Source organism: Onychostruthus taczanowskii, unplaced genomic scaffold (assembly GCF_017590055.1).
Source record: "Onychostruthus taczanowskii isolate IOZ18803 unplaced genomic scaffold, ASM1759005v1 scaffold25, whole genome shotgun sequence".
Classification (NCBI taxonomy): domain Eukaryota; kingdom Metazoa; phylum Chordata; class Aves; order Passeriformes; family Passeridae; genus Onychostruthus; species Onychostruthus taczanowskii.
In genome coordinates this window covers 1,636,679-1,763,016 of record NW_024499796.1, presented here as the reverse complement: position 1 = coordinate 1,763,016, position 126,338 = coordinate 1,636,679, and the positions used below count along the sequence as shown (strand labels likewise).

Here is a 126,338-nt window from a genome sequence, read left to right as displayed (position 1 = left end):
AACCATCTTGGTCAAAATTCACGTTCTTCCAGTGCAATATTTCCATAAGTGACATAATAAGCCCTCAGTAATTATTTATGGTTATCCAGAACCAAACCTGTGCCCAATGGAGCTGTGGAGCTGCAGAAAAGGGAGCCCTGAGGAGGGGCAAACGCAGGGATCCCCAGGATCCTCCATCCCACAGCTGCTGCACAGACAGGGAGAGCTGGGCAGTGCAGTTCAGGTGTGACAAACACATCACAACCCTCCCACCAGAAACTCAGCACGGGGGAGTGCTGCCCACCCAGCCCAGCTCACCTCACCCACCTGAGGCCAGAGGTTCCTCAGAAACTTTTACCCTTGGTGTGTAAGTGCAGACAAGTGTGCAGTAGCCAGGGCTCTGAGAATTTTCTGTTAAGTACCAGTTTAACACACATTAGGGAATGCTAATTCCATGAGAGATCTGCACATGAAATCAACCCAAGGGCAGCATCGTGGCCCCACACAAACCTCTGCTCCTCCAGGTGCTGTGGGACTTTCCCTCAGCCAGCTTACGAGGAGCCCAGAAGTGCTGAGTAACTCTAAACTGGGAGAGGAGTGAGCATGTGAATGAAAGCAGCCAGGGCTGGAGGTGTTCTAGCAGCTCTGAAAATGGGAATATTTGAGGTTCTCCGTGGAAGGATAGTGGAGCTGTTCCCATGGCAACAGAGAGAGTTGCCAGGCTGCGGGTGATGGGTTCTAATGTATGGCACGAGTCAGAGGTGGGGAGGGCTGGAGACCAAGGCCAGCACGGATATTTTATACATATGCAATTTTTGATGAGTAAACCCAACGTGACTCCTTTGTTCCAGCAAAGAGAAGCTTTTCCCACAGGGAGGGACGTTACCAGGGCAGAAGCAGCAGAATAACTCCTAACAACTCATGGTAGATGAGGTGTTAGCTTCAACATCTGAATAAAAATAATACTTAATACTACATAAGGTAGAAAAGCCAAGAATTCGTGAGCTGGGAGCACAGCTGATTCCCAAACTGTGACTAGCCACAAGTAGTAAGTTCTTGGACAAATGAGTAAAAAAAAAAATGTAATTTTAGAGTGATTAAAGCCCAGCTTGGGAGGGCAGGGTGCTGCTGAGGGACCCCTGTGGTGGCCATGGGGTACAGGGGGTACAGAACCCTCCTCACAGCAGTGGGGAGCCCTGGCATATTGGTGTTTCCTCTCTGCCCTCAGCTTGAAGGTAGATTTAGATGAGATATTGGGGAGGAATTGTTCCCTGGGAGGGTGGGCAGGCCCTGGCACAGGGTGCCCAGAGCAGCTGTGGCTGCCCCTGGATCCCTGGCAGTGCCCAAGGCCAGGCTGGATGGGGCTTGGAGCAGCCTGGGATGGTGGAAGGTGTCCCTGCCCTGGCAGGGGGTGGAATGGGATGAGTTTTAAGGTCCCTTTTAACCCAAACCAGTTTGGAATTCTGTGATTCCACAACTTCAGCCCAAGGGCACAGCCTCGGTGTTCTCCTGAAGAAATCTGGTGGGAGCAGAAGCACCTGTGAAGATCCTTCATGTGTCCAACCACTGCCAGCAGAGCCCAGCAGGTACCTGCAAGCTCATGGGGATTCCTGAGGGTTGGGAGCAATTAACAGCTGGGCTCTTGCCCTGTTTGATAATCATCAGTACTCAGAGATAAGGCAACGAAATGTGTATACAGCATTATCACATAACACAGGCACCAAACAGAGCTCACCTGCAGGCCAGAGCCTTGAGCTGCTCCCCAGCTCTGCAGAGGGCTCCAGTGCAGAGCAGCACTCCTCACCTGCCCCTGCTGCTGCTGCTGCTTTCACACAGCCCCACAGCACTGACACCTCCTGGCTGGGGGCTCTGGGAAGGGAGAGAAGCTCCCCAGCTTGAAGGGAGAGGGAAGCAGGACCTGGGGTGGTGTCAGAGAGCCTGGAACTCGGGCAGGCTTTGGAGAGCAGGGAATGAAAAGCAAACCTGGGGATACAAAGCAGTCTGCCCCAGTTCTGGTGGGGCACAAAGCTGTGCAGAGAAGCTGGAAGCAGACACAGAAGTGATGCAGCTGAGCTCCTGAGCAATGACAACATCTCATTCCTAACAGCAGCAAGGGCAGGTTTGAAATTCCTTTGTAAAACCGGGGTGGACATGAGACCAAGCTTCTTTGTCCAAGGCTCAGTCCAGCTGGTTGGGCTAGAATTAAAATCCAGAATAATTCACCAGCTCTTCACCCCTTGCAAGCCCAACTGCTGCAGCATTCCCACTGTTTGGGCTGTGCATTGTTGGAGCAAAGGCCCTGAGGAACAGGACTGTGTCCCTCTGCTCCCCAGGGCCGCTTTCCCTCTGTTTGGGTGTCAATCTAAGCCTCTTTACTCCTAAAGAGATTTTAAGAACCAGAGGTGGTAAGTGCCAGTTAATATTCATATTCATTGCAGCCCCAAGGGTGCCCTGCAACACCAACAATCACATTCCTTCAGCTCCTGGGAAGCATCCATCATCCCATTCTTCCACCTGGAATGTGGTGTGGCTGAGTAACAAATGGGAAAACCCTCCTTTGTGAGGCTCACCATTGACCCAGAATTCTCACAACCCCCAAGGTGCATCACAAAAAGGCAGCAACAACTGGTTTTTGTTACAGTAAATCAGGATTGACCTAAACCTTGCTGCAATTTTTGGCTTTTTAGAAGGAATTCCTGAGTTTCACTGCAAAGACAATGATCTGCATTTCCCTTTTGGGGCCCAAAGGCTGCAGGATCCCTCCAGCTACCAGGGCAGACAAGTTTTGGAAACACCAAACCTCCCACACACAGGTCAAACTGAAACATCAGGACAAGGAGCTCTTGCAAGAGGCCATGAGGTCATGGCCCAAAATTCCTGTGGCATCCAAAAGGTCCAGTGACTCCCCCAGGCAGAGTCAGGCCACAAACACCTGCAAGTGCAAGTTCCTCTGCTTAGACACAGCACTGGCCAAGGTGGGCTGGAGGTCCTGGGGTCCCCAAATCCCCCAGGCAGGGCCCTGTTGGTTGCAGGGCTGTTTGCATCTCACAGCCAAAGCCCATGAATGTTGTCCTGCTGGGTGTAGGAGATGGAAAACAGATTCCCTTCCTTGCCCTTTGGCTGCTCTTCAAGGAACCTGTAAAAATCCCTCTGCAATTCTGTGATTATTCAGTGCAGACTGAGCAGAGACCACGGTGCTGGTTTGGAGAATGTGGGCTGGGAACAAACCTGCCTGTACCCACTGGAGCAGATGTTTTGCTGCTGCTGGCACCCAGGCTTGGTTTCACAAGTCACTGATGACACCTGGACCAAGGTGTGAGCTCAGGGGAATAAAGCACTGCAGCCACAGTCCTCTCTTTGCTCTCTCAGCACACCAGGGCTCCCTTCCTTCCGTGTCTGGGAGCAGAGATGAGAGTGGACACAAACTGCCAGAGCAGCTCTCAGCCTTCAGAGCAGAGAGGAAAATGGAGTTTCAGCGTTAAAAAGAACAAGGGGCTTTGCAGAATCTGTCAGCTCCTTCCACAGGCTCACATGAGTCGATAATTAACAGAAGAAAGAACAGATGCTACGAGACACATTTCTTCTGAGGTTATTTACTTGCTTCTACCTACAACTGTGCCTGAAAAAGTGGTAATATGAAACTGCATTCCTAATCACTGGGTTGCTTTGTATCAGATTGGTAATGATTCATTGCCAGGATTTTGTACACATTTCACCACTTCTTTGTTCTGTTAACCCTCATCAGGAAACTCAGCTTTGGAACAGCAAATTGATGCTGGCCTGAGGGAAAAACATTAATATTAAAACTAGAATAACAATTGTCTCCTGAGTCCTGGACTGGTTTTTTATGACAATGGCACAAGAACCAGCACGGTTTATTCTGGCTCAGGCTGGAGGGCTGGTTACAGGAATTACCACAGGAATATCTGAGGGTGGGCAGGCCCTGGCACAGGGTGCCCAGAGCAGCTGTGGCTGCCCCTGGATCCCTGGCAGTGCCCAAGGCCAGGCTGGACATTGGGGCTGGGAGCAGCCTGGGACAGTGGGAGGTGTCTCATGGCAGGGGTGGGATGGGATTTAAGGTCCCTTCCAACCCAAACTCTGCTGATTCTTTCTCCCTTTCTTGCCATAGAATGACATTCACAGAAGCTGTTGAAGGAGGACAGACTCTGATTCTCACTCCTGGGCTGCTCTCTCCACCACAGCACATGTGAGGCTGTGATCTCCCAGGGATGTTTTTCCCCTTCCCTGGGCCCAGACCCTGCTGATGAGGAGAAGCAGAGCACAGACTCACCCCGAGGTAGCTCTGTCAGCCCAGCTGAGACACCTTTGCCCCTTGTGCAATTGTTTTGCTAGAAAAGGAAGCAGGTTTCACTGCCTCCAGTTGTTCAGCCTTGTCCTCCTCTTCAAACTCCCCTGGCAGGTCCAGCAGGCTGAAATCCACCCACACAGATGGTTCAGCTGCTTTGGTGAAGTTCTCCTTCTAGCTGGACTGACCTTGTTATCTTTGGTGTGGGCTCCACGTGCTGCTGGACTCTCCTCAATTTGCTGATGATCCTTTTTGCACCACAGAGGGCAAGAACAGGGAAGGGACTTGGCAAAGAGCAGGGAATGCAGAGGATGCCCATGAATTGGAGCAACCATGTGGCAGCAGCCCTGTCTGATGTGTCCTCAGCACTGAGTGGCCCTGGGTGGAGCTGCCCTCAATCCAGGTTTTACACCCACCTGAAGCTCTGAGATGCTGATCTGCCCCTTGTTTTTAATGCTGAGCCTGGCCCTGGTGGAAGGGGAGTGCTGGCAAGGACACCCATGGGGTTCAGAGCCATGGGGAAGGAGCTTGGTCCTTGTTAACAAAACAGTCTGGAGGGGAAATTAAGGTGAGAAAGGCAAATGGAGAGAGCAGAGAGGTCACAGAAGGATCTACCAGAGCTGCAAAGACAGAAAGTGCAGAAATACTTCTTTCTCCTGCAAAGCTGCTCCATCAAGACTCCCATCCACGGACACAGCTGGAGGCACTTGTGTGCCAGGACAGGCTTCTCACTGCTGTACAAAAGGGAACATAGAGCAGCACCTGTGTGTCACCCATCAAAATGGAATAAAGGCTGGAGACCCTGGAGAGCCCTGTGTGCTCTGCCTCTGCCTCCAGAGAGACTCAGAGCACCCCGGTCCAGCCCTGCCCCACAGAGCCCTGCTGCTGGGCACCTCCAAACACACTCCTGAGACAGCCCCAGCCTGAGGAGAGCTCAAATAGCATTTAGAGCAGACAGAAACACCTTTAATGCACCTACAGGCAAAACTGGGGATGTTCTCTACCCTCAAATGGCTGAATTATACTGAAAAAGTAATTAAATAACTAAGAAAAAATTACCTCTCTCCCAGCTGAAACCAGGACAGGAGTTAAGAAGATTTTTCATGTCATTTCATTTTCTGGGCTAGATGCAACTCTTCCAAAGTTGAAGACAGGCATTCACACCCAAGGAGCTGGATAAGGGAAACTTCTCTTTTACATGGGAAGTTACAAACCAAATTCCCCACCACACGTAATTCACCAGAATTAACCTAAAGGAGACTTCAAAGCCTGAATCTTGGAGCAGCTCTGCCAGAAAAGTCTCTTAGAGAGAGATAACTCAGTTTTCTGCTGTGCAGCAGCTGCTCCTGCCTTTTTCAGACACTCCTTTCAATGTTCATCTTCCCTCCAGCCATCTGCACCACTTCCCATTCATTGTTCCCAACCATTTTCCAGGGGGTGCAGTGCCCACAGCACCAGGAACAGGGTGTTCTGCCCAGGAGCAGATGCTCTGGAGCATCCAGGAGCATGAGGATGCCTGAAAATGGCTTCAGTTGTCCACCTCTTGTAATCCTGTAAATCACAGCCCAGCTGAACCTGAAGAGCCTCACTGAGTTCCTCTGATCCCTCAGGAAAACCCACAGACCTGAATTCTTTGTAAAAATTCTCTCTGCAGTCGGGCTCAGTGGGTTTGGAGAGAATGCACGGTTTGTTCGTGCCGCAGGGATCCCACCCGTGCTGTACAAACTGTCACCTCCAAGTGTGAGCAGGGAGGATTCCAGCTCCCGGTGCCAGTCCGGGAGGATTTCGGGGCACGCAAGGCTGCACCACCCTCTAGTGCACACCCACAGCAGTGCCTGTGCTGAAGGACTGGGAGAAAATTCCCTAATCCAGCCCGGCTGAGCCTCCCCCGGAGCTGGGCCGGCAGAAGGGAGAGAACTCCTCTGAGAGGGAACCCCAGAGCAGAACCAAGGGTATCCTGGCCTTGGCACAGGGAAAAGCCACTGCCCTGCACCCCAGCACTGTGCACGGGCAGCACCCTGCACCCCATATCCCTGCAGCCCAGATCTCTGGAATCCCAGACCCCACACCCTCAGATCCCTGGAATTCCAGACCCTGCACATCCAGCACCCTGCAGCCCACACCCTGTATCCTTGGAATTCCAGACTCTGCACATCAAGCACTTTGCACCCCATACCCTGTATCCTTGGAACTCCAGACTCTGCACATCCAGCACCCTGTACCCCACATCCCTGGATTCCTAGCAGCCCAGACCCTGCACCCCACAACCCTGGATCCCTAGCAGCCCAGATCCCAAGAATCCCAGATCCTGCACATCCACACCCCTAGATCCCTGGAATCCCAGCCCCTGCAGCCCAGTGCAGCCAGCTCAACTCCTGACATGCTGGGTTTACCTACACAGCAGGAGTCTGTGTGATTCCTGGCACAGGAATCTCAAAACATGGAAGATTTTCACTACCAAAATGTGCAAGCAGGAGATGTTCATTACTAAAATTGTTTTCTGGAAATTGTTTCTCTTCTCACTCTTGAGCAGCAGCAGGCTAGGAGAGCATGGACTGGCAGCCACTCCCTCTCAGCTGCCCAGCTCTCCCCTTCTCAGCCAAACTTGCTACCAGCACTGGGAATGGCCAGTTCATATTCTGGGACTGTTTCTTCATGGATGTACAACACTGGGAAAATCACCATTGTGTGTGACAGTTCTGCAGGTACAGACCTTTGTACCAAGCAGTAAAAAAATAACCATGTTGGATGACAAATTCCTGCTGCAGGAGAGCACCACCACATCAGCCTTGGGATATGAGGAACCTCAAGTGACCAAGAGAATCCCCAAAACAATCCTAAAATAACCTCCAAGTCTGAGCACAGCATGGGCCTGAGCAGGTTCACGGCCAAGGTTTGGCAGCAGTGTGGAATGTTTTTTGGTCTAAGTTACCAGGACAGTTTACACGGTTTGAAACCAAAACTCTGCAGGAAAGACCCAGCTGTTACACCCAGATCCTGTTTCCAACAAATCCAGTATCAGAAGTGCTGAGAGGCTCCCAAAGGCAGCCCTAACCCCTGGAGCTGCAGTGGAGACAAGAGGAACATGGGAAATGTGGGATACAGGACAGTTGCACCTGTGTCAAACACAAACATCTCCCACCTTCCCTGTTCCCCCCCAGGGTATCACGAGTTCACCAAAGGAATAAAAAAGCACCAGTGTGGTGAAGGGAGGGTGTCACTGCCCTCACACAGCATTTCTGAGCTCAGGAGGAAGAAAACCACACAGAGGGGGAGGAAGCAGCACTGGGGAGGGAGTTCCACCCCTCTACTTAACTACTGTGTTTGTTTGGCTTTTTTGGATACAGCTTCAGGAAACAGAAGAGTCTCCTGAGCATGACCTGGCACTCAAGAGTGCTCAACTCCCAGGAAACAAGAGCTGATGGGGGAAAAAAAGGAGGTTTAGGCTGGGTATCAGGACAAGGTTCTTTCCTCAGAGGGTGGTTGGGCACTGAACAGGTCCCTGCACACTCCAGCTGAGGCAGAAACAAAAGCAGAAGTGGAACAGAAACAGTGACACAAGTGAGCCATGAAGAACAGGCCTGCCAGCCTGGAGAAGAGAAGCTTTGGGTGACCCAACTGCAACCTTCCAGTGCCTGAAAGGAGCCTTCAGGGAAGGTGGAGAGACTCTTTACAAGGGCTTGGAGTGAGAGGACACAGGGAAGGCTTCCACGGCCAGAGGGCAGGGATGGATGGGATATTGGGCAGGAATTGCTCCCTGGCAGGGTGGGCAGGCCCTGGCACAGGGTACCTGCTGGATCCCTGGCAGTGCCCAAGGCCAGGTTGGACACTGGGGCTTGGAGCAGCCTGGGACAGTGGGAGGTGTCCATGGCAGGGTTGGGACTGGATGATCTGAAAGGTCCCTTCCAACCCAGGAAATGTCTATGATTCTATTTTTTCACAAACTGAATCTCACTCCACCTACACTCAAGACCTACTGTCACTGAGGAACATCAGAGCCTTGCTCTTTGTAACTGGCTCCACGACTCACTTCATGCTACTCCTTTGAAGAAAAGTTGGGAGGAAAGGGGAGAGACTGGTTCAATTTCTGCCTCTCTTTGTGAAAGTTCATCTGAGAAGAGGCTGTTGACTGCTGCCCTGGTTGGTGGCAGCACTGGACACCTCTGACAGTGCAGCACATCTTACCATGTGCCACAAGAGCTGGAACCTCAAACAGGAACTGGTTTCAGTGGAGCTCATCTCCTCTGACTCTTCCTCCTCTTGAGCATCTTGTCCAGAGACCCCGAGGGGCACACCAAGGCCAAAGGAAGTCATGATCAGCCTCAAGAGCCCACACCACCTGCTCAGCCACACCAGGGCTCCACACTCACTGAGCAGAGTTTAAAAACATAGGATGCTAAGCTTAAAAATATGCATGTTCTTTTTTTCTTTTAAAAATGTACAGTCAGATTTCAAGTGGACCTACAAGAAGACACTCAGCTATCTTTAAGAAAAGTCAACCTTGCAATGCACTGCGTACAGTTTTCTAACCAGCCAGAGCCAGTGAGTTGGGGGAACTGCAGCGTTTCCTGAAGGAGCTTCAGTGGCTTTGTTTTTGTTTCCACCACGTGGGCAGAGACACTCAGAAGGCAGCACAGGCTCAGCTCCTCTCCCCTCAGTCCTGCCCTGCAGCCCCAGCTCAGCGTGAGGCTGGAGTGGGCACGGTGGGCAGGGGCAGCTCCATGGAGGGAGTCTCAGTCACTTCAGCTGGGCTGGGCTTGCGGAGCTCCAGTTTCTCACTGAGCTGGTTGTAAAGCTCCTTCACAGCTTCCCCACTCTGCAGGACAAGAATCAGGGATGGGGAAACAGGACAGTCACACTCCATTCTAGCCAGAGCACCAAGTGAGCTTCACCCTGTGTGTTCAACACAAACCAACACAGGAGGAGGAAGCGACAAGGCAATTAAAATGGCCACAGCCTGGAACACTTGGAAAGCAGAGCTTGTGTTCCATTAAACAATGTCTGGAAAGGCAGCTGCTTTCACTTGCAATCAGTAATCCCCTTCTCCTGCTTCCCTTCCTACCTGCTTGGTGGGCTCCAAAGCTTTCTGGAGAGACTCCAGTTTGGCTGGGGCCACTTTGTGATGCAGATGCAGCAGCAGCCTGAGCACATGTCTGTGCACGTTCTCCTTCCTGCAAGAGCCATTTGAAAGCACAGTAACCAAGACAAATACCTTGAGAACAAGGAAGCCAGAGCAACAGAATAATTCACCTCACCACAGACTTTGTTGTAATTATCCAAAACCCCTGAGAATTGGAGCTTCTGTAAGGGGCTAACTTAATATAAGCACTAACACTGCCTTAGACCTTCAAGGATTAAAGGAATTATTCAACAGGAGTGGATTACCTGCACAACTGTGAGGAGGGAGGGGGAGATTTTTAAGCATAGAGTGTGTGGAGGAAGAAGCAGCAGATGCTGCTGTGCTCCAGCAGTAATTTCAGCCACGTTTCTGGAAGCTTTCTGGAGGCTGAACTTGTCTGCAGGCCACCAGCTAAGCCAGAGTGATTGACCAGAGGTAACATCAGACTTTTGCACACTACTGATACTGCGAAGACCTGAAGTTAACTCTACATAGCCAGAGCTACTGCAAAGCCTGAAGGATATTCTCCTTTGCAACTCCACCTTAGGGATAATGAATAGCAGTTTAGATATAATTCACAGTCAAGACATAACCATTTTGCTGATAAAAACTTCATCCCAAAACATACACCTTTCCTTAAAGGAAAACAGCATCAGGCTGATGTTTCCACTGCTTGTGAAGAATTTGGTGAACTACTAAACTACTGTTCAAAGCAGTAAAAGCTCAGTAAAAGTCAGGCATTCTGTAAGCTCCCTCTCTCCAGTGGAAATATCTGCTTTACCTGGAGCAGGCAGTGAGGAAGAAGCCATCAAAGAGACTGGTGCAGAACTCCTCGAGTGCAAACTCATCACTGAGCAGGGTGAGGTTACCAGTGAGCAGGTGCAGGAAAATGTCACTGAAGGCCAAGTCACTGAATGTCTCAACTATGAAACATGGAAGAGACAGAGACTGACAAGGATGTGTCAAAACCTGTCCACAGAGCTCCTGTTCCTGCTGAAAACCCTGCAGTGAGGTTTCATCATAGAATGGTTTGGGTTGGAAAGGACCTTAAAACTCATCCAGTGCTACCCCCTGGCACCGTCAGGGACACCTCCCACTGTCCCAGGCTGCTCCCATCCCTGTCCAGCCTGGCCTGGGACACTGCCAGGGATCCAGGGGCAGCCACAGCTGCTCTGGGCACCCTGTGCCAGGGCCTCTCCCCTCTCACAGGGAAGAATTTCTTCCCAATATCTAATGTAAGCCCACTTCCTTTCAGTCATTTTTTTCTCATTTCCTTTGGTAACAGGCAGCCCAGGCAGGTGGCTTTGATCCTTCAGACATAAAAGATCAGGAGCAGATTGCTCCAGAGCTCTGCTGCAATTCATCCCAGAGGAGACATTGAACAAGATAATACTGATGAAAAAATTAAGGCTGTGTTCAGTCCTATTTTGTTACCAGTTTTTCCACACACAAAGCCAAGTCCCAGCAACTTCTGGCCACCTGCAATCACTGTGGGCAGCAGCAGAATTGGGGCACCTGCTCTGTTATCCTTCAGATTCATTCCAAATGGTTCTCAACTGATCTCATTGTTAATGGAGGCCTTGATGTAAGGAACCACTGACCTCAGCACTGCCCCTAAACTCTCACATCAGCAGAAAATTGCAGAACTCAAACACTCCTGCAAGGACTCACAACTAAGTCACCAGAAGAGCCAAAGGCAGAACATCATGTCCCTGGCCTGACATCCCTGTCACTCCAGGTTTAGTGGCCTCTTGGGTGTCCAATACAAGGCAAACAGAAGATAAGACAAAAACTTACCTAGTGCTGGCAGGAGCCTCAGAAAAGCATTCTTGTTCCTCTGTTTGGTGATGTGGAGGATGTAATACAGCCCAATCTCACAAGCTATTCTGTTCTCCTGCAGGAACCTGTTATGGCACAAGCAAGGTTTATTCATCAATAAAGCTTTTTTTTTTTTTAATTCTTAATTTTAAGAGGTTTAAAGAGGTTTTGGGATAGTTATCAAGCAGTGGCTAACCTCAAACCCAGTGAAGAGCAGCTATTCAGTGAGTGAGCAGATGGATCATCCCTATTTTCACTACCACACTCCAGAAAAACTGAACATTCAGCAAACAGCTGGATTCAACTGCCAACATTTATAATGTATTCCTGATAACAGTGCTGTTCAAAATGGGCCTTAGAAGAAGCCCAAATACTCAAAAATTATACAAAATCCAATAATGTTTTAGTCTTCCAAAAGTCAAACATCAACACTGGAGAGGAGAGCACAACTCCCAGGACCCAGTATCCCAGATTCTGGCACACAGACAAGAACTGTGCTAGAAATCAGTGGAAGAGCTGAACACAGCAGAGCACACAGAGGTTCTAATCATCTTTCTGATGTCCCTGGAGTGAGAGGTTGTCAACAGATAGAGGGTGGGTGTCAAAAATGCCAACTTTATGATACAATAGTGCTCTTCAACATAGGCACTCATCCAGCTGCACCCAAATATCACCCAAAACTCAGCATTCATTGCCTGGGAAGCTGAACAGAAACACCAAATACTCTCATATATTCAATATTCAATGAGAGAATGGTCCATTATAGGAAATATTACTTTATGTAGATAAATTTTATTTGAGGGAGCACAAGGGAAACCTGTTTTGTTAAAAATAAAGATCAAACTTGATGAATTAGCACTGAATCTCATCCCAGGAAGCCTTGCCTTTAGCACAGGCAGCTTTCCCCTGCCAGCTCTGGCTGGCTCCCTGCTGCTTTGGTGCCAGACCCTGCAGTGGGTGGGGCCAGGCACCTACTTGGTGAAAGCCTCGGGAATGGCGCTGGGGTACGGGATTGGTCCCTTCTCCTCCGAGGGCAGCTTCTGATCCACAGTGAAGGTGTGGTCATCCACCACAAAGGACATCAGCAGGGGCAGGAACCTGGTGATCAGCTCGGCTTCCTTGGAGGGAGGGAAGGACAGAGGGAAGAGAACAAAGCCATCATCGGTCACATTATGCCACCCGATGGTCCTGAAGTGCTGTGACACAAGCAAGGCAGTGTGAGGAGCCTCATCCTACACTGAGGAAAACCCGCTTATAGACATCCAGTTTCAGTCAAAATTCCTGAATAATTCACTTCCACACATTCCACGGTAATTAGGAAAACTGTACTTCATCTCACTACAGGAACACTCCTGCTCAAACCCTTCCATGGACGATTGTGTTGCATTTCTTCTGAGAGGCCCTTCCCAGCATGGCTCCAGGCATGGGATGTGCTCAGGATGACCTCAAACTGCTGATATCAACAATCACTGACTCCCAGCACCGCCCAGGCTTATTTGTGGTAACACAACCACAAACAAAACAGACTTTAAAGACTGATTCAGAGACTCCCTTTGGGAAAAAACTGAGCATTTTCCCTTATAGGTTCATGAGAGAGCATAAATCACAGCACTACCTTCAGAATTACTGGTCACTCTCACTGCTGCAGTCCCAGCATCGTGCACACCCTCCCTGGGTGAATTTAAATATCCCAGCAGCCAGGAGTGAATGCATTCTGGAGACTTCAAATGTGCCCCTAGATGTTTATAAAACATTTACTGCCTTATAGTTGAGAACAGAAACAGCAAATTCCTCCTGAGGAACAGCCCTGCTGTGCAACACCAAGGTTGGCCCTCCTGCCCTCAGCTGAACTACACCAGGGATTCCTGGAACACTGGGAAAGGATTTTCAAAGCATGGAAAGATTACAGTTCCATGTACACATTAAACTGCTGTAACAGAGAGCTGGGAGGGAAAAAAACATTTTTCTTGTCAATGAAAAGCTTCTGAACTGCTACCAGAGTTTGAGACCAGTCCTGGAAATCCTGCTTTCCTCATGCAAGACGTGTTTTACAAACCTATCAGTTGTGTGCAAGATTCCAGGAAAAATGACAGAGCAATGAGCAACCAGTGGAGTATTTAACAGAGGTACAGGCTGGTTTTAAAGCAGTAAGGACCAGGCACCCATGAAAATAAAAAGGTGGGTAATGGAAGCTCTCAGCATGTCCAGAACAGCTGCTCTGTGACCACTGTTTTTTCCCAAGAAAGCTCTGATGAGACATTTGAAGAACAAATGTTTAATCAGGAATGCAATAAAATAATAACAAGTCTAAATTTGATTAAATGTGTTAAATTCTTAACATCAAAAGGGCTCACCATTTTTGGTTCCTTGAAGACTTGGCTGTCAATCATGTCCCAGGCCCCCTGTCCCAAAGACAGCATCCTAAGGAGCAGCAGCAGATCCGGGCTTTCCTCCAATGTTAAGGGGAGAAGAAAAACAGCTATTTTGATCTTCACATGAGATATTTATTTGGAAGCAGAGGTTTATATTCAAAGCTGTTCTGGATTAGCAGCTTTGTCCAAGACTGCTAAAGGCATTCAGTTCAAGTTAATTGAAAACTGATCCTCAAATGGGCATCAAGTAACTGCCACACCTCAGGGTTTGGGGGGAGTTATAAATTTATAATGCACCAGGAAGTTTGCAGCCACCTGAGCACATATTTTTAAAATGTGTCCAGCCCAATTAGTGCACTAGAATATAATGTGTGAGAGGACAAACCAAGTCATCTCAGCAGAAGAAAGGAGGAGAAAGGGTGTGTAAGAATGGATTGTTTGTGTCCTGAAACCCAAATGACTTTCAGTCTTAAACTGTCACAAGGAAGTTGCTCCATGCAACAAGAACATTTAACAACTCAGGGATAAAACAGCAAGTGGCTGCCATTGTTCAGACACCTGTCAGGTTGCCATTCTTTAACCCTTCAGCTCCTCCTGCAGACTCCACTTGCAGGAATTGTGTTTTATCTCAGCCACCAGACCAGAACTGTGCAAACAAACCCATGGCATTCATGGTGGCAGGAGAAAAGTGCTGCTGTCAGACAAACTGACAGAGGGACAAAGCAGGGAGGCACAGATTCTACATATTATTCTGTATTTGCACAGCTGCCAGCCAGAACGAGCCATGCAAAGAATTCATGGTCAGTTTGGAGAGTTCCAAAATGCCCACCATGTCCAAAGAGCTCCTGCAGAGCTCTGCAGCAGGTGCTGCAAATGGACAGGAATCACGTTTCCCTTGTTCCAACTGCCACATTTGGGAACTTAATGAGACTTGGATGGTGCCACTCCTTCCCTGATGGCTGCCAGTCAGCCTAGAGCACAGTTCAGTTTAGCTACAAAAGCTACAATGCTTACCCTGGGTAAAGTGTCCTGCCCAACCAGGTCTTGCAGGTGCCTTATGGTGCTCAAGGCTAAGGTGTTGATGGCAAAAGGATCACACAGGATCATTGATAAGTCCCTGAGAAGAAGTAAAAACCCAACACTTATCATACATAACCAACAACCCCATTGTACAGTTCCAAACCCAGCTGTGTGCACCTGATGAACCTCGTCCTGCCTTGTAAAGAAATAACATTCATGGTGGTTTTGATGTGAAAGAGCACAAACAACAATTGCTGAACATCTTCTGCACTGAGATCAAGCACAAAATCCCCCACAGCCAGTTGAAGGTTTGCTGGGAGACAGCCCACAGGCAGTGGAGCCCTGGTGGCCCCAGCTCTTCCATCTGACAGGTTTTAAGCATCTCCAGAGTGCTGAGGACTCCAGAGTGCTGAGGACAGAAAGGTCTCCGAGGCTTTTGGAAAACAACAAGTAAAAGTAAATTCTTAAATAGTTTAAAATACCAATGGACAAAATCTGAAAGTACCAGCTAAATAAAATACTCTGAGGGCAACCTTCCAGAAACCTAAATGTACCAGATCACAGCAGGGTTGTCATTTGAAGCTAATGAAGTACTTTAACTGACAAATGTCTCCAGCCCATTTTCTCTGGGTTTAAAGCCAAACAAGTCATTCGTAATAAGTTATTCTGATGCCTTAAGAAAGGCTCCTGAATTTTGTTATGAGGCCACAGCTGAGACTCAAGGGTGGCAAGTGAAGCAGTGCAAGCTCTGCCACCAGGAGAGTGGGTGCTTGGCTGTGCCCCAGTGCACGGAGGGATGTTTGGGATGTGCCTGCACAGAGGGGCTGCTGGAGGTCTGCTGGCTTTAGGGAAGAATTAGCACCTGTCAGATGTTGAGTGCTAGGAAGCCATTTTCAGTTTCCCAAGGAACAGCCCCAGTGCCTTACCCCAACACTTGTTCTTGTCCTTTCTTCACCCCATCCAGGAATCCTTGCAATTCCCGAGCTCTCTTGTTGTCCACGAACTTCTCGCGAATGCAGGCGTCCAGGCACCAGGTGAACTGCCAGCAAATGGAGGGAGCTTTATGAACTCATTAAAGCAGCAATAAAACTCATGATGTCAGAAAACAGGCTAGAATGACCTCGAAATATCTGCAATTGAGATGCTTCATTAGTGCACCTAGGCATAGTACCACTGGTGACAAACAGAGGTCAGAAAGGCCAACACCCCAAAAGGAGGTTAGGAATGCCCTGGGAAGTTAACCTGAGGTCACTTTCTGCACTTCCAGGGAAGACATTCCCTAGCAATTAAGGATTAGGCATTTATTAAATCCACCACTGCCCTGCACACCTGTGGATTTACACAAGTAGGAGACTGAGAAAGCAGCATCACTTAGAAATAAAATGTAGTTTATTTTGGCCATTGCAATAGCACTCCCACTGTCTAAATAAAGGAAAATTGACAGTGGAGGTGTTCCTGCTTTAGAGCTGTATTACTGAACTATCTTTAAAGCAGAATACTTGTAAAACTTAACAACTACTTCAGAGAAAAGGCCTTGCTCCAGGTCAGTGATGCTACCATGAACAAGGGGCCAGTAGCAAGATCCTGCTGTGACATTACCACATCTGTCACTTCCCAATATTTGAACAGTTTCATGTTTTCATTCATGTTTCATGTTTTCATTCAATATTCAAAGAATTTACTGTTACAGTTTACTGACAGATGGAGCATATCCACAAATGGGAGGGAAGCCTGGAGTAAGAACCTGGGGCCAGCTGATGGTTTTTTATTATTTTTGCAGCATCTACATAGAACAGATGTCAGATTAGACATTGCTTTTAACACTGCCAAAGTACCCTAAATTTGAATGATGCATGGGTTATGAAATGAAAGCAAACTTCCGGTTAACCAAGATGAAGTTTTCACCCAAAGGTCCAAGGAATGTAAGATGACATTCAGGTTCAAGGTCTGATCTCTCTTTACAGAGAGGACTCATCTTCTCTGGGCTTCCTCCAGAAAATTCTCCACCTGCCCCACATGACTGGTACCTTGTGGCAGGGATCAACAGTGCAGATCTCACTGATCTCCAGGTCATGCAGTGACATGAGGAGCTCTGCCCTGAGCGTGCAGTAATGGACGTTCCTGGTGCGCAGGAACAGGGTCCTGAGGAACTGCAGCACCATGTCGTAGAGCTTCACGTTCTTGCCGATCATCTGCGTCAGCTTCTGCACCACCTGGGCTCAGAGGGAAACGGGGGCTCAGCACCAAGAGGTGCTCTCATTCTACACACACACAAATGTAAATCAGTTATGTTACATGATTTACCAAGGCTGAAGCATCTGCAGGGACATGAGGTCCTGAAGAGGAACTGTTTACCCCAAGATTTCCAAGAGCATTTGTTCAAGAGATGTTCACCAAATCTTCAACAGCCATAACCTGTTTTTGTCTCAACCCACCAGTTTCTTTCTTCTACCCTTCTGATTCTCCCTCCATCCCCTCAAGGGGAGTGACCAAGTGGAGGTGTGGTGCTGAGTGTCCAGCTGAGGTTAAAGCACAACTCTGCAGTGCAAACCTGGAGTAAATTGCACCAGGGCACTTACACCAAATGATTTTGAAAGTAAAACAGGCCTAAAACAACCCTTCATAACAGATGTGCTGCCTTCTCTGAAATTAAAGCTTTATACTGCCTTAATTTAATTAATCTTTTCTGGATGCTAATTAACTTACAACTTACATACTTAAAAAAAAAAAAAAAAGCAACTTCAGTTAAGCTATGTCCACTAAAAAAGGTCCCAAGAAAGAAAATTAAATTTAACATATCAGCATACTCAAACTGATGTGATAAGAGATGTTCAGTTTTCAGAACAGCTGAAGTGCATTAAAACCAGACTGAACAACAGAGAAAAAAATCTGCCCTTTCTTTTTTTGAAGTGCCTAAACAGCTAAGAACATTCATCATTTATTACACAACAACTAAAATAATTCATGCTGTTTTCATCAAGATGTGTAGGAGAAAATGGCCTGGTGTTTGTTGCAGAGAGTTTGTTCAGCTGAACTTCAGCAGTGAAGGTGGGCAGAAGAAAACAATCCAGGTTTGTGATGGCTGACTGAAAGCTGGTAAATTCCCCTCACCAGCATTGTGAGGGTTTCCTTCTCCTTACCTCTCCTTGACGTCTTGTTTTGGGAGATGGACTGAAGAAATTTTGCAAGAAGGAAATATCATTGCTGAAGAGAATGTTCTCCTTCTCCAGGATGTATTGCTTCAGCAGGGGTGACACCTCATCCCCAAAGAGAGCCTGGTTGTCCTGCCAGATCTGCCTCTTCACCTCCACAGCACAGGCCTTGTACAGGTCCTTATCAGCCATCACCAGCTTCAGCTTCTTCTCAGGGACCTGCAATGCCCAGAGCAGTTACACAGTGAGCAGCACCTCACTGCCTGCCTGTCCATGGAACCATCTAAATCATGGAATCACAGAATGTCTTGAGCTGGGAGGGACTGAAGGGATCACCCAGCCCAGCCCCTGTCCCTGCCCAGACCCCCCAACAAGCCCACCCTGGGCATCCCTGGCAGCGCTGTCCAAAGGCTCCTGGAGCTCTGGCAGCCTCGGGGCCGTGCCCATTCCCTGGGGAGCCTGGGCAGCGCCAGCACCCTCTGGGGGAAGAACCTTGCCCTGATCTCCAGCCTGAGCTGCCCTGGCCCAGCCCCAGCCGTGCCCTGGCTCCTGTCCCTGTCCCCGAGCAGAGATGGGAGCTGCCCCTCGGGAGGAGCTGCAGCCCCGGGGAGCTCAGCCCTCACTCTGCTCAGCTGAACAATGCCAGAGCCCTCAGCTGCTCCTCACGGGCCCCTCCAGACCCTTCCCCATCCTTTCACCATTTTCCAACAGCTTTAGATGTTTTTTATCTCGTACCCAAACAGCCCCAGGACTCAAGGTGAGGCTGCCCCAGCACAGAGCAGAGCAGGACAATCCTCTCCATGCCCTGATCCCCACCTCAGGCAGTCTGGGCATTCACCCACCTGGTGCAGCAGTAGACCAGCCCTAAGAGACTTCAACAACCAAATCACACACCCTTAATTCTTTCAAGGAAGAAAAAAGATCTACTTTAAATCTCCAGTGCTGAGATTTAAGGTGATATTTCCAAACTCAGTAATTTGCTGAAGTTCCAGCAGTGTTTTGAGTCCATTACCTTGAATGCAATATGATGCTTTTAATAAGAACAATCCTAGAGATTTTTGTTTCACAGATCTGATTCTCCCTCCTGACTACTTTTAATTGCACTCTTCAAATCTTACCTTCCACTTGTCAGAGATTTGTAAATCAGCTGTGGAAAAATTCACCTATCAGCAAACTTGGCTTTTTAGGAAGCTGCATGGATTGAAGGAAATAGGGAAATAGTCTTGTCTGATTATGAAAAGGTGAAATGCTTTTTGAATTAGTCCACTGAGCTACTAGCAGACACAAGAATGTACTGAATCCTGAGTCAGTCCCTGACACTGAGCAACACCTGCAGCAGGAGCAGAGGGAGCAGAGCCCACCTGCCAGAGGCACACCAGAGATGGCACACCAGTGACACACCAAGTCACACCAGCCAACCAGTGCAGTGTCCCACCTTGGGCAAGTGCTTCATGACACACATGACCACGGGCTGTATCGAGGGCATCTTGACCAGGGAAAAGCTCTTCTCTAGGAGATCTTCCAGCTTCTTGTATCTGAAATCATGGAAAAACACGAGACTAGGTACCATGCAGCAGCAAAGGAACAAAGTGGCCACCCCAAAGTCTCTGGAACTCAGTCCCTGAGGAAGCCAACTCTCCTTTAGAGAAGTCACCCATCCACTGCATTTTCACACACAGCTCCCAGCCCACTCCAAGGAATCAAGGACACTGCTGACAAACCTCTCCTCGACCTTCCCCTCCAAAGCGATGGCAGAGACTCTCTCCAGCAGCTTCTCCCGCAGCTCATCGAACACGGACTGGTGGAACTCGAGCCGGGGGGTGCCGTGCAGGTCCAGGAAGGGCAGGGCATACTGCAGCGAGGGCAGCAGCACCCCGTTCTCCGTCTGCAACACAACCGCAGAGAGAACTCACAACGGCACTCAGGATAACAAAGGAAGCCAGGAAAAGCCCAGACAGCACTGGGGGCCGTCCCTGTGCTCCCTGTCCCCGCACAGCCCGGCCCCACACGGCACCCAGCGCACCTGGAACTGCTCGATGGCCTTCAGCGGCTCCGTGCAGTTCGTGAGGGTCTCCTTGAGATCCTCGCCGTTGGCCACTCCCAGCTCCTGCAGCCCCGCGTACATGTCGGCCTGGCCGGGTCCGCGGGGCCGCTCCCGCCTCAGCTCCCGCTCCCGATCCCGGCCCCGTTCCCGATCCCGTTCCCGGCCCCGATCCCGCCTCAGCTCCCGCCCCGGCTCCGCGCGGTCCGCCCCGGCCCGCTCCCGCCGCGCGCGGGCCCCGCGCCGCAGCACCAAGGTTCCGCCGCAGCAAGGTTCCGCGGCGGCTGCCCTGGGTGTCCCCGGGCTCCCCGCGGCCACAGCGGCCCGAGGAGCTCGGTGCGGCTGGCTGAGCGCCGGGCAGGGCGGACGGAGCTCAAGGAGCCTTTGGACAGCGCTCTCAGGCACATGGAATCACAAAAGCATGGAAGGCTCGGGCTGGAAGGGACCTTAGAGGGTCACCTGGTCCCACCTTCCCCTCCAAGCAGGGTCATCCCAGAGCACACGGCACAGGGTCGTGTCCAGACGGCTCTGGAATATCTCCAGCGAGGGAGACTCCACTCCCTCTATGGGCTGCCTGTTCACTGCTTGGTCACCCACACAGGAAAGAAATTCTTCCCCACGTTCAGGTGGAACTCCCTGGGTGTCAGTTGCTGCCTCTTGTCCACTGCTGGGCACCAGCAGAGTCTGGTCCATGCTCTGACACCACCCTTTAGATACCCACACACACTGTTGAGGTCCCCTCTGGGCTGTTTCTTCTCCAGGCTGAACAGGCCCAGCTCCCTCAGCCTTTCCTTGCAAGAGAGCTGTTCCAGAGCCTTGACCAACTCAGCAGCTCTCCACAGGACCTGCTCCAGGAGCTTGCCCATGGTGGGACTTGGGCTGTCCTGTGCGGGGCCAGGGGTTGGACTCGATCCTTGTGGGTCACTTCCAACTCAGAAGATTCTGTGATTCCATGTTTCTACATAGCAAAGCTCAGGGTTCCTGGGGCTGTCTGAGGCTTCCTCATGGGCACTCAGCAATGAAAAGAGGAAATGTCACTAAAACCAGAGAAGTGGAATTTCCCCATTCCTGGTTTGATCTTCAAATACATGACCAGTCTGTGGACATGAGCAATCAGCCAAATGCCTCAGTGCGAGCAGCCACAGAGTTTTCTTCACAATTTCCATTTGCAGGGATGAGACTTTGTGGCACTGTCAGGAGAAAGCAGGCATGTGTTCCATAAAGCCTGAGCCTTGGTTATTTTCCACAGGGAGGCTGTCAGGAAGGGGGGCTCAAGCCCTCAGGAATAAAGTAAATCCAGTGACAAGCAGTTTCCCCACTTCTAATTTGGAAGCTCACACTGCCAGACGAGGAATACCAAAGGGATGAGTTTTGCCTGCTTTCTGCTTATTACCCAGCCGAGTTAACCCCACATTTCTGTTTACCTCAGCCCCGCTGCCTGGGGCAGTTTCGAGGTTGCAGCGGTGCCGTTGCACAGCTGGCCCTGGGACGGGCACGGAGCCCTCCTGCAATTTATGGGCAGCAGGGATGGAAGGGAAAGCAGAGCTGCCTGACACATCTCAGCCAGGCCCACGCGCCCCTGTGGTCCCTGTGGCTTGGGGCTGGGCTAAGTCAGAGCCTGGCCCCGGCCACGCCTTGCTGCTCTTTTTAAAGGTTGTTGAAGCAGCCGGTTTGCTGCTCCACTGCTTCCTCTCTGGTGAAAGGAGAAGCTCTTCATGTCTTGGCGTGAGCTGCTTCCCCCCTGGCTGGTGATCGTAGCGGGACTGACGGGCATCGTGCTGCTCTGTGTCTCCACCAAAGATGTGCCCGTGGCCCCACTCAGGACCAAGGTAAGGGCTCTCCAGGGGGCAGACAGGCAGCTAAGCTGGGCTGTTTTGTTGCTTTTGACATTATTTTATTATTGAGCTGCTTACAAACCGAGGAGGGAACTGGGACAAGACTGTCAGGACAGGTTGGCATCTTTCAACACGCTGTAGGTTTTCAAACCAGAAACAAGCCCACCCCTTGGCTTGGTCAGGGAATGCAGGCTGGATATGGTCCATGGATCAGTGGAGATGCTCAGGGCAGGCTGAGAGGAGGCAGCCCATGGCAGGAGCTTCCCCAAAGCAACAAGGAACCATTGGTGTCAGTGCAGGGAAAGAGCTAGGTCCCTCTCAGAAATCAGTAGGAATGTGCCCCTGAACTGCTCCTTCTGTCCTAAAAACAAATTGTCTTTCATGCCTTTTTCTCTTTGGTCCTATCTTGATTTCAATCAAAGAGCCAGTGTGCTCCTCACAGCTGGGTCAGATCTGGGGGGGTTAATGCTCTCCTGCTCTGTCTCTAGGTGCTCCCATTGCTGAGGTGAGCTCAGTGGCACACCATTGTTTCACCCAACAGAAGGAGGCTATCCTGTGTGTTTAGAGATAGCACCCCTCCTCCATGTTCCTCTCAGAAACAAAACTGGATTAAAAACCCCATTATTGCTCCATGTTCTGTCCTTTCCTGGTGTTGAGCTGGACATAAATGTGGTGATCCCTCCCCTTCTCTGTTGTGCTCCCAGCACAGCCTCTAATTTTCTGAAGGAGGAAAAAAAATATCCATGTTTCTCCACCAATGCCATTCCTTTCTTCCTCTTCTGAGGCAGCCAACATGTCCCTGCTAGAAATCCGAGCTGTCACTGGTGTGGGAGGGTGCCAGCAGGCTCGGGCAGGGAGCTCCAGCCTCCTTCCGCATTGCTGCTCCAGCCCAGCCCCGCCAGCCCCTGGCCTGGGTGCCAGCAGGACTGGTGCAACTGGGAGCTCCAGGAGGGCAGCAGGCAGCCAGCCTCACTGAGAGGCTGCAGCCAGCTCAGTCTGGTGCTGAAACCCTTCTGGTGGCATTAACATCAACCTCTCAGGAGGTTTCTCCTCCCACTCAGTTACAGATCTATTTGTGTGTGAGATCCAGCTTCGACCACGCACTAGCATGCAGCTCATGAGTTTCCTTCCTGTCTGTATGAGATATCCCAAACTGGGGTCATGCAATAGGAGCAGAGGAGCCCCAGACTAGCTCTGGAGCTATTTTGGGTGTGGGGGCATCCTGAGCTGTGCTGCAGGGTGGTCCAGTGGCCTCCACTTGCTCATCCTCATATACTGGGAGCAGCAAGGCTTGGTCAGAAGCAAACAGACAAACACTGGGGACAAAGAGACAGAGAGCCCTTGGCTTGGGTAATGGCAGAGTTGCCAGGGGACAAGGGGCTGAGCTGGTCATATTCACTGCTGCTGCTCTTCCTGCCAAGACATCATCTCTGTCTCTGAGGGCTGCTGTACAGTGTCTGTGCTGCTTGCTGCAGCTCCACAGACAGCTCTGCACACATCAGGGCAATCCTCGCCTGTGTCACACCCTCACTGCAGTGGGACATCAAAGAGGCACAGGAGTCCTGGGCTCCTCGGGACAAGTGAGCTGCAGCCCTCCAATCCCTGCACAAAAGCCTGAGCAAACCAATCAGCAGCAGTTTGAGCCCCAGAATCAGTGGAGAACTCGTACAGTGCTATCTCCCACTGCTTTAGGACCTGTTTTTCCTGAGCTCCAGGTGGCTCAGCTCTCAGGGGAAGCCCTCTGCCTGGTTTCAGGAGCAGCTCCAGCACATGCCACTGTAGGGCTGGTGTATTTCTGGGCGTTTCTCCACTCCTGCTGTTCCTCATATATATTCAGAAATGCAGATGATCCCCTGCAAATCCTCATAATCTTCTGGCTTCGCCTGCTCTTTGAATGTAACAAGCAAACTCAAACACGGCAGTGCAGGCCCAGGGGTCATGCAGAACACCTGTATATGCTGGGTAACCCTACAATATCAGTCAGCAGGCATTCAATAGTGTTTTTCAGTAGAACGTTGTGGGGTTTTTCCAGTATGGCATTGTTCTGGATGCTGGTCCATCCCGCACCATCCTGTTCATCTACCAGTGGACAACCACCAAGGCAAACAAGACTGGGGTGATCAGAGGATGCAGTTCCTGTCCTGTGCAAGGTAAGGTGCCCATTTCCTACTCAGTGGTCTGTGAGACTGCCATGGGATGGATGGAAAAACAGAGACCTGTGCATGGACCAGTGCCATAAATTCCTTGGCTCCTGCACCACCCAGCTGTGCACAGAAATGGTGAAGCACGTGCCTATTTTCAGTATGTCTCTTCTTGGCTGGGCAGATTTAGCCACACACAGCTGGCCATCAGGCACTTGGCAATAGCAGGTGTCAGGATTTTGGGGCTGCTGCAGGCAGGGAAGCATGCAGAGAGGATGTGGCTTGTCTTGATGTCCACATGGATCAGTGGTAGAGCCAAGGTTGCTGGAGCTTCTCACCCAGGAGAGGCAGTGAACAGCAAGGGAGACAAATCTGACTGCAGGATGACTCCTGGTATCTTCTGCCTCCTCCTGACTGTGCCCTGGGCAGTGAGTGGGGGGTAGTTCCAGGACAGAGCTGAAAAGACTCCAATCCCCTGTGTGGCATTTGACAACACAAGCATGAGTTCAGCTTGCCTTTAGGTGTCCCATTTCAGAGAATTTGGGGGTTTTCCTCACAAATTTGAATCAGTTTGGCCCTGCCAATGCCAGCTGAGAGCGTTTCATGCATTAATGCATGGGGTTTTCCTTCCCTATCTCCTAATCTTGCTTTGATGTTAAAGCCTGGTTGTAGTGGGATGCTGGGAAGGACTGAGCCCTCAGCAGCAGCATGCTGTGGGAGGGCAGCTGCACAGCAAGCAGGGAACAGGGTTTGTGCCATTGCAGGCTGTAAACAACACAAATCACACACAGAAGATGCAAGAAGGGCTCCCTGAAACCTTGTTGTGTCCCTCATTCAGTGGCTGGGTTAAGCAGCAGCTCTGTGAGGCAGTTTGCTGGCAGCAGCAGCACAAGAGGCCCAGGCAGGTCTGGAGCCCAGGTGTGGCCTGTGCCACAGAAAGCAGAGCACCTGGTGAGGGAATCAGGAGGATGGGGAAGGGAGACTCTGCCTGGGTAGTAGTTCAAAACCAGCATTTAAGACCCCATTGACTTGCTGGAAAAATGAGTCAAGGCTGGCACAGAGCTTCCCTCTGCAGGGCACTGGCTTCCTCTAGGGCAGGGGTGTCTTGCTTGCCAGCAGGGGCTCAGTGGCTGGAGGAGAGAGGTGACACATCAGCTTCTGTGTGTCCTTTGCTTATTTCTATGGCAACTAAAGCCACATTTCTTCCTCTGTGGGCTGAGACAGCCTCAGCTGTTGCAGCGGTCATGTGGCAGGTATAGATGTCTCAGCTGCAGAGCTAGGGTAGTCTTAGTGTAATTTGGGATTTCTGTGCACATTTTTGTCTCAGTTCCATATTTTAGCAGGATGGATATCTGCAAGGTCTCCTTCATTCCACCTGTGACAGGTTCTGTCTTAACCATGTCCTAGGGTAGCAATCTCTGGGGTAACAGCTCTCACAGTTCTCCCATAACCTCCCTTAAAATTCCATTCTGTTCCGTGGTCCTCAGGTCCAGGAGTCTCCAGCTACTCAGATTCTCCTCAGAAAGCTGGGAAGAGCTTGGAGCCGTGTTTGAACTGGGCCCAGAATGAGATTCCAGCAGAGCAGCACAGCCAAACCCCCCTGTACTTGGGAGCCACAACCAGCATGAGGCAGCTGAAGTGAGTGAATGTTGCAAACCCACAGCCAGAGATCAGCACACACCACGGGATCATTCTGTAACAGGCATCTCACCCTGTCTGCTCTGCAGGGTGAGCCATCCCTAGTGTGCTAGCCAGGTAAACCTTCCTCGGGCCCTGAGGAGAGGAGCATGGCGTGGCTGTGTCTCCATGTGTTGCCCCAGGCAGCCGTGAAGATGACAGTCCTGCAACTGCTGCCAGGCTGGTAGTGTCTCCTTCACAATTCCACTTTCACAATTAGTGCTTGGGAAAACACCCATCAGTCTGGAAGCTCAAGTGTTTTCAGTTTGTGTGACAGCCCACGTAGGCTTGCAGGAGTGCTTCTTGTCAGCAAATTGGAAATGGTGCTGGGAAGGTTCCCCTTATCACACACACTCTTGTGGATCCTCTTCTCAGTCACCACATTACTGGGACGTTCATCTCCTTTTAGACACTGGGAAAAAGCAAGGTCTGGAGGGGACCAGGCCAGTGGGATAGGGCTAGAGGATTTCCTCAGTAACAGAGGGTACTAAGGTTCTAAATTCTTAAACAGTGGCACAATTGTTCAAACCATCCCTCTGCTGTTCTTGCCTCCAGTGCCATGCGAGGGGAGAGGGAAGCAGCAGCAGGAGTGGGATTGTCACTGTGTCTGTGGGCTACTACCCAAAGTAGGGAGCACAGCAGAAGCCCTGCAGTGTGCCCCCACTGCAGGCAGCTCCTGGCAGGGTCCTGTAACATCAAATGTGCCTTCTTTTTCTTTTGTGTTTAGCCTCACCCATCCCATCCTCTCTGCCAGTCTCCTTGCAGCTCTGACTGGCACCCTGAAGTCATCCCCCTTCAACTTTCAAGGGGCACAAATCCTGTCCAGCCCAGAGGAAGAAGCATTCAATTGGGTTGCTGTTAACTACGTCCTGGAAAACTTCTTCAAGGTAAAGGGTGATTCTCCCTGGGCCACACAGAGCTGGGCTGAGCAGCTCCTGTTAAGAGACAGCCACAGAGACAAGTGATGGGATGGGTAAACCCCTGTATTTAATGCTTCAGCACAACTTCCACTGCCTTTCAGAGGAGGCAGCTTAGATCCAGCACCAGCTGGTTGAGGTGAGGAGGTGAGGCCCTGGCACAGGGTGCCCATAGCAGCTGTGGATGCCCCATCCTCCCACCCCTGGAAGTGTCCAAGGCCAGGTTGGACAGGGCTTGGAGCAGCCTGGGACAGTGGAAGGTATCCCTGCCCATGGCAGGGGGTTGTAATGAAGTGAGCTTTAATATTCCTCCCAACCCAAACCATTCTGTGGTTCCATGGTCATTACTAGGCTGAAGAACCAAATCTCTGCTCTGGCCTTCCATGAACACATCCATGCAGTTGCCCTGTCAGACATGAGGCTTTCTGGCCAGCACATCCAGGATGCTCACGTAGATGACCTTACCTAGCCTGGACATGGCCATCACCAAGAACTCCACTGCAGCTGTAGCTCAGTGCCTCTGTCTAACAGGAGTTGCTGCTGTTTGTGGAGTGCTGTGGGATTGCCACTGGAGTCCAGCTGTCCCATGGGGAGTCATGTGGATGGTAGAGAAGCAGATTCTGTTGCTGCTGAAGCAAAAGCCTCTCTCAGTGAGACACCAAGAAGGCCTGCTCTGTATTTAGAAGGCACTTGCTAAACAAAAAGAAAATCATTTCAGTTTTCTTGTTTCACCCATCACTTCTCAAGCCAAAGGGTCTCAAAAATAACTCAGAAGGCAAGAGAAAGGTGGGTTAGACAGAGTTACTTCTCATCAGGGATGTGAAAAGCAGCTCTGATAACCAGCAGCAGGCACACACTGGTTAGGGAATTATCAGACATGTTGACAGCCTCCTCCAGCCAGGCACAGAGTGTTTACCCCATGTAAACTCTCCTGCCTGTGCTGCAAATTTCAGCATTGCCAAAGTCAGTTCTGCAAGACTGCAGGAGATGATGCCACAGGGTTCTTCTGAAGGATCACTTTAGCATCAAGGCAGCACTTGAAACCCATATATGCCCTCTTGGAAACGTCCCTGCCATGCTCCACCACCCTGTCCACTGTCCCCTTCTTCTGCCTGCTGAGACCACTGCCTGGTACAGCCATCCGGGCTGGGCGGCCCTGTTTGCCCCCACAGGCTGTGGGAAGGCTCTGTGCAGGTGGCAGTGCCTGTACACTGGCTCCTCTGTTCCCTCCAAAGCCCCTGCTTCAGCACCCTTGTGTCCTGTGGGCAAAAAAGAGTTGGGCTGTGGGCACCATCGAGCTGCTTTCTCTCTGTGCACTAATGCTGGCACTTGGCCGTGACTGAGATGGAGAAGTGTCAAGGACTGACCTCTCTTCTTCTTTTTGGGTCAGTATGACTGGCAAGGGCAGTTGGTCCCCTCCAGGAAGGGGATGGCAGGAGTCCTGTCCATGGGAGGAACCTCAGCACGGCTCACTTCCGAGCTGGAAGAAGAGAAACAGGTCCCAGAGGAGGGAGTGAGGCTGCAGCTCTACGGGCAGACACACAGGGTGCACAGCCGCCAGTGCCCCTGCCACGGCACGGAGCAGCTCCGCAGCAGGCTGCTCGCTGTGCTCCTCCAGGTGAGTGTGAGTGTCTGCTCTCTGTGCTCATCCCGGTGAGTGTGAGTGTGAGTGTCTGCTCGCTGTGCTCCTCCAGGTGAGTGTGAGTGTCTGCTCTCTGTGCTCATCCCGGTGAGTGTGAGTGTGAGTGTCTGCTCGCTGTGCTCCTCCAGGTGAGTGTGAGTGTCTGCTCTCTGTGCTCATCCCGGTGAGTGTGAGTGTGAGTGTCTGCTCGCTGTGCTCCTCCAGGTGAGTGTGAGTGTCTGCTCTCTGTGCTCATCCCGGTGAGTGTGAGTGTGAGTGTCTGCTCGCTGTGCTCCTCCAGGTGAGTGTGAGTGTCTGCTCTCTGTGCTCATCCCGGTGAGTGTGAGTGTGAGTGTCTGCTCGCTGTGCTCCTCCAGGTGAGTGTGAGTGTCTGCTCTCTGTGCTCATCCCGGTGAGTGTGAGTGTGAGTGTCTGCTCGCTGTGCTCCTCCAGGTGAGTGTGAGTGTCTGCTCTCTGTGCTCATCCCGGTGAGTGTGAGTGTGAGTGTCTGCTCGCTGTGCTCCTCCAGGTGAGTGTGAGTGTCTGCTCTCTGTGCTCATCCCGGTGAGTGTGAGTGTGAGTGTCTGCTCGCTGTGCTCCTCCAGGTGAGTGTGAGTGTCTGCTCTCTGTGCTCATCCCGGTGAGTGTGAGTGTGAGTGTCTGCTCGCTGTGCTCCTCCAGGTGAGTGTGAGTGTCTGCTCTCTGTGCTCATCCCGGTGAGTGTGAGTGTGAGTGTCTGCTCGCTGTGCTCCTCCAGGTGAGTGTGAGTGTCTGCTCTCTGTGCTCATCCCGGTGAGTGTGAGTGTGAGTGTCTGCTCGCTGTGCTCCTCCAGGTGAGTGTGAGTGTCTGCTCTCTGTGCTCATCCCGGTGAGTGTGAGTGTGAGTGTCTGCTCGCTGTGCTCCTCCAGGTGAGTGTGAGTGTCTGCTCTCTCTGCTCATCCAGGTGAGTGTCTGCTCAGGGGCACAACATCACCAAATGCCAGCTGCACAAGGTGTGGTAAGGGGCAAAGTGTCGATCACTTTAAAGTCAATCCCTCTTTACTAGAGGCTGTTTGCACATAGTAGAAAAACCCAGTGCATTTGTAAAACTTTCTCTCCCTCCTAGCAGACACACAGGCAGCAGTTCAAGGATTTCCTACTTACAGGTTCTATTTGGCTCCTACTTAACACACACAAGGAAAAAATTGCTCTTCAGAGGTGTCAACATCACCTTCAGGGGGAGGAGAGGCAAGGCTTGCCTTGGCTCCTAGGAACTGCTCCTCCATCCCAGAATGGGAACACCCAGGAACCAAGTGGGACCTTCCATTTGGGGTATTTCCTTTGCTGACTTTAACCCTGAAGCATCTTTAAAAGAGCAATATTTCATTTTGAAAACATGCCAGTTTTTTGGTTCTTCCAAACTTTATTTCACCTGGGAATGGGGGAGGAGGAAAAGAGTGGTACAGGATGGTACAAACTCAAGAATCACCACAATCCTCATCAAAATTGTGTTTTTCAAGAATTAACTGCTCCCTGCCCATTCACTTTCTTCTCTATAAACCTGACTTGCCCTTACTTAAGCCCTGAATGTCACACATTGGACACCAACTTCACCACAGTTATAGTGCTAAATTGCTAGAGATAAGAACCACTGATTCTTGTGGGGTTTGAACCATCTGGAAGGCAGATCAGAACAGCCTCCTTCTTGCAACTAGAAAGAGCACAGGGTGCATGAAACTGTATTTGTGCTCTAAGGGAGGGTGGTAGGGCTGGGACTCATCACCTCTCAAGAGGTCCAGTCACGGGCCCTGAGCTCAGCAGGATCTGGGACCTGGCTGGGCCTCGTGGTTGACTTGATGCCATAAGATTTGGCAAAGCTTTCACAGTCTCCCTGCTCAATCTCAGCACTGTGATGCTTGGGGAAAGCTGTTCCTAACCATGTTACTTTCTGTCTTCCTGTGTGAAGCCCTGGGTTGCCAATGTCCTCTCTTGCTCCTCTGTCCTTGTTTTATCCTGCCTCCAGGATCAGAGAAGTGCTAAAGCTGTGTCCAATCCCTGCTGGCCCCTCACCTACTCCCAGCAAGTGCAGTGGCAATCGGTGCATGCTGGGCCTTGTGCTGCCAGTGATGACACATGGGACATCCCTGGCCCCAAGGAGGTCTTCAACATCACGGGCTCCAGCAATCCCACAGCCTGCATGAACCTCGTGCAAAGCCTGCTCAACTCTTCCTCTTCCTGCAACTTCTTCAAGCATTCCCTCAGCAGTGGTCTCAAGCCCCTTCAGACCAGGTTTCTGGTGAGTTCTCATTTACACTGGGGTAAGCAAGTGGCATGAGGAACCCATGAAATGGGACCAGTTTGACCATTAATCAATACAGTGGGAACCCAGACCATGACACTCCTGCCCTCTCCCCCTCATTGCCACACAGCTGTTCAAACATGGACCACTGGCTTCCCACAGGGACAGTGGGGGAGCTTTTTTCATCTATGTCTCCTCAATGTCTGCTGATGAGACCAACTCTAGAGCTCCATGGAGCCAGCAGGGATGGGACAGTCAGGAGTTGTGTGCTGAGCAGGTCTTCCCACACCAAGACTATGGTAAAGCTGGAGATCCTCTGCCCCTCTCTTACAAATTTCTCATCATGCTGCAGCACAAGCACCCTTCTACCTGAGAACCTGAACTTAGCGGCCAAAGTCATTGGATTGTTAAGCCAGGAGTAGCTCAAGGTCCTAGGACAAGCTGAGGGCATTTCCAGGGAGGGTAACTGGAATTTCCCCAGCTCCCTGCTCCTGAGTCTCCCATGGACATGGTGCCAAGGAGCATCAGGATCTTCTCCCAGTCCTCAGCACTGGTGAGGTTACACCATGAATATTGTGCTCAGTTTTGGGCAAGAAGGGCTGGAGCATGTCCAGGGAAGAGAAGGGAGCTGGGGAAGGGGCTGGAGTCCCAGGAGAGGCTGAGGGAGCCAGACAGGGGCTCAGCCTGGAGAAAAAGAGGCTCAGAAGGGACCTTGTGGCTCTGCACAGCTCCTGACAGGAGGGGACAGCCGGGGGGGTTGGGCTCTGCTCCCAGGGAGCAGGACAGGAGGAGAGGAAATGGCTCAAGCTGTGCTAGAGGAGGTTGAGATTGGATATTAGGGAAAACTCCTTCACCAAAAGGGTTGTCAAGCCCTGGCACAGGCTGCCCAGGGCAGTGGTGGAATCACCATCCCTGGAGGGATTTAAAAGCTGTGTAGGTGTGGCACTTGGGGACATTGTTTAGTGGTGGGCTTGGCATTGCTGGGTTAATGGTTGAACTTGATTTTAGACATCTTCTGCAACCAATATGATTTTTTGGTTCTATGACCAGTCTACTTATCCAGGCAGGGCCAGGAAGGCTGCTGGATGCATGCTGGGAACAGCCCTGTTTCCATCTCCAGACAGCAACAGCTCTGCTCGTGTCCCTTGAGCCCTTCCAAGGCACAGGAACCAACCCTGCACACCAAGGGCACCCTGGCAATGCTCAGCCACTGCCCCTCACTTCACTAGGGGCAATTTCTGGTGTGCAATGCAAGGACACAGGGCACAGTCCCACCTGATGATTATTTCTGCTGCTGTTGTAGGTGGTTTCTGAGGCCATGGACTTCTTGAGAGGAACTGCACCTTCTCCTGACTTGGGTCAGGCTGTCCAGAGGCTGTGTGGGATGTCTGTCAAAGAGGTGACTGTGGAGTGACTCGGTGTGCAGGGCGAATGGGAAGCAAGGAACAGTTTGCTGCAAAAGCCCACAGGGCTCAGACTGACAGAGCTGTAACTTACTGGTTCCCTCAGGGAAAAATTTGGATTTGTCTGGGTTTTGTGGGTTTTGGGTTTTTGTGGGGCTTTTCTTTGGTTTGGGGTTTTTTTTCGTTTTTTTTTTTGGTTTTTTTTAACTTTGAGGAAACAGGGTCTACTTATTTTCCTTCCTCCCAAATCCCAGTTGCTGCTGGCAACAGCTGGACCTAATTAAATGAAAAGCCACAAATACCTTTGACATTATTTTAAGGAGTAAACAGGAAGGTTGTCTACTCACTCCTGCACATCACCTTGGTCTTTCTGTTGTCCTTCTGTCCTTAAGTGCAAGGGACACAATTACTCAGACTCCAGGGTTGATCCCATTTCACCTGAGCCCATGGAGCCCAAGCCAGAAGGAGTTTGTCACTTCTTTCCCCGAGCTGGTGGTTATGAGGTCACCCTCATTTGCATTTACACTGATGGAGCATCCACAGTAACATTCAAATGGGGCAATTTCTCCAGGGTTTGTTAATGAGCCATAGGCAGTGCCCTAAAGCATTCTCTTCTGGAAGGAGGAGAAAGACCCCAATGTTCCAGTTGGGAGAAAGGCTGCAGCATCAGTTTAACCTAATTAGATTAGAGAGCAGGGAATCAATCCTACCAAGCAATTCACCAGCAAGGCAACCTGGTGTCAGTCCTGCTGCTCTTGGATCTGGCTTGGTAAGATGGGAACAAAGTAACAGATGACACTGAATTCTACCTCACAGCCCAGTGAGTGCAGGAAATGTGGTTTCAGTGGGCACAGGACACAAACCCCCTCCTCCAGTCCCACAGTCAGTTTCAGAACAGGAAAGGAGAGGCTGTAGCAGGCCTGGAATTTGGCTATTGAGTACTTACTTATTTTACTTCTCTCCCCCATCTTCTTTTGTTTTGTTCTGGAAATGGCACCAGCTAATGAGGGAGTCCCAGGCAAGCCTGGATACACTTGTAGATTACTGCACTGTGTCTGCCTTCATCTTCCATCTCAGTACAAGAGGATACACACTTGACTTTGACCAGCCTGCTTGGATTGCATTCCAGAAGGTCAGTTCCTTCAGCACAGTGTTCCCAGTTCCCAGGAGGGCTGGTCCCAGCACAGCCAGCCTGCTCCCACACTGACAAGCCCTAACCAGCTGGGATTCTCCAGCAGGACAGTTTTGTTAAATGGATTCACAGTTGTGATAAACAAGAAAACCACTGTCAAAGAGCCAGAGATGACACTTGTCCTCTCTGAAAAACACATGGGTCAAAAATCTTCTCTGGATCAGCACCATCTTTAGAAATCTGTGTTGACAGGGAAGGAAGTACAGCTTGATCTCCACTTAATGCTAAGGACAAGCTGCTGGTAACATTTCCTGAGCCAAAAGGTGCTTCCCTACCTTTTTGCAACCACTTTTAAATTCATGAGGGTTGATAAATACCTTATCATCATAGAATCCTAGACTGGTTCTGGACTGGCAGGTATATTAAAGCTCACTTCATTCCACCCCTGCCATGGGCAGGGTCACCTTCCACTGTCCCAGGCTGATCCAAGCCCCAGTGTCCAGCCTGGCCTTGGGCACTGCCAGGGATCCAGGGACAGCCACAGCTGCTCTGGGCACCCTGTGCCAGGGCCTGCTCACCCTCCCAAAGAATTTCTTCCTAATATCTAATAATCTAACCCAATCTCTAATAAGATCTGAAATTGCTCTGGGATCTGGAGGTCCTAAAGACAGGGGAATTTTTTCAGGTCATTCCCTTCACAAAAGAAAAGAAAGCCTGTTCCCAGACCTCTTCACAACTGATAATCACAGCCATGGTCCCACTGAGCAAGGCCAAGTAGTGACCATCAGAAAAGGCAAGGTAATGAGGTAGGCCCAGGACCCCCAAGGAGCCCATCTTGGAAAGACAAGCAAACCTAAACCATAAGTCTGAGGTTCAACCAGAGCCAGAGAGACAACTATCCACAATGCAGGCTTGAGATCCACTAGAAAAACCCGTCAGTAAGCAGAGAACAGCACTCCCCTACAGCACAGCTCAGGAGAGAGGGGGCTGCCCAGGCCAGAGCTTACACGGAGCACCCGTGCCCATGGGCAGAGGTGTGGGTGGAAGTGCCACTAAGGCCTGTTGGTGTACTGAGGGCACTCAGAGTGGGAGAGCTCCTCATTGCAAGCCAAATCCTTGCAGCAGTCTCAGATAATGCAGACAAAGCCTTGGGCCCATGCACAGAAACACAGCTGGGGTCCAGGCCGTCTCCTTCTCTTCTGACCTCTCCTTTTTATTTCAATAGATGGGTGATAGATCATCTGGCTGGACTCTTGGGTACCTGCTGAGTCTGAGCAGCACCATCCCCCAGGACAGCCCAAGCTTCCTCAAGGGGATCGAGCCGGGGGTCTGGTCCCTGCTCCTGATCCTCTTCGTCGTGCTGCTCATGGGCTCCTTCATGCGCATCTCGTACCGAGTGATGGCCAAGGAGAGCAGCTCCAGTCACAGGAACAGCAGCGTTTTCGATGACTGACGGTTTTCTGTGACTCAAGACTCTTGTCAGAGCACAGTTAACAGGGTCCAGACAGAAATCACAGAGGTGTAACTCACTGGAGGATGCGAGTGATTTTTCTGCAGGGCTCCCAGCAACTTGCTGGTACTTGCACTGCTGTAGTTTGAGACAATGGATCCTGCTCCACAGGAAGTCTGTGATTCCTGGTGGATGGCAAACTATTCATTCTCCAAACAAGAACGGCCTGCATGGCTCTTCCTTGGGCTACAGCTGGGATTACTCATGTCAGACATGAAATGATGCCTCTGAGCAGGCAGGCCCTGAGCTGTTGTGAAGCTAATATTGTATAATCCTGTCAAATCAGAAGAGGTGGTGTCTGAAAAATGCGCTCTGTCCTCTTCTGTGGCCTCTCCAGAGATGATACCTGCACTATTGCCATTAGTGAAGACTGGAAGGACATTAAAACACAGTCAGAATACAAAAAACTGCTTCCATGTTCTAGGGAAAATGCAGGTATTTTCTGCCTGATCTGTCTGTGCTTTCATGTCAGTGATGATGGCCACGTGTCCCTTCCAATGAACACTCCTGCTGACCAGGAATCCTTCAAAACCAATCCTTCTTAGTCTTGGCCTCTACAAAATGTGCAGAGGATCAAAGGAGAAACAAAGGGCACAGACACACAGTTTTTGTCTCTCAGCTGAGTCATGGCCACACAGGGTTAAAATTGCCAATTTGAACTCTTTAGCAAGGACTCAAATGAACACATTTAATTTCACATTTGCTAAAGCTGGGCTCATGCTGGGCTGAGGCTCACCTGTTTGTTCATTTGCACTGACCTGCTTCTCTTGCTGACTCTGGAAGTGTCTCAGCTGACACTGCCCTTTAGACCAGTGCAGACTCAGGAACAGAAGCTTTCCTAATTGTCACTTTCATATTTCACCATGACCAGAGTTACTTTATGATCTAATAATCAGGATTCCCCCGGGACCTGGCAGTCATTCTGGCTCCTCTGGTCTGTTCTGCACATCTGAAAGATGAGGTGCTGTACAAATTCTGTGTTACTGTGAAGAAAAGGGATCGATTCACAAGCACTGTCCTTTGACTAAGGCATTTAGAGCTCTCTTCTCAACTGCTTCAGAGACTTAAAACACACTGACTGTTAAGAGCCTCAGGGACGAGTGTCTCCAAGGCTTTTCAGACCACTTTAAACAGAAATGTAAATACTCACAGATGCAGTGGTAAGCCTTGCAGGATTTTTAAAGCTACCATGGCACCTAAATCCTTTCAAATCTGATTATTCGTCCCTTGTGCTCCCAACTGATAATATAGGACACACCCCCATAATATTGGGGTATTCATGCATTTTCAGGCCAATTAATGAAGGTTTGGAACCTGCCAGTCAAGTTTACAGGGCTGTGGAAACAGACTTAAGCTTCATATTCATTTCTTTGAGTTGCACGTTAGATATTTTTAATTGTATCATGTCATTAAAGATGTTTTAATAGACTGTCTGTGTTATTCTTGGCAAGAGATCAAAGCAGGGGGGTTATTGTGAACACAGAATGTTTCAGGGAGCAGGATGTTTCAGGGTGCTGCTGCTGCCTCTACTCAAGAGCTGTTTTGCTGTGTACTTTTGGGGTACACAGTGAGAACCCCTGAAGGCAGTGAAAGAAAGAGATTTCAGATAACCTGACTGCTGGTATTTAGTTGATGAGAGAATGCCTACACCTTTTGATGTGTTCTTTGTTCAAACCATCTGAAGAAGGTAGGAGGCATCCAGGCAAGGTGGCATAGAAAAAATAAAGAGGTTATGATGGAGTCAGCAATATCAGGGAAATTCCTGAGGCTTCATTCATCCTGCACCTGGAAATGCAATTGTTTAACATAGCTCTGGCTTGGTGACCTGACAGCATAGGGGTGAGCTCTGGCATTCCTGGCTCAGATTTGGAACCTGCTGAGGAAGAATCCTACCACTGTCAGAAATAGAAAGAAGCCAGTGAGATGCCAGGAACTCCTGGTGCTCTGGCCTGTTAGTCATTGTACCTTCTTGAATTGGAATAGATCAGAGGGTCCAAAAGAAAAGGGTATCAGCCAGAACTTCCCCAAGCTCTTGTTTAGAAGCTTTGGGACTTCCACACAGATAATAAGTGAGTAATTAGGCAATGAGCTCAGCGTGGCCTCCTGACACTTCACTTTTGCCTTGCACATGCCACTGAATTAAATCCCTGCCCCCTGAGCCACCCTGACAATGAATACTGCTCTGCCATGCAAAAACCCACAGCCACTTCTTTTTCTAACAGATAAAAACATTTATAGATGTTTTTACTAAATGATAAGATAGATTGGGATTTTAAAACTGGTGTTTTGGTAACAAAAAAGGCATAAAATAACAAAATGAGGAACCTGTGATAAGAAAAGAGGCTAATACTGGTAACATATTCCTTCCTCTCAGCTCTCTATAGAGCAGCTTGTTCATGTCAGCCCCACAATAAGTTTGCAGAATAAATTCCCAGATTGCCTGGACAGCTGAAATCTACTTAAAAGGAGATTCTAGATGAACTCACTCACTTTGAAACAAAGGTGCTTGCAGGCCTTTGGTTACAATTCAACTAAGGAAATGATAAATAATGAGGATTTTCTGTCTGTAAATTCTTTATGTTTATATACAGGGCCCTCACTTCTCACTCAGGCTGAACCATGGCAGAGATCTTCTGGCAGATAATAAAGTCTGCTCATGTGCAACTGCAGTTCTGCTGCTGTCAGCAAATACCAATAAGAAGGAAATAAAAAGTATTAGATAAAAAAATTGACACCAGAGAGGACTTTCTCTATTTTAGCTTCAGATACACAACAGGGTGACTGATCTGCTCCTGGCTATTAGGGCTTAACTGTCATTTAGGCATCCCAAAGCACCATGGATTCTCAACCAGTACATCCCATCTGAGTTGTCCTAATGAATTCCCATGAATATTGAGGGAAATAGTTTGTTGCCTGCAGTTCCCCTCTGCACCACCCACAGGGCCTGAGTTGTTTCTTTCTTCCCATTCTGACATACTCAGGCTCCCTATGGGAGGAGAGACCCAGGCTGAGGCCTTGGAATCCACAACCCCTAGGGGAACAAACCCAGCAGAAGATGAGAGCAATGCCTTTCATGGATGGCTGGATTTAGTATATTTTCATGTTGTTCTTCTACCCTGCCTCTGATCCTCTATCTGAGTGTCTTTCCCAAGAAGCAGGCAGCCATATGATGTTTATATCTTACCTCATGGACTGTCACTCCTACTTCAAGAGCTAATTCTGAACACACTGAAGAAAAACAGGCCTGAAGGAATACTGGGATCATAAAACCTGCAATTTTTGCAACAGCTTTCTTAATATAAAAGTCCTTTCACAATGCCATCAAACCCAGGGAAGTCCCAGTGGTTTGATGTTTTCTAAGTGCAGATCAGTGGACACTGAGGTGACCAGGTTCCCTCCATGTGAGATATTCACATCCCTCCTGCAGCAGGATGTTGTCAGATCCCTGTTCAAGTCAGATAAACACAGAACAGGAACTGCTGCAGTAGTAGTGTGCAATGCCAGGGATCGTCACGAGAGGGAGGCTGGCAGAGCACCCCTCAGAAAGCCTAAGGAAATCTCTGACACAGCCAGCAGCTTCTCCCACCACTAATGACATCAGTTAGCAAGGAGGCTTCTCTGGGAACACCTTGTGGATGCAGGGGAAAGACACTGCAGTATGGAAACTCTCTGTGTGGGATGTGAAAGCCACTCTGACCAGGGATTCAAGAAGCCATGGCACTGGAAGAAGTCCTCTATGCAGGGAGACAGACACTAGCATGGAGTATGGATGAAGGCTCTTTTGGAAATAAGAGGGAGAAAGAATAATCCCTACCAGGAAGAGAAATGCCCTGGGAATGAAGAGGAGGTTTGAGAGAGACAGAGGAGTGATAAAATCAACTTTTGTGTGAAGGAAAGCTTATTTTTGCTCACAGCAGGGGTGTCACCATATGTGCACCTCATGACCAAATTAGTCACCACTTCTTGGTGGAAAGTCTCAGGAGAAACGGATCCTCCACGTGGAAGAAGGCAACAGCTATCAGGCTTATCACCGGACAAGGAACGGCAGCAGAGCCGTGGAACCTTCATGGGAACAATGTTCAAAGTTCACAGGTTTCAAACATGAAGGAGATGTAAATGGCCAAGTAATGCCAAACATTACACAAAGTAAAAGCTGGTTTAGCATTAACTTGTCTCACAGTATCACAACACATGTGAAACAGTCCTGGAGTGAAAGCTCTGAAGGGACAGGCTCAGGGCCTTGTGAATGGAGTTACTCAGTGGAAATCATCAAACCAAATGGAAGGAGCTCTTCTTGCACTCCAATCGTAGTTAACCCGCAGGACTCACCAGGACAGGAGGCTGTTTATGCCATAAGTTTACATGGCTGCAAAAGGTGATTAGATAAATTCATAATAAACCATTGGGGTAAGTTACTTGCTTGTGGCTAAAGAATTGCCCGAACCACCTGCCACATCCATATCTGTTTGCCCTGTTCCTCTTTGATAAGTGCTGCAGAGCATGAGAGACAAGACACTGGCCTGGGTGGGTCTGTGGCTTGACCCATTCAGCTACTCTGATTTCCCTCAGGCACGAATCCCACGACTGCACCTCTCACTCACTGGCCTCTGGAAGCAGCCTCTCACCTCCGTAACTTCAATATCACAGGAGCAGTAATTTCTGGAAAACAAGACTGCTTACCCTTAGAAGTAACAATCAGATGAGAAGGAGAAAACACCTGCACATACCCACGTCTCACTTCAGTGTTACCATAAACCTGGAACAACCCCAACACCAAAACCCCTCTGGTTCTGGAGGCAGCTCCCACCCACACTCATCCTCCAGCGTCCCTCCCTTAACTTCAGGTTTTTACCTACAGAAACAGAATAAGTCCTGTGATTCCTGTCTGGGCTCCTGGCAGCCCCAGGTAGAGGCTCAGTTCACACTGGATCTTGTTTCAGACACACAGGCTGCAATCTCACTGGTTAAGCACCAAGAGAGGAACGACAGTCGCTGTGTGCCTGCCTGCTGAGGGGAGGGATCAGCTCTGTACACACACACAGAGAACACTTGTTCAGTAAAAGGGGAAGGTAATATGCAAAAGTGAAAAGAAAGTCCCTCCTCACTCTGTCCAAACCAGTTGTGTTTACAGTAAAATCTGTTTCCAAGCAAAAGGCAATACAGGTAGTTACAAAACCAAAACAATTGCGATAAAAAGTTTAAAAAAACCCTAACACCTAATTCAGCAAAACAGAAATGTGATTTCCAACTTGTTTTAACTTCCCTGTGTCTCTCTTTGGGTTATACCCAGGGTCTTTGGCCATATAACACTGCCCTGATGTTTTCTAGGACCCTTCTTACAGCATTAATTTATGCAGCACTTGCAGATGGGATCTGCCCCTAAATGAAGTGAAACCTCCCTGCTTGTCACTTACAGCAGAGTTTGAGGAGAGCTTTCAAAGTAATCAAATACCAGCTAAGACAGATGTCTGCAACGAAAACACAACATGGGAGCCACAAAAATCCCACCTCAGTGCTGTTCCTTTCTCTGCCCTCCCAACTGCCTTGCAGCATTCCCTACTCTGGCAAGCTGCAGCCTCTCCACTAACCAAGGGCCACTAGAAATGCACTTCAGCATTTGGCTCAGGCAGGACCACGGAATGTGAAGATATTTGTCCCAGAATTTGCCTCACACTCAGTATTCCGTGCAGAGGTTCACCCTGAGAGGAATGCTCCGTGTGAGCCAGGGTTCTGGCACAGACCTGCTGTGGCACTTGCCAGCTCACCTCCTGGCACACACTAATTAATGCTGGCCTGCCACAGCGTCAGAAATACCAGGGCTGACAGGGTCAGCAGCTCCAGCAGCTCTCCATGGAGATTCCTGACTGTGCTCCTTCTCAGAGAAAACTACTGGCATCTTACTTCAATTTAAAAAATGGAAAAATATTTAAGACAGAATTGTCATTTCCTGTGGATGTGCAGGTAGCTAAGAACATACATACTTGCTGTCTGGGCTAGAATTAGCAAAAATTAATGTTGCACAACTAATTTGAAATGCCTCCTCCTCAGATATTCAGGTGGCTGAATCTCCTGGGAAACTTCTGGAAGCTCAATCAGAGAGCAAAGTTTAGCTGCTCCATAGGGTCCTAGCCCTGCTGCACTGGGTTCTGCAGACAGGTATGGGAGCCTTAACCGAGCATTTCCACTCTCACACTGCCTCTGGGAATGCTGGGGGTGGCAACAATTGCTCACTCCACACATTACAGAGCAGCTTCCCAAACATGAAAGGCAGTGCAGGCTGGAGTAGAGGCTGTGGGAAGCACAATGGCTCGGGATTGCTCACACAGCGAGGACATGGATGGGACACAGGCCTTTGCTTTCTGGCCCTGGCTGAAAAAACCCCAAGCCTGTACCTGCATTAAACACAGCAGCACTTGTAGCAGAAAACCTCCCCCAAGCCCTGCAGTGGCTCCCCCACTCCATGTCAGGGCAGGTGTTCCAGGGTTTCCTGAGCACACGTGCCTCTGAACGCTGTGCTGAGCACACCTGAAGAGAATTGATGCTGAATGTACCTCCCCAGACAGCACAACACAGCACACTCCACATTCCCTGGTTTTAATCAGAAAGAAGCCAGGATTCTTTTTGTACATTACTCTGAAGAGATGGCATCACATCCTGCAGGAAAAGCTGTCTTTACAGATTAGCACAGGCTTGTGTGAAATCTTGAGCAAGTCATATCCAGATTCATCCTGGCTGCCTTTAGCACCTAAATGATGCTGCAGTTTTTGGAACTGGTCACCTCAAACAGCACCACAGAGAACAGAAAGGTGATGTCAGAGGACTGCTCTGAGCTGGTGTGGGCTGAGCCATCCCTTTCCTCTGATTCAGGTGTGAACACTATTTAATCAATGCCTGAAATTAGGATAAACCTGGACCCTAATGCCTCTGCATTACTCAGCTATCTCAAAGGGAGCTGCATCAACCTGCTGCGTTCAGGCTGTGGATGTGAGGGATGAGCTGTGTGTCTCCCCAGACACCTCCGAGGCAGACACAGGCCTTTCCCAGGACCCTCTCAGTCACTCCTGATGCTCTGGGGCTGCTCCAAGTGCTCCTGGACTCCTTCCAGCACCTCTGCAGGAATATGTTGTTTATACGCCAGAAATATCGATCATCGTGTTCTTTGTATTAAGCCGACTACCAGAGACCATTCAACCTCCAGCCAAAGCCTTCATGGGGCTTCTCTATCCTGCCACCTCCTCCTCACCTGACCAGGCACAGGAGTGGATTATTGTTATCCAGGCACAGATTCCAGGATGTGTACGAGCCGTTTGTGTGTCCCACAGAGCTGGCCTGTGTCAGCAGAATTGAGGTCATGGCTGCGTTTGCCTCAGCCCACCCCACAGCAAGGCAGCAGGACGAGACTCCTTGTCTTGGGAGCTCCATTAGGAGCCTCTTTCAAGTTTTTGCTCCAGTATGAAACAAGAAGAAATGCTGGGACTTGTAGACCAAGCTGGCATCACAATGAATACATACAACCATAAAAATATTCTACTGAAACAATACTCAAATATGCTTAATAAAACTGTGACCAATGGATGCACTGTCTGGGCAAGAATGTGCTCACAAAGCTGGGAGGTAGAATAAGGGACAAGGAAAGGTGAGGCTGGTATTTATCCAGCATGGGGTGTCTAGCTGCCTCATGACGGGGCTGCAGCACCCACACACAGCCCAGGATGGAGGTGCCCACGTGGGGAAGCCTTGATAACTAAGCAATGTCTACCTCAGATCCCCTCACAGGCAGGAGGCCCTCACTGGGGCCTTCCCCTCACATCATAGGGGCCTCTACAGAGCTGCCACTGCAGGGTTCAGAGCAGCCCTAAGCCCTCAAAGCAGCTGGACCCCCCTGAACACTCCCCCTGTACCCTCACAGCCCTCTCACGGGTCTCCATGCCCCCACAGCCCCTCAAGCCCTCACACTTCCCTCACAGCCCTCCTAGCTCTTACCGCACCCCCGAGCCCTCACAGATCCTTGAGCCCCCCCAGTCTTCTCACGGCTGCCAGAACCCTGAGCCTTTAGGGACCCCCGAGCCCTCAGAGGAGCCAGGCTCCCTGAGCCCTCAGAGCCCCTCTCAGCCTCCCAAGGCCTCACACTCCCCTCACACCGCCCGCCCCAGCCCCTTCCCGCCACTCGCGCGCGCTGTCGCCATGACAACGCCCGCGCGCGGCCCCGCCAGCCTCGGGTCGGGGCCGCGCGCCAGAAAGTGCTGGAATGTCGCTGCAGCCCGCGCGTGCGCGCACGGGGTCCTTCCCCCACCCGCCGCGCCGCTGCGGCGCCTGCTGGAGCGGGACGGGGGGACGGGCGGGGAAGGAAGGAGGCAGACCTGCCTGGAGGAGCGGAGGCGAGGGGCGGGGGGGAAGCACTGGGGACCCGCGGGGAACCCGCCCTGTCCCGCAGTGAGGAGGAGCCGCCGCCTCCGCTGCGCAAAGCGCGCACTCGGGTCCGTGAATGAGCGGCTGCGGCGGCCACCGCCCAGAGCCCGCTGCGGAGTCACTGCGACGGTTACCAGGGCACTTCGTTCTCCGCCAATCAAACGGCGTTAGCTCATCCCCCACGGTCGACAGCCAATCGGCTTCGACATCAATCATTCAATTGAGCCAATCGGAAACGCCGTGAGCGAGGTGAGGCGGGCACTCGCGGCTCCCGGTTGCCTAACTGTAAAGCTAACAGACAGGAGGGCGGGGTGAATAGGAGCCGTCGGCTTGAATGACAGCGGCCTAGCCAATTAGATTCTCTCATTTGTAGAGCCTCGCTATAAGCATCCAATCGTTGTTGCGAGTGGCCGCCTGGGCGGGGAGAAGAAGGCTGCGCGCGCATTCCGCTGCTATATAAGGGCTGGCGGTTGCCTCACGCAGCCAGAGTCGGTTGGGGAAAGCCTGGGGTTGTCGTGAGCGCTCGGAGCTGCCGCCATCATGAGAGAGATTGTGCACCTGCAGGCCGGGCAATGCGGGAACCAGATTGGAGCCAAGGTCCGGGCGGGGAAAGAGGGCGCGGGGGCGGGAGGGGAGCGCGCCCGGTCCGGCGCGGCCGCCGCTGACGCGCTTCTCTTCGGCAGTTCTGGGAGGTGATCAGCGACGAACATGGCATCGACCCCACCGGCACTTACCACGGGGACAGCGACCTGCAGCTGGAGCGCATCAATGTCTACTACAACGAGGCCACAGGTAGGGCCCGGACGCGCCCCCCGTGCTCCCCCCGGCCCCCCCCGGCGCGGTAGTCACGGCTCTCCCTGTGTTGCAGGCGGCAAGTACGTGCCTCGCGCCGTGCTGGTGGACCTGGAGCCCGGCACCATGGACTCGGTGCGCTCCGGGCCTTTCGGGCAGATATTCAGGCCAGACAACTTCGTGTTCGGTGAGTGCGCGGGGGCGGGAGGAACCGCGGGGTGGGGCGGGCAGGGCACTGCGGGGCTGCCCCGCCGCACATGCTCCGAGGAACCGGCCCGGACGGGGGTAATCCTGGCGTGGAATACCGGGATTGCGGCTGGGAGCAGCTCCGAGGTGGCACCAGAGGTCGTTGCTTTTCGGTTCTTAGTTACCGCCTCCGTGCGTGCCACCGGGAGAAATGGAGTGGCTGCTGTATCATTGATAATTAATGTTTGCCTGTGTCTGGCGAGCCACTGCAGAGGTGCCTGTGTGAAACCACAGCCCTGCGCTCGATAAGATGAAAGCTTTCATGGAGCCTGATGCTCTTAGGCTTTGCTTGCAAGCAATAAGCAGGAAGCAGTGACCGTAATCTAATTCGAAAATGGCTCTTTTCCAGGTCAGAGCGGAGCGGGGAACAACTGGGCAAAGGGCCATTATACGGAAGGTGCTGAATTAGTCGATTCTGTGTTAGATGTTGTAAGGAAGGAGGCAGAAAGCTGTGATTGTCTCCAGGGCTTTCAGCTTACTCACTCCCTGGGTGGTGGCACAGGCTCTGGCATGGGTACCCTTCTCATCAGCAAAATCCGTGAGGAGTACCCAGACCGAATTATGAATACTTTCAGTGTGGTGCCCTCCCCTAAAGTGTCAGATACTGTAGTGGAGCCCTACAACGCCACGCTGTCGGTGCACCAGCTGGTGGAGAACACGGACGAGACATACTGTATCGATAACGAGGCGCTGTACGACATCTGCTTCAGAACACTGAAGTTAACGACCCCCACCTACGGTGATCTGAACCACCTCGTGTCGGCCACCATGAGCGGTGTCACCACCTGCCTGCGGTTCCCGGGCCAGCTCAACGCTGACCTGCGGAAGCTGGCGGTGAACATGGTTCCCTTCCCACGTCTGCACTTTTTCATGCCTGGTTTTGCCCCACTCACCAGCCGTGGGAGCCAGCAGTACCGGGCTCTAACCGTGCCAGAGCTCACCCAGCAGATGTTCGATGCCAAGAACATGATGGCGGCGTGTGACCCTCGTCACGGCCGCTATCTGACCGTGGCCGCTGTCTTTAGGGGCCGCATGTCCATGAAAGAGGTGGATGAGCAAATGCTAAACGTTCAGAACAAAAATAGCAGCTATTTTGTTGAATGGATCCCTAATAACGTTAAGACAGCAGTCTGTGACATTCCACCTCGCGGCCTCAAAATGTCTGCCACCTTCATTGGCAACAGCACGGCCATCCAGGAGCTGTTCAAACGCATTTCTGAGCAGTTCACTGCGATGTTCCGCAGAAAGGCCTTCCTGCACTGGTACACGGGCGAGGGCATGGACGAGATGGAGTTCACAGAGGCTGAGAGCAACATGAACGACCTGGTGTCTGAGTACCAGCAGTACCAGGATGCCACAGCTGAGGAGGAGGGAGAGTTCGAGGAGGAGGCTGAGGAGGAGGCAGAGTAAAGCTATGCAGTTGGAACACCTGTAAATTTTGTTTAAAGTTGTATGAACTCTCTCATTCAAAAGTTCTGTTTGTGTTGTGTTGTTATTGCTGTTTCCGAGTCACTCGCAATGCTGTACAGGCACCATTAAAGCAGTTTTCACAGTGCAAGACCCCGTCTCCTCTGTTCACACCGGTACGATTCCCGTGTACCGTCCCCGTAGGTGAGCCCGTGGATGTCCTGCAGGTCTGGAACACAAAAACAATCAAACAAGGGGCTTGGCACGAGCGCTGCCCCCTTGTCATGGTAACCGCCCTTCTGCCCTGCCCTCAGCCAGGTGCCGCCTGCTGTGTCACTGGCTCCTGCTGGTGTGGAGATTGGAGACGGCCCCTGCTGTGCTCGTACGTCAGGTATTGCTGGAGCGGGGCAAATTTAACAGGGAGGGTGGATTTCACTCCAAGCTGTATCTAAATTTAGGTACCTGCCTGTGGCCTGGCGCAGCCTGGCCTGGCAGGAGCTGAGCGGGGCTCACCGGAGGTTTGAGCTGCCTGGGCACGATCGGTGCCACGGAGCTGCCGCCCGGCGCCGGTGTCCTGCGGCAGCTGCGCTGCTCCGCTGCAGCCCCTCGGTGCTGCAAACCCAGCAGGGAGCCCGGCCTGGCCCAAGGGTGCTGGGCACGCTGTCACAAGGGACACCAAAGCTGACCCTTGCACACAGCCCTTCTGCAGTGATTCCAGAAATCACAGTAGAGGTTTTGATAATCGGGTGTTGGTGCAGCCTCTGCTGTTTGGGTGAGCTGAACACCTGACAAGTATCTGACACTGGTTTGTCTCATGAAAACCCTGTACTAACAGCAGGTTTTTACAATGGAACCAGTTCATATGTTGGGTGTCGCGTCAAGTGACAAAGCTGTCACCGAGGAGCTGGACAGGAGGGAGCAGGCTCCTTCCCTGCTGAAAAAATTCTGTTCAGTGTTCTAAATTATAAATGCTTTTGTTTAAAGGTTTTCTGCCTTAATTAATTTTCTCCACCCAGAGCCGGACTGGTTGGAGCAGTTAAAACTGTGCTGACTGGTGGCTCCAGAGGCAGGGAAGTGGGAATGTCTGCAGAACAGGGCCCCGTGTCAGAGCTGCACTCAACATTCTCCTCTCTGGGCTCCACCTCCCCGTCAGCCACAGCCCAGCCCAGCCAGGGGAGTTGTGTTCCCACTCTTTCAGTCCTGCCATATTTCATCTCCCATCTCCCCTCTGCACTGCAGCAAGGACGAGCAGTGAGTCCAGTTCTTCCCGGCTGAGCTCCATAATTTCCCACCCACATTACTGAGCTGTGACCAGACAGCAAAGCATTAGTTGCTGATTTGTTGAGATTTTTTAGCCTGGTACATTAATGCTTTCAGGTGCATGGACACACCTTCCCCTTACTTACAAAATTCCTCCAGACCTCTCCTTTTAGGCAGCCCAAGGGCTCAGGCAGGGACCTGTCCTGATGGCAAATACAATTTCCCTACACTTTCTATGCTTTCTCAACACCTTCACACCATCTACCTTTTCCTTTTTATCAGACTTCCAGCTTTTTAGAACAAATCCCTTTCCTGCCACGTGACAGGTGGGATGTCACTGAGCCTGGGCAGGGGATGGTGGCTGGAAACGTTAAGCCTGGGAGAGGCTGGCAGTGGGAAAGCTAGGCTCTCCTGGGCATGGCAGAGTTCCAGCAGCTCAGCACAGACAGAAAAAACCTACTACCCACGTGGAACACCTCACAGATTGTTCACTGCTGTGCCACTCCAGCCAGCAACTGCACTACTTAACCCAGTAATTAGTATTAGTGACTTTCGTTTTCGCTCAGCTGATGAACTTACGTGGTACAAAGCCCAGGTAGTTAGGTATGAGTCCTGCACGGCTGTAAATTTTGGTGTCCGGCCAGTGTGTCAGGGGGAATCTTGTGCCCAATGTATAAGGTGGATTTCTCTCCAAAAGCTGGAAAACAAAACAAAAAAGACCCCACAACAACATGGAACGGTTTATTTTAAAACACACTATTTTTACCAAAGTCATGTGCTTTGACTCTGCATCATATAAAATATTTAAGCCAACATAAAGCAATTCTCCTTCCAGTCCTGCTTTCTTCTAATTAAGAGCTACATTGCATTGTCCCTTTTTCCACTCCATAAATTTTTCTCCTGGCAGGTGTTGGCAGCAGTCCCTGCTGGCTTGTCCCCCATGCCCACAGCATGGCCCAGGTGCTGTCCTTGGGATCCCTGCAGACCAGGCTGCAGAGATTTATTCCCTTGGGGATCATCCCCAAGTCCCAAAGCCTCTGCTCTGCTGTCCCTGGAGCTGGCGTTCCTGTGCTGTGGCTGTGTGTGGGCTTGACCCCCTTTGTGTTTCCATGAGTCCCACCAGCAGGAATGGCCTGGAATTCCCAGGCCAGGAGGAACGGGAAGGCTTAGGTGGTATTAACTGAAGGAAGAGTGCAAATCGTCTCCTGCCCTCTGAGGCCGGACACAGCGAGGGGCCGGGCAGCAGGATGGGTGTCACAGCCGGTGTCACAGCTCGCAGCCACAGAACCCCCAAAGGTGTCCCTGGAGCTGTGCCTGGGATGCAGAGCGGGGATGTGGCTCACGGAGCCCAGCACACCGTGGGGCCAGCGCGCCCTTTGTGCTGGGCTGGAGCCGCGCAGTGCCTGCTGCAGGCAGGGAGCAGCAATCCACGGCACATCTGTAACCGAGGACAACAAAGATTTAGGGCAGCAGATTAGTGGCTTGAAGTCAGAAGCCATCTTAGCTGGAAATGCGGTGTGATTCTCCCTCCCTTCAGCCCGTCTGCTCCTCGCTGCTGCCGAGCCCCGGAGCGCTGAATCCCGCACGGACGGACAGACACCTCCCCGGCTGACCCACGGCATGGCAGGCACCGGGGCAGGAAGGCTTGGCAAACAGCACGCCCAGGGATAAATGCCCGGGTTTTGTTCTGTTTGCTCCTTTTCTGCTCCTAATCACGGCAGCAGGGAAGGAGACGGAAGCCAGCGCCGGGAAATGCGTCTCACCCAGAGCACGACGCTGCCCTGCTGCTCTCCCGCTGGCTCAGCCCTGCCCCGCTGGTTTCTCCGAGCTGGGGACCCTCAGCCTTGGACGCTTGTCCTGCACCAGCCCCGCATGCCGGGGATGGAGGCACGGCGGTGTCCGGGGAGCAGCAAGGGCTGCGTGCCTCAGCCTGTGTTCAATGCGCTGACCCGCTGGACCAGCGAGGCTGCTGCACCCCGGGATCCCTCTGCACCTCGGGGATCCCTCTGCACCCCGGGATCCCTCTGCACCCCGGGGATCCCTCTGCACCCCGGGGACCTCTCTGCACCCCGGGGATCCCTCTGCACCCCGGGAATCACACCGCATCCCGGGAATCACACCGCATCCCGGGAACCTCTCTGCACCCCGGGGATCCTGCTGCATCCAAGGATCTCACGCCCTGCCGGGGGCAGGGAGGGACGTGTAGCTCTGAATGCAATCAGCTGCTGCGGGAGGGATCTCGTTTTCCGTGCCGGAGGATTATGTGTCATTGTATGGGAGCTCTTACAGCAAGGGGATGACAGTTTTTCAGGAGGGATATTTCTGCACCCTTCCCAAAAGGAGGAGAAAGAAGGTCTAGATCCCTTTAAGAAAAATTGTGTTCGGAAAGGAAAAAGCCTTACAACCAAATAAATGATGTATCACAGGAAGTCACCAGCACTGCCAACCAGACAGAGGAGATGTATTCTATAAAGGAAGTGCAGATACTTGCATCCTGTATTTCTGCACCCAGAGCAACATTTTTAACATCCACTCTTGACCCAGCCCTCAATATATTTCCTTAATCCTTTCATGAACTCATTTACCATCCCTTAATGTCCCAAGGAAACGAGTTACAGAATTTAATTGCTGGTGTTTTTTTCAATGTTAACTAACAGCATTTGATTTTGCTTGTACTTGTACCCCAGTTCTAATCCTACTACTGAAAATTCAGCATCAGCATTATACATATTCTCATTTCAGTAATCTGTAATCTACCTGGCGACGGTCGAATTCCTTCATGGCTTTCTTCACAGACAAGAGGTAGGTCATGCCAACATTGTCCAGGGAGCAGGGGATGTATCCAGTGTACCCTTTGGATGAGGCAAAAGAGAACATTTTCTGCTTGAGAACATACAAAGAAAATTTAAAGATCAACCACTCAGAGTAGAGGAGCCTGGGATGAATATAAAACCTTAAAGAATAGGAAGGAAAAGTTAATCTGTTTAAGTTGTAAGATTAACTCTTACATGTGAGGTAGCTTCTCTGAAAGAGGTTTTTTCCCTTATGACTCCCAAGGAGAACACAATGGCCTGAACTGATTTTTGTTGGTCTGCATGTGGTATGGAAGAACCATTTCATTTTCTTAGTCCTTTTTTTACATTGACAGCTCTTTCATATTTTCTCCCAATTTAATACACATTCAGGGGCTAACAATGGGATGTCCAACCTTTTTTTCCTCATCTCCTCTGCCCATCCAACAAATTCCCACAACAGAAACTTTAAAAGTCTAAAACTACAAAAACCTAGTGAGGTAGAACCTAAAAGCAGCCCAAACTCCCCCTTTCCAAAGGAACGCTTTGGAAAGGGAAATTTGTCTTCTGCACCCTAAACCCTGGACACTCTCATTTTAGCTGGAATATTGTGATTCCTGTGATCCTGTCCTGCAGTGCAGAGTGAAGGAACCCACCTGCTGCAGTCGGATCCTCGAGGGGGATCAGCCCATCACCCCTGTAGCTCTCCTGCTGCACAGGAATGTTCCCCAGGGCCAGGGGGAAGATGTAGAACACTCCTTGCAGGACACGGTTCACACCTTTATGGTGGTGCCATACCCCCTGCGCGTGCATTTGGTGATTCAGGAAAACATCTGGTTTCTGGCAGGGTGGGGCAGAGCCCAAGGACCAGCTCTCCTCACCACAGCTGCAGGGGACTGAGGTGGTTCCTGAATCCCAGGTGGTTCCTGAATCATCCAAATGGTGACAGCATCCCAAGGGTGACAGCATCCCAAAGAAACGCCCTTGCAGGGAGAGCAGCAGGGATATTTTCCATCCCAAACAAGCTGGAGCCACTGGGCAATTTCCTGAATCATCCAAATGGTGACAGCATCCCAAGGGTGACAGCATCCCAAAGAAACGCCCTTGTAGGGAGAGCAGCAGGGCCACTGTGTCCCCATGGGGAGAAGGGTCACCTCATTTCCTAGAGGTGGCCTGGTGCTGCAGGTGGCCTGGCTGTGCTTTACCTAAAGTGGCTTTCTGTCGGATGGCATTTGGGACGGGCAGCACTGGCAGTGTGTAATCTGCTGTTGCAACCCCTCCTGGCAGTGTCACACCTCCAGTTTCTAGATGCTTGAAACAAAAAGAGAAATAAGATCAAACACCAGTAAAACCCGCTTCTTCCCTCAGCTCCACTGCTTCAATCACTGCCAGGACTGGGAATGGCCACTGCCCAGCTGCCATTTCCAGTTCTTCCCAGCTCCACTCCAAGAGCCACCCCAGCCACTTCTGGGAAAGCCAAATGACGAGATGAGCAAGCAGCAGACCTAGAAAGGGTTTGCAAAATCCTCATGCAGAACAAGGGGAGCTTTGGGCTCTGAGCTCCTGTGCAAATCTGTTTCTGAGGGCAAGGAGCAGGAATGCCCCTTCTTGGGATTTACATCCAAGCCAGCTTTTGACTCCATACGTCAAACCTCTAATCTCTGCCTTCAGAGGATTTGCAGAGCCACGGCTGCAGGAACGTGACAAAGGCTGTCACTGGCTCCAGAGAAAAGAAATGTTTTATTAAAAAATAATAAATATAATAATAATTAAAGAAAAAAACAAAAAAACCCAAACCAAACAAAAAAATCTCCAAAAAACAAACAAACAAAAAAAACCCCAAACCAACCAACCAAACAAGCAAAAAGAACACCATAAAACATGTTGGTCTGGAGGGATATTTGGCTGTGCAGTGCTCAACAGCCCCCAGCTCCACAGGCAAATGCCAGTACTGGTGTTCAAAGGAGAGGTAATGATGGTGTGAAATTCAGGTGGGGGCAGATACAGGGTCAGAAACCCAACCAAAGGTGCTGGGACTGCTCTGTTTTTGGGGGAGGAGGAAGGCAGCATCAGGGCTCCAAGAACACCCTAAGGAAGCACAAGCCTGGCTGGCCAGCACAGCATAACACAACTTTAGGGACTGGGATTGAAGCCAAATGCACCCAAATGAGAAATTAAGCCTTTTTCATTGGGAAGTGTAATTAACTATCAAAACCATTTCCTGAAGATGGAGTAGATTTGCTGCTGCTGGAAACATTTGTGTGTCTGATCTTTCTTTACAAAAACTCCTAACTTTGTGCCCTTGCCATGTGTTGGATTGAGCCCTTTTCTGACCCAGGGATGGGATAACTGAGAGGTGTTTTAAAAACTTTTATTCTATTTTCAGTCTCATGTGAAGGGTGAGACAATACAGATGTTATAATTCACACCATTACAATCAGAAGCTTTAAAGCATTTACAGCATGGTGTGGCTAAAGCTAATAAGCCAAAAAACACTTATAGCGTGTTGTAATTAAAAAATATCTTCTAATTGTAACAGCGTAAATAATAACATCTGTATTATCTCGCCCTTCACATGAGACTGAAAATGGAATAAAAGTGTTTAAAACGCCTCTCAGTTGCGCCTGCCTGGGTCAGAAAAGGGCTCGATCCAAGAGGTGCCCCCGGCCGTGTGAAGCCCCCTCCTCACGCCCCGGCCCCTCCCGGAGCCACTCACCGTTCCGCTCCCTGCAGGGCTGCCCTGGCCGGCTCCAGTCCCCAGGAGCCGGGCCAGGGGTGCCATGGCCAGCTCCCTGTCCATCTCCTGGGCCGCGGGGTGCAGGGCCAGCCCCCGCAGCGGCTCCGGGGGGCTCTGCTGGGGCCCGGGCACGGCCAGGCCCGGGGGGCACCGCCAGGGCTGCGGCTCCTCCAGCACCGAGGGCACGGGCTGCGGCCCCAGGGGAACCTCAGGAGGGCTCCTGAGGGGCTGGTAGGTGACGTATCCTGAGGGACAGACACCGAGTTAGGGGACAGGAGGGATTCCCGTTATCCCCGTGCCCCGGGAAGGAGCCTGGAGTCAGCGGTGTAGAACCAGAACAGCTCGACTTGGAAGAGACCACAAAGATCCACTCCATGCACATCCCATGGCTGTGTCATCAGCCCCATCAGTAAACCAGCCTGCACAGAGAACCAGCACAAATCCCAGCTAAGTAACATTTATTCCAGCTGTCACCAAAACGGTCAAATATCACCAGCCAAGCTAAAAAAGTTGTAAAGGGGGAAAAAACCCTCAATTCTTAACTCCAGGTGGCTGTGTCAGCCCACCCCAAACAGAGCCCTCTCCAAGGAATTCTTGCTCTGGCACCATTGCTGCTCATCGAGGAAAGAATCTGCTATAACACTGCCTGGAAAAAAATTATCTTACATCCAGCAAATGCTAAATATCTCCACTGTGAACGAGGGACAGAGCCCTGTGATTTGAGATTCTGCAGGGACAGCGGAGCTTGGCAACTTTTGTCTGATTTCCCCTTAAAAATCCCTCCTGACGTGGCTCCCCAGGTGCCCCAGCCCTGTGTGACCCCTGGCTCAGGCATTTCTCTGTGCCAGCAGTGAAGCCCATTTTTCCCCTCCTCTGCAGTTCCAGAGGAGAATCACTCCTCCACCCCACAGCCACCTTTTCCTTCTTGGAAAACTGTTACTCTGTCAGCCTGGTCTTTTTAAAACAAACCAAATTCCTTCCATTTTTGTGCTCACAGGCCATTTTTTCCAGGTCTTTACAGCCTTCCTGTGAGCTCCCCTTGGGAGCACATCTGCATCCCAGGGCTGAGCCCAGGGAATGAGGAGCCTCTTCCAGCAGAGGCTCCATCTGCAGACAGCCCCTTCCTCTGCAGTGCTGGATTATGCTGGACTCAGAGGTTTTTTCCAAGCTGAATGATTCCATGATTTCTGCAAACCTGCAGAATTCAGCAAAATCTGCCTTTTTCTGCACGACTATAAATTTCTGATGGGTATTTAGGTGTTCAATCTGCCCACAACTACATAATAATGTGTATATATTACAGCTTTGTGAAATATACATTATATATATATATATTCAGTTGCTCTATGCAACTGAATTTTCAAGTCCAGGCTGGAACCAAACTAAAAAAAAATCCTCAATTAAAATGATTTTTCAATCCAATGTGGAAATTTTAAAGCATGTTTATTTTTTTAATTCATTATTAATAAGAATGTTGAATCTACTCTTTCTCCCACAAACCAAAGGAAAAGAAAACTTAGGTTGTTCTGTACTTGAGAAATCCCTGTGAGCTCCTGTCTATGACCCTGGGTTGCAAACGGATTGATTCTGAAAGGTTGCACAGTGAAGCACGAAATGAAAAGCCAGGAGAGCACAGTGCTTCTGATTTGAGGAAATATCCACATTTTCAGGTCAGGTTCCTGGGCCGTGGCTGCCTGCACAATTGGCTGTGCCACAACCAGATGCACATGGATGATGGATAATTCAGCACATCCCTAGCTGATCTCATGGAATCACAGAATATCCTGAGCAGGAAGGGACCACCAGGATCACCCAGCCCAGCCCCTGTCCCTGCCCAGACCCCCAACAACCCCCCCCTGGGCATCCCTGGCAGCGCTGTCCAAAGGCTCCTGGAGCTCTGGCAGCCTCGGGGCCGTGCCCATTCCCTGGGGAGCCTGGGCAGTGCCAGCACCCTCTGGGGGAAGAACCTTGCCCTGAGCTCCAGCCTGAGCTGCCCTGGTCACCAGAAGGAAGAGATCCCCAACAGCAGAGCCTGACTGCACTTCCAGCAAGAAAACAAATGGGATCAACTGATAGAAACCAGCAAAGTACTTGGTGCCCATCAATGAGACTTTATCAAAGCCAGGCCTTGAGAAAAATATCTTGAGACTGAGTTTGCTAAAGGCAGCCACAGTCCTGAACTCTTTGATCACCATGACATAAAACAGCCAGGAGGACACCAGGCAGCACCTGGGCAGGGTTTAAGGGATTGCTCAGGGTCAGCTGGACAGCAGGAGCTGTTGGTGATCAAAGAGTTCAGGACATTTTCAGCACAGCCAGGGCTGGTTCTTCAGGACCTCACCAAGGAGCAGCAAACACGAGCACCATTGGCAACGAGGAGAGAACCAAAATAATGAGAGAGCAACTCGGTCAACTGGTTAGTTGGGTCTGTCCAAGCTGTATTTTAGACCAAGGAAATGCAAATTCAAATCTCCAGGAATGAAGCCTGTAAACACCACCTGTGTACTGGAGGCCTGGATCCTGGAAAACAGGGCCAGGAGGAGCAGAGAGGCCACAAGTTTGCAAGAAGCTGCACGACACAAATTCCCAGTGAGAAATGAGAAAGCAACACTTGGGTGTGGCCATCCCCGGAGAAATAAAGACCCAGATCCCACAGGGGCACATTATCCCCGTGTTCAGCCTGGAGGAAACTCCCTCCCACTGTCCAGGGCATCCACAACAGCCAAATGTGTCCCCAAAGGATGGCACGTCCCCGGGGGCTGATCAGGGCAGCCCTGCTGTGCCTGCTTTGGGGCTGCTCAGCAGGGACCAGGAACTCTGCACAAAGCGCTGGGACTTGGTAGGAAATTCCTGCAAATTTCCTGTATTGGGAATCCACATGAGCCTGTCTGTGCTTGATGGAGGAGATGGGGCCTGTTAGCAAAGTGGAAAGGGAAAAGAGGGAAAGGAGGGAAAAGACAGGAAAGAGGGGAAAGAGGGAAAGGGAAAGCACAGGAGCCCTTCTGCTGAGCTGAGGAGGAGCAGCAAGAAGCAGAAACAAGGCCAAGCTGTCAGAGCTCAGAGCAGAGCGAGCTGTGCACCAGGCAGGTGAGCCAGAAAAGAATCTGAGGTAGGACACCAGACCTTCCCCAGAAAGATAGATTTTAGCCTGTGGAATTGTGCTGGGTTTGACTGGGATAGAGGTAATTTTCTTTATAGAATATCATACAGGCCATGGTTTGGATTTGTCAGCAGGCAGCTGTATGGGGATTAGTTGCCAGCCAGGGTTAAACCACAGCAGAAATTCTGAAAGAACTGGGGAGTGAGTTAATGATATGGCATAAAATCACTTAACTTCATCTAACTGAAGATAACCTGGGAACTGAAACTCTCCTCTCCATAACACCAGAATCCCCATCCTCATCCTCATCAGCTGAGGCCAAGAGCTGCAGCACCTCACTCTGCTGCTCTCCAGCTGTCAGAGCTCCTGCACCAGAGCTGGGATTGCTCCAAGGAAAATATCCCATTTCATCCAGCAGCCTACCAAGGACAGAAGGGCACAGACCCCACTACTGATAATTAACACCGTGCTCATTAGCAGGGTCCATTTGCTCACCTGGATGGTCAATGTGGTAATGGTACTCGAGGAGGTTTTCCTTGTTGTCCAGCGGTGCCAGCAGGGAGCGAGGGCTCTTCCTGACATTGGGATCTGTCAGCAGATTGTGGGTGGTTCTTCCATAGGTGTCCCCAAACATGAAGGTGAATTGAGGAACGTAGCCCCCATAGCTGAGGAGGAAACCAGAAAGGAGCCATCACTGAGATGGCAGTGGGGGATGTCCACTGGTGGGGTAACCATGGAATCCCAGACTGGTTTGGGCTGGAAGGGACCTTAAAGTCCATTCAGTCCCCCCCTGCCAAGGGCAGGGACAGGTTCCACTGTTCCAGGCTGCTCCAAGCCCCAATGTCCAGCCTGGCCTTGGGCACTGCCAGGGATCCAGGGGCAGCCACAGCTGCTCTGGGCACCCTGTGCCAGGGCTGCCCACCTCCCAGGGAACAATTCCTGCCCAATATCCCACCCATCCCTGCCCTCTGGCAGTGCAGATCTGCTGCAGAGTGTCTGTACCCTGGACAGGAGCCCAGGGAAGGTGAAGGATGGATGAGCCCGGGGGGAGAACCGAGACCACACGTGTGGTCACACAGGAGCCAGAAGGGAGTGTCTGTGTTCCACATGCATGTTCTCCTCTGGCAGCACAAAAACTGGCTCATCAATTCACAGGCATGTACAGGCACAGGCCCTTGGTTCTTGGAGAAACATGGGTGAGGTCAGGGAGCAGCACCTGGGGATGGGAAAACTCCCAGCACAGCCTGGGCTTTGGCAGAACCAACATCCACAATCCCCCAGTTAAAATACCATTTCCTGTTCCATGTGCCCCAGTTTAAACCTTGCAGTGCCTCTCTGCTCTGACACACTGTAACTGAGAAAATCCCGGTGTCTCTTCAGTATTGAAACTCAAAAATCAGAATAATTCCTCTCTTGCAGCCTCCTCTGTCTGCTCACAGCAAGGAGGGGGCCCAGGCTGATGAGCCCCCCAGGCACTGCCTGGCACAGGGGGGCACAGGGAGGGTGGTCAGTCCCAGGAACAAACACAGCTCTGGTTTTTTGGGATCTCTCCACTGCCCAATCCCTGGGCTGGGCACTGTGACTTGTTGGTGGCCAAGGGCAGGGCAGGTGCTGGAGCTCTGGCTCTGCTCCGAGACACCATCAGAAACTCGAGCTGTTCCAGTCTCAGATTTCCTAATGGTGATGTTATTCCAGCACTGAAGAAAGGTAGAGCAGCCAATTGCAATGAACAGAAATATTCCATCAATGAGCCCAGCGTGGATCCGGGGATAAAGCCAGATGATGCATGAGGATCATAAGATGATGAGTAAGTCCTTTCCCTTCCAAATAGTTTAAACAGCAGCCAGCAGAGCTGTGCATTTACTCTTGGCAGGTTTCCCCACTCTGCATGCAGGATTCCTCCTGGAGCAGCTCAGTGCCTCATCCCCAGGGATTCTCAATGAGTCTTGCAACATGGATGATAAACTGAGCAAAGGCACAAATGACACAGCCCAAATAATTACAGGATGGCTGGAGGGATTTTGATCACGGACAAAATAATGGCTGGGCTGAGAAAGGGCCCTGTTCCCCTGCAATTAAACACGAGGTGAGCGAGTTGGGATCTGCCACAGAGGGAGTCACAAGTGCTGCTGGTAAAGCCTGGGGAAGGGATCAGCCTCAGCAGGGCTGTTTGTGCCCCCGTGCTGGGGTTGATGAAGGACCCCCTTTTGGGGAGCCTGTCTGGGGCTCAGGCTGGAGCAGTGAGACCCCTCTGCCCGAGGCTGAGCCCGTCCCACCCTTCCCTTGCTCAGCCCTATCTCCTCCATCACCACTCCCAGGCTGCCACCCAAACCTGCTCTGCCTCCCTGGCTGCCAGCAAAGCCTTGGCCCTGGGCCATCCTCTCCTGTCTCCAAACCCTTCCCAGCTCTGCAGAGCCAGGCTGTGCCCAGGATTCATGGACTGACTCCTTCTCTGCCCACCCAGACCTTTCCAAGCCATCCCACTCACTGGGTTTAGGCTTCCCAGTGCTCTTGAGCACTGTGGTGGCTTTCCAAACTCCTGCTGTGACCATTGCCTGGCCTGATGACAACAATGTGCTTTGGTGCTCTCGAGGTGTTTGTAGGTTCACTGGCACAGGTGGGTGCAGCACATGGGACACCTGGGGACATCCTGGACACAAACCCTCCTCCTGTGACACCCCGGGGCAGGGCTCTGGCTCTGCTGGTGATGCCCTTCAGGCAGCTCCTCCTCACCCTCAGCACCCAAAGCAGATGCAAAGCAGCACCCTCACCACCCACGGGGGCTCAGGGGGTGCCCCAAGCCTGCACAGCACCAACAGAAGCAGCAGCAGCCTTTGCCTCCTCCTCCTCCTCCTGCCTCCAGAGGCCAAAGCAGCTCCGAAGAGGAGCAGCCCCAGCTGCTGTGTCCATCCCGGGGCTTGGAGCTGCTCCTGAGGGAGCTGCAGGCAGGCAGGGGTGAGCAAAGGAAGGTGTTGAGGCTTTGGGGGCTGCAATTCCAGCCACAGCTCCCTCCTTGCTGTCCCCTCATCTTTCCCAAGCCGCTGCCAGCACAGCTTTGATGGCACACAGGGACTGTCACATCAGATGGCCACAGCAATGCAAAAATTGTAAAAATAGTAAAAAACCCCCAGGCTCAGAGCTTGTGTAAGTGGGAAGGCGGAGAGATCAGCAATGGAAAATCCTGCCTGTCACTCTACGGGGAAGGGCCGGTTCGGTCAGCACTGCAGGAGCAGCCCCAGGGAAACGTGCTCCACCCTCTCCCCGGGGCTGGGATCTGCCTCCCCAGACCTGCCCCGCACACGGGACCTGCCGGCATTCCCTGTGCCAGGGCTAATCCCAGCGATTTCACACCCACAGCAGCTGCTTTTGCCCTGGGGCCGCCCAGCCCTTCCCTTTGCACATCCCAGCCCAGGTCCCACCACAGGACCCCACACACAAAGTCTTAATTCACAGCAAATCCCAAATTCCTCCCATTCATGTCTTACCTTCTCCCCTGTAACTCACTGCCTCATATCCAGGCTTTCTTATTTCCAAGCCTTTAGAGGAGAGTGTCACAAAGAGCTTTGGGAAGAAATCCAGCTACTTTTGGAGTAGATGACAAGACTTCCCAGTCTCTGACCCAGCAGCAGGACAGGGCTCCAGCCCAGTGACCAGAGGGTGTCACATCTGTACAACCCTTTAGTCAAAGGAGACTTCCAAAAATCCTTGATGCAAATATTAAGACAGTTTGGAAGCCAAACCCCGCACAGTAGCTCTGCTGACATTTGGCAGCTTAAAATAAATGAGGAAAAAGAGGGGAAAAGAACCATTTTGTCTTTGCTGTCCTTGGCATGGTGTGTAGCTCTACCCCTCTGTAAGGTGCTGTTTCCTCTGGAACTCTGTCTCCTTCTGACCATGGTTACGTGGAATATTGAATAGTGTCTTTAAAAAATTCCCAAAACATCCTGAGTCATAAACACTCCCTGACCCCAACCAGAGCCACGTGCATTGGAAATGGATGTTTTGGATGAACTCACCCAGGGATGTGGTAGGGGTTTTGAGGAAAGATGCTGTTTCCCTTGAAGCCTGCCATGATGATGTTACAGCTCTTGGTGGGGAGGGGGGGAAGGAGACACAGCTCAATGCAATCACCAGGGGAGCCTCTGTGATGTCAGCCCCCAGCAGGTTCCACCGGCAGCACAAAACCCCTCAGCTGCTCCTGGACACAGCTCTTTCCTTCCCCACCTGGACCTTTTGGAGGAGCACAGGAATTCTACGGCATTCATCAGCTTTCCTGAGGGCCCCCAGCCCTGGGCCCAGCAGTGCCAGGCGCTCCCTGGGATGGCCCCAGCACGAAGTCGTGTCCGCGCTCACGTCCCCCAGGGCTCTGCAGAGCCGCCCTCGCCCCCGGGGACATCGAGGCCACCCCTCCTCTGGCTGCTCCCCACTGTTTGAGGATTCCCTGCCGGTTCCTGCAGGATGAAGGTTGTTCCCAGTCCAACACCACATGCCTTGCTGGGTTTGTCCCTGCCCAGCTGAAGGCAGGCCCAGAACAGGGGCTCCTGTTTGCTGAACGGCCCAGGCACGGTTTGGGCTGGAAGGGACCATAAAAATCACCTTGTTCCACCCCAGCCATGGGCAGGGACACCTCCCACTGTCCCAGGCTGCTCCCAGCCCTGTCCAGCCTGGCCTTGGGCACTGACAGGGCTCCAGGGGCAGCCACAGCTGCTCTGGGCTCCCTGTGCCAGGGCCTGCCCGCCCTGCCAGGGAACAATTCCTAATTCCCAATATCCCAACTAACCCTGCCTTCCTTCATCTCCTTGTGCACTCCATGCACTCATACAGCCCCCGTACATTGAGTGGATCAGCTCCCAGATCTTTGGGAAGAAAAACATGGAATATTTTCCATGTGATCTCAGGACTGGTCACTGGTGCAGTTTAAACTTCTTGCAAATGAGATGTTTGAATTAAAAATTAAGTATGAACAAGCTTGGCTTTTAGACATCCCACTGAACTCAGTGTTCTTCAGCCCTTCAAAAAGTATGTAGTAACTTCTGAAGTTGAAAATTATTACATTTTCTCCCTAAATTTCCCTCCCAGCTGACTGGAATTGCAATTGGAGCTGCAGCCACACTGCTACTTGAAGTAGTTGTTCTGTTTGTCATGTATGGGATAAGGAGACTAATTATCAAGTACTTACCATGTAAGTTTTAAAACCAGTTTTTCCATCAATCTTGAGTCTTTTTGTAATTTTCTGTGGTAGTTGTTTGCTGCAGAGCTGTGGTTCTTGCAGGACAGCAGCTTTAAAGGATGGAGAACTTGTGCTGGTTCCCTCCCCCAGGTGTGAGCCCAGAAGTGTCACATGCAGGACCTGGAGGTTTTATTTCAGTGTCAGCCTCAGGACCAGCTGTGAATTCTGCAGATGAATTAAATCCTACTGTGATTTCACTGTCACAGATGGAGAAATGGTTGAATTAGAGGTTTCCTTGAGGAGATTAAAACCACCCAACCCTTCAGTCTGCCCAGAGAGCCCTTTATCTCCTCTGGGGCTGAGGTGGAGCCTCAAGGCAGCCCTGCCTGGGTCTGGCTTGGCCAGAGCTGGGGAGTGAGGGATCCCAGGTGGTTTAAACTCCAAACCCTGCCCACAGGAGCTGTTCTGGAGGCAGCCAAGTCCCCAAGCTGTGCTCAGGTGCTCTCCCAGCTGCTGAAGGTGGTTTCTGATGTGATGCTTCTGTTTCAGAACAACTTCAGCCACACGTGCCTCAGTACAGGTTTCGCAAGAGGGACAAAGTGATGTTCTACGGGAGGAAGATCATGAGGAAGGTGAGGGCACCTGGTGAAATCCAGTGTAAAGTGGAGAGATGTAAAGTTTGCAACACTTCACAGGCTGAGCCTGGCCCAGGGCCTTCAACCTATAAATGTCACTGGGATGTTGTGGATGTGTCAGAACTCCTGCAGTGCTGACTGCATTGCTGATGGAGCAGCAGCAGCTTCTCTTTCCGGCCAGACCTTTCCTCTTTCAAGAATATGGAATTGATTAAATGTCCCAGAATCCCAGACAGGTTTGGGTTGGAAGTGACCTTAAAGATCATCTTGTTCCACTACCCAGATTGCTCCAAGCCCCATCCAACCTGGCCTTGGGGACACTTCCAGGGATGGGGCATCCACAGATTCTCTGGACCACCTGTTGAATATTTGAGGGTTGTTCTTACCTGTTAAGGTGCCTAATTTCCCTCCAACTTCTGTCTGAGAAGATCAAAATGCTTCTTTGACTCCTGCCCTTGGTGCCTAAACTGAGAGATCTGGTTATTTTCAGCCTAAAATGTATTTGAGTTTGCCCAAATACCTGAGCTCTGAGCAGGGGCAGCCCTGCCCAGCCAGCCAGGGCTGCAGGGTGGGTGGCTCTGCCAGGGGCACAGGGGCTCAGCTCAGGGGGCAGTGACAGACCAAGAGGCAACAGGCACAGGATGCAAGGGAAAGACCCACCAGGCACAAGGATAAAGTTTTTCATGGGCACAGAACAGCTCTGGGACAGGGTCAGGGATGGCATTTCCAACCTTGGAAATTTTCAAAGCCCAGAGCACCCTCAGGGAACTTAGAAATCAGCTCAGCTTTAAGTGGGCATGTTGAGAAGGGACCTATAAAGGCTCCTCCCAGCCTAAAGCATCTGATTTTAACACTGAGATGAAAAAGCTGTTTATTGAAATGCAGCACCAACCAACAACCCCAGGCCCACTGAGGTCCCACCAGCACAAGGGGATTTGGGCCAGCACTTTTCCAGCATTTCCAGAAACTCCCTTCAAAAAATCTCTTTTTTTAATGGTCTGTGTCTGCCCCCTCCAACCCCAGGGGTCACATCCTCCCCAAAGAGCTACTGAACAGCCACACCAAAGTGTCATTTCTCAGGGCAGACACCTGGGTACATAAAAAGAAGTGGAAATTCACTTTTGTCAAGGTTATCATTAGAATTTATTGATATGAGACAAACTTTGTATGTCACCATGTCAATGGAGGAACAGCATGCCCACATGTCACAGAAGCCCAGAGCCCATCCAGGGACTCTCCCTGCCCTGGGAGCTCCCAGCTCTGGGGCACAGGAGACCACACACCCAGCTGGGTGGCACTGGGGACATTTCCTGAGGCAGGAATGCTCCAGAAATACCTTGGCTGAGAGGTCTGCCAGACTGCAGCACCCAGCAGGATCTGCTGGCTCTGACTCCAACAGGGAAGGGCAGCTCACCCCAAGCCACTCCAGTCACAGGGGCAAAAAAGAAAACCTAACAGGAGGTGAGATTCCAGGAATCCCTGCAGGGAGATTAGAGCACTTGGCCCCTCTGTCTCCTCAGCCCTAAAGGGGCTCAGAGGAGCAGATGGGGTGGGGACAGATCCCCAGCAGGACAGCCCAGGCATGGCTGAAGCCTTCCCAAGGAGAAGACACAGCCATGCCATGCTGCAGCCTGGCATCTGCCCATTCAGAAGCAGGGTTTTTCTTTTAGCACAATTATGCCTGTGTTGTAACCACTCAGACATTCCCCTCTCAGCAGTGCCCTCTCCCAGCACAGCCAACCTGTCATCTATGCTTGTGGCTATGATGAAAATTATCTTTATAATCTTTACTGGAAATACATTTTATGCTGGATTCTATTTAAAAAAAAAAAGCCAAGTGCTGAGCTTTCATCTTCTCTCAGCTTATGAAATATTTGGTTTGGTCCTAAGTATCTTGCTAAATGATTAGAGAGGGAATAGCAGAGTATTCCCCAGGCACCTGGTAAATCCACAATGGATTTATTGTAGAAATACACTAAATTCTCTAACTCACTCCAAATGGATTTCAGAGCCCTCTAAAACCCTCCAGAGAATGAGCTGTTTGTGACAGGACACACAAAAAGCAACCCCAAGTTCAATGAGTAACCGAGATAAAGGACAGGCCACAGCAGGGGACGTGCCAGCCCAGCCCCTGTGACAGGGCAGGGACAGCCTGGCCAAGGCACCAACCTGCTGCACACCTGGAGGGAACCTCAGGCTCCAGACACACACGTGTGACCTGTGTGCTCCTCTTGTCCCTCTCCTGGGAGCTGTGACAAGTGACAGAGAGGGTTCTGCTCTCAGCCATCTGGTTCCACCCAACCTAAGTTCCCTCTCACACGTAACAGCATTCATTTAGAGATCTCATATTGATGGGTAATTATACAGGATTAATTGCACATCAGTCCATTGTGGCTACAAGTTCATTAGGTTAATAACTCTACATAGTGACAGTAGTACAGTATCAGCTACTTCTCAATACAAACTCCCTAACCTAACCTTAATTTGTAGGTCAGAGGAAGACCTTCTAACACAGTGACCTCCCACTAACCTTTAACATTCATTTCAAAATCATTTTTTCTAGAAAACAAAAAAAAAATCCAGTGTGGGGAAAACGCACATATATAACCAAAGCAGTGCTTAACAACCACAGGAAAACAGAACATCATCTTGGACTCTTGTTTCAGCATCTTCTGTGGACCCTGGCAGTGTCACTCCCAAAGGGTTCCTCAATGCTCCGTCAGTTCCCAAGTCCATTAAACCATTTCCCAGCTCCAGATGTTTCTGGCCTCTCACCATTGTCTGTAGCAAGAGCACACAGAAACATTTGCTCATGTGCACAAGACTTCCATCAGATTCCATGGAAGAGCTCTGGAAGGCTGCAGCCTTTCCTTCCAGAAACCTGCTCTCGAGTGGCAGCACTCTCACCGACCGGTGCCTTCTCTTCCAGCCAGGAGAGAGCTCCAAGTCCCTCCAAGCTTTGCTCATTCCTTCTGCCCAAAGCTGTATGGGTATCCAACAAAACCCCTCTCACAGTATTCCCAGGAAATGATTCAGAAGAGGAGATGATTTTTCAACCAAATGAGATCCTCTGGTCCTGTGTGTCAGACCATGGCCAAGAGAATGAGCAGCTGCCATGGACGTCCCAACTGAAATAGTCAGGGAGGGGAGCGAGGTGGCCTGACTGTGAGGGACAGGCAAAGAGACCCCAAAGTCACTCTGTTCTCGAGTTTGCCTCTTTCCTAGAGTCAAATGTTTGATTCCATTTGTTCTAGCAGGAACTGGTGGATCATGTCAAAAGTGGGACGATCTTTGATATCCCTGCTCCAGCATTTCAGCATCAGGTCGAACACAGGGTTAGGACACAGAGGAGTCTGGGACAGATAGATCTGAAAGGAAGAGCCACAGTGTTTCAGTGGGGTTCTCACAAAAGCACTGAACCTTTACTCAAGTAACACCAAAAGACAGTTTCATTCCAGGTTTACAAGACACAGCCACCATGCAGTGTTTGGAATCCCTCCAGCTCCAGTCTGGCAGTGGAGTCTGGACAGAGCCTCTCAAACAGCACCACGGACACTTTGCCAACTTGTCTGATGAGCTGGTCACAAAACAGGCCTTTGTCCCCCAGAAAACATGAATGCTTCTGAGGGGTTTGTTCTCCAAGAGACAGCAAAACACAAACCAAAACCAAATTTACCACAATAAAATCCAAGTACTTTCAACTCACCGTAGACAGCCCATGAGGCTTTCTAAGCATCGTGACAGCTTGTTAGCAGAGACAGAAAAAACACCTTTTAGAGCTTGTCTACAGCACAGCTTGGCAGAATTACTTTATTTCTCCCTCTCATTTTTTAGGCTCACTTCTTGTAGGCTCTTGGCTAATCATTAGTATTTGGGAGATGATAAGTAAACCCCATATAATTTTGTTTCCCTTAATTCTCTGGTGCTAAGGGCGAATTCTGGGGAGAACTGCTCTCCACAGCTTTGGGTACTGAGGAGATGGTGTGTCCTGCACCATCACTGGTATCTATTGAGGGCAGCAGCAGCGGGGACAAAATGACACAAAAGCTCTTCAGCAGCTGGAGATGGCCAAAGGCTTCTTGGATGTGTGGAGATACTACAGGGAGAACCTAATCCCTGGGAACTAACAACTGCTCCTTCCCATCACAAATCCCTCCTGCTTCCTCATCTTGCAGAAGCAATGCTGGCAGGAGAGTTCTGACAGAGGAAAGGAGCAACAGGACTGTGTGGGTGGGGGAACCTGGAAAAGCTGACCCTGGCAGGAGAGTGCTGACAGAGGAAAGGAGCAACAGGACTGTGTGGGAGAACCTGGAAAAGCTGACGACAGGCAGAGTGAAGTGGTTTAGAACAGGAAATAAGCTGGACAGGGCCAAGAGGTTCTTCCAGTGGGACTCCAAGAGAGGAAAACTGGTGCAGTGAGCCCAAAGGGAGAGGAGAGGGAGGACAGGTGAGAAGCTGAGTGGAACAGAGGACACAGGTGAGAAACTGAGTGGAACACAGGTGAGAAGTAAAGTAGGACACAGGATACAGGTGAGAAGCAACAGAGACTGCTGCAGCTGAGGTGAGGGCAGCAGGGAGGAACATCCAGCAGGCTGGGAGTGGCTGAGGGAAGGAAGGGAAGAGCTGTTTGTTCCTCACCTGCCTGCCCTGGCTGCGGAAGAACTCGCCCGTGTTCTCGATGACCTGCTCGTCCGTGAGGAGGCTGTAGGGCTGCTCCTTGCACAGCACAAACATCTCCCACAGGGTCACCCCGAAGGCCCACACATCACTGGCTGTGGTGAACTTGCCCTGTGGACAGAGAGGATGTGCTCAGACCAGCAAAACCCTCCCAGCCTGCAGCCCAGCACCAGGGTGCACCTGGGGAAACGCTCCAGACAGAGCCAGCACAGCAGCTGTGCTGCCCCAGCCACAGCACGGGCATGGCAGGGCTCTTTGCAGGGCAGCAGCAGCATGTGGGGGGTCCACAAGCCCTGAGAAGGTGCAGTTTTCACAGGGGCAAAGCTCTGTAACAGGGAGCAGGTCCCAGAGAAGACTCCTGTCCCTCCTGAGACAGTCTGTTTGCAGTAGAATAAAAGAAACTGAGGGAGTGGGGACGGTCACTGCCTACCTCCACCCAAAACACCAGAGCTCACAAAAAAGCCTTTGAAAAGGAAGCAAAGCCCTCAGGGTGAAAGCAGAGCCAGAGCAGACTCCAGACTCTTAGAGAAAGGCCCAAGATAATTTTGATTTTTGCACATGTAAGAAGCCAGTGATGATATTCTTGCTGTCCCTGTTTTCTGTCTTCAAAAAATGTGCCCAAACTGGCTGTGTTTGGAACAATGTGTTTCTGGAAAAGTAAAAAGAAGATTGCTCAGAAAATAACACAAAACACTTGAGGGGCTGGAGGGCCTGTTTGGGCAAAAAACATCTCAGCCCCACTTCACCCAGGCTTATCTGGCAACCCCTGCAGTCTGTCAAGGCTTGGGAGATGTTCACACAGGGAAGATGAGAGTGATTTATGGTTTAGATGCAGCCATAAGCAAGAAAAGAGGGTGGATTTCAGAGAGCTTGGGCCTGGCAGCCTGTACAGCAGAGGTAATTATAATTTTTCTGGTACTTGGAGAGCATGTTGTAAGAAAGTAATTCACCAAGTACTACAAGGAAAAAAAAAGTTAAATATACTCCAGACTGGATGTATTTGGGCTGTGAAACAAATCTCCTGAGGGGAGACAGCAGGACCCTTAGATGTGAAAAAACCCCACAACCTCAAACCAGACACTTGGAACTCAGGAAGTTTTGTCCCTGCCTCTCTCAGCTTCCCAACTGGGGGATAAGCAGAGAAAGGCAATTTCTTAAAATTCCACCAGGAATGCCAGGCACTCATGCCCAGATGAGGCCTGAGGGATGTGATGCTATCCAGAGAGACCAGAACAAGCTCCAGCCCACAGGAACCTCATTGGAGCAGCCTGGGACAGTGGGAGGTGTCCCTGCCATGGCTGGGGTGGCACTGGATGGGCTTTAAGCTCCTTCCAGCCCAAACCAGTCCATGACATTCTGTATTTCCAAGGGCAGGCTCCTTTCCCAGGATCTGAGTTATGTCCAACACAACCCCATGGGTTTCTCCCCATGTGCAGCACAGCTATTGGTGGTGATTGCCTGGCACACAGCTGTGTCACTGCTTCAGAGGCACAGTGAAGAGCAGAGGAAGCAGAGAGGGAAGCTTTGTGCAGTGCCTACCAGCAGGATGCTCTCCCAGGCCATCCAACGGATGGGCAGCACAGCTCTGCCCTGGATCCTGTAGTAATCCCCACTGTAGAGGTTCCTGCTCATGCCAAAGTCTGCAATCTTGATGGTGTGGTTGTTCCCCACCAGGCAGTTGCGAGTTGCCAGGTCCCTGTGCACAAAGTTCAGGGATGCCAAGTACTTCATCCCCGAGGCGATCTGCGTGGCCATGTACAGCAGGTTGGAGTGGCTGCAGAAAGGGAAACACAACAAAGAAAAATCACTGGAGCTCCCCCACACTCAGGGCTCCATTGTGTTTGATGTGTTAGTGACCTGTTGTTTTATTTTCTGCCTTAACAGTGGAACTAAACTGTCTCATTCCAGCCAAAATCCTGAGCTGACTAAGCAGGAACAGACAGGCTCTTCCTGAAATTCAGGTCTTTACAACTTGACATCCTTTAGACTTTTTTTTTCAATATCAAACATTAATCTCGAGATTTTCAAAGAGTTTGTGCATCAAAGCACCAACTTTTTGCAGAGAGACATGAAAAATTAAGCTCAGAATCTCCTATCTTAAAAACCACTTAGCCTGGTATTTCAAACAACACCATTATTGAATGCTTATATTAACATAAGTGTGTCACTTCACATTAAAGAGAGTTGACTTGGTTTTAAATATGCTAAACATTACTGAAAATAGAAACAGATGCATTTTCCATCTAATTTAATTTTAATTTCTCCATTAGCTAAATGAAGATAGCATTATTAAAGCTGCAGGACACATGGACAGAGTTTGGACCATCAGACTCTCAGCATCCTTCCCACACTATCGCTCTGTGCTGCTCAGCCTGCTTCCCACTGCTGATGCTCAAATGCTTCACACGACCAAGTGCCCACCAGAACTGCTGATAAACTAATCAGAGTTTGTATTTTTCCAGTAAAGATCAGAAAAAGAGGTCTTTGCCTCCAGAACACAAAGAAGAAAGAGACTATCACAGAATCGTGGAATGCTTTCAGCTGGAAGGGACTTTAAAGATCATTTTGTTCCACCCCCTGCCCTGGGCAGGGACACCTTCCACTATCCCAGGTTATTCCAAGACCTTTTCAGCCTGGCTTTGGACACTTCCAGGGTTGGGACAGCCACAGATTCTCTGGGCACCCAGTGCCAGGGCCTCACCATCCTCTGAGTAAAGACTTTCTTCCTAAAATCTAATTTAACTCTGTCTTCTGGCAGTGTAAAACCATTCTCCCTATCCTGTCACTGTCTGTCTGTATAAAAAGTCCTTCTTCCTACTTTTTATAGGTTCCAGAGCAGTAATTCTTCCACTCCCCTGTACCCTGATAACCTGGCTGTTGGCCTGTGGCACAGGAATGGCACAGCCTCCAAGGCCTCAGGTTTTCCCTTCCCCTGCTCACTGTGGGTCTCTCCCTGCCTGGGGCTGCTCTCCCCATCCTTCCTGTCCCACCTAAACCCTGGCAGGGTCCCATCAGCAGCTTCCTCTTGGCTCCTGCCCCCTGCTCAGGTAGTTCCCAAGGCTCCACACAAGCAGCTCCATGAGCAGAGGGCCAGGCTGGGGTGGGACTGGATGGGACAGAGGGCAGACCCTCAGCAGAAGCATTGTGGTGCCTCAGGGCAGCTCCCCAAAGGCAGAGGAGCAGAGCTGCCTCTGGAAGAGCAGCAAAGCTGATGGAGAAGAAGCTGGGGGGGCTCAGCCTGGAGCAAAGGAGGCTCAGGGGGGACCTTGTGGCTCTGCACAGCTCCTGACAGGAGGGGACAGCCGGGGGGTCGGGCTCTGCTCCCAGGGAACAGGGACAGGAGGAGAGGGAACGGCTCAGGCTGGGCCAGGGGAGGTTTAGGTTGGATATTGGGGAAAATTTCTTCACCAAAATGTTGTCAGGTCTTAGCACAGGCTGCCCAGGGCAGTGCTGGACTCACCATTCCTGGAGGGATTTAGAAGCCATGCAGATGTGGCACTTTTGGGACATGGTGCCCTTGGCAGTGCTGGGATAACATCAATGATCTTAGAGGGCTTTTCCAACCTAAATGATTCTGTGACCAGCCAGCCAGAGACAGCAGGGAGATGCATTTCAAATACCAGAGAGCCATAAGGACTGAAGAAGGTGTGATCCCTGTGCATGGAAGGGCTGGTCCCACCTCTGATGCACCAAACCCTGGCTCTGGAGCTGGGTGGGATGGCTGCACCTTGTCACATCCGTGAGATGCCCACAGGCACCAGCAGAGCCGAGCTGCTCCTGGGGCATTCCTGTCACTGCCAGGACACAACCCCTTCAGAGCTGTCTGTGTGACACTGTCTGCCTGGCAGGGACAAAAGGAGAGGCTGAAGGATCAGTGGGAGACAGTGAAAAACTAGAAGGAGAGCCAAGTAATGGAAAGCAAGGAAGAGCAATTTGGGTGACAGTGCTGAAGTCAAATGAGAAGCAAAGAGGAGATAAAGAAAGAACATTTTGAGGCTTTGGCCAGGAAAAAAAAAGCCACAATGTAAAGGTGAATGAAATTTCAGATGGGCAGAAAGGGCAAGAGACTGGAGAGAGCTGGAATCTATTTCTTCTCAGACACAAATCCTCTCTCCTCCTACAGCTCCTGACTGCAGGACACCAGGTAAACACTCCTGACAGGACCACTGACAGGTCCTGGCAGCAAGGCTGGTGTTGTCTAGCCAGGGTAAAACTCAGCCACCTCCTGCCCAGCACATCAGAGCTGGCTCTGCCTGCCTGCCTCGTGCCTGAACCACAAATCCCAGTACTCCTTTGGGGAGGAGCACACCAAAGGCTCAGCAGTACTGCAGCTCCTGCTCACTGCAGGACTCCTTATCAAGCAGAATATATTAGGGAAAAGCATTTCTGCAATAGCAAAGATGCTTTTATAGCAGATTTAATCCTTCCACTGAGGAGGGAGACAAGTGTCACTGCTGACAAAAAGTGGTTTTCTTTGCCAAAGATTCTCCTGTTGGCTGATAAAATCTTCGCCTTGCTGAAGCTCCACACTCAGCTCCTCTCATGCAATATTTTTTGGATACCGGAGAGCATATGAACCTTCTTAAAAGCCTAAGAGAGATTCTTGATTTTCATCTCAAAATTCTTGTTGTAATGCAACTGATTTTCATACCAATGAAATATCCACTAACATAAAGAGATGGTCACCTCAATAAACAGGTCTAAGGTGGTCTCTGTGACCAGAACAGTTCTGTCAGGGGCACTTCAGGGGAACACAGACCTCCAGAGGCCTCAGGAACAACCCCACACCAGGCAGGAGTGTCCATGTGCCATGGCAATGGCCAGGCTGCAGGAAGGTCCCTGCTGGGAAGGCACAGCAGGTAAAACTGGCAGCTCTGTTTTGTTGATTTCTCCCAACAAGTCAAGCAGCTTCTCTTACGTGACACAGGGGATGTTGTTTGAAATGGCAAATTTGCTGTAGATCTCCCTGTGGGACAGGAACTGGTTGAGGTCCCCGTTCTCCATGTACTCTGTGATCATGCACAGGGGGTCGTCCCGCACGCACACGCCCAGCAGCCGGATGATGTTCGGGTTCTTCAGCCTGGACATGATCTTGATCTCCTTCAGGAAATCATTCCTTGTAAAACAGAAAAGACCTCTGAATCCCTTTGAAAACTGAACTGTTCCTTTGTCTGAGGACAGCACAAGGGCTGTGTTCTCTTTGCACTCGTGCGTGCAAAGTGTAAATTACTCGGAACTGTGTACTCAGTAATTCAGAGCCATTTACACTTTGCACGCACGAGTGTGGAACTGTTCCGAGCTCTCCCAGCAAACAGGATTAATGCAGTATTTAGGCTGACACTGCAGCTTCCCCTATTCCCACTCCCTGCTGTGTCCTGCTCCTGGCAGGAACACATGGAACATACACCCCAGACACATTCCCACAGCAGTCCCCAGGGCTGCCCTGTGCTTGGGAGGGTGTGCTTCCCTCCCCAGCCGGCTGGCACTGCAGGTGCACTCACCTGGCTGTTTTGTTGACATCTGATCTCAGCATTTTCACTGCCACAAGGACCGGCTGGTGAGTGAATTCTGAGGATGAGACTCCCAGGAATTCCAGCAGGCCATCAGCTTCACAGAGGTGCACCTGCAGGGCAGAAGGCAGAGGCAGCTGTAAGAGCACACACAGAAAACGAGAGGAAAACACCATCACAGCCAGGTCACCGGTGGGTCACTGCTGGCAGAATGAACCAGTGAATGATCTGGTGAAGGTGACACAGCTGTGATCAGGAATGACCCAAGGGCTGGCCCTAGATCCTGACATAACATAGCCCATGGCCTAGCAGCCCACAGGGACCAAAGCCAGGTGGGTCCCCCCTCAGTGGGTTCACTGCACTGCTGCAGCAGCCTGGCCAGCCCAGCTCACCCAGCACCTACTGGGGATGGCCATGAAGGCTCCTGAGCCTGGATGTGTCTGCTCTGCAATAAAGCATCTCACACAACCCCAGAACCATCAAACCATGGCCTGGCTTGAGGCATTGCTCAGACTTCACTGAGGAGAATCCAAGAATTATCCAAAGCCAGTTATCCAAAATCCTCAAATTCCAGAAGGGGGTAAAAAAAAAAGGAGAAAAGTGTGTGCATATGTGTTCCTGATATGAACACCTCATCCATAGGTATACCCAGAGATAAATAGATAAATACTCTAATAAATACTCTAATGACCACACACAATTCCAAATTTCTTCCAACAAATTAATGATTAATGATATAAAGTTACGGCCAGGGTTGTACAAGAAGGGGTGACAAGACACTTTAAGAAGTTACCAGAATGTGCATCCAAATGGAGAACTGGGTGGGGAAAGCAGACAGACCTGAGGGTGTGGATAGGAAAAAGGCCTGGAAAAGAGGAGCAGACTGGATGTGTCAGTCAGAGACTTGCAGCACTGAGGGAAATGTAATGGGAGCATGATAAATTTTGTATGAAGAAAGCAGCAAGAAGTAATGTCACAAGCATGGTGAAGGGAAAAAATGAGACAGCAGAGAAAATGGGACAAACCTGCAGAATGGGAATGAACATACAAAGATGCTGCTGCAGTGCCACAGAGAATGAATCTGCTGTGGGGAAAGCACAATCATGAGACCTGGGACAGGGAAGAGCCACAGGACTAAGCACAGGTAATTCCAAGGTGATGTGTCACCAGGGAGGGGTGGAGGTGTGGGAACAGGGAAGACAAAAGACTGAGAGGAAGGAAAAGTAGAGACCTGAAAGAAGCAATGAGCCCTGTTTCTAGGAGCACAGAGAGCCAGAGCAGCAGAGCAGAGCACATGATGGCCAGTTTGGGAAAGACTTAGGAGAAGGAGAAACAGGAAAATGTGATGCAGCACACTTGCAAAAGAGCCTGTGATACATGGAAAGGAACAGGCTCTGAATCCATCCTCAAGGAAAATGAAGATGGGAGAGCCATCTCCAGTCAATACAGAGGAGAAGTTATTACAGTTATTAGAAGGACAGCATGAGAGGGAAGGAGAAACCAGAAACAAACCAGTGAGAAAATCCTCTTTGTCCCACTTTTGGAGCACAGAGCAGGATGCAGGCAACAGCAGAAAGGGCTGCACTGACAGCCAGGTGAGGAGGAAGATGATGTCAGCACCTCCCCAGAAAACAGTGAGGCAGGAAGAAGTGAGGGGACAGGAAAGGGGCTGGGGTAGGGAAGGTGGGGTGTCAGAATGGAAGAACCACAAAGATGGGCACATCACAGAGCAGGAGGCAGTCAGTGAAGGGTTGTGCTTGCCAAAATGTAATAGAGAAGCAGAACTTAGGGCTGTGAGTGAACAAAAGCTAGGAAGAAAACAGACAGTGGAAAAGTGAGAGCAGGAGAGAGAAAGACCTGCTCAGGATGGAGCCACAGATGGTGTGAAGATGAAGCAGAGAGAGAAGAAAAGGCGAGGTGAAAACATTAACAACTTGAAAGGAGCTCAAGGAGCCAAGGGAAAGTTTGGCAGATGACAGATGTGTGCATCATTCTGCCTGAGGCTGCTGACAAACTGGGGCTTGAGCAAGCAGCAATGCCAGAAAATATGAGGGTGCCACAGTGCTTGGGAAATGTCTGTCTTTGCTTGGGTCAGTGTGCAGAGCACCCCCAGAACCTCCACCTGTGACTGGAAGAGCTGTTTTAGCAGCCAGGATCAGTGTTAGCTGGACTGTGGAGAGTTTCCAAAACCACATGTCTAAAGGTGGGTGGCAGCCATCACATTTGAGATGTCCATAAAAGGTGTGAAAGCCTGAATTCCCAACCCTAGGCAGGAATTTACAGAGATATAGATAGCAAACAGAAAAAGTCTGCAAGTTCGTCTATTGAAGAAGACCCCAGTGGTACTGAGCAGAGCCTCACAGCTGCACAAGGCTCAGTGGCTGGGCCTGGGGGATATCAGCTTTCCCCAATGGTAATTGTAATTTTAACTAAAAGGGCAAAGGCATTTTAACTTTAACTAAAACACTGGAATGCAGAACCCTCAAGTCCCACTGAGCAACACCTCAGAAGATTCCTCTCTGCCAGGCACCTCCTTTCTGCTGGAGGACGAGCAGCAGAATGGCCGTACCTCTCCAAACTGTCCTTCCCCCAGCTTCTCCTTGAGGCGCAGCTGCTGCCGGGGGAACTCCCCCACGGAGATGTCCTTCTTGGTCAGGGAGTCCACGGTCAGGGCCGGCACTGCGTACATGTTGTTGCCAGTCACCCCCTGCAGGTGCACGATGTCGGTCTCGGCGTAGTGGGGGACGTTGTTCTGGAAGCCTTGGTGAGGGGTGGACTTGGTGAGGTCGGGCTCAGCGTAGTCCCCGCTGCACACTGAGGGAGCCAGACACAGGTGAGCCACACCTCGCTCCCCCAGAACCACTATGCCCCAGTTCCCACTCCTCCCAACCCCACAGCTCTGGGAATTTGGCCTCCTGCTGCCTTGTGCTGAGGGACACCTACACGGGACACGTGGGAAATAAACATGTAGAGAATTCTCAAAGCCTAACAGAAGGCTCACATAGCACGCAGCTGTATGCAAACTTTGAAATAAAAAATACTAACTTGAAAATACCATCAAATAAAACAGACATTATTAAGAGAGAAATAGAACTTGAAAACCTTACAAATAAAACTAGATACTTTAGAGAAATAAAATGATACATTGTAGTAAGACCCACACAGAGTAATTTTAAATAATTAGCTTTATAGCATTTACAACATAGTATAGCAAAAGCTAATAAACAAAATACACTTAAAATGTATTGTAATTAGGAAATAGTTACCTTCTAATGATAATAGCATAAATTATAACATCTATACTGTCTCACCCTTCATATAAAACTAAAAATAAAATAAAAGTTCTTAAAATACCTCTCAGTTGCCCCATCTCTAGGCCAAAAAAGGGCTTAATTCAACAGGGACACACTGCTCTGTTTTACCCAGAACAATACCTGTGAGCTGCCAGCAAATTCCTGCTCAACACAGCCTGTTCTAGCCAGCCATGGGAGCTACAGGTCCTGCCCAGACAGGGAGGCGAGTCTGAAGTGATTTTCTGTTTCTGATTCATCCTAAGTACAATCAGTTCTCATTACCTGGTGCAGGGATGTTGTTTGCAACGTCAGACTTGCTCTGGATTCCCTCCTGCAACAAGAACTGATCGAGGTTTCCATTTCCCGTGTCCCCTGGTAGCAAACTCCTCTCCCTCTTACAGCTTGTTCACATAAATATGGGGTAATGCTTTAGAATTAACTCCCTGCAGGGTCAGTATTACACAGAACATTTGTTCTGCTTCAGATTCACACTCTGGTTCAATCCAATCAGTCTCCCTGGGTAGAATAATGCTGGATCTTAGCAACTTGTCAGTGTGAGGAATGCAGCACTGCCCTTCCATTCACTGAGTACTAAACACTGCTGGAAACATTCCCTTCTGTGTGGGTCCAAAAGCTCCCCGGGGCTGGAAGCCAGGACACCACGGACAATTCCCTGCTCTATTTCCTTCTGGTTTTTCTACAGGAATTTCAAAGAGCCCTGACTGCAGGAAAAGGTGTTAAAGGTCTTCTCCCAAGAGTGCTGCAGGCAGCGTCTCCACAAATGATGTGTGATTGCTCTGACTGCCCAAACCAGCTGCTAAAAGATGACCTGGGTAATAAATAAACAGCCTTCACATAAAACAATACAAGGCCAGACCCTCTAGTGGGATTGCTGCTCCAGCTGTCACAGCTTCATGCCAAGAAGTGCCAGGGTTCCACAATACTGCCTGAGCTCCCTGGGTTACTGCATTGCACAGGAGCCAAAGATGGCAACTTGGACACTGACAAGTGTCCATTTTACAATCTGACAGAAATAATAAAAGAAGAAACATGCAGCTCCCAGAGACTGATGATGTTACCTGAATCCTCTGCACTTTGGGAGAGCTCTGGAAGCTTCTGGAGCAGTGTAGCTGGCTGGTGATATTCCAAATCCAGTGGGAAAGCACGTTCATAGGTGGGATTTGACTGGTGGATCTGAGTCTGGTTGTTGGCAATGGTGTAGCTGTAGAAGGAGAGGCGAACAGTGGCATCCTCCTCCAGGATTCGACGTGGGGCCTGCAGAGGAGAGGGGAAAAAATCCAAACCAAAACACTGAGGTGATGCTCAGTTGTTAAGTAATGCCTTGGCTGCAAGCACAGCAACTTCCAGTAATATCTTGGACAGGGCTGGCATCCTCCCTGCTGTGAGAGCAGCTTCAGCTACTCCATGGAGCTGTGCTTTTCACATAGCTCTGAGCTCATTAGGGTTAATGATTAGTTCTGAGCTTGTGTCTACAAAATGGCCCCATTGTATTACCTTTTCCAACCTTTTTTGAACATATTGCTTCCAAAGAATGATGATTATAATCATCAGGAGCAGCAGAATAATAGCCACAAGGCAGCCCACGAGGATGGAGGTGTTGGAGTCATCTGCCTTCTCCCCTATCCAGGTGCTGGTTACAGAAGATGTGGTTCCTGCAATCACAGAGAAGGAGAATCTGGGGTTAAAGCACCTGAGGTTTTCTGTGCCAGACAACTTCCTACAGCCTGGTAGAGAAAAGATCTTGGGCAGCTCCCTGAACATTATCACCAGTTGTGTTCACATTTTGCTCTTAGCAGAAATTCTCATTTTAGAGGCTCAAAGAGCTAAGAACTATGCAGAGAACTTCTGCAATCAAAGATTCCTGTGAGCAGAACAGATTCCTGCAGTGGATCCATCCCAGAGCAGACAGTGCTCAGAGTTTCACTGGCTCCACACAAGTCCCCAAGCCCATGTTCTGGGGCAGCCCTGGCCAGCTGAGGCTCAGGGGACTGTCACATGCTGCCCTGTGCACCAGGCACTGATCAGGCCATCCCCAGATCTCCAGAAATGGAGGGAAAGACCACGTTAACTGAGATTCTCCTGTGAAATTCCCCAACCTGAGCCCCTGGCTTGGCCAAGGGGCAGAAGTCCTTACCCCAGGTGCCCTCAGTAGCGTTGTGCTCCGTTTCCAGGAGCTCCGTGGTGCTTGTGGCTACCGTGACGAAACTGGGATTCACACTCTCCATGTCTGTGCAAGGAAAGGCAGAGTGTCAGCCCAACAAACCCTCCCTGCTCCTTCCAGCAGTCCCTGCAATCCCAACCCCAGCAGGAGGGGGCTGATGTTCAGGCAGCAGAGCAGGAATAGGAGGGGCTGCTGTCTGCAAGATAAGCAACAAGCAGCACCCAGGGAATTCCTCCCTGAGGAATGTCCTCTCACTACAGCTGATTAGAGACTTTGGAGTAGAGAGCTACAGCCACACCTTTCCCTGTCAATCCTGGTAGCTTTCTCCACAATTTTTGTCCTTTTCCCTCCAGAGCCTTTTAAAGCACCTCACAGCATTGACTTCTGCATCATAGTTAAGATTTAAGGAAAGAAAGTCAGCTTCTTTTTTTTAATAATAATTTTTTAAAAATATTTTTTTAACCTGCTAAACTTGATCGTATCACCTCTAGATGTACTTGAATCATTCCTAACGAAATATTTGGTAAAGAGAAGCAAAAATCAATGTCATAGCCAGCAGGCAGCTGGGGAAGTGGAGGCAGGTCCTGGTCTCTTCACTCAGGTGACCAGTGACAGGACTCAAGGGAACTGTGTCAGGGTCAGGCTGGAGCTCAGGGCAGGGTTCTTCCCCCAGAGGGTGCTGGCACTGCCCAGGCTCCCCAGGGAATGGGCACGGCCCCGAGGCTGCCAGAGCTCCAGGAGCCTTTGGACAGCGCTGCCAGGGATGCACAGGGTGGGCTTGGTGGGGGGTCTGGGCAGGGACAGGGGCTGGGTGATCCTGGTGGGTCCCTTCCAGCTCAGGATATTCTGTGATTCCATGAGATCAGCTAGGGATGTGCTGAATTATCCATCATCCATGTGCATCTGGTTGTGGCACAGCCAATTGTGCAGGCAGCCACGGCCCAGGAACCTGACCTGAAAATGTGGATATTTCCTCAAATCAGAAGCACTGTGCTCTCCTGGCTTTTCATTTCGTGCTTCACTGTGCAACCTTTCAGAATCAATCCGTTTGCAACCCAGGGTCATAAAAAGGAGCTCACAGGGATTTCTCTTTAGGTTGTACAGAACAACCTAAGTTTCCTTTTCCTTTTACTGGATGATCCTTGTGTGTCCCTTCCAGTTCAGGATACTCTCTGATCCTATGATCTGTTTCAAAAAGAACAAACTGCTCTGCAGTTCAATTTTTGGTTGCCCTGGTCATGCTCCTGTTCATGTGCATCAGCATCAGCCTGGAAAGCACCCACTGCACCTTTCAGCCCCTCCACTGCCTTTCAGTGCCTGTATGTCACTGTCATATTTTCAGGAAAAATCCCTTTCACCAGGATTTCTCTCCTGGGAAGCTGAGAAGCCTCAGAGAAAAAGGAAAGCAATATTATCTCATTTGCTTCTCCTGTGTTTTGCTGCTTGAGAATGTGGTTTGGAGATTGTTTATCCAACAGGTGGTTTCATGTGAATTGTTTTTACTTATTGGCCAATCACAGCCAAGTTGGGTAGAGACTCTGGAGAAAGTCACAAGTTTTTCATTATTATCTTTTAGCCTTCTGTCTGTATCCTTTCTCTATTCTTTAGTATAGTTCAGTATAGTTTTAGTATAGCATTCTTTAATATAATATAATATAATATCATAAAATAACAAATTCGCCTTCTAAGAACATGGAGCCAGATTCATAATTTCCTTGCCTTCATCAGGGTTTCAGAAAATTCCACACCTGTACAACCTCATCCTGTCCCCCAGTCCTGCACTGCCACAGCAGCTCTTCTGCTCCCTGTGCTTCTCCAGGTGTGCCTGGCTGCAGGAGCACCCACCTGACTGGAAGGAGATCTCGCTCATCATCATCCAGGTGTCAGCGAAGTAGAAGCGGCACAGGATGGCCTTGCCCACGCGCTGCTGCAGGGGCACGGTGACAAACCTGGCACTGGGGTTTTTGTCATCCAGCACCGTGGCCACCCCCACGGGCTCGGGCTCCCAGTCCGCGATCAGCCGGGGCTTGAACAGACACTCCACCCTCTGGAAAATCTTCACCCCCTTGGAGAACATGTTGTTGCAGTGCACCTGGGAAGAGGAGAAGGGATCCATCAGAGAGGAGATTTACTGGCACCCAAATCAAGCCCCAAGGGTGTTCCACTCATCAAAATTTTCCATTCCCAGTATCTCCCTGTATGAACGCAGAACGAGTGACTTCTTCCAGCGTGCAATGAGAACTCTGGGCAAAAAGCTGTTCTGAAGCAGCTCTGAATTTTACCTCCTACCTTAAAAGCTACATTAACAGCCAGATCCTGGCAGGCTCTTCAAAAGACCCATATAAAAATCAATCAAGCAAACCCTTGACTGATTAATCACGGGTTACCCAAAGTTGATTAATCATACTAATCTAAAGCCTTGCAGGCCAATTCTCTTTTAACATTTAACCTAAAACGGGAAAGAAAAAAACACACCTAAACTCTTAGTGTTAAAATGTTGGTATTATTTGAATTGCTTGACATAAGTAGCTGGAATTTTTAGGCCACAAGCTGAACTTTATCTGAACTACTTGGCTCTGTTCTGCAAGTTAAAGATGGATTAGAATGAGGCCTGGAGCTAATAATCTGATCATTAATAATAGTAAAGATGGATTGTAGTGAAACTTGCATGTAAGAATCGGATAATTAAAAATAGTTAGAATAGACAAAGCTGCAGCTTAAATATTATTCAAAGATCTATAGCTGGGGTGGACAGCCCATAGATCCTGGTCTGTGAACTGTAACAACCATGTTAAAAAAATGAACTCCTGAACCCACCAATCCCCCACAGAAACCAGTCTCAAAGGCCAGTGTGGAAACAATGGCACAGCAGCCATTTGGCAACGAAGCAATGAAGAGCATGGAGGATCCAGACCCTAATAATGCTCTTGGATTCTTCTTCTGTCCCTCCCGGCATGAGGGGCCCAAGGAATTTCTTTGTCCTTGGTCCCTCTTTTAAGGGACCAGCTCGAGCTATGACATATCACAATTGATCTCTGCCATTAGATGAGAATTGTGTCCCAAATTTCTTTGCATTTAGAAACTTTTAGCAGCTGCAGCCCAAGCTAATTCCTTCAAAAAGCCACAAACCAGGACAAACCCAAGCAGATATTCCCCTGGGACATCCCTGCTCTGGTTGCACACCTTAAAGACAACTAAGGATCTGAGTTTTAGGGAAACAATCACCTAAGCCTGCATCCATCACATTCTCCTGGTGGCTCAGCATCAGCTGAGTTCTGTTATGCAGACCTGAAGCTCAGGACCACAATATCTCAGCACTGTGGCCACTGACCAGGAACCAGAAGAAATAAGGGCACTCAAAGCCTTCAGTATCCCTCAGCCTGCTCCATTCCTACAAGCACAGTGGTCCAACCCCTCCCAGGGACCCCAGGAATGATTTCCTAGTGACTGAGGAGTATTTGCCACTGTGACAGCAGCAGTTTCCAAATCCCCTACAGCCTTGAACCCTGTTAATTGCTTGGCCTCTGCAAGGTCCTGCAGTGAAAAGCAGTGGAGCACTAATGAGGACAACAGCTCTGATGAGCAGCAAAAGGACAAAAGCAGGGTATTTGCATATAATTAGGACCAGATGAAGCTTAGACAACATTATTCAATAAGGAGAAACAGTCATTCATAAGCAGGCAGGAAAGCCTAATGCCTGGAATATACAATTTGTGCCATATTTGGACAGGAGCTGGACATGTTTCCATCCTGGACTGATACAAAAACATTGTCTATTGCAAACATTTCCTACTGAAGTCCAATTTTACAGCATGCAAGCCTATGCAATGCAGTTGCAATGTTAGTACCATTTATTTTTAATAGTTTCTTGGATAGTGGGAAAGCTCAGAGGACTGGGATAAAGCTATCAGATAAAAAGATGCAAAAATTATCCACAGACCACTTGGCCTGTACAAAAGAAATGCAAAGCTGAAGGAGGCAACATTCAATAAATAATGAAGATTAATTCATGCTAATCAGAACAGCTTTTTAATTAGATGCTAGATGAAGTAGCTGTTCTTATGATCTGATGTGTTTGGTTTATCAGGATGGTTGTGTTTACAAGACATATTTTTGGAAGGCATCTGTCCCCAATTAGCATAGTGTGGACCTGTGTATTATATTAATTTGATTAAACATTATCAACAAATTTTAAGGCACAAATTCTTCTCTGTTTTTCTAAGAGGAATGCATTCCTAAATCAAAATTATTTGCTGCTTTTTTCAATGACCTGAGGGTGACAGCAGAATCACCAGCAATAAAATAAACTAAACGGGAGAGAGGGAGGGACTTTCCTAAAATAATCTCAAGGACTGACTCATGTCAGGGTAGTGAACTCAGGGATAAAATCTAAGTGATGCTTTCCATACTGGACTTTTATCCTGGACACTAGTAACTTGGAACTGATTTTTAGCATGATCCCAAAGCCTTAATGACCACTGGCTCCCTCTCTCTTGGCTTGGAGGATTAATATCATCACAAGATTCACAAACAAAGAGGAATCGTCCAAAAGCAGGAAATTGGTACCATTCTTTTCTGCAATCTGATGGAAAGCCTGCAGATCCAGATTCTGTACCAGAAAGAGTAATCAGCAAAGAAAGGATTAGGTGACTGCTCCAAAAATTACCCTTGGTCTCACCAGGAAGGCATTGAAAAGTCTGCCAACTTATTTTACTGAAGCAAAGATTAAGAGAGTGGTTTAATCATGGTTTAGAAGCAGAAGATTTCTGAGAAGGCAGGACTCTTTTTTTTTTTTTTTTTGCCAGCAAAAGCAGGCAAACAGCCAAGGGTTGCAAGTTAAAAATAGACAAAATAAAACCAGAGTAAGTAACCACCAAAACAATTTACTTAAGGATGTGGTGGGTTCTCCTTCATTTGAAATCTCTACAAGAAAAGCCACCAATCCTTTTTAAAAGATCCTGCTGTTTACTACAGACACAAAGTTCAACTCGTGCTTTTCCTGTGTGTTTAAATAATTTCCCACAGCAAAAGCACAGGCTGAGGCATCCAGAGAAATGTTTGGTCAAAATGGAAGCACAGCCACGTTCCTTTACCTCAAGGGTCAGTAAATCCTACATCCTAAATCCATCTCAGCAGCTTAAAAACTGCTTCTGGTGTCTGCTTTTTATTCCTTCAAGCCAAATACCGGGAAGAGAGTCTGAGCTCTGAAGAAGCAAGTTCTCACCTGCTTCACCTGTGTACACTGGAAAACTTGGGATATGTCCTGCTCAGATTCTGGATTCAGGAGGATACAGGCACTTCCTGTGTCCTCCTCCTTTGGGAAGAGTACTCAAGGCCAGGTTGGATGGGGCTTGGAGAAACCTGGTCTAGTGGGATGTGTCCCTGCCTGTGGAAGAGGGTGGAGCTTCAAGGTCCCTTCCAACCCATTCAATGCTCCAAAGAGGCAACCTGGGAGCCCCCAGACCCAAAGCCTGTCCCCCTAGAGAGGGACCATGCTGAGTTACCTTCATGGAGGTGAAGTTGCGTGGGCGGTCGAACTGGAACTCCATTTCCACCGCGCCCGTGCTGAAGCTCTCGTTCCTCCAGCCCACGTAGTCATAGCCCGGCCACACGCGGTACTGGTGGCTCTGCGTGAAGTCATCCAGCCCCAGCACTCCATCTGTGAGCTGGCCCAGCCCTCCATACAGGTGCCTGGCCAGGGAGAACCAACAGTCAGCCAGAGCTCCAGTGGGAAACCGCATGCATCTTTCAGCTGGTACCAGCAAAACCTCCATTTTCTTGCTCTTGACCCATCCTGGACAAGAACTCGCTCACTGTTCTGATGCAGCACCACCTTGGTGCTGTTTGGGCTGGGATTTTAGCATCATTCCCAGCTTGAGAAAAGGCAGAAGTTTTTGCACTGCTATGAAGGACCAACAGAGCTACAGGCACAGCCTCTGGAGAACAAAAACACTCAGGAAAATGACACTGTGTGTTCTGCCAACAGAGCTGGAGCTGCAGCATCTCACCATGCATGGCAGGAATACTGCTCCACCCTCTGCTGGGGGAACCTGTGGGGAACATCCTGCAGGCAGGCACAGAAAGGCAGGCAAGTGGGAAGTGAGACCATGGGCAGCTCAAGAGCCACAGCCTCGCCTAACCAGGATAATTTCTGACATTGTTCCTAAGAGAAGAGTGTTATTGGCTCTTTCAAGGCTGATTGGACTCTTTGCCAGGACCCTGCCTCACCCCACTCCTATGTGAGTGTGCAGAGCCCCTCACACACTTTCCCAGCACTGTTCCAGAGTAGAAGATGCAAGTGTGGCACAATTCTGACCCCCTCTGCAAGTCCTTGGCTCTGCAAGTCCACCCCAGGTGAGCCCTCCTGTCACTAGAGCTCAGGTACAGGTGCCTTTGAACTGCAAGCCAGGATTAACAGCTGGAAGAGGCAGATTCCTACCAGTCAGGCACATGAACTAGAGGTTAAGTAATTTCAAAGAGTCCTGGCTTAGCAAGTTGGGTTTTGTGCCTACATCTGCAGCTCCCTGACACTCTCCAGTAGACCCAGGTTCCTAAGATAGGTTGCATGCAGCTGGACAGCTGCATGCAACACCTATTCTGTACATAAAACCCTTTTCTTTAAAACATCCAAGCACTACTGTGCCAGCCCAGTTTGAAACCATCAGATATTAATATATCAAGACATTGTTACCCAGCATCTTCCAATATCCTACAAGCATGAAGAAGTGTTTGGGTATTGCCATAAGGTAGGAAAATGATAAAGAAAGGCTTCATAAAATCAAGCCTGCTGTCCTTGCCAGGCTAGGCCTTTGTAAGCTCCTATGTGAAAGCAATCTTGGTGAGAGCAGTTATGTGAAAGCAATCTTAGTGAGAGCAGTTCATTAGCATAACAATCTATTCCTGGATGAAAAACAACTAGTACCTGTATAAACTGGTTTTACATTGTTAGATAGAAAAATGGAAACCATCTCTCACAAACAACTTTTCCTGCACGTACACACCGAGGGTTTGAGTGACTAATTAATACAGAATAACAACTTGTTACTGACCAATAAAGTAATTGGCAAGAAAGCTTCTGACCAATGGGAGTCACACACAAGGTCTGTAAAACTGTATAAAAAGGAGTTCTGTGAATAAAGAAGGGTTTTTTCCAACATGAAAAACACGGAGTCCCATGTGATTTATTCCAATATTTGGGATACAAGGCGTGGGGGTGGGGGAGGAAAGTGGATGTTACAGCTCATTAACCTGCTTTCTAAAAAATATATGTAGCTTGTCTTTCCCTGGAAAGAATGTGCTTGTATACTATTACGTTTAGCAGAGATCTATTCCTGGGTGAAAAACAACTAGTACCTGTATGAACTGGTTTTACACTGTTAGACAGAAAAATGGAAACCATCTCTCACAAACAACTTTTCCTGCACGTACACACCGAGGGTTTGAGTGACTAATTAATACAGAATAACAACTTGTTACTGACCAATAAAGTAATTGGCAAGAAAGCTTCTGACCAATGGGAGTCACACACAAGGTCTGTAAAACTGTATGAAAAGGAGTTCTGTGAATAAAGAAGGGTTTTTTCCAACATGAAAAACATGGAGCCCCATGTGATTTATTCCAATATTTGGGATACAAGGCACCAGTGACAGGGTGAGTAGGAAAGAATTTGCACAATGACAGAGAGAGAACAGGACAACTTCTCCCACCTGCGTTCCTGGTAGCCGTCGTAGGTTGAATCATTCAGATAAACAATGGGGAAGCCAGGAGCTGCTATTGTCCCTCCTTCAGGGATGCTGTAGGATGCCAACCCATCTGAAAAAGAAGGCCGTGCACCTCAGAAATGCAGCAAGCAGCCTCCCATCTCCTGTGCCCACTGACATTTTTATATGTGACACAGACCAACAGCAGCAGTTCCAGGGATTCCCTCTGCACACCTGGGGGTGCAGGGGAGCCCCAGCCAGGGCTGCTCCGCAGTGCCAGGCTGGGGAGGGGCACTCACCGTGCCAGACACAGCCGTAGAGCTCCACCCTCATGCACACAGTCATGGGCGCCTTGGTGACGGGGATGAGGCGCACGAAGCGCGCGATGATGGGCGGCCGCAGGTCCTTCAGCACCACGTCGTAAGTGTCGGTGTTGCCTTCGATCACCTGCAGGAGAAAGAGCCTAAGCTGCAACCTCTCCCTTTTTATTATTGAGGGGATGGCACCATAGTCAGGCTAAGAACAATTTATTGCTCAGATAAACTTCAGTCTCAGAGGCCGTGAGGTTTTAAGGGAGCAAGCAGCTGGCCACAGCTCAAAGCAGCCATAAGTTCTCCATTACAAGACAATACAGAACTTTCTAATCCAATGGACAGTTGCCACAAAGTTTATTTTGCTTTTCTAAGCTATCACCTTTACTTACTTCAACTGCACTGTGGATTTTATCCAGTGGGCTATTATCACATGTACACAGATATGCTTCTCCTATAACATCGAAACTCTTAGCTTGCTCTGTACAATTACACCCCTACATTATAAACCTTTCAGCATCTTATCAATACCGTTTCCTACATTATAAACCCTTCAGCATCTTATCAATACAGTTTCTTACTTAAGGCATATTCTTACTTACTATAACTATGTAGTCATAACTATAAAAACTTAAGTTTATGATTTTTCTACCTTGTGTCTGTGTACTTTACTTTTACATCAATCCCAGCTTCTTCCAAGGCTGCAGATTAAACCCTTCAGTGTCTGTGGAATTTTCTTTCCTTCCATTTCCCACACTCCCTGTTGTGGTGTTGGGAAGCAGAGTGGTGCTCCTGTACCCCCTTGTTTGGGACTGGGGAGTTCCCAGGGGGAATCTGCAGGAGGGAGCTGCTGTTCCTCCTGTGGCTGCTGGGGTGTGAGGGGTGCTGCCATTTCACCTCCTGCCCACTGCAGACCTCCCCAGGCAGCACTGAGGGAGAAGAGAGAAGCAGGTGGGGGTGAAGGTGTGAGTGGATGTTGTAGAGAGTTCCAGTTATGGGATGAAACCCCTTCCTTCAAGGCATCCATGGATTCCCATGGGTTCCAGCAACAGGAACCAAGCTTGCCCTCATCACCTGGTGGAGGGTCCTGATGTCCTTTCTCCACAAGCCAACACAATTCCAGAGGTGCTGCAGTGTTTGGTGCTGCACAGGAGGGATCTTGGACTGAGATGCTCAGCATCATCCCAGTCACCCCCGCCCCCCGCTGCAGTGCAGTGACAGGCAGGGACCTTTGCTCTTCCCCTCACTGCCACCATTGTCCTTGGAACTCTCCACTGTTTATTTTGACTTCCCCTCCCATCCCACAAACACAGCTTTTGTAGCACACACTAAAATGTGAGGGATGGGCAATATAATGGTAATGGCAAACAGCTGATCAAAGGTCTGGGTGAGCAAATAATTCATTAACAAGATAAAAGCTGTTACCAAATACTGCACTGCGGACCCTGCTGGGACTTCCAAAGCATCCTCAGTGCAAGGAAACATCACCACACCCAGTACCTCTCTAGTCTGGCTTAGATCTTCAGGCTCCACAAGGCAGCCTGAGGCACGCTGGCCAGGTCAGACAGCTGCAGGTGAGAGTCCCAAGGGAAGTTTAACAAAGGTTATGAACACAGGCCCACCTCTGTGCTCAGGTCTGGAGACAGCATGAGACAACTGTGGTGAGCAGGGAAGCCTCTGAGGAGTGTGGGCTCAGCACATTTCCTACTCCCTAAACTCCTTCCTTCTCAACATCCATACACCAAACACCCTGTCTGCTATCAGACACCCAGAAACTCCTTAATTCCCTGACACCGCCTCCAACTTTAAATCCCAAAGCAGGCATCTGCTTGGCAGCTTCCAATGTGGAAACAAGTGTCTAAGAGAAGGACACCCATGTGATGTCTGGGACTTGCACAGACAGATACTGAAGAGACACAGTTCTCCTGGTTTGGGTGATCAGGTCAAGAGATGTGGACAAAGGAAAAAAACTTCAAACATCCCCTCAGAAAAAAGCACCCTTGGACCAGCTCCACAGTAGAAGAGCTGAGAATCCTGCCCATCTTCTGAGAGGACCAAAGGAGGCGATGCACCTCGTGTAGCATCTCCACATCCTGCAGCTGCTGTTCCTGAGCATGCCCTCACTCAGGACCAGAAAACCCTAATTGTGTGACAAACGCAGCAGCAGTTTCCAGTCCTGGCCACTGCTGACCCCAGTGCTCCCCACATCAGGAACAATGCAGTGCTGCTGGATGAGACCAGATGATGCACAGCAAGCACAGAACTGAGGCAGAACATGCTGCTCCAGCAGAGCCAGGATGAAGTAGGATGCACTAATGTCTCAGGATGTAAGGTGTAGCTGGGGGTGTATTCTGTCACCATCTATCAGAGCTGGGGCAGTTCTCTGTGCATTGGGCAGTTTTTTCTCTCTCCCACAACCAATCCTCCCTCCAGGAGATCTCTTCTGTTCATGGCCACTGAGTGTCCCTGCAGGGCTGATCAAATTCCAGCATCCCATGGGGAGATGCTCCACCCAGGGCAGGAGCCAAGCATTCCTACCTGGATACAATCTGAGCCTGGAACAGCACAGCAGCCTTTGCCCACTGCATTCCCAGAGGAGCAGCTTTCTTCTGCCCTGCATTCCCAGAGGGAGAGCAGGCCCATCTCCAGCAGCCCTGGAGCTTCAGAGGAAAACTGCAGCCTTGTGCAGGATCCCTGCTCCAGCAGAACCACAGCTGGCACTGCAGGAGGGCTGAGCCCCCATGGGATGGGACTGTGCGACCGCCCCGACACACAGGGCTCAGCTCCTCGTCTGACTCTGGCACTGAGGGTTTTTTGTTGCTTTGTATTACTGCCTTTTTGTTTTAATTTTCCTAGTGAAGAACTGTTATTCGTATTTCCACATCTTTGCCTGAGAGCCCCTTAATTTCAAAATTAGAATAATTCAGAGGGAGAGGGGTTTACATTTTCCACTTCAAGGGAGGCTCCTGCCTTCCTTAGGAGACACCTGTCTTTTCAAACCAGACAATTAAGCAGGATGAGGAGGATGTGCCCTGCAGCCCCTGGCTCACCCTCCCTCCCTGGCGGTTCCTCCAGGAGATCCAGCGCTCCCCGTTCCGGCTGTAGTCGATGCGGTACGCGCGGGCAAACTCCTTGCCCGTGGCGCGGGCGTGCCGGCCCTGGGTGCCCACCAGGGTGATGAAGAACAGCTTGTGCAGGTCAATCTGCAGGAACTGCACATCTTCAGGCTCCAGCAAACCAGCTGGGCACCAGGCTCCATCCCCCTCTTCCCTCTGTAACCTGAGGGGAAAAATCAACGCATTAAAAAGAGTCCTATTTCCAATGATTAATTGAGGGAACGCGCGGAACTTTGAGGATTGGGAGGAAGCAACAAAACAAGCAGTGGCTACCAAATACCTCTGCCCTTTGGGATGCTGGCCAGCTGAGACTCAAATCCTACAGGTTTGCCCTATACAAAACAGCTTCTCAGTCCCTGATATCTTTCATTTACTACTCGTAGTATTTTTTTCCCCAGACATGAATTTCCACTTTGATCAGAAACAACCCAGCTGCTCAGTAGGGAACTGCTGGCTGCTCTGTAGCACCTTGCTGCTCAAGTGCATCCTCACTGCTCCTAAACCCCACATGGTAAGGCCTGAACTTCTGCTTGACCACCTCCTGCAGCTCTACAAAGCTCAAAGATGAGCCATTTTAAAAATACATTTTAGCAAGAAAAGATCTGTTTGGAATTATTCTGGGTCGTTTCAATGCATATTTCACATTTCCTGCAGTCATCAGAGCTGCTGGTGTAGGATGCTGCTAGGAGAGTGGGGGGAAGGTCTCTGCTCCTAACCTGAAAATTGTGAGAGCTGTAGTTGTGACAAATTTATCTGCACACCAAAAATGTGTGGGTTTTTTAGCAACAGGGATTTCTCAGCCAACAGCAAGCTCTTGGCTTTCAGACAGCGACCCCACCTCCAACTGATGGGATCAGTGAGGGCATCAGGGAAGGTGGTACCCAGGAGGAGACACTGAAGGTCAAGGCTCAGGCCAGAGAAGATTTTAATCTCTGGCTGGTCAGCTATTTGTGCAAGACTTTCTTACACTGGAATAACAAGTAAAGCTCTAAAATGGCAGGAAGGGTGACTGAAGTGACAAGAACAGACATCTGCATGGGACAGCTCTGACCTCTAACCACATGAGGTCAGCTTCATGCCTTCACCCTGTGGACATCCAGCAAGGAGAGGATGGTAACAGATGGCAAGTGGTGCCCAAAGTGTTTGCAGCACTAGACATAAGCCACACTCAGAGGAAAAATCTCCCAGCTTTCAGACCCACAGGCCTGCTCAAACACTATTAAAACACAGCACACAGCATCACTGCTCTACCACAGACTAAGAAAAATAATATTTGAACACTAGGAGAATTTTATGATTCTGGAGTGCCTGAATTCATCATAAAAATATTATCATAATCAACCTGAAATCTCTGTCTGACTTGCACTAAAGCTGTTGGAATGTTTGATATCACCACTACAAACCATTCCAAAGAAACTCACATTTGCAACTCTTTTGTGAATCATCAGTTAACAGCTTTGAGAGAAATAAAATGACCAAAAAAATGAAAAGCTTATAATAAGAACTGTAGGTCTCCTTGACAGTACAGAAAATAACTTAGCTGCTTGCTTAACAATTCCTTAACTCTGTATTTCCAAGGTTTTTGAGACAGAGTGAGCAGAGCCCATTTCCTCAAAAGGATGCTGTTGAAAAGTTCATCCTTGTAAAGGATTTCCTATGATTTAGTTTAACGCACTCCACAAGAATCCCAGGGGCCCTGTCCCTGGCTGACCTGTAAGTCACAAATCCTTTGGAGATTTATTCACAGAGTGACTGAAAGATGGGGTCAGAGGCAAGCTCTGAGTCTGCAGTCCCATCCCCTGCTCACAGCAGCTCCAAGGCTGCCCTGTGTTCCTAAGGCCCAGTACAGCCAAGTCCCCAAACACTGAGACACCATCACCTCTCTGGGTCCCTCTCTTCATTCTCATGGGGAAGGATTTTTTTCTCCTTAACATTTAACCAGAATTTCCTGTATCACAGCTGTGACCATTGCCATGGCCTCCTGGCCTTTCACTGTGCACTACCCAGACTGAATACAAAAGCAGCAAACAAGGTTTTAAGAGTGGGGGACCTTCTTCCTCCACCACATATTGGGTATCTAGGGGAAATAATTATTAAATTTGCAGTCAGAGGTGAACCCACCGTGCATACTGGGGCCCTGTGGAGTCGTACCACTGGCTGGAAGCAGTGATGTCCTCATCCCGGATGGTCCCCTCGTGCATCCCCAGGGGGTAACGACAGATGGCTGCAAAGGGCAACACGGGCAAGCAAACAGCAAAGGTCAGCACTCATTCCTCTTACAATCACCAGGCAAGTTTAATTAAAAGGCTATCATGCCCAGAGAATAAACATGGTAATGCTAAAATGCAAGAGGAATGAAAAAAAAAAAAATTGAATGCAAAAGAATGCAAGAAAAGTATTAAATATGCCACAATTATCAAAACTGAAATTGTAAGTAATGAATTCGACTAACAGTATCATTCTGCAAAGCCCAGCAAAGCAAAAACTTTACAAAGAAACATTTTAAGAGCATGAAATCCCAAAGCATATTATTGTTGCTGTTGCATGGGCCCATTTTACAATGGCAAATTATTCATCAATGATGATGTGACATGAAAAGGAAATTTTTATTCAAGATTCTTCTTCCCCTGGAACAAACTGGATGCTTGACTTGTGCTCAGATGGGAACAGTTATTACCTTCACCAGTTCAGACACAGGGGAGAAGTTAAACATCTATTACAGATGACAAGTCATGCAAACAGCTGCTCTGTCCTGTCACTGCAGGCTGGAGTTCCCATCCGACCCCGAGCCCCTGCCCATCCATCCTGCCTCATCCCAGCCTGCTCCTTCTCCCAGCCTCAACTGGAGCCAGCATTTCTCCCCAGCTTGGGAATGCTCTCAAACCTGGTGCCTCCAGGGAGCACAGACACACCTGGCTCAAGCCATGGATCTCCAAAAGCTCCCCACACCAGCACCCTGCAGACACAGCTGACAAACCCTAGCTGGCTTCAAGGCTCTCTCTCCTGACAGAAGTTTTTAAACATGTCCTGGAATATTAGAGATGTTTGGGAAAACTCGAAATGTGAATGCATTCACTGCCAGCCACACTGCTGCAGCCACAGGAGCAGTTCTGGCTGCACCTCCCTCAGGCAGGGCTGCCCTGGGTGTCCTCCTGGGTTCCCAAAATCCCAGGATGGGCTGGGTTGGAAGGGACCTTGGAGATGATCTCCTGCCACCCTCTACCAAACCTGGATACAGTTCAACAGGAGCTGCACTTTAAGGATCCTTGTGGGTCCCTTCCAACTCAGGAGATTCTGGGATTCCATGAAATCCATTCAGCAGGTTCAGAAGCTACAAGACAAGACAGAGGGATGAAAACCACCTTGCTGTTATCACTACACAGAATAAAGCACCTCAGGCTGAATCACTGTCTGACAGATCTGATGTAGAAATGTTTGCAAACAGAGGGTGGGGCTTCAAGAGGGTTTGCCTGCAGCTGTTAGGCACTGTACCAGTGAATGTGTGATGTGCTAAGCATTCCTAAATCATTGGGTAAAGGAGATGGCTGGTGAGGTGACAACATTTGCTAATGACATCAGGTTATTCAATATGAAAAATAGTTAATATTTTAAATATCAATATTTTGATATTAATAAATACTATATATTAATACTAATAAATATAAAAATATTGTTTTAATATTAATTTAATATTTTTTAGAATTGGGAATATTTTTTAAATGTGGGAATACCTATAAAACAAACTAGAATTAGCATTACAGCACTGCCTGTATTCATGGTCAGATGCCAGGCAGATAAGGAATAGAGTTCTTGCTCCATCATCAAAAGGCAGAGAAATCTACACAGATGATGAAGGAAAGATCTGCAGCCTCATCTTTGCAAAAGGGATTACTGAAGTATGACAAAGATAATTTATATTGAACAATAGATATTCTCGCTGTCTCTCAACACCAGAACCAGGATGCACCAAAAGGTCAGGTAGGAGAGTTCAAAAATAGAATATAAATCCTTAATCTATTAAACACTCCAATGCCACAGTTTCCCATGAGCTCAAAAAACCAGCTGAAGAAACTCACAGCTACCACAAGCAAATAAATACCCAAGCAGTGGTTATTTATTTATGCATCTCTGGAAGCTGCAGTGAGCTAAGGGTATCCCTGGGGTAAAGCTCTGCTGTGTGCCAGAGGGATGGGGCCAGGCCACTGAGCTGGGGGGGGCCTGGTATCACCCACAACATTCAGCCTGGGGTGCTCAAGGGGCCTGAATTCCCTGGAGGAAACTGGTGTCTGCTGGCATCCAGAACAATGTGCCTGCTGAAATCCAACCAGGAGTCCCAGCTTCTGCTCTCACACTGCACCATCAGGTTATCTGGGGAGCCAAACCAGCCTTGGCTGTCTTCACTCTCACCTGTCCCACCACAGACCAGTACACCCTGATCTGATGCTGAGCTACGGGTAAATGCACAGAGATGTTCCAAAAGGGTGGGGTCAGCATCTGAGAGCAGAAAGTGCTTTTTGTGCTCCTATGTGGTCACACCTCATTTAAAGGTCAGACACACACTGGCCTGCAATGCCAGATGGAGAGCTACTCGGGAAGGACTCTGGGGGACTGAGTCTTTGTGCAACCCTGCACAAAACCCATTTGTTCCCAACCCCAGGGCTGGCAGCAGAACCCAGAGTGTTCTTGGCATTGAGGGATGCACTCCGAGGGTGGCCACAGCTCTCACCAAATGCACCTATATGAGGCTCTCACCAAATGCACCTACTTTGAGCAAAACCATCCTGGGTTCTGTTCAGGTGCCACCAGGACCCTTTACTAGGCACGCAGGTGACCCTGGAGCTCACAGAAGTGGCCCAGCCCATCTGTCAGGAAGGTCAAACATCTGCTGCAAGACAAGAGACTCACCAGGACCCTGCTGCACAGGTCTGAAACCACCCCCAAAGCAGCCCCTGTGGGTTGTAAGGCAATGCAGGACATGCTTCAGGCTGCTCCTCAGCAGACCAGCAGGTCAGGACAACCCATGGAGCCTGTGGCATCAGAGCCAGGAGCACCAGCTGGGCCAAAGTGCTGGAATCTGTCTGGGAAGAGCAGGGCCAGCCCCAGGCAGAGGCACCAGCCAGAGTGTTCTTGGCATTGAGGGATGCACTCCGAGGGTGGCCACAGCTCTCACCAAAACCAGCAGCATGAGGCTCTCACCAAATGCACCTACTTTGAGCAAAACCATCCTGGGTTCTGTTTAGGTGCCACCAGGACCCTTTACTAGGCACGCAGGTGACCCTGGAGCTCACAGAAGTGGCCCAGCCCATCTGTCAGGAAGGTCAAACATCTGCTGCAAGACAAGAGACTCACCAGGACCCTGCTGCACAGGTCTGAAACCACCCCCAAAGCAGCCCCTGTGGGTTGTAAGGCAATGCAGGACATGCTTCAGGCTGCTCCTCAGCAGACCAGCAGGTCAGGACAACCCATGGAGCCTGTGGCATCAGAGCCAGGAGCACCAGCTGGGCCAAAGTATGGAATCTGTCTGGGAAGAGCAGGGTCAGCTCCGGCAGAGGTACCAAAGCAGCTGGGGGAGCTGAGGAAGCAAAGCTGCCTGAGGATGTCACAGGCAAAGCTGAGAAGAGCGAGGGGTTATTTCCTGATGGAAGATTCCTGCAGGAGGTGGGACCACAGACCTGTGCTCAGAGCCCAGCCACCTCCCTGGAGCTGGTGTGGAAGAGCTTTTCCTGCACCAACCACCACCAAAAGGAACCTGCATGGGGCTGACCCTGCTGCCTTCCCTCTCTTCTGTGAGGTTTGACACCAGAAGCAGACGGCAGCCCCAGTCCCACGCTGGGTGTGTGGTGCAGGGAATGCTGTGCTACAGGGAGCACAGGAATGCTGCTGAGCTCCCACACAACCCTCACTTCACTTCTGGCTGCTTGCAGCACAACCTCAAACCTCTGCAAATATCCACAGGCCAGAGCAGGGTCAGAGCCAACCACAAAGGGCTCCAAACAAACAGAGCCAGCCCCAGCAGAGCCAGCAGGGCCCTCAGGGTAGCACTGCTGCCTCACCACACCTTCAGCCAAGCTGGAAAAGGATTAAACTCTTTTGTTACACAGACTGTCTCCAGGTCAAAAAACCTCATTACAGGAATTTTTGCAACACATTGGAGACCATTATCTTACTCATCTCCATCATGCCTGTATCCTGCCAAACGCTGTAGGATAAGAGATCCTGCCCTCCACAGGGACTCAGGCTCATACCCCTATTTCCACCCTATCTTTGTGCCAGGTAAGGTTTACATCTGTCCTTCCACACTTCTCTCTCCAGAATGCCCCTTGCTGGCTGGACAGCTGTGGCTGATGCTTTGTTAACTGGAAATTTGTTTTCCACAGCGAGCACAGAACCTCTGAGCCAGTCTGGAGTGAGGTTCACTCTGCAGGCCACACAGCCAAAGTGATGGAGGGATATTCAGAGCCCAAGACAGGCCTGGGTGGGCAGAGAAAGGAGGATGTCCATGTGCCTGGGCCTTCCTCAGACTGGCAGGAGTGTCCCACTCCAGCACAGCTGCCCAGGAATATCTCAGTCCAGAGAACATTTGGGAAATATGTCAGTGATTATCTCTACATGCAGCCCTCACACTCAATCCCCACGAGAGGCAAAGAAAGGAGAGAAGGAGCACACAGAAGGTGGGAGATGAGTCCTCTCCCAGCCTGGCAGCTCCCTACCAGGGTTGACTTCGGTGCCAGAGGGCTCAGGCAGGGAGGCCAGCAGCAGCATGCAGAAGATCATGGTAGCAACTGGAGGTGCTGCACAGGGTCAGACGAGTCCTTCAAAGGCAGCAGCTGCCATCTACATCTCTGAAAGACAAAGCAAAGAGAGAGGATGAGTCCTCCAGAGACAGGACTGCTCTGTGCTGCAGGGTTGCTCTGTGTCATTGCCTCGTGACAGGCTGGGCAATCTTCCCTCCCTTCAAGAGTGCCTTTGACCTCAGCCCTGCTCTGCTCATCACCAGATCAGAGGCTCAGAGAGGAACCAATGATCACTGGACTGGCTACACCACCCCTAAAGCTCCCAGTGCAATCCATCTTCCAGGCCCTCAGCTGCCATGACTCCTGGGTGGATGGATGTACCCTTTTAACTGCAATTAAACAAGTCCAGTGCAAAGTAATCTCTCCCTCATCAATACTTCACTTTCCTTACTAAATTAACAAACAGTGAAACTGCAGCTACAAATGAACCTAGGCAGTCCAACCAGGCTCCCCAGTAGGCTTTATCCACCTAAACCTTGGCACCAAGTAGCCAAGCGGGCACCTTGGAACTTGCCACACAGCTTTAAGATAAAGGTCCAGAGCAGGGTGAAAATAATCTCTCCCTGCACGTCCACACTGCTGCCAAAAGTGCATGTGCACTCACACAGGTAAGCACACTTCATTTCCTGTTTGGAAACAAGGAAAATAGCAAAGGCCTAAACATTGGCAATTTCATTGAAAAGCCACGATAACACCTAAAGGAACAGGAGGTCAGATCAGCAGTTATGTGAATTCTTTGTGCCCACATTCACTCCAAAGAGCCATGGAAGGCTCCATCCTGGAGGGTAATTTTACAGAAGGCAGGTTAGAGGCTATGTCTCATAATGGAATGCCAGGAGAAAAGAAAACAGAACAAATCAATAAATGTAAAGTTGCCAGGACACGAAGCTGTTTGCTCAAGAATCCTCAGAGTTTTAGTAAAAAGGCAACACAATGTTGGGATTTGTTAGTGAAGGAGGAGAGGCTATAAAAGGGCCCACCATTGTGCCAATGCATGCATGCATGCAGGAGCATCAGATGCCATTAGCTCAGAGATTGGTAACAAAAGCCTCTTTTTTCAGCCAACATAACTAAACTGTACAAGTCACAGCCCTGAGCTGCCGTGGATACCCAAGGAACACAGTTCCTTAAATCCAAAGGTAAAACCTTTGGCTTGGGAAATCCCCCAGCTGCAGATTGCTGGATGCCCAGAAGCTAAATCAGGGTTAGAATCACTGGAGCTTGCCCTGTTTTTATTCTCTTTCCTAAGGATAAGCTACTGGCCATTATCCCTGCTGGATTCCATCAGAAAAGATGGCTCTGAGCCTGAAAAACAACCGAGGGCCTTCTTGGGAAGAGAGCCAAACACACAAGCAGGAGGGGGAGCTAATCCTGGGTGGCTGTGCCTTGCTGTGCCCAGCCAGGCAACCAAAAGACACCTTAACATCACCAGGTCCCTCCTGCTTCAGCCTGCTCCTGGCTCCTACACGAGCACCCGGCCAGGGCTGGGAAGGGGCTGTGATCCCATGGCATCCCCTGTGGTGAGCCTGCAAAAGCAAAGCACAAGCCCAGACCTCAGCAGGAGAGTCTTGCAACCACAGAAGAGGTTTTGACCAAGCACTCTGCAGCTGCTTGTGCATCCCAGGCCATCCTTTCCCCCTGGAATGGAAGGAGGTAAGTAATTGCTGATGAAAACACATCAATTCCCACCATCCCAGGGCAGACTGCAATTCCCACAGAGAAGAGACTTTGTGCACTCAACTGCAGGGAGACTTTGTAAAGAAGTTTTGGGGCAGAGTTTGAAGACAGACTTGGTGGGTGTAAACTTATGCAGGTGATTTGCTACGGTGCCCTGGGAGCTCCCAAAGCAGGACCTGCTAAGGCAACTGCAGAGAATTCAGCACTGAGGGAGACAGTCCTGTGGCAGGACCTGAGGAAGGGACATGTCACCAACACCAAGGCTTTGAGACACTTTTCTGCAGGAGGTGATGGGAACTCAGCAGAGACCTGTGTGGTGGTGCCCTGGCCATGACCCAGATCAGCTGCACCACAGGGGTAGATCCTTCACTGTGGGTGCCTGAGCTGAACCAGTCACTTGTTGGATTAAGGTTTTTTTGACCTAGAGATGGGGCAACTGAGAGGTGTTTTAAAAACTATTCTATTTTTTAGTCTCATGTGAAGGGTGATACAATACAGATGTTATAAGTCACACTATAACAATTAGAAGTTAATTATATTGCAATTATATTACAGACATTTCTTAACCTATCAGTTTAAACGCACTATGCTATAAATACCTTAAAACTAATAATTTAAAATTACCCCACTAGTTAGTCCTACTACAATACATCTTTCATAGTTCTATTTCTCTAAAGTATCCAGTCTTATTTACAAAACCACCCTTTGAAACTTGTTTCTAGTTCCATTTCTCTCTCAACAGTATCTGTCTTATTCTATAGTATTTCTAAGTTAATATTTCATATCTCAAAGTCTACATACAAACACATACTATGTAAACTTTCTATCAAGTTTTAAGAATTTTCTACAATTTCATTTCCCACAGCCACTGACTAGAGCTTGTTGAGGAGGCCCTGGAAGGAGAACAGCAGCTGGGAGATGTGTCCCAGGTGACTTCTGAGCTGCATGTTCAAAAGCTGCCAACAAGGAGCCCTCAAATGGCCAATGACACCACACACAGACTGCACACCTTCATCCTCCCTCCAGAGCCTGGCAAACTGTGTGAGCTTCAAGACTCAGGCTGGCTCCACCCAAGCACGCAGGGATTTCTCTCTGACATAAGGAATAAGTGGAAGGATGGCTGGAAAGCACTGACATAGGGACTGTGGTTAGGTTGAGGGCCCAAGCCCCATTGCTGGAACAAGAAAGAAATGAGAGCAGCCCCTGACACCAGCAAGTGTTCAAATGCCTCTGTTTCCCATCTGGTCCAAAAGCCCAGCAAAGGAGGATCAAGAACTTGGCATCATCCATCCTCTGCCATCAGCACAGCACGCACAGCCCAGCTGGGATGGGCTGCAGGCACTGCGAGGGGCTCACCTTGAGACTTAACAGAAGGACTTTCCTTTGATAACAGAGTAGTTGTGCTGTGTCCCCTGTTCTCTCAAAATGACAACAGCCACCAGTGTCACAGCAACTGAATAAATGCACCACAAACAGCTCCATTATCTCATCTGAACAAGCACCATAAGGTAAGTGTCCATTTGTCTTACGACACCTTTTGTACTGCCACAGAGCCAGTCACATCATCACCACATTCAGGTGGTTAAATAAGAATGTAAAATATCAGGAGGAAAGAAGGAATGAGGTGTGGGGACAAGGGAGGTCACACAGAAATGCCCAAGCACCATTTCAGCTCCTGCCACCCAGCCAGCAACCAGCACTGGAGAAAAGGTACAAACTGGAGGGCACAGACAGGTGTAGGTGCCACCCTGAGAACCAGGGGCTTCTCAGGACTTGATGGGCACATGGACCTCATCAGGTTCACAAAAACAGCATGGCTCAGGGGAACTGCAAGCCAGAATTGGAAGATGTGGCCATAGAGGCCAGTCTGGCCTCCAGGAGAGGAAAGGAAAGCTCCAGAGCTGATCTAGAGCTCACCTGTCAGCAGCTCTGTGCCTACAAAAGCTGGCTTTGAATTGGGCCCTTGCCTAAAGGGTATCCAAGACAAGCAGGATGAATCCTCTCGGGATGCATCTCCATTGTTGGCAGAAGAAAAGACTGGTCTGGACTAGTCCTGTCTCCCCCAGTTAGGTACCATGAATTCTCACCTTTGTGTGTGGCACAGGTGAACTATTTCCAGCAGTGCAGCCCTGCACAGGCACCTCAGCAGCTGGTTCAGGCTCTGCTGGGTTTGTTTTTCCCACCACGTGTGGTTCCCAGGGCTGGATCACCAAAGTGCCTGTCAGTGAGTCCTGGGAGAAGTGAGGTACAGAGGGAGCAAACAATGCCAGCTCCCAGCCCTCAGTGCCCTCCAGTGCCAAGCAGGGTCAGCAAGAGCAGTTTTCAGTCTCCAGAAGGTGAAACATTTAGAAGGAGGTTCAGCCCCACTCAGGAGCTCCAGCTGCAGAAATCACTGTTTGAAGAACTACTGATGTTGGTTGGTGCCGAGTCTCAATCTCATCCAAGAGTGGATTGGATTCCCAAATTGCACACTTCCCAGAGCTAGGACACACTGGAATTACTACTAAATACAACCCTCTGTACAAACTGCTTGGGAATCACCTTACTAAGGACTTTTTCTGTGTAAATGGCTCAATACTTTTCTTTCAGCTGCATTAGTCCTTTGCTGTACTCATGCCTATCTTCCCACCCCGCCCACACATACACACCAAGTGCCAAAACTACAGCACAAGCCTGAAACCAGTAAAAACAGGATTAGCAATATCCTCTGAGGCAAGAAAGTGTTAAACTCTGTTCCCAGGCCCGACTGGATCAAGTTGCTAATTGCTAACAGCTGGTTGCAGGAGAATAAAATCCTGTTACAATCAGTGGGAGAATGGAAAAAAAATCTACTTGTTGAAAAACTCACCAAGAAATGCAAAAGAGGGCACTTTTCCCCAATAAACCCAGCAGATACCATGCCTGAAAAGCCAATCCATGCCTCCACGGAGGAGCAGCTGGCTGTGACCCAGGGCACAGCAAAGGCTCAGCAAGCACAGGAGGGAGCTGTTCTTCAGTGATGTGCATGAGGAAGGTGGGACTTGGAGCTCCTCCAGGCCCTGTTCTCCCTCCAGAGATCCATTACAGAGGTCTGGCATGTTTGCAAACCTCTCTAGATCCCAACTGAAACAGGCATTTGTTTTAACTGGTTCCTCTGCAGATCATTACCCCAGAGTGGGACCTGAGGGTTTGCTGCAGGAATCCCAGATGCCCACAGCCACACCAAGAAACTCCACAAGACACAGAGTTTATCACACACAGAGCTCTGTGTACAACAGGAGGGGCTATCCTGAATCAGAGCATCCTCAGAAGAGGTCCAGAAACAACCGTCCAGAAACAATCAGGAGGAGTGGATGGCATCTCCTAGTATTCCTAAAGGAATTCAATGGGGAAGAAGCAAAGCTAATAATTGGGGCAATATCTGATGCTTGAAGAAATAAGAGGCTGGGAAGTGTGATTTCCATCTATCTGGCTCCAAAACAATGGTAGAGCTTTTCTCTTTGCCTCAGAGTTAATCTGAGAGACCTCAGCCCCGGCAGCCTTCCCCAGGAGCACATGCAGCTCTGGTTTGGACCAAACAGAATTTGGTGATGAAAACGCTTAGCAGAAAGAATTCTGATCACTTTTTAAAATGTTCTGCTTAGCTTACAATTCAAATACTGGCACAAGACTGAAAAAACAGAGCAGAGCTGCTGGCCAGAGAACATGGCCACCAACTCCAACAGAACTGCTGAAGGATGAAGGATGGACCAAGCCATGGTGCTTGTGTAGGAGCCCTGTGAAAATTACGCAACAAATTCCCCCTCAGGTGAGCTCTGAGTGTGGTGTCTCTCTCCCTAGATTCAATCAACCAGGCAGCAGTGGAAAGGTCTCTACGTGACACGTGGATGGCACCTGGACAAACCAAATGCCAAAAGTGACACCAAAAATCATTGTGTCAGAGCGACAGGGGAGCTGGGTAGGGCCAGCAAGACTCTGGCATGAAGTGCAAGGCTGCCACAGGAGACTTGGGACTTAGGCACCAACAGAGATGGTCAGAAAGAGGAAAAGCCCATTGCAGGGTTTGCAACACAGACATTGGGCAGAAATAGTTTCACCTCTAAGTGATGTCCAGAGCAGCAACAAAGCTGGACAGATAAAAGCAAACAGATTTTAGGTGAAGGCTTGGGTTAGTCAAGACACATGTGAGAAGTAAGTCACAGGAACAGGGAATTGAGACAGGAATAGGCTCCAGCATCATCTCTGAGGTGGCATTGGGAGACCTGTCACAAGAGACATGAGTGTGGGACCAAAAGGACAACATTCAGGAGTGGCACTTGGGGTGGGGACAGGGACACCACAGAGCTGAGTGGCAGAAGAATGGGAACAACAAGGACTGGGTGTACTTTGTGGTCACCCTCTTGAGAGGGGGGGATAGGTCTGCCCTTAGGCTGAGGAGGGTTTGAGCCTTGTTTTCCATGCTGTAGCCAAACATCTTAATGGGTTTATGAAGAAAGTGACACCTCACTCCTGCTAGATTTTAGGAGAAAAACAGCATTGCAGTCACCCACAGCACAGCATGTAACACAGGGAGGAGCTTCTGCCCATGGACTCAAAACGAGGCAGAGCCTCAGCCACAGTCTGGAGAGATGCTGGTGTTTCTGCACAAGACCGATTAACCCTCCAGCACTTTCCCACTGCCTGTCAGCCAGTCCTACAGGAGTGGGGTGTCCTCAGTTTGTGAAATTGCCCAGAGCATTTCTGTCACAAAACCAGACTTGGGGATAAATGATCATGCATTAAAGGTCATTTAATCCATCCAGGTAACAAGGCCAAAATTAGAAACCATTAGAAAGGTAAGGCCAAAGATAAGGAAAAGCAAATTTACTACACCACAAGGTGGGTTTTAGCTCAGCTAAGCCAAAACCAAAGCTTCCCCCCCACAACCCAGGGCACAGGAACTCTGCTCATCTCAGCTAAGGAACCTGGAAGCTCTTCCCATCATCCAGCCAGACCTGCCAGGGCTCTGCTCAGGACATGGCCATTCCCCAGGAACCCCCCACCCAGCAGCAGGGGCAGGGGAGCCTCCAGCACACCCTCCAAAATACACATCCCCTCAACTGCAGAGGCTCCAGTACCACTGTGTCTGTAGGACACAAGTGGCAGGAAAACAAACTGCACAAACCAGCAGTTCCAAATACCTCCCTTGTCCCTGCCCAAGCAGCAGTGTCCCTTACTGTCCCCTTCCAGAGCTTACTTCCCACCCTGACAGGCCCAAAGAGCACTCAGCACATTGACATTTTCACTGTTCCTAAACACTGGCATCTCTCTCCAGCTTTTTTTTTTTTTTAAACAATCCTTAAAATACATCAACTAAAAGTCAGCAATAGTTCTCTCAAGACCTGCAATCTTCCACTGCAAAGTCTCACATAGCAACCAGCCCCACGACATGTTAACCACAGAGATGACAGATGGGGTATTAAGAGCACTCAATCTAAACCACCTTCCTCCCTCCCCGTTCTCAGGGGGCTCCAACATAACCTTTTACTTAACTGTGCTCTAACTTGCACTCAGAAGGAGATCAGGTTGCTGAGTTGCAGAATTATTTGGGCTGGAGGAGATCCCCAGGAGAGCATCTAATCCCAGCTCCCACTCCAAGCAGGGTTAGCACCAATTTCAGAGCAGCCTGCACGGGGCTTTGTCCAGCTGTGTCTTAAAAGCCCCCAAGGATGGAGGCTCCCCCCACCTCTCTGGACAGCCTCTCCCACTGCTCAGCTGTCTGAAGAAGGAAAACTTTATCCCTCTTTATCCCAAGGCAGAAACTCCTGTTATCTCATCTGACAAGCACTGTCAATCCTCCTGCTATGCACCTCCTTGATAATCTGCTTTTGGGTATTCCAGAGCCTCCTCTAGCCCCAGCTGACCCCCCTGACTCCACCAGCCTGCTCAGGGAACCAAGATTCAGTAATAATTCACTTAATAGTTGCTCCCAAGCTTCTCCCTGGAGAGGCAGAGGCTCCCTCCAGGTGGTGAGGCAGCTCCAGTCAGATTTTGCCATGACTCCCACTGGCTTGTTCACAGGGAAGTTAGGGAATAGCTGAGTTTGCCCCACACTGATGTCAGAGCACAGCTCCTCAGCCTCTGCTTACGGAGTGCAGGGATCACATTCCCAATGGTGACTATTTTTGAGGGGTATCAGGTGGCACTTTCTAAATCAGCTCGTTCAACACAGCACTGACCAGCGACAGGGAGACAGACCCTGGCACAGGGCAAAGGCAGGGCTGGGGATAAGGATCAGAGCCCCCCACAACTGCTCAGTGGGTGTTTCTCAGCTCAGAGCCCAGCAGCAGTGCTGAGGCAAGCAGGAAAGCATGAAGGACATGCCAAGGATCAGCCCCTGCCCAGGGGATGCAACACAGTCCTGCTCCCAAAGCAAAGCCTCTTCTGCCTCCTGGGAGCAGCAGCCTTTGGTCAACAGCAGGATTTCATCCCTCAGGATCCAGGTTTATAATGCCAGTGCAGCTACTCTTGGCAACCAGTGCAAGAAATCTCATTAAACCCACAATTTGAGGTGTTTTTTTCTTTTTGGACATGATCTGCATTCCATCAGAGCACAGGGATTGCTGAGCATGCTCCTTCTTTAACGTGACAGAGGTTGGTCTCCACTGCCCGCTGGTTACCTGCTCCCTTCTCCATCTTAAAACCCTGCTACAACATTTATGTTTTCCCAAACTTCTGGAACTCCTTTGGTCTTCCCAGATTTATTACAAATTGGCAGCCAGGATTCAGAAAGCCGCTTTGCCAATTTGTTTTAAACAAACAGGTTCCAGTTGCTCAAATTTCAAAATACTCTGCAATGTTATCTTGGGTTTAACACCCTCCCTGGTTACCAGTGCAACGGGAGGTATTCCAATAGATCATCCATCTTCTCCACAAAAATGGAAAAGAAATGTTTTACTTCTCTGCATTATCAGCAATCAGTTGGGTTTAACCTTTCCCAACAATATAAGCACTGCTGATGAAATTTATTTTGTTTTACAGATATTATTTCTCACTGCCCCATGATATATTTGCTGTGCTTTTTCAGTCATCTTTAGCTTTCCTTATCAACTGCCTACCTTCAAACATACCGACTTTACAGTAACAGGTCCTTATCTACAACCTTTGTTTTGCAAATTGCTCATAGTTGAGCCTATTTAAAAGCTAAAACATGATTACTGGGGGAAGCTCTTTGCAAAACCAGAAGAGAAGCAAACCATTGCATAGAGCTGCACGTAGTACCTGAGAAATGCTGATTTTTGCAAGGGTGAAAGCCAAATTCTGAGACAGTTCAGTGAAAATCAAACCAGAAACAGGATTTTGGAACATCTACTAATTGAGCTGCCCTTCTAGTCTCTCTCAAATCACCACAAATGCTGATTATCAAAAGCTACATTTTATGAGTATTGCAATTTCTCTTCATATTTGTAAAAACAAAACTCAGAGCACCTGTAGCTGGTAAAAAGCCCCTGCCCTTTGCCTGAGGAGCACTATGGGCTCTGCTCCAGTGGCACTGAAAAATGTTAATAAAAATGGAGAGCCATGCCCTACAGCCACAGGAAGACACCAGACTCGAATAAGCTTTTCCAATATCAGAAAGAAGCATAACTTACCATCCTTCACTGCATTCCACAGACTGCAATAACTCCAAATACCAAATGCAGTGAGTGGGAAGTGCTCCAGCCCTCCCACAGCACCCCAGGAGCCAGAGGGGACAATTCTGGCTGTGACCTCAGTGGGTACCATTTCTCCAGAGGCTGAGCATAATCTCCAGCCAAGGCAGCCCTGTCTGGGTACACACAGCTGTTGCATTTGGCTTCAGCAAACTTTGTTTACGACCCAAAGTGGTTTTAAAGTTTAATTTATGAAGTGCTTGGCAGAGATGGGAGCAGTGAGTGGCAACACTCACACATCACCTGAAACACAGCACCAAGCCTGGAGACTCCAGGGAGGATTTCCAGGCAGCTCCAACCATGTTGCACTGGGTTTGCTATTTACTGGTACAGCATTGCAAGATGAAATTTAACTTCCCATGTACAAAGATGAAGGTACCATTAATTAAACATTCCAACAAAATACTTACCATGACTAGAAACAGCTCAGAGAAGATCTTTGCTTACCACAATGTATCTCAAGTAATCAAAGCAAATGTTCTGCTTATAAACAAAGGAAAAGCCAAGAACAGAAAAAAATCTCGAGCAGGATTTCACAGCTTGGGCAAGGCAGAATGACCAATTCTGATTAAATTTTCTTGAGACAACAAAAAACAGAAGTCCACAGAGACGTAATACTATTTAGCAATTACACACAAGGCAGGTAGCAGTAGGAAAACCATGGTATTGTTTGAGGCAAAGGCAAGAGAAACAGCAAGGCAAGAGATGAGAAAGGAAAAAAGAAACATGTAAAACAGTGATGCCTAAACCAAAAAAAAGGACCCCATTTACCTCTTTTCCATACTGAAAATGAACTGAAATTAAAAAACAACAAATTAAAACAGAGGAAATGAAATTCCATAGCATACCATGTGCATTGAGCCTCTGGGACATATTGCCACAGAGCAATGTGGGAGTAATTCAATAAAATATTGGAAGTAGATCTCCATAATAAGAACATCTGCGATTCCATTAACAGACTGAAAGCACACTGGAGATAAATTTTCCTCTAGCCAGGCATAAGCAAAGCAGTAACTAATGTGAGCAGAGGGTTATCTCCTGCACGGGCAGGTTATTCCACAGCTGGCTGCACTCAGGCTCTGGGGCTTTCCTGGCCTGTGATAAGATGGGTGCCTGAGTAGGTGGGCTGTGATCCCAGCCAGTCTGGCAAGCTCTGCCTCTGTGGATAGAGATCACATTTCAGTTTTCAGCAGCTTATTGTGCAGTTGTGCAGCTTCTCAAAAAGAGAAACAACACTACCCACCTTTTTTTTTTTTTTTAAGAGATTATCCTCTGTGACACAAAAAGAGCAGATGAAATTTCAGCCAAACCTATTAAAGAAATACCTGCGGAGCAGTGAGCAACCCTGAACACTCTTGGTGGAAACACAACTATTTTGTAAAGTTCTCAGCACCTGAAAAAAATGGGTTTACTGAGGAAATAAATAAGATTTTATCTGGAGGAGCTGCCACTGGAGAGCCCCATGGTTAACCCTAACAATGAGGATTCTCAGGAGCACCTTCCTGTATACTCATACTCCCATGTTTCAGGGTAAATTGGAGCCCGAGAAAGTTTAACAGCGACCAAAATTGCGGTAGGTGCTTCAGGAGGGGACAGGGTGTGCCTCTCCTCGGGAGAAGAGGTGAGAACACAGGAAAGCTCCCCCACAGAACCCACTGGGGCAGGAGCTGCTGGGGCTCAGAGCACAGGAGCACATTCCCTCACTTTCCCACTGCCCACAAGAACTCGCTGCCAGCTCCAGTTTTCCACATCTGTCCCAGCCTCAGCTCTGGCACCTCTCAGAGCTCGAACATTGCCCACGCCCCCCGAGAGCCCCAGAAACCATTTCTGCCCAGAACCCCAGCCAGGATCACATCTGTGCCCACAGAACACCCTGCGTGTCCCAGAGGTGCCCAGGCACACATCCCTGAGGGGATGCCCACGATTTGGGAATCCTCCTGGAGCCGTGGGAGGGAAAACAGGCTGCAAAGAGCCACCCTCTCCCTGCCAGGCAGAAAAGTCTTCACCTCCCAGCACAAACCTCCCCCACCCTCCCCGCAAGCCTCCAAAGGCTTTATCCAAGGACAGAAACAGGAGGGGAGAGAAGGGAGAGAGCTGACACCAAGCTGAGAGCCAGGTTAAGCTGGAAGGACCCTACCTGCCTCTGCCAGGGCCTGCTGAGCACAGGGAACAACTGCTACGGCTCTTTGGAGCTCCACAGGTTGAGCCAGGCTGTAGTTTCGACATTCCTTGCAACTTTCCACCAGCACACACATGATATGTTCAAACTTGAGTAACTCCTCCCTCCTCCCTCCCTCTGCACACACAGACAGGCCCAGGAGATGGCCCTGCCTCTATCATCCCAGTTCCTATAGCAACTCCTGACCCAGCAGATGGAAACAGAGCTGTTTTCTAGGCAAATCTGCCTTCTTGGATTCCTCTGCTCTTCCCTGCTGTTGGCCCCTCCTTGCTCCAGTGCTCTCCCTGGGGGCTGCTCCGCTGGCACCTGGCCCAGACTTTGCCTGGAGGAAGGCCAAGCTTTGAATTCATTTAGTAAAACCACAACATAAAGCAGCTCTCCTGCTCAGGAAGCAGGGCCCGTGTAGTCCCAGGGGCAGGCCAGGCTGCAGAGCCAGCCTGCACCTTCTGGTTGAGCACAGCTGCCCGTGCTCGGCAGGAGGATCCCGGCAGGAACATCACCACTGCTCATCCTCCCCCAGCCTGTGCCATCCACCAGGAAAGGTAAAAAGAGACAGAACTAGTTACTTATTAGCAAGTCCAACAGAATTATTATAACCCCAGGCACTTCTCAGACATTTGGACTTCTGCTTCCAAAGCCTTTCCTGGAAGAGGGAGAGCCCAGCTGTGGCACCAGGGCTCTCTGGGTGTCACAGCTCACCCCACTGCTGTCCTCAAGTCAGGGCCCCACAAGAGTGGAGGTCACCAATGCAGCTGTCTGAGAACCGCACATCACATTCGGTACCTTTTCTCTAAAAATACAGAAAATTAGGGAAAATAAAGCACTCTAACCAGCCTGTAGCATTTCAGGGCAGATAACTACCAAGGGTGACAGTGGGAATGTCATGAGCAGGTGGCTCCAGGGTGACAGGACAAGCAGGACTGCAGCTGGGCCCAGGGCCAGCAGTCTCTGTGAGACCACCCAGCACAGGGGCTACAGAACTGCTCTTGGGCTGCACAGCCCAGCAAAGCCCTTCCACCCCAGCCATCCCTGCCCACATGGCCCTGCTGCCCTGGCACAGCAGGATGGGGACACGCTCATGTGGGAGAGAAGGCTTGGGCTGCACAGCCCAGCAAAGCCCTTCCACCCCAGCCATCCCTGCCCACATAGCCCTGCTGCCCTGGCGGGCACAGCAGGATGGGGACATGCTCATGTGGGAGAGAAGGGCACTGGGGCTTGAGAGGAACCTCTGAGGGCGCTGGGTACAACCCCAGCAGGAACCATGGCAGCACAGGGAGAGCAGAGACCAGCAGGAATGTGCTGAGCCTGCCTGCTGGGAAATGCAGGTGCCAGCCTGCCTGCTGCAAGCTGCTCAGCAAGGGAAGGGCTGCAATGTCTCTCTCACACACCTGGCAGGGCTAGGACTCCTCCCAGAGCCAGCAGAGTAGGGCTGGGACAGCAGAGCCGGGGTGGGAAGTGATGCCAGCATGGTACAGGACTCACAGGGACACCACAGCAGGAGGGTGAAGGGGGGACAGCAGCCATCCAGGGGAACCCCACAGGCTACAGCAGCTTCCAGAAGGAAACCCAGCAAAGCCTCAACAGAGCAGCAGGTATTTTGGGTATCCCAAATGAAGAAAGGAAGCAGACACGTAGCACACTGTGTCCACACTAAGTCCCAACTGGAAGATACAGTCAGATGCCACCTTGCTCCCATTCTCCTACCTGCCTCCCTAGCCCATCCCAGCCACACAACCCACCCCTGGTCTGAGAACAGAAAACTCTTTTCTTTTTCCCCCCATGGTAATTTTTCCATGCATCAATGAGTTAATCAGCACAGAGAGATGGGATAGTCCCTAAGACTTGTAGATGGCTGGGACATGACCAGCAGTAGGGTGGATGTGGGAAGACATCAGATCCCTTTCTGCCTGCTCCAAAGGGGTGTTACTCATTCTGATAATGCCCTTCCAAGGCACTCTCCTCCCAAAACAAGGATGCCTGCCCTGAGGACATAATGGCACATGGGAACCAAGCCAGATACAGGTCCCTGGGGTAAACTGGGACCAAACAATTCCCTTTGCAAGACACAGGGCAGATTGTGGCAGCAGGAAACACTGGACATCCAAGAACAGGGAGTCCAGGAGTGGCATCAATAAAAGCATCAAAGCAGATGCATATCACACAAACAACATCAAGGGTTTAGAAAAAGCTCCTGATTTCCCTGTGGTGCTGGGAAGAGCAATGGCTCAACTCACAAACAGATCTGAGGAGCTCCCTTCCCTGGGGAAGGACATTGCTGTGGAGGCACAAAACACTGCTGGAAAACTGCTGAGCTTGCAGTCAGACTCACTTGAGCAGTTCAGCACAGAAAAAGGCTCTCTGCTGGATGCCCTCTGAGATGTAACTTGATCCCACAGTACACATCCACTAATCAATTGAGGGATAAAGCAAAGCAGAAAACAGTCTTTTTTTTTTTACTGGAATGAGCCCAAATATGCACAATAACAGATCCCACTCAGAGCTATTGCAAACTCAAGTACTTGGGAGAGTTTTGCATCTCACATCGCAGAGGGAGCATACTTCTGCAATAGCATCATTGCTTCTCAAATTGGGTATTTGAGAGACTTCCTAATGACCTCATAGCAGCACATGTGACCACTAAGTCATCTTCTCAAAGGACCAGGAATAACATCAACAGGCCCTGTTTTGGTTGTGCACAGGACAGCTTCCCTCAGAACAAGCAGGTTCCTAAACAGCAAGGGAGCAGAAAGGAGTAAGACCCAGCTCAGGCCAGAGCTGGCATCCTGACTGTTTCTCCAACAGATTCTGTTTGGCCTTGGAAAAGAGCCATCCAATTAACAGATGAAGACCCATTAGCACATACTAAATTCCACGTACAAATTTAGACACAAGAACTTGTTTATTCCAATGCAGGCCAAATCCGTTGGGTTTAAGGCATCTATATGATAATGTGAATCCCAGAAGTATTCCAAATATATTCCAAGAGATAAGAGGTGAACTCACAAAACATGAAATAATGACCTGAAAGGGTTTCCAATTCTTTTTTTCTCCCAGTGCTTAAAAATAACCCGCTTTGCCGAGCAGCAAAGCAGGAATTAGGAATTTGTGGGTGATGAACTGGTGAGCTGATCACAATGGGATGGGGAAGTTGCCTTTTGCTGACCCCAAGCCACCCCCAGTCAAGTGGCACTGGGAAAAATAAATGAGTGAACACCTGTAATTATGTTAACACTGAGGTGAAGGCAACTACATAAAGAGCTCAAGACAGACTAATGGCCTTGAACACCTGAGGAGATCCCTCCTCTGTTCCCAGCACAAGGCTCCTGCAGAGGAAAAGCGACAAAATCTCAGTGTGGAGATATCAGGAGACCTGCACCACACAACTTCCCCAGTTACCAACAGTGATATGGGAACAACACATCCAAGCAAGAATAAGGAACATCATCAAACAGCACCCAAGAGCCTCTTCTGCTAGGTCACCCCTGCAGCAGCAGCACAACAGGTCCACAAATGCTCCTGTCCCTGCCCAGGGGCTCTGCTCCATGGGCCTTACATTCCCTGCCTTCCACCCTGCACAGCTATGGCAGGACCTCCACCTGCCTTATCCCAGGAAGGCTCTAGCAGGAGCTGGTGATCTTGTGAGCACCAACAGCTCCTGTCACACAGGACCAGGACATCATCCAAGTGGCCTTGGGCTAAACACAGACACAGTTGAGGAACACAGGATAGCCCCACTACACAGGCTGGACCTGCACAATGTTAAAGGTTTTTATTCTTTCAGTGAGAGGTGGTGAAAGCCAACTCCTGCCTTCACCTTTCCAGGAACTTGTGATGGAACACAGAAGCATGCTGTGAAAGGGCTCTGTTTACACCCTGCTGCCCTGTCCTGTCTTTACCCAGTGTGACTGTGTTCACTCCCACTACCCCATGAAACATCTGCTCAGCCCAGCTCTGCTGGAATCACCCTTCCACTGCAAAGAAACCCACTTCCAGCCACAAACCTGGGAAAAGAGGGAAGTGGGGCAGAGCTGGGCATGATGAGGAGGGCAAGTTTGAGACATGACATCTTCCAAGAAATACTGACAAACCACCTCCACATACCAGGTGCTGACTAGAGCTGCTCTGCAGGGTACCAGAAGGCTCAGAGCTGACAAGACAGAGCATGTGGTGACATTACAGACACCTGATGTGGGTCATACCCTTCACAAGGGGTGCAAAACAAGGGTTTCAAGGGGAGTATTTACCTTCCACCACATTCCACACACCCTGTGCCAAGGGAGCTTCTCCTGCTCTGAAGGGAAATGATCAGAGTCCTCAAGAGGGCAAGTACCAGAGCAGAACTTCTTTACCTCTCAGTCACTTCCCAAATCACGTGGACAACCTCTGGCCCAGCCATGGGACGGATACCTCCTCATGTCTCCCACTGATACAGTTCTGCAGCTGTGCCAAGCTCTCTCTTTCTGGGCACACAGGCAGATGCTCAGCAAAGCCCTGTCTTCCTGGGACATGGGAGCAGAGGCCTCATGCCACCACAGCTCCCTCTCCCAGGAGCCAGAATGGCTGGGGAGGGGGCAACAGAGGAACAATGATCTTCCCCAGCTCCAAACACCTCTCTCAGAGCGTTAATGTTACCAGGAAAGCTCCAAACAGAAGCAGCCTCCCATCTGCCCTTTTTAAACAACAGGGTCCCCATCGCGGGCTGCCCCAAAGGTGAGGGTGAGGAGGCGTAACCCCAGGTCAGAAGCAGGGCAGCCCAGTTCAGCTTCAGTTGCTGCAGTGACAAAGGCCCAGAGAATACGTCACCCAGAGCACTGAGCTGCTGGCACAGAGCAGTGCTCAGCAAGGACGCACTTGTAAACACTCTCCCTGGCCATCGCCGCTGACGCAACCACGAGAAAGGGGCAGAGAAAACCATTATGTGCAAACAGACATCCCTCCCTATCCCTGGACACCAGGACCAGCCCAAGCAGGACATCTCTAGCCTTTCTCTTGTCTGCCTGTTGAGCCAAAAACCCTCTGGCGTCCTGCTGCAGATGAGGATCACTGCCACATCAAGGAAAGGCTCAACTCCCATAAGCCAAAAAAAAGCTCTGGGGTTTTGACCCCTAATCCCTGGTAGCAGCTGGTATATTCAGCAGGCACATGGCCTTTTTCAAAGCTGGCCTTTCTTCTTGAAGAACTAGTTTCTAACACCCTGAGTGTTATCCTTCACATGTTCCTCCCCACCACAGCAGCAAGCAGCTCTTTCTGTCCCTCATCCCCATCAGGAGTTTGGAGCAAGGACATGGTGTAAGGCATTCTGACAAGCAGAGCTACACAGGTCCTGGGACTGCTGGGGACAAAGTCCTGCTCTCTCTCTTACAGTGATACTTGCCCACATCTCTTCCTCCCTCCCAGAAGTTTCCCAGCTAAATCTGTGTTGTCATCTCAAAACTACAAGCTCTGGGGATCTGAGGAGACCAGTGTCTGAGTAGCGATTCCACACCCAGCTCAGAGAAAAGCTAATCAGCATCCTTCACCAGAGATTATATTGCAGACACATGGAAAACAACAGCAGAAAAACCAAAGCAAACCATAAGCACTGGCTGGAAGCTTCATCAAGGAGGAAGATTCAGCACCAGCCATGTGATTTTCCCAGCAAGGGACACCAACCCAACTGAACCATGGAATGGGCAGAGCTCAGCTCGTGGCAGCAATGCCACTACAGCTGCTCCCCTGCAGCACACAAAGAAGACCTCTGCAAAAATAAGTGGGGCATGGAAAAACTGGTGGGAACAAAAGAGCTGTCAGCCAATGTCAGCCTGTCGCTGACACCCCTGCAGCTGCTGCTCCAGCACCCTCTGGCCACACAACCCCAAACCTGACCTCTGCACTTTGGACCAGAGCGAGCACATGGAGAGCAGCTGACAACAGTGATCCCCACATTTCTGTGATTCCTCAGCAAGGACCCTCATCTTCAAATAACCAGAGCACGCAGAAGCCCGTGCTCCCACCCTTCTGGCTGCCCTTTCTGTCATGGAAACAAAAGGCAGGTGCAGTTCAGATGTGCAAGATACCAAAGGGCCCCATAGCAAGTGAGAATGTGTTAGCCACCCAAGGACACTGCTGCTCACTCACAACACCAGATTCATCCTCCACAAGGACTGCTCCAACAAGAGCAGAACACCAATCTGCAGAGCAGATGGCAGTGCCAAGACCAGGACCAGACCACAGGAGATCACCTTTCCAGTGCCCGGGAAGCATTCATTTAATTCCTGTTGCACAAGGGGATGCACAGTCCAGGGATCCAGAGTTGAGTGTAGCAAAGAGGCCTTGGCTAGGGAAGCTTCCACCTCCTCAGCAGCTCTTTCCATCTTAGCCATTTCCCTTCCAAGCAAGGCTTCCTGGCCCGAGCAAGCACGAGGGGTGTTGCAATCCACAGTTCTGTCTGAAGAAATCCAGCCCAGCCCAGACACAGCAGCAGGCCTGGTCTGGCCTGACTACGCGCCATCCCTGGACACCCACTGTGTCCAGAAGCTCGTGGCATGTTGGAAGGCAAGTTTGCTCCTCAGATATAGATAGCTGTTCTGCTCCCTTTAACATGCAGGACCACGATGGGTAACTCAGATGTGCACACACTCATCTCATGGCAGTTTTTCTGAAATAAATGCAGCAGACTGGGGAAAATCCTCTCCTTCCCACAGCAAGGGGCTGAGGAGGGTGGATAAAAGGCAACTGTGTGCCCTGTGCATGTGTGGAGTCAGTTTGGCCAGCATTGATCCCACACTCTGCCTTGGGGCAAGGGACGCTCAGGGGTGCTCATCCTGTGCCTCCTGACAAACAGAATTCCAATGGGAAAACACCCATGAGCCCACTGTAGCAACAGAACATGTCCTACAGGCACTGTTTCACCTGCAATTCCCCATGCAAACAGGAAAACCACCTGACAGCATCCCTGCCTTTTCCTGCAGAAACAGCACGAGGGTCTGCTCATGCTTCCCGTGTTAGCACAGAACAGGATTCAGATCCATTACACATTACATTAACCCTACTGGGACATTTCCCACAGCTCACTGAAATGTTTCCAAATCTGCAAGATGAGGTCATTCCAACCTAAATGCATAACCCACTCTCCAAGGTGGTTCACAAGGTATAACTTCCAAGCAAAAGCAAACAAAAGCTGATCTGGTGTGATACCCTGCTCCATCCCCAACATGTTCAAGACTTGGCCAGACAAAGCCATGGCTGAGCTGATCACTCACATGCTGGAGACAGTCCCACTTCAAGCAGGAGGTCAGGCCAGAGCCCTCCAGATATCCTTTCACCTAATGCTTCCATCATTCTGTGGGAGCAAATGAGAAGAGGCAGAGTAATTACTGCCAACAAGGAAGGCTTGCATCGAGTTTCTCTGAAATAATCCTTCCAGATAATATTAAAAGCTTGGTTAGCAGAGATGTCAGCCCTGACACAATGAGGGCTAATTCTGTACTGGCAGGAGTACTGGAGTGCCAGGATCTGAGCCTTGATGTACTGCACAGGTCTCAAAGAGGGTCAGCACACTGCGTCACACTGCCCTTGCACAAATTAACACCCACCACAAGAGAGGCCTTTTTGGAAATTTAACTTCAGCCATGCATTCAAATATAATAGTCTGCAATAATCCAAGAATACAGATTAAAAGCCAGACAGCCAATAGCTCTCAAGACATTAGAAGCAACCAGAAAATTCATTTCCCACTATAAGTCTTTACTCTAGGGAGGTCTCAACAGTACTGCTGCTATTTGGTGTCCTTCCAGTGCTGGGAGCAGGCCAAAAAATGCCTTAGCAGAGACTGAACCACACTAATGGGTGGGTTCAGTCTTTGGGAAGAAGGCAGAATGTCTACATGAAGTGCAGTCTGGAGGGTGATGGGGAAGCAGCTGCTGGCACTGAGATGAAAGAGGGTTGCTGGTCAGCAGAGGAACTGCCATCAGTGCTGCTTCTTCCAGATGTCCACCCATGGTATCCACACATGCCACTGGCCAGCAAAGCTCATTTTCTAAATGTAGAGTAAGAGTAAAGCCCTGTCCAGGTTGCCCCAGAACATAAAAGAAACAAGACTGCTGCTAGCCTATGCAGACAGAAGGCATCAAACCCATGGAAACAGGAAGGATACTTTGTGAAGTTATTAGAATAACATCCATCACAATCCAGAAAAATGCAAAACACACACACTTAAAAACAAAAAGTCCACAGGATGAATTCACAGCATTGAGACCCTCACTCAGTTTGGAAAAGCGAGGGAGCTCTGTATGGCAGCTCTGCTGGCCTGATTTGTTCCCCTCAGCAGCACAGGGCAGCACCTCAGCCCAAACAACAACAGGGCACTGGAGACACATTCCCAGCACCCCCAGCTCATCTCCACTACAAATGCAGAAATGAAAGATAAACATTCCTGGAAGATCACATTACCCAGCATGAAGAGATGACAGCTTGTCAGGAGCAGCAGAAACAGGCTGAGCTCAGTGAAAAGCACTCATCATAGGCTGACATCTTCCTATTGGAGAACACTGATACTCCAGCTATTTCTGCTACAGTATTTAATTATTTATTTTTTACCTTTTGACAGGCAGAAACAAACAAGCACAAGTGAAATAACATAACAGAAATCGAGATGGACAACAAAACCTGACACTTGGCTAGCTTAGCCTCCTCCACTGGAGGGTAACACAAATGAAGGACACTACAACCAAATGATAAATGCAACAAAAACATGCCCAGACTCTCATTCTTCAAGGGAAAAGAAGAGCTGCAAAGGCAGTGTGCTCTGCAGGCTCCATCTCTGTATTTGCTTGTTCTTGAGCAGCTCTTCCTTACTGATGGGTGGGACGTTTTAACACCTTAAATGCTATTCCCAGAGAAACTGAACTAACTCCTCATTTTCACAGCACAAATTCATCTGGTTGGAAGAAAATACCCCGCCCTATTCCTCTGGCCTCCAAACTGCAGCTGGCTGCCTCAGGACACAGGACAGTCCTGGGGAAGAAACACAACTGTTTACTGTGTTTGTCTGTCCCTCCTCCCTCCCCCCAGGCACACAGGAGCTGATCATCTCCATGCCATCTCCTGACAGGAGCCAACTTGTTCCACATTCATTTCACACCGCAGTTCTGCACTGCAGAGCTCTGCAGACAGATTTGGGCACAGCACCCAAACATAAAGAAAGAAAAGTCACATCGGGTCAGGAGAGCATCATCCATGCTGGGAGCACTTCCAAGCAAACACCCAAAACTGCTGCATTAGGAGAAGACAGGCCCCAGATCCAAATTTTGGAATGACTCCACCCAGTTTAATTCCTTGGTCATGCATTCTGCAAGCATTAGCTCTGAGTGGGCTGGGGTTCTAACAGCTCCACACTTGAAGCTTCATGGACAAAACAAGGTTTAGGCAGCACTTTTCAGAGTACAGATCATCACCTCCCACATGTACCCTGCCAGGTCTGGGATGACCATCAGCCAGGCTCCAGGAAGACAGACCCAGCAGGATCCCATCCAGGAGCAGAGCGAAGGGTGAAATGGTTGAGCTGCTACAAAAAATATACAACCTCACTGCCATCCATCAGAGCAACAAATGTTCTACCAGTCCTTGCCATCAAAAGAAGGGACTATTAGCCAGTAAGGGCATGGAACCAAAGCAACTTGTGTTCACAACTATTTTACCTAAAGAATAAAATAATACCTCACAAAAAGCAGATATTTAGTGTATGTAGTACTTGCATTAGTACACACTCTCAAGGAAGCCAGATGAAGTTTGATAATCTACATACAGGAGTTCTCCACTTTCATGTGCTTGACTTTTTACCTATGTGAAATTAAACATTGAAAGAAGCTTCTGATAAACTCCCATGGAACAAACATGCTTAGATGACAGGAAAAAAAATACCACCAAGCCTGTGCTGATCTGTAAATTCTACTTTCAATTATTTGTTTCAAAAAGACAGCTCAGAGGAGTGACCGAGAGCAGACTACAAGCACAATATGGCTATGGAGTAGTAAGAGGTTTTAACACATCTTGCCTTATGCATTCCTGTCCTCAAGTTCCATAAAAAGTTGATAGATTTAAAGTTTGGGATTTGAAACTTTCCCCTCCCAGTCTGACTCCATTGTTAATTTTTTTTTAGAGATTGAGATCAAGCAGTTCTTTGGCTCCTACTTCCACAGCCAATAAAAACTCCACCCACCCCCAATCTATTTTTGCATAATTAATGCCTTTGTGATTGGCAAAAAGTGATTTTAGGCACAAAGAGGCTCTGGCATCAGAAAGGCACCTTCCTACCTTGCCCGTGAGAACAGGTTGTACTTTAAAGCTACTGGCAACAAAAGCTCCCTGTGCTGGGAACACCACCCAACATCACCTCAGAAGAGCTTTGCTTAATTTTCAACACTCTCAAATGATGGCTGCGATTATTTTGGAAGAGTAACCCAGTTGCCATCAAGACAAATGGAAACCAGCATCCCTTTTGAGAGTAAGACCAGAGATTGCTGGGATCCTCTGCAGCAGAACACTACCATCAAGTCTTCCCTGTTCAGAATGTTCTCATGCATTAACAGAAAAAACATCATCAATCCTACATAAATTCCTTTGCTGAAGCCAGCAGCAAAACGTCTGTGGAATTAAGGCAGATGAGAGCCTTCCCTCACTTGGGCTTATCCCAACCCCACACACACTAAGGAGAGAAACAGAGCTCAGGAAAGATGAAATACTTCCTTGCCATCATCTGTCCAAGCAGCAAGCCCCAGCACTTGGGAGCATCCCTGGGTATTCTGTGTGCTCAGAAAGCTCCTGTTGGAGCACAAAGCCACCATGAGCTCGCCCTGTCACAGCCTCTGGGGCTTTGTGTGTGCCATGAGGACACCGGGCATGTGACTCGCGTGTTAAAACTTTCTGGCTCACCAGTCGAAGTTCAGATTCTTTCCCTGCAAAACACACTGAATGATCTCATCTGCAAGCAATCAGCCTGAGAAATCAGCTTGTTAAAGGAAGCTTCTAGGAAAGGAGAGAAGTCTCTGGAGGATTTGGGGGCCTATATGATTTTAACCACTTTGTTAAACCTCAGCTGCTCTTCTCCCCATTGGGGTCACACAACCAAGAAACCATTTCTCCTCCCACACAACTGCAGACAGGACAGTTTGCCAGCACCTAACTGCAGCATCCTATTTGCATTGTCTGCAGCCTGAAAACACTCACATTTTCAAGCAAAACTCACCACAAGCAGGCACTGAAAGAGTGCATGGAGAAACTCAGAGATGCAAGCTGAGCAGCGTCCAGAAAAGCAATTCATTAAACATGCAACAGTGATCATCTCAATGTGTAAACCAGAATATCCTCTGAATTTCTGGATGTGTACTTCAGCATTTCCTCACAGTTCTCGCAGGGACCCAAGACATGCATGCAAGAAGACTGGAATAACCAGTACAGTGTGAGCTCTGCAGAGGAGTACAGAACAAGCAATAAACTCCCTGGAATGCCAGCTTTGTCCTGAGATTGCTCAAAGTGATGTAACAGAATTTTACCAGAGTTTCTGGAGATGCTGCAGGAGCCCTACATGCTTCCTGTGCTACAACATGTCCAGATGGCAACACCTTTTACTGCCCACTGAAAACCCTGAGGAAACTGCACTGCAGAGTGTAGGACAAAGCACAGCATTAGATTCCCAGGCTGCACTCCCAGTTTGGCTCTCCAGGGCACTGTGCTAAGCAGAATGAGCCCTGTGCTCACACACTGGGTCACATTTGCATCCCCCGAGCTCCCAGAAGCAGGACCACCGCTCTCGCACTCAGCAGGGAGGGAGGGAAGATCAGAGCAGCATCCTGCCTTCTTCACTTCCTTCCAGGCTGTCACACCCTGCCTCAGCTGCTCCCAGCAGCATCTCCCAGGCAACCCTTTCCCAGCTGCCCCTCGCTGGTCATTCAAGTGCTTTGAAAGACTTTCCTTAGAATTCTTGCATAGAAATCAGTGTTTAATGTTCAGCACGAACACAGGAGGCAGGGGGGAAAGCCAGCCTGTGTCTAACAAAGGAGATCCACAGGACTGAGCCCTTGGCTCTTCTCAGCTCTGGATTATTCCAAGTGAAGTGATTATTCACCACTTCCAGCACCTATTTTCAGTGCAACTTGCAGAAGTAACTGTTCTGAAACAAACAGAAGGCAACAAAGATCAGGCAACACATATTTATTATCATGAGAACAGAGGGAAAAGTTAATCACACTGGGCTCTCCCTCATTACAAAAGCTATTTTATATATATAAAGTAACTTCTGTAAGGAATTTACTTTATATAATGATTAGGAACACCTCAGCCCATAGTTATTGAAGCTGCTGTGCAAATCAGTGTGAGGGACTTAGCCCTGGACAATGCAGGATCACAGTCAGGCTGCAACTTTTTTGGTCAATGGTGGCACCTTCTAGCTCCAAATGACACTGTGAAGCTCACAGCAATTTGAAATAACTGCCTTGAAAAAGCTTCATGCTTTCTGTGTCTTTAAGAAACACATAGCTCTGACTGCAAACATTTAGGCTAAACAAAATGTTATGAGGGGAATTAAAAAAAGTCTCCTTCGAACTTTTTACTCCCCAGCCAAATTTCTAATTTTACAAAACTAAGAGTAGGCACCCCCCTCACCCCAACCCCAACCTGATGTTCACTACTAAAATCAAGGTACAGGACAACTGCCCTCAAATTCCTAGAAAACCATGGCTCAGAAAATTCAAAGTATAAAGAGAGGGAGTAATACTAAAGGGCTCAGTTGCTGGCTCCTCTGGTGCAGCTCCTCAACCAAATCATGAAAGAAGAAAAAGGAGACTTTCCAGCTCAAGTTCCAAATCCTTTTTAAAAATCAGTTTATAACCACTAAAATAAACACAGTAAGAACAACTGTGCAGTAACTGGGAACCTGCAAAAACAGCTGCAGTTTAAGAGCAGTTTAGGCAATGTCTGGCAAACACCAGCAAATACAACAGCCCAGCAGGAGGATGGCAGCACACTGGGGAATGAAACAGGGAATTTCACCCACAACCTCATCGAGGAACTGCCTGAAGTTCACCCACACTGGGCAGAAGCAGCTATTCTGTGCTGTTTACTGCTATGGTGAGCATTTGCTTCCTGTTAGAACTGCCTCTCTCCCAAATTCCAATCTCCTCCTGGCTTCTCCCCCATGCCCCCACCTGCCCCATGCTGCCTCAGCCAAGAGTTTCCCAACACAACTGACATCTGGGCAGGCACACTGCTCTTCTGTCACCCAGAAACCTTCTGCTGGTCACCCAAAAACCTTCTGCAGGTCCCTCCAGGGCATAGACCCCCACTGCACCCAACCTCCCAGGAAACAGCCACCTTGAAGGGAAGGAAGGGCAAGAAACCTGGAACAAGCAGCCTTCTCCAAGACACCATGACTTGGATATTTTAAGTCACTTTAGGACATCTCCAGAACAGCAATCATAGCAGATGGTGCAGAAGGACAGCACCAAGCAGCACCTCTGAAGGAAATCCATCCAGAGCCCTACCACTGTCTCATCTTTGAGCTCCCCAACAGAACTCCCCAGGATTTGGACATTCAGACTTTCTTTAGAACTGAAGATCCAATTCTCCACTCAGTGTTATCTGAGGAGCCACCCAAGCCACATGCTTTGGACATCCTCCTTCGCTGCAAAGCTGACAGTTTTCAATTACAGCCAGTTGGAGTTGTTCTTGGCTCTCCATCCCTCACCACAGACCTGTGCTCTCCATGGCCGGGCTTCTCAGTGTGCACATAAAGCAAATTCAGGAAAGATGCAACAAATAAAAGCCTTCCTGGACACTGACTGGAATTGGAAAGGCAAAAACTCCTAGGACAGGCAAGGAAACAGCTCTGGGGAAGGAGGAGATGACCTGGTCCATTTCCAGGGGAGGAAAAGGACAGGGAGCCTCAGGTCTCACTTTTGGAAGTTTTAAAGTTTTTAAGTTAAGTGGGATAAGGTGTAAAGCTTCTAATGTACATTAGATGTGAGAAAGAATGTTTTTTGAAATGAGGGTGGGGAAGCCCTGACACAGAAAAGCTGTGGCTGCCCCACCCCTGGAATTGTCCAAGGCCAGGTTGGACATGACTGAGAGCAACCTGGGACTGTTCACTCTATTTCTACTCACTGCAGGAAGGTTGGACTAGGAGAGCTTCAAAGATCCTTTCCAACTCAAACTCAGTGGTTCTAAGATGCTGCAAATGTCAGACTGCAGCCTGTGACCATCAGAAGGACAGAGATCATTTGCTCACAGCAAAAGAAAGCTCACACCACCTGATACCTGCCCAGGGGACAAGCACACACCTGGATAATAGATTTAAGGCTTCTTAAAATACAATTACTTTCCTAATTATACTCCAGAGACCAGAACCCACAGGCTGAGCAAGCCACGAGCAGCACAGCAGTTAATTCACAGAGAGCTCCTCTTGATTTCCACAGCCCACATTACCCAGACATCAGACTGAATGGACATCGGAGCCTTTCTAATTTTATAGTCCACAGAGACAAGGCAGGAACGGCTGATGGAAGAGCAGTAAGGCCTCTCTGCCCACACACACCACTGCTGCTGGCTCTGCAACTGCAGAGCTACTTCTACTTTTTTTTTTTTTAAGATTTTTTTTAATGGAGTCAGCTGAAGAGAAAATGAAGAGCTTGGCATTTTAAACCAAAGCATTTCAAAATGCTTGTTTATCTTTCAGCCTCAAAAGAAGAGAAATAAAGTGAAACAAAATCTCAGTCATTCCCTCATAAGTTTTTCCCCTCTGCCTCCAACAAAGCAAAGTGCCCTGAGCTTCACTTGATCACTTTTTCCTTTTCTTTCCCGTTTGGCTTACAACATTTCAATTAGAGAAGTTGACACAAAACAGTTCCGGATTCTCATATTTTATCTTTTCCCCATCTTACCTCTCCACTAAAGAGTATTTGCAAGGCAGAGAAGCCAAAGGAACAGTGCATCCAACACAAAAAAAAAAAATGGATGGGGAAACACACCAACAAACAAGCAGTAGCATAAACCAAAAAGGTTACAATAAAACTTTAAAAAAAAAGTTTTCATATAGAGGTCCGCTTGAGGAAAAGAAAAATGGAAAGCTCTTTTTTTCACAGGGGGAAGAACCCCAGGCAAACGAGCCATGAGGCAGCACGAGTGCCCAACTCTGAAAGTTGCAAGGAAGAAGCAGATCCCGGGACCCGAGCTGAACAAACCCGACCGCACCGCACCGAGCTTTCACTCCCACCTCGCACAGCCCCAGCAGCCGCCGGCGGGGCAGCGGAACCGGCCCGGGCACGGCTCCGGCTGCGGAACCCAAAAGGCACCGGCGGGAAGGGCCGGAGCGGGGCGGGGGGACCCGCATCCCGCCGGGAACCCCCGGGCGGGCGCGGGGCCGCTCCCGGCGGGGCGGAGAGGCCGAACAAAGCTCCGGCACTCGCTTTTCTTCGCGGGGCTCCCGGGCACATCCCTGCCTGAGCCCCGCGCAGTCCCGGGCAGCGCCCTCACAGCTTCGGGGCTCCGCGGGGACCGAGCCCGGCGCGGCCGCCCACAGCCCGGGGCACCCCGAGGACCCCGGCCCGGCCCCTCCCGGCCCAGCGGGGACACCGCCCCGGCACCCACCGAGCCCCGCAGCGGGTCCGCGGTACCCTCGGCACACCGGGAGCCCCGCGGGGCTTCAGCAAGCGGCGCCCCAGGGGCGGCCCCGCGCCCCGACCCGGGCCGGGGCCGCCGGGAGGCGTCGCTACGGCAACGGGACAGCGGGGCGGGAGCGCGGCAGCGCGGCGGGGCCGAAGCGCGGCGGGGCCGGTCGGGCACCCGCGGGTGCCTTGGGCCTTGGAGTCCTCACATATCCCCTGTGCTCCAGCGCTGGGCACCCGTGTATGCCTTGTGCATTAGAGTCCTTTCATCTCCCCTGTGCATCAGAGTCCTTCCATGTCGCCTGGATGCCACGACTGTCAGTTAGCAGCACTGCCGCACATGTGCCCTGTGCTGAGGGATGAGCACCCACGGCCCCTGTGCTCCAGGGCTGGGCACCCATGTCTCCTGTCCATCAGAGTCCTTTCAGGTCCCCCGAGCACCGGGGCTGTACATCCATGGCCTCTGTGCATCGCAGTCCCTCGTGCACCCTGTGGGATGGCTGTGCCCTCATGCCTCATGGCTCCAGTCCTCCTCATGTCCCCCTGTGTGCCTCCCTGTGCCTCACAGGCCCTCTGTGTCCCCTGTGCCTCCCGGCTGAGCCATGTCCCCCTCAGGGTGCCTCCATGTGATCCGGGTGAGGTGGTTTCATGGCCCAGGGGTACATTGGTACTGCTGGGTGCACAGTTGGGCTGGATGATCCTGAGGGCCTTTTCCAGCCTCCATGATTCCATGTCCCTGTGTGCCTCAGGGCTGCCTAAGGAGCTGCGCCCCCACATGCCTTGGGGCTGAACCATGTCCCCGTGCGCTCACAGCCCCTTTGTGTCCCCATCTTTGTGAGGGTCCCTCCATGTCCCTGTGTGCCTCATTGTCACTCTGTGTCCCCATGTTTGTCCACGTCCCTCTGTGTCCCACAGGGCTGAACTGTGGCCCGTGTGCCTCCATGTTCCCAGGTGACCCCCCTGCCCACGGGCTGTGCTGTGTCCCCTGTCCCCCTCCATGGCCCTGCCACATTCCCAGGTTATCTCCTGTATTTTTCAGCCCTGCCATGTCTCCCTATTCCCCCTTATACCTCAGGTCCCTGCTGTGTCTCTGAGTCCCCCTTCCTGCCCAGTCCCTGCCACCCACCCCAGGTGACCACCACATCCACAAGGGTCCCATCACCAAGGGACCCTCCTCACCCACCCACCACCCCCAGCACCCTGCCAAAGGTGGCACTTGGTATTGTTGGCCGCCACTGGCACATGCTGGTGGTGGCCCCTGAGGATGCCCAGCAGCCTCTCATCAAATTATGGTGTTCCATCCTCTTCCTGTGCTGCTGCCAGAGACTGGAGATGGGCCCATCCCTGGAGGTGTCCAGACACGTGGCCAAGAATAAACCAAAGAGAGCAGAGGCAGAGGGAAACTCTCCCAAGCAGGAGAAAGGGAAGGAAAGAAATTCCAGTTACCAGGGAAAAGGTATGCTCTGAGGTTTCCAGTACACCAGGTGAAAACAGAGCCAAAACATTAGGCCAGCAACCAGCTGGATGGAGGTACACACCCTCCGAGTGTAGAGCAGATGGACTTTTTGAAGATATTATTTGAGAGCAAATGACATTGAAGAACATTTTTTTCTCCAGGAAGCAGAAACCCTGGGTGTTCAGGTAATCTGGTGGTCATAACACCCAAACTTTCTATCTCCCATAAAGAATTTTAACTCCTTTTTTGCTATAGAAGTGTACACAAACCAGTTTTCAATATCATGGCTTTTAAGTCCATCAAGTGGCTTTTTGTTGCTACGAGGCAAAGAGAGGAACACACCCTGCAATGTCTTCACTGCGTTGTTCATTGATTTATTGCATTCTTATCATTTCCCCTGGCTGTTGTCTCCTTTCTAAGTCTTATTTACAGCAGCATTTTTAGCCTCCCCATTCTCAGACAGCCAGCTGTGCAATGGAGTAGAGCAGCATGTAATATCTAGGTGAGGCAAAGCAACGAAAAACCATCTCCATGATGCTCCTGAGACATCACCAGTCGAGCTGAGAGTGAGCCAGGGGGTGAAACACACCCTGGAGAAAGCAGCTGTGTTTACAATTCCCACGGCATGCCCCCACAGCAGCTCTGGTGCCCTTGTGTGGCAGGAGGGGAAGGGGGCTGGCGTTTGATGGAGAGTCAAGAAGCTGCCTCAGAGCCTTCTCTGCTTATGAAGGTGTGAAAAATCTTCTCACATCTCCCTGGGAGAAACTACTGAGCAGCTCCAGGTTCAGTCTGGATGGGTATGGGGGCAGTCAAGGGTTCATGTTGTAGGATTAGGGAAATATGGAGCAAGGTGCCCCTTGAGGAGCATCTCTGCAGTGCTGCGTAGACTCAGACAATCATTAAGGGTGGAAAATCCCTCCAAGATCAACCATTAACCCAGCACCACTGTGTTCACCACTAAACTATGTCCCCAAGTGCCACACCTACAAATTTTTTGAACAAGGATGATGACATCAGCTCTGGGCAACCTGTTTGAATCCCTCATCATCATTTCAGAGAAAAACAAAATTTTCCTGATATCCAATCTGAGCACATATTAGGATATCCAGTGAAGGATACATCTTTATAACTAAATTAAGCCACTCCTGGGGACACTGCTGTGCACAAATGTGATCACATGTAATGGCAATCTCCCAGAATGGTCCCTGGCCTGTCTTTGGGGTATTGCTGCCCTCACCCTCCCCAGGGGTGGTTCCAGGTGGGAATGTCCCAGGGCTGCTCCCAGCACACATCTGGATGCTGTTTGCTTAAAGGCCAAGGGATTTTACCAGCAGGAATGTGTGCTGGACCAAGGTCTCTGTGCCCAGAGGCAGGACTGGGGGGCTCTGGGGCAGCAGGGTGGGGGGTCTGAGATGGCCTAAAGAGACTTGGGTACAGAAAGAGGTTGGAGGGGAGGGGTTGTGTGAGAAAAGAAGGGGCTGTGGCATGGATTGGAAATATTGGATTCTGGAGCACAGAACAGGGAACTGGAGAGGAAAGAGGGAGACAAGTTTTGAGCCAATGTGGGAGTGGAGGCCAGTGGGGTACAAGGGGCTACAGAGAAGGCACAGGAGCCACAAGCCTTGAGCAGGGCTGGAAATGAGTCCTGGCATGTCCCTGCCACAGAGCCTGTTTGGATACTGGGCTTTTCCATCCGGGGAGTAGCACAGATGCCTTATCCTTCCAGGGCATCCCATGGCACCCAAAGCCATCCTGGGGCTGCCTCAGCCCCTGTGCACTCAGCTGGAGCTGGGACACAGCTCTGAATGGCCTCGGTGATGCACAGGCCTGGGAGAAGGTACAGCACGGAGCTGTGCAGAGGGACGTGAGCTCCCAGCACTGCCCTTCACTCCTGCCCTCACCTGAGCTGTCCTGGCCCTGCTGCACCCTGCCAAAAGCAAGTGTTGGGGCAAACAGGGATGTAACAGCCAGGAGGAGGGGCTGGCCACGACAGGAACCAGACTTCATGCATTAGACTGACTGTAAACGTGCAGTTTTTCTCGAGCTCATCCAAGTTACCAGGTCTAAAATGGATTTTTGGAGGTTTTATTCAGCTCTCAGTGTCTGACAGCAGGTGAAGGCAGCCTGTGCTTTACCTCAGCTCACTATCTCACGATGTCTAAACAATAAAACCTCCCACCTTTAGAACCCAGAGTTGGGGGATGTTCTATTTAAGGGACCTGTGTATATTGTGCTGAGTTATTCCCCAGCACACTCGTTTATTTTGACAGATTCTGGTTTCCTCTGCAGCATCCTCAGAATGCTTTGTACCTGCGCCGTGGCCCTTTCAGATTTGGTGTCTGGAGCACTGCAGGCCGCTGCCTGTGTGTCCTGCTCAGCTCCTGTCTCTGCTGCCCTCTCGTGATGCCTCTGATGTGCTGGGCTTGGGGGGAGACCTTGCCTCCCCATCGACTCTGAGATGTCAACACCAGCACCATTGTTAAAAGTTCTTCCTATTTCCAACAGTATTTATAATTCCTGAATTTTACAAAACTTCACAATCAGTTGTTCCTTGTGTTTGTGTGTTCTCCCCTACTTACACAAGGGAGATCCTCTGAAGGGCTCATCCTGAATCACCACTTGTAGAAGTTGTGTACCAGCTGCTCCTTAATCCAGACAGTGCTTTGGCTTATATTTTTTTTCCCCAGTAGAATTTTTGGGGTTTTTTTGTTGTTGTGGTTGGGTTTTTGGTTTTTTTTTGTTTTTTTTTTGGGGGGGGGGGGAGTGTTGGGGTTGGGTTTTTTGTGTTTGTTGTGGGTTTTTTTTTTGTTGGTTTGTTGTTTTTTTTTTTTTTTTAGGCAAACAGGTCTCTGTGTTCAGCATGGGCTGCAGCAGCTCCCTGTTCTCCTCTGCCTTGGCCTGCAGTACTGCACTCAGCTTTGCCACCCCTCCCGTGCAATCACTGCATGTGCCACCAGCTTCCTCCATCCCTAGGTCACACCTGCCTGCTGTGGGGCACTACAAAACCTCTGAGTCCTGGTTTTATCCAGACCTTTCTTGTTCCCAAGGAAACACCTGCTCTCTGGGACACTCTGCTCAGTGAACAGCTATGTGAGGCTCACCACCTCTGTCATCATGTGGCATGGAATCAATTGGAATTAAGTCCCAGGCAAGTGTAAGAGATTGGCCAAGGAGGTGGTGAGATTCCATGCTTAGAGATTTTAAAAGTTGGGCTGGTCACAGCTCTGAGCAACCTGGCAGAAGTTTGGAGCTGTTCTGCAGAGTGGAT

The 126,338-nt window shown here is 50.0% G+C and overlaps 5 protein-coding genes across 7 annotated transcripts; 2 read left to right on the top strand and 3 right to left on the bottom strand.

The window, feature by feature from the left end:
* Positions 1-8,687: 8,687 nt before the first annotated feature.
* NELFB (negative elongation factor complex member B) lies at positions 8,688-20,010 on the bottom strand. Its single transcript, XM_041406593.1, has 13 exons — positions 19,790-20,010; positions 19,488-19,651; positions 19,202-19,301; positions 17,755-17,985; positions 16,642-16,827; positions 15,541-15,653; positions 14,609-14,711; positions 13,577-13,672; positions 12,198-12,340; positions 11,202-11,308; positions 10,186-10,327; positions 9,348-9,456; positions 8,688-9,101 (listed from the first exon to the last, which is right to left on the bottom strand). Exons 1-13 carry the CDS (start codon positions 19,889-19,891, stop codon positions 8,964-8,966), a joined length of 1,734 nt encoding a protein of 577 aa, XP_041262527.1. The 5' UTR covers positions 19,892-20,010; the 3' UTR covers positions 8,688-8,963.
* Positions 20,011-21,517: 1,507 nt separating this feature from the next.
* Positions 21,518-34,265, top strand: LOC121337102 (ectonucleoside triphosphate diphosphohydrolase 2-like). The gene is made up of 9 exons (XM_041406948.1): positions 21,518-21,636; positions 23,675-23,792; positions 25,271-25,421; positions 26,188-26,347; positions 27,768-27,995; positions 30,002-30,274; positions 31,581-31,676; positions 32,681-32,812; positions 34,038-34,265. Exons 1-9 carry the CDS (start codon positions 21,523-21,525, stop codon positions 34,263-34,265), a joined length of 1,500 nt encoding a protein of 499 aa, XP_041262882.1. The 5' UTR covers positions 21,518-21,522.
* Positions 34,266-43,192: 8,927 nt separating this feature from the next.
* On the top strand, positions 43,193-45,327 carry TUBB4B (tubulin beta 4B class IVb). Its single transcript, XM_041406406.1, has 4 exons — positions 43,193-43,328; positions 43,415-43,523; positions 43,600-43,710; positions 44,119-45,327. The coding sequence occupies exons 1-4, from the start codon at positions 43,272-43,274 to the stop codon at positions 45,177-45,179; spliced, it is 1,338 nt and encodes a 445-aa protein (XP_041262340.1). The 5' UTR covers positions 43,193-43,271; the 3' UTR covers positions 45,180-45,327.
* Positions 45,328-45,486: 159 nt separating this feature from the next.
* On the bottom strand, positions 45,487-59,137 carry FAM166A (family with sequence similarity 166 member A). The gene is made up of 8 exons (XM_041406691.1): positions 59,082-59,137; positions 55,561-55,730; positions 51,945-52,210; positions 50,434-50,539; positions 49,885-49,986; positions 49,194-49,288; positions 45,690-45,836; positions 45,487-45,573 (listed from the first exon to the last, which is right to left on the bottom strand). The coding sequence occupies exons 1-8, from the start codon at positions 59,135-59,137 to the stop codon at positions 45,487-45,489; spliced, it is 1,029 nt and encodes a 342-aa protein (XP_041262625.1).
* Positions 59,138-61,989: 2,852 nt separating this feature from the next.
* On the bottom strand, positions 61,990-121,706 carry LOC121336934 (discoidin domain-containing receptor 2-like). Of its 3 annotated transcripts, none has more exons than XM_041406595.1 (17): positions 121,598-121,706; positions 94,370-94,501; positions 89,781-89,883; positions 87,594-87,822; positions 84,532-84,679; positions 84,239-84,344; positions 82,037-82,223; positions 78,378-78,624; positions 76,506-76,598; positions 75,866-76,023; positions 75,430-75,625; positions 73,627-73,871; positions 71,049-71,170; positions 70,466-70,663; positions 67,087-67,321; positions 65,509-65,658; positions 61,990-64,238 (listed from the first exon to the last, which is right to left on the bottom strand). In XM_041406595.1, exons 2-17 carry the CDS (start codon positions 94,431-94,433, stop codon positions 64,098-64,100), a joined length of 2,622 nt encoding a protein of 873 aa, XP_041262529.1. In that variant the 5' UTR covers positions 94,434-94,501; positions 121,598-121,706; the 3' UTR covers positions 61,990-64,097. The 3 variants fall into 3 exon arrangements, with proteins under 3 accessions (XP_041262529.1, XP_041262528.1, XP_041262530.1); XM_041406594.1 differs by lacking the exon at positions 121,598-121,706 and adding an exon at positions 105,938-106,089; XM_041406596.1 differs by lacking the exon at positions 121,598-121,706 and adding an exon at positions 103,741-103,795.
* Between the last annotated feature and the right edge of the window lie 4,632 nt (positions 121,707-126,338).

Excerpts from the sequence above, each read along its gene's own strand:
- NELFB (XM_041406593.1), bottom strand. The coding sequence starts at position 19,891 with ATGTACGCGGGGCTGCAGGAGCTGGGAGTGGCCAACGGCGAGGATCTC. Across the intron at positions 19,302-19,487 it reads GAGGGGAAGGTCGAGGAGAG|ATACAAGAAGCTGGAAGATC; the intron begins GTTTGTCAGCAG and ends CCATGATTTCAG. Across the intron at positions 13,673-14,608 it reads GGCAGGACACTTTACCCAGG|GAAAGCCCGGATCTGCTGCT; the intron begins GTAAGCATTGTA and ends TTAACATTGGAG.
- LOC121337102 (XM_041406948.1), top strand. The coding sequence starts at position 21,523 with ATGTCTTGGCGTGAGCTGCTTCCCCCCTGGCTGGTGATCGTAGCGGGA. Across the intron at positions 21,637-23,674 it reads TGGCCCCACTCAGGACCAAG|TATGGCATTGTTCTGGATGC; the intron begins GTAAGGGCTCTC and ends GGGTTTTTCCAG. Across the intron at positions 30,275-31,580 it reads CCCTTCAGACCAGGTTTCTG|GTGGTTTCTGAGGCCATGGA; the intron begins GTGAGTTCTCAT and ends CTGCTGTTGTAG.
- TUBB4B (XM_041406406.1), top strand. The coding sequence starts at position 43,272 with ATGAGAGAGATTGTGCACCTGCAGGCCGGGCAATGCGGGAACCAGATT. Across the intron at positions 43,329-43,414 it reads GGAACCAGATTGGAGCCAAG|TTCTGGGAGGTGATCAGCGA; the intron begins GTCCGGGCGGGG and ends TCTCTTCGGCAG. Across the intron at positions 43,711-44,118 it reads GCCAGACAACTTCGTGTTCG|GTCAGAGCGGAGCGGGGAAC; the intron begins GTGAGTGCGCGG and ends GCTCTTTTCCAG.
- FAM166A (XM_041406691.1), bottom strand. The coding sequence starts at position 59,137 with ATGGCAGGCTTCAAGGGAAACAGCATCTTTCCTCAAAACCCCTACCAC. Across the intron at positions 52,211-55,560 it reads TTACCACATTGACCATCCAG|GATACGTCACCTACCAGCCC; the intron begins GTGAGCAAATGG and ends TCTGTCCCTCAG. Across the intron at positions 49,987-50,433 it reads CCGACAGAAAGCCACTTTAG|GAGTGTTCTACATCTTCCCC; the intron begins GTAAAGCACAGC and ends GTGTCCTGCAAG.
- LOC121336934 (XM_041406595.1), bottom strand. The coding sequence starts at position 94,433 with ATGATCTTCTGCATGCTGCTGCTGGCCTCCCTGCCTGAGCCCTCTGGC. Across the intron at positions 82,224-84,238 it reads GACGGCTACCAGGAACGCAG|GCACCTGTATGGAGGGCTGG; the intron begins GTGGGAGAAGTT and ends CTCCCTGGCCAG. Across the intron at positions 73,872-75,429 it reads CCAAAGTGCAGAGGATTCAG|TGTGCAGCGGGGACTACGCT; the intron begins GTAACATCATCA and ends TGGCTCCCTCAG.